Genomic DNA, 144,179 nt, shown 5'->3' with positions numbered 1-144,179 from the left:
AAAAAACCTTGAAAAAGAATAGATACAGGTATATGTATAACTGAACCACTTTGCTGTACATGTGAAACTAACACAATATTGTTAATCAACTATGCTCCAATATAAAGTAAAAATGAAAAAAAAATTACTTTCTTAGCAACTTTTAAATACATAATATAGTGTTAGTCACCATGTTGTATATTGCAGCCCCAGGACTTATCTATTTTATAACTAGAAGTTTGTACTTTTGACCCCCTTCACCCATTTCACTCACCTTCCACCCCCTACCTCCAGAGATCATCAATCTGTTATCTGTATCTATGAGTTCGTTTTTGTTTCTCTTTTTGTATTTAGATTCCAAATCATACGACATTTGTCCTTCCCTGTCTGTCTCATTTCACGTAGCATAATGTCCTTCAGGTCCATCCACGTTGTTGCAGGTGGCAAGATTTCCATATTTGTTATGGCTGAATAACAATCCATTGTATAATATATACACCAAATTTTCTTCATTCATTCATTGGTGGAGAATATGAGAGATATTTGTCTGTTGTTCTCCTTTTTTTGTAACATCTATGTCTGGTTTGGGTATCAGGGTAATGCTGGCCTCATAGAATAAGTTATAGCAGATGTGTATATCTTTAAAAAATGGGGGTTTTATCTGGAAACTCAATTATTATTTTAAGCTAAATATTCTCATAATTTAAAATATAATGACATATCCTTGAACTTAGATAACAGACTGAGTCTTTCTTAAATGTACTTATTTATTATAAATGCTTTATAAAATTACTTCTATTATGCTTTTTAAAACATATATTGAATTAAAATTATATTCCTGTATGAGAAATTTCAAGCAAAAATTAGTGTGCTCAACCATTGTTAATTTCTTAATCAAGGCATGAATCAGCATATTCATTAATTCTCTATTATAAAATTATCTATAATAGTCAATTTCCCAGTTATAATTATGAGACATTACTTCAAAGGGATTAATAAGTTTTGAATTATAAATTTAACTAAATTCTTTTGATGCATCTCCATTTTTACCCTTTCTAGGTGCCGTTTAAAACACTAAGTTTTGGAATAATTTGTTACATAAGTGTGATGAATTGGGAGATTGGGATTAACATATATACACTAATATGTGTAAAATGGATAACTAATAAGAACCTGCCGTATAAAAAAATAAATAAAATAAAATTCAAAAATTAAAAAAAAGCCAAAAATAAAGTAATAGATAAATAATAGATAAATAATAATAAATTCTCTATGGCCATCTAACTCAGGAAATTATACTTGTCTCAGGTATCTTACTTATCTAGTTTGGATACATTTTGTGATTAGACATTGAAAATGGAAATACATATACTTTTCTCTTGGTCATGAGGAATTGAAGGCACACCACTACCCTTTCTCCACTTTAAAGAAATAGCTTGGAAACATTTTTCACCAACAAAAATGTCTAAAATAATTTACCTATCATGAATTGTGCAACAATTACAATAAATTTAAAAAGTACCTATTTTGGGGCTAATGCAAAGTTGTGTGTTCATCGTCGTCTGTAAACTTTCTTTAAATACTATTGACTCATTTTATTAAGATATTAATATTTTATTATTAACCTATTGTTGTAAATAAGTGTAGTTGTAGTTCCTCTCTTAGTATTGATTACTTTTAACTTAAAATACATTTTATGATGGTCAGAACATGATTTTTTTAAATTTAATTTTATTTATTTTTTTATACAGCAGGTTCTTATTGGTTATCCATTTTATACATATTAGTGTATATATGTCAAAGCCAATCTCACAATTCATCCCACGACCATCCTCCCCCACCACTTTCCCCCTTGGTGTCCATACGTTTGTTCTCTACATCTGTCTTTATTTCTGCCCTGCAAACCAGTTCATCTGAACCATTTTTCTAGATACCACATATATGCGTTAATATACAAAATTTGTTTTTCTCTTTCTGATTTACTTCACTCTGTATGACAGTCTCTAGATCCATCCACGTCTCTACAAATTACCCAATTTCATTCCATTTTATTGCTGAGTAATATTCCATTGTATATATGTACCACATAATCTTTATCCATTCATCTGTCAATGGGCATTTAGGTTGCCTCCATGACCTGGCTATTGTAAATAGTGCTGCAATGAACATTAGAGTGCATGTATGTTTATGAATTATGGTTTTCTCTGGGTATATGTCCAGTAGTGAGATTTCTGGGTCATATGGCAATTCTATTTTTAGTTTTTTAAGGACCCTCTATACTGCTCTCCATAGTGGCTGTATCAATTTACATTCCCACCAACAGTGCAAGAGGGTTCTCTTTTTCCACACCCTCTCCAGCATTTGTTGCTTGCAGATTTTCTCAGGATGTCCATTCTAACCGGTGGGAGGTGATACCTCATTGTAGTTTTGATTTGCATTTCTCTAATAATTAGTGATGTTGAGCAGCTTTTCATGTGCTTCTTGGTAATCTGTATGTCTTCTTTGGAGAAATGTCTATTTAGGATTTCTGCCCATTTTTTGATTGTTTTTTTTTTTTTTTCTTTAATATTGAGCTGCATGAGCTGTTTATATATTTTGGAGATTAATCCTTGTCCATTGATTCATTTGCAAATATTTTCTCCCATTCTGAGGGTTGTCTTTTCGTATTCTTTGTAGTTTCCTTTGCTTTGCAATAGTTTTTAAGTTTCATTAGGTCCCATTTGTTTATTTTTGTTTTTATTTCCATTACTCTAGGAGGTGGGCCAAAAAAGATCTTGCTGTGATTTATGTCACAGAGTGTTCTTCCTATATTTTCCTCTAAGAGTTTTATAGTGTCTGGTCTTACATTTAGGTCTCTAATTCATTTTGAGTTTATTTTTGTGTATGGTGTTAGGGAGTGCTCTAATTTCATTCTTTTACATGTAGCTGGCCAGATTTTCCCAGCACCACTTACTGAAGAGACTATCTTTTCTCCATTGTATATCCTTGCCTCCTTTGTCATAGATTAGTTGACCATATGTGTGTGGGTTTATCTCTGGGTTTTCTATCCTGGTCCATGGATCTATAGTTCTGTTTTTGTGCCAGTACCATACTGTCTTGATTACTGTAGCTTTGTCATATAGTCTGAAGTCAAGGAGCCTGATTCCTCCAGCTCCTTTTTCTTTCTCAAGATTGCTTTGACTATTTGGGGTCTTTTGTGTTTCCATACAAATTGTGAAATTTATTTTTCTAGTTCTGTGAATAGTGCCATTGGTAGTTTGATAGGGATTGCATTGAATCTGTAGATTGCTTTGGGGGGTATAGTCATTTTCACAATGTTGATTCTTTCAATCCAATAACATGGTATATCTCTCCATGTGTTTTTGTCATCCTTCATTTCTTTCATCAGTGTCATAGTTTTCTGCATAAAGGTATTTTGTCTCCCTAGGTAGGTTTATTCCTAGGTATTTTATTCTTTTTGTTGCAATGGTAAATGGAAGTGTTTCCTTAACTTCTCCTTCAGGTTTTTCATCATTAGTGTATAAGAATGCAAGAGATTTCTGTGCATTAATTTTGTATCCTGCAAGTTGACCAAATTCATTGATTAGCTCTAGTAGTTTTCTGGTGGCATCTTTAGGATTTTTTATGTATAGTATCATGTCATCTGCAAACAGTGACAGTATTACTTCTTCTCAACATAATAAAGGTCATATACAAAAAACCCACATCAAACATAATTCTCAATGGTGAAAAACTGAAAGCATTTCCTCTAAGATCAGGAACAAGACAAGGATGTCCACTCTCGCTACTATTATTCAACATGGTTTTGGAAGTCCTAGCCATGGCAATCAGAGAAGAAAAAGAAATAAAAGGAATACAAACTGGAAAAGAAGAAAATGTGATTTTTAAATATGTTAATTCCTCCACAAATTTGGTGTTTAGGAAGTGTTTCCTTAAATGCTAAATTATCCAAATAGTGTCTTGTACATATTTTTGCAGTGAAATACGTCGAAGGTAAGTAATATATTAATCCTATAATTGGGGTCAGCATATAGTTTCCATAACTTGAAATTCATATGAATACCCAGAGCTCACACCAAAAACAAGAGAATAATGCCTTGTTCTATGAAAAGCAGAGAAGTTTGTGGAGAAAAAATTAAGAATTGCTAAGTCATTTGACATCAGATATTGGTGTTTGGACTAAATTCCAAATAGCAACTAACCATAGCAACAGATGATTGTGAGACTGTTTGTAAGGTTTTGGGGGTGGTTACAGTCAGTGTACAGAGGTAAGTATAATGTAATTTCATATATGATCTACTCTGCCAGGGCGTGGTGGGTTCATTGAACAGATAATATCAATATAGATACATATAATTTATAAAATAAAGTTAATTAAATATTAGCCTTCTTAAAAATCACAATTGATGGGCTTCCCTGGTGGCGCAGTGGCTGGGGGTCCCCCTGCCGATGGAGAGTGATGCGGGTTCGTGCCCCGGTCCGGGAGTATCCCATGTGCCGTGAAGTGGCTGGCCCCTGAGCCATGCCCACTGGGCCTTCGCGTCTGGTGCCTGTGTTCCATGGTGGGAGGGGCCACAGCGGTGGGAGGCCCGCATACTGCAAAAAAAAAAAAAATCACAATTGATAGCTCTTAACACCCCTCCAAATATTTTAATTAGAGGTAATTCTACTTAAGTCATATTCAGGAGACCTTCACAGTCCTAGAGTTCACTGCCCACTTCTCGTGATTTCCGTATATTAATATTTGTATCCAGGACTCTGGCCCTGTAAAATGCAGACAAAGCAAAACATTCACAGGCTGGTGTGGTAGGAATAATTCTAAAGATATGTCCCTAAGATAATAGTCCTTTTATTATTTCATCTAACACTAATCCATGTACTACCATAAAGGAATTTGCAAGTGTAATTAAGGCTACAAATAAACTGATCTTAAAAAGGAGGGATCATCCTAGATTATGAAGGTGGGCCCAATGTAATTACGAGTCTTTAAAATGGAAGAGAAAACAGAAGAGTCATTCAGGTATATGTAGTAGGTGAAGAGGTCAGAGAGATTATAAACATCAGAAGTATCCAACACACTGTTCCTGGCTCTGTGCTGTAAGATACTGTACACAAGGACCTGAGAAAGAACTCTCTAGGTGGTAAGGTGGCCACCCACTGACAGCCAGCAAGGAAAGGCACATCTCAGCCCTAGTACCAAAAGCAACTATATTTTGCTGACAACCTGAGCGAATTTAGGATTGAATTCTTCTCAGAATTGGCTAATAATAGCTCAGCTAGCTGAAACTTAAAGCATAATAACCAGCTGAGTCAACCTAGACTTTTGAACTACAGACTTGTGAGAATATATTTGTGTTATTCGAATCCACTAAATGTGTGGTAATTTTTTTAAGGCTGCAATGGAATACTAATATAACAGGTGATTTGATGGTCAGGAGGCATATGAACGTATGAACACAAACTCCAATCATTTGATTCAGTTTTATAGTTCCTGCCAAACTGAGTCTGTTACTCAAAATTATCTCCACCTATAAAGTCTTTTTTTTTATTTGTGCAGGAGATAAAATACACAATCTACTGGTATCAAGTGAGAAGAGGGTGATGTGATAGATTCTTTATGGGTCTTCATGAAGCAAAGATCTCTGAGATTGAAAGCTGGATGTTATTTGGTATCAGAAGCAACTCATGGAGTTTGGAGACAAGATTACATAAGAACAGACAATATTTGAGTAAACAATATCTTCTTCCTTTTTAACTTTGCTGAAGCTCTACCCCCTAAGAGGATAGGGAACAATCTTTTGTACTGTACTCAAAACAACCATTCATAAGACACTTATTTTAGTGCACCACGATGCATTACAAATACTTTTGAAAGCTTTTTATTTGATAATCATATATTAGGCATCCATTAAATACCAGCTTCTAGATGTATTAGCTTCCATTTTGTTTGAATTTTTTTAACGAAGCCTATCTTTCAAGTAACTTAGAGAATATGACACAGAATGCAAGAATACACAGACACACACATGCATATGTTTACCCATTTGTAAATACTAGTTTTATATAAACTAGCAATATATGCGTCATAAAATAGAATATCATTAAATTAGAAAAGAGACATCTATAATATAGAAAAAACAAAACAAAACAAAACAAAAAAAACACCTTCTAGCATTTTCATTGATTCTTATCAAGTGGTTGGTTGATGACTAGTTTATTTTTTGTCAGAAACAAAAGCCTTACAGAAACACTGATCATTCAAATTTTCATAAGAAAATAATAAAACCTCCATTATAATTTTAAGTAAGTGTCACAAAAATTGCTAAAAGAATTAATCATAAGTAAGATTAAACACACTAGCCTCAGAAAATGAAACTTTGTAGCTCTTTCCTTCTTGAGGATCCAAGTTACAAGTAGTTCTTCAGGTTATTGTGAGAAAACTCTATACTCTAAAATTTCTAAAGGTAACACACAAGCATGATTTGCAAATTTTAATTCAGTTTTAAATGTGTCTCAATTAAAATATCCTTATTTTTAAAAAATGTTTTATATGTGTGTTTCAAATGTTACTATTTATAAACTGTATTTCAAATGTTATATACATATGCATCTTATTGCCACTAGAAATTTATTCAGTAACCTTAGGAGATGCAATGGAGGCTGAGATGTGGTTTTTTTTTTTAAGTTCAAGATTTTGTCTTTAACTGTGTACTACTAACAAAAATCAAATATTGTATTAAGTGACACTTGCCAAATACTGTGTGCCACACTATTATGAAAAAGTACAGAAATGAACAAAAATATCAACTACCTCAGAGGAGGTGAAATATAAGATAAAATAGTATTGTTTGATATATTTGAGAATATTAAAATCACACAAAACAGGGATAAAAGTTTCAATAGACATGCTAAATGGAGTGGTCATAACTAAAGGATTATGTAGGTAGTCCTTGAGCATAAAACAAAGATAGAAAATGTAAATAAAGAGGCGCAGAAAATAAATCACTTCATATCCAATACCTGACTCACAGAATCTCAAGCAACAGACAACACAAACAACAATATATGATACTTCACCAGAGCTAAAAATTCAATTCATATTTTTTAAGAAAAGATTTTTCTAAAATCAAAGAGGTTATAAAAGGAAGGTTGCATACAGATTTTTCAGTAGCATCAGAGGTTGCTAGAAAACCATTGGAATACCTTCAAAGTTCTGAATAGAATGATTTTTGAAATTGAATAATCAGTGAAAGTATTAAGTAAGCATAAGGTTTAAAAAGTATAAATGTGTACATAAGCATAAAGGAAAGTTTTCTTGTAATAAAAAGCATTTACTCCTTGGAAATGATCTGTTCTAAATAAAATGCCACCAAATAACACCTTTTTCAATCAGATAAAGCTTTTTAAAATTTACTTTGATTAAATGAGTTGGCTATTGGATGAAGGTTAAAGCTAAGGAGGAGAGAAGAAAACTGGATGAATCTCCTCTCTAACCTGAATGGTGGTACAGGTGAGAGCAACGTAAGTATATGTGCTCAGCATCTTGATTGTGATAATGGTTTCATGAGTGTATCGAAATTTCAACACTCTTTGAATTGTACAATATAAATATGTGTCATTTAATATTTGTCTATTCCTCCATAGAACTTTTAAAATGTAAACATTGTAAATATAATATTTCAATAAATATTCACTTTCAATTTTTATCCAGTATATTAAAATTGTCTTTCAAATTTTTCTATAGATACACTGATCATTTTGATAAAGCCATACGGAATATAAACTAAAAGTAAAAATCTAATCTTTCCCCTTTGCAAATAACAGCTAAATACCATCGTTACATTTAAAATGTTATCAAATTGCCAATATGTTAAGGTTTTTCTGTAGAGTGAACGAAGCACAAATTCTGGAGCCAAACAGGCATGGTTTCAACACTTGGTTTTAACCATACTCTTTATGAGGACCTGAACAAGTGATTTTTTTCAAAATTCCCATTTTTTTAATGTAAAAAGGCAAAATACCTATTAAAAATACTTTGAGAAACTAGTTATCAAAGGGTCTGTCACTTTTGCCCAATAATAGTTTCCTTTTCTTCCACGCTTTCTTTTTTCCATTATCTCTTATTTTTTTAGCAACTTCTTTTTTTTCTTATTCTCTATCAAGTATCTAATGTTTATGAATACTGATTTAATTTCCTCAGAAGAGTCTCAGTATATCTGCCTCTCTTCTGTTTTCTAAGCAAGGTACATGCACATCTTTGGAAAACATCATATAAAGCATTGATTAATAAGACCCTTAGACTTTAAAATGTCATTAAAAAAAGATAAGTGATGAGAGTGATCCATTTTTAGTTTGCAATGTATGGAAAGCATTTTAGTTTATTCAATAGTAATCAACAGCCTCTGCACTGTTATTTACTGATTGCTATTACATCTTCCTAAGGGGCCTGAGTAGAGATTAAGTGTTTCACAGAAAAGTTACACAGTCTGATCCTGAAGGCATTTCATAATGAAGGTAAAATTAGAGAGGCAGTATTTTGACATCTGTAGGAATCACATTTTGCAAATATAGCTTAACATTCTGGGTTTTTTTTTCCCCCTTCAAATTCAGATATGCTTCAAACCTCTGTAGATATTATAGGAGTAAAGCTGTCAGCGTGGTTAGTTTTCTCAGAATAAACCCAAATCTCCCTCTCGAGTCCCTGACAGATATGTTTTCCATTTAGCAGTGGACTGAAATAGGTAAAAACCACAACACCTTTTTCCATTAATATGAATGTTATCAGATGACTCGGGTTCACATCCTTCTAAAGCAAAGATAAGAGGAGACAAGGAATACTCTCAGGAACAAATTCAAACTGAATAAAAACTCTCTTTTCTTTGAGCCCTGACAACATTTTTTTAGAATAATGCAAATGAATATCATTTCGAAAACAAATGGAAGACTGGGACAGGAAATATACCACATGAACCTGGAACAACTCGTAGTCCCAGAAATTAAAACATACTCAAAATGAAAACCAAACAGACAAGTAGTCTTAATGGGAGTATGTCAAAAGGTTTGATTTTGAGTTAACAATGATCTATCAATATTGCTTCACTAATTAATGAACTAAATAAATGAACCATAGTAATGCAAGATTTTAATAATTATGGAATCGGATGAAGGGTATTTGGGAAAGAATTCTTTTACCTTTGCATTTTTTCTGTAAATATAAACTATTCTAAAGTTTAAAAATTAATTACCAAAAAAGAAACAAATTTATTTAATCATAAGGATTTTTTTAAATAATATGTTTGCATCACACTTATCATTAAGTAAACTATTAGTCAATACACTTTTAGGTTCTTTATTTAGGAAACAGGTATCTACATAGACAACCTCTGAAGAATTGAAAAAATGCATTTTAGTAATTTTCAAGTATTCATTTTCAAGTTCATTTTCAGTAATATTATAACTGTTTTGTAAGGGAAAATTTCAAGTCTGAATTTATGTTTATTACTATAAGTAATCTTTTTTGGCCCATTTTTCTATGTAAGAAAAGTACTCTGACAACAGAAATATTCTTATACTTTATGAGTCAAAAATATCTGCCGCAGAAATTAAGTAATATTTTTTTTTTCTCTGAAGCCTATGGGGTTTAAAATATTCTCATCCATAGTGATTTCATTCCTTGTGGCAAATTGAAAAATGTGTATGTATAAAAATGTAGTTGATGGGACTATGCCACAAATTCAGTTAGTGTAAGGAAAGTCTCATTTTCTATAGTTAGGGCCCTTAGTTTGAGTGAGCTATAGAATTTTCATTATTCAGAAATGATATTGGAATAAAATACAAGGCTTTGCAAAGTATGATCCATGGTACATAAATCTACTAAAATGTTACATATTATGTTACTCTTTTGAATATCAGATCCACAAATTATTATATGAACAGCTCTGAGGAGCTGTACAGTAATAAAATCTGTTTAGCATTGTTTAATCCAATATTTCTCAAAGGTATTTAACTATGGAATGATTTTTCACTCAATAGTTATTAACCTTGTACAAATACTGTATTTCATGGAACATGATTTTAGAAATGCTGGCTTGTTAGAAAACACTGAGTATGAAATGCTTCCTGTATTTCATTGTGGTAATCTTGACATTATCAATTGCAATCTTTGTGTCATAATTTTCACTATGAGTGAAAATTATTGAGTAAAAACAAAACAAGTAGCAAAGAAACCAGAAATTGTAAACAAAACATATCATTGGTCATTCTAAACTCAGGGAATTGGTGAGACTATTTTGACTATAATATGCTAATGCAAACTGTTTAAAAGTCACTACAATTTTTCCAGTAGCTCTCATTGACTATAAAAGTAAAAGTACACAGCATCCAAGGGGGAAACACATCAAAATTGTTATAAAATTATTTATCTATCTATCTAGTCATCTATCATTTATCTACATAAACATGTATGTATAAGTATATGTGTATGTATGTATACTTTATATTTAGACTATTAAAATGAATCAGAGCAACAGGCCTGAGATTGTGTTAAAAAGGGTCTATGGATACTGATTTGTGTTATAGTTTTTCCATTTTCGCATTCTCAAGGTCTCATTAGTCAATTAAAGATTTTGCTAATTTTGATGATTAGAATTAGAATTAAAGATTTAGAATTAAAGAATGGAGAATAAAAGATTTTGCTAATTTTGATGATCCTAGACAAAAGAGTTTGGAAAAAAAGTTGGAGGAAACTAACGTACAGGATGAAAATTTTGAAATCATCAAATGTATTCTTTATTTATAAAAAAGTTAGAATTGTGAGCTCTATCCAATTTTATAGAAATAAAGATATCCTGAGTCTTTTGGTTCTAAATATATGGTGCTCTTTACAGATATCACACTGAATTAAACCCTTGGTGTATAGAGTAAATTGTTGATTCTAGAAAGAAAATATTTCTTTATGATCAAGGTAGATTTTCATAGCTAACAGGAAAAATTTTATACTATAAAATGGAAATTACAATAAAACCTGGGTGTGAATACTGTCTTTGTTGTTCAATGACTATATGTCTTACATTAAGTAACTGGATCCATCTAAATCTCCTTAACATTATTATCAAATTTAAAATCACATTTAAAATGAGTCATATTTGGGTTTCCCTGGTGGTGCAGTGGTTGAGAGTCTGCCTGCCGATGCAGGGGACACGGGTTCGTGACCCGGTCCGGGAGTATCCCACGTGCCACGGAGCGGCTGGGCCCCATGAGCCATGGCTGCTGAGCCTGCACATCCGGATCCTGTGCTCCGCAGCGGGAGAGGTCACAGCAGTGAGAGGCCTACATACCGCAAAAAAAAAAAAAAAAAAAAAAAAGAGTCATACTAGATTAACCTCTTAAAGTATGGCTGTGAATGTGAAAATAGATACAATTTAAGAAGCACTTAGCTTAACACAATGTTTAGTACAAAATGAATTCTAAGTAGATACCATTTCTAAAATTAATTGTTAGGAAAAGAGTGAAAATTCCATTTCAATTTAATTCCCATAAAAGTTTTGAAGGATAATTATGAACTGGTTTAGAGATCATTTTGTACATTAGTTCACTGAAAATTATAAATATTACATGTGATCATGAATTTTATGTGTCAATTTGACTAGGCCATGAGTTGTTCTGATATTTGGCTAAATATTATATCTGGGTGTGTTTCTGAAGGTGTTTCCCAATAAGATTTACAATTCAGTCGTGAAGTCAGTAAAGCAGATTATCCTCCCCTGTGTGAGTGGGAAGCATTCAATCATTCGTGGGCCTGAATAGAACACAATGTGGAGGAAAGGAGAGTTCAACTCTTCTTCCGCCTGACTGTTAAGCTGGGACATCAGTCTTCTCCTGCCCTAATACTGGGTTTAAACCATCAGCCTCTCTGGTTCTCAGGCTTTCAGACTGAATGTCACCACTGATCTTCTTCAGTTTCCTGCTTGTAGATATCAGATTGCGGGATTCTCAGCCTCCATAAGCACTTGAGCCAACTCTTTATAATAATCTCTTTCTCTGAATATATTCTATTGGTTCTGTTTTTCTGGATAACCCTGACTAATACAGACTTCGGCACCTAGAAGGGTTAAGAGGGGTTCTAAAGGAACAGAATGTTAAGGATGACTTTTCAAATCGGTTCCAGGGGTTCTGGAATTGACTCTCTAATCTCATTAGATTTACAGATGCTCATGACACTGTTTCTAGTAGTAAAGAGAGCACTGATAGCCCATGCCATGATCTAGCAAAATATCTTCCCTAGATCTCCTAATCAACAACTTAAAAGAAGAAAGGAGCTGGATGAGTATGTATATAGTACTTTTAAACATTTTTGGAAAACTAACGAATATAGTGGGGTTGGCTCTTGCTCCTAATATCGCTGGATGAAGTGGTATTAAAAAAATATGATCTCAGAGATTTAAATATTCAGGTCAAGCACCACGTAAATAACCTAAGAGCTTCCATGCATGCCTTGAAGAAGACTTTTATCTCCTATAGTTGCAGGGCTAAAACTGCTGAAACTCAAATGCAGTATCTGACCCTGAGAATGGCTAAATTACAATACAAGGTGAAATTCTAGCTTCACAGGTTGTCTACTGTTAAAGTGAGGACTTTGATTGGGAAAGAATGGGATCTTATCATTTGGGGTGGTGACTTGTGGAGAAACCTTTATGAGACCAGACACATCGAGCTCCTAAATTCTAATGAGTTTTTGTTGTCAGTGCAAGTGGCACTCTCAGTGGACGAGACCCCCCCCAGCCCCATCAGCCACGGCTTCCTCACCCCGAGTTGTATCAACCTCTCTACCCTCCTCTGAGGGAATTAACCCTGTGCTGCTTCAGAAAGTGCAGTGGCCCCCCTTGAGGCAGTTACCATGGGAAGACTATGTAGATGCTTCTCAGGACCCACCACCATTACCCCACTTTGTTTTTAGATCAATAACTAGACCCAAGTTCCAGCAGGCCCCTAAAGGGGAGGTGCAAAGTGTGACTCATGGGGAGTAGCACCACTCTCCAAAATAACTACTGGATTTTCTTATATAGAGAGATGGAAATCCAGGGAACATAAGTGGGAATGGATACTCATGGTATGGAATAATGCTGGAAGGAACATAACGTTGGATCAGTCTGTATTTACTGATATGGGCTCCCTTAGCAGACATTTTGCATTTAAAGTTGCAGCTCTGGGAGTTAGAAGACCTCTAAGAATTTTGGGGTTGGTTGGCTGAAACATGGACAAAAGTCAGCCCACAGTGAGCAAACTGGAACTTCCAGACCCACCTTACTTTAATGCAGAAAAAGCTCAAGGGATTGGAATGTTAGAGTGGATTTGTCATTTAAGACCTACTCAGCCACACTGGGTGTGTCCAGAAAACATCTACTATGAGAAATAATAGTATAAAGACAGCAAACGCCAGCATCCTTGAGAGATCTCTGTGATCACACTTCTCTGCAACTCAGACCTCACAGTGACATCTGCAGTCACTGAATTGGGAAAGCTAAATGCAGTGGGAGTAACTGGATCCCTAGGAGGCAGGGGCCAAGCAGTGGCATTCAACTGCCAAAGGCAAGGTGGGTGTGGTTTGCCATAATGGAAAAATAGTCTGACTCTCACAGACTTATGGCATTTAGTAGTTGATAACAGTGTCTCAGGAAGTGAAATAGGTAGAAAGTTTACTTCTTTCTTACTTGATTTATATAAGCAAAATTTTCTAAGTCAAGTGAACAAAACTCTAATCTGAATCATAAAAACAGAGAGTCAAAGCCCCTTGGTCAATTCCCAGATTTGAGCCAGTTTACAGACCCAGAACCCATTAAATGAAGTGGAAGCTGGGTCCCCTTGACAAAAGACCTCTGTAAAGGTAATTTATATGGTTACTCTTTCTCATATCCTTCACCAAGAGGACTGACATCCTTTTGCCAGGGTAACCGTGATTAGGGGAAAAGAAAATGATCAGAACTTTTAGGAACTACTGGACACTGGCTTCGAACTGACATTAATTCCAAGAGACCCAACACATCACTGTGGTGTATTGATCAATGTAGGGGCTTAAGAAGATGATTAATAGAGTTTTAGCTCAAGTCCATCTCACAGTGGGCCCAGGGATTCCCAAAACCTATCCTGTGTTTTTTTTCCCCTAGTTCCAGAATGCATGCTTGAATAGACATACTCTGAAGGGGAAAAAATGTGAGGATATTTGTGTCCCATATGAATGCTCACCTAAGGTTTACCTCAGCAGAATAGGCATTAATAATCAAGCAGATAAGATGACCTCTTCTGTGGATACCAGTCACATGCTTTCCCCAGCCTCCTCTGTCACTGTCCAACAGGCTCAAGAACAAAGTGTCCATGGTGGCAGGAATGGAGGTTATGCATGGACGAAGCAACATGGACTTCCATTCACCAAGGATGACCTAGCTAAAGCCACTGCTGAGTGCCTAATCTTCCAGGAACAGAGACCAATATTGGCCTTCCATTCCCCTGGTGACAAGTTCTATCAAGGAAGGAGCAGTATTTTGTTCTTATAGGAGTAGACAATTACTCTGGAAATGGACTTGCCTTCCTATGTACACATGCTCCTACCAATTACCATCAGTGGACTTACAGGATGCCTTATCCACTGTCATATTATTCCAAACAGCATTGCTTCTGATGGAGGAACATATTTCACAGCAGAAGAAGTGCAAGAAGGGACCCATGTTCATGAAATTCACTGGTATTACCATGTTCTATATCATGCTAAGCAGCTGGTTTGACAGAACAATGGAATGGCCTTTTGAAGACAGTTAACAGTAACAGTTAGATGGCAATACCTTGTAAGGCTGGGACAAGGTTATCTAGGAGGCTGTATATGCTATGAATCAGTGAGTCTATATATTCTATTTTTCCTATAGGCAGAATTCACGGGTCCAGGAATCAAGGGGTGGAAGTGGGGGTGGCACCACTCAATATTATCTCTAGTGACCCCATAGCAAACATTTTTCTTCTTGTTCCCCTGAATTTATGCTTTGCTGGACAAGAGGATTTATTCCAGAGGGAAAAATTCTTCCACCAAATGACAAGGCAATGATTCCACTGAACTGGAATTTAAGACTACCACTTGGTCACTTTTGGCTTCCTCATGCCACTGCATCAACAGGCAAAGAAGGGAATTACGGTGCTGGGTGGGGTGACTGTTGCCAACTACCAAGAGGAAATTGGACTACTACTGCACATTGGAGGTCAGGAAGTATATGTCTGGAATACAGGATATCCCTAAGAGTGTTTCTTATTATTATGATGTCTTTTGCTTAAGGTAAATGGAAAACTACATAGGCCCAATCCAGACAGACTGCTAATGGCTCATACTTTTCAGGAATGATCAGGTTTGGGTAACTCCATAAAATTAACCACAATCAGCTGAAGTCCTTGCTGAGGGCAAAGCAAATACAGAGTGGGCAGTGGAAGAACGTAGTTATAAATACCAGCTGTGACCGTGTGACCAGTTACAGAAACAAGAAGTGTAATTATGAATTTTTCCTCCTTAGTTTGGTATGAATACATTTGTGTTGTGTGTGTGTGTGTGTGTAAAGAAAATATCTTTGTTTTCTTTCCCTTCATATTCCCTTACCATATAACATAAGAGGTATTGACTTTATATCAAATTATTTAATATTTTTTAATTTTACATCATAGTATTTAAGTTATGGGATCAAGGAAAATGGTGAACCTCACTCAAGGGCTTTACCTTTTCTTCTGGGGAAAGCATTAGTGCATTTTCAGTTGTACTTAGGAGACTTATACCATGTTAGACAGAATTATAACCTTGTTATTGCCTTTATTTAGAAATTAAGTATGTTTTAAGAGGATGTGTATGGGTGCCAAGTTGATAAGAAGTAGACTTGTGATTGTTAATTTTATGTATCAACTTGAGCACATTACATACAGGATACAGAGATATCTGGCTAAACATTATTTCTGGCTGTGTCTGTGAAGTGTTTCTGGATAATATTTGAATTTGAACTGGTGAACTAAGTAAAGAAGATTACCTTTACTAATGTGGGTAGGCACCATCCAGTCCACTGAAGGCCTGAATGGAACAAAATGTGGAGGAAGGGAGACTTTGCCCTTTCTTCTTCCTGACTGGTCAAACTAGGATGTCAGTCTTCTCCTGCCTTCAGAAGGGGGTTTACCTGATTGGCTACCCTGGTTCTCAGGCCTCTGGATATATATATATATATATATATATATATATATATATATATATATATATATATATATACGTGTATATAAATATAAATATATATATATATATATCTCCTATTGATTCTGTTTTTCTGGAGAACCCTAATTAATACATTAACTTAAGTACAAGATTCAGTGATTTTTCTAGGACCCTTTCCAGAGCACTTGATTCAGAGTAGATGGAGTGGAGACCAGGAATATGCATTTTAAATACGTGCCCCAAATGATTTTTATAATCATTTTATTCCAGTTCAGAACTAAAAATAAAAACAGGTGGGTAAAACTATAAGGTTCAGTTATCAGAAAGTTCTGGGTGAAATTCCTCTTACTAGATATTTGAATATGTACATGGCACTAAATCTCTTTGTCCATAACATGGAGGAAATTATGCTTATTTCATAGGATTATTATAACAGTTGAATGAGAAAAAAATGTACACTGAGGACATAATATAAAATATTTGTGATATGATTTCTGTGTAACAGGAAACCTCTTTCTCTGTATGTATCTTTATCATCTATCTATCTATCTAAGTTTTCTAACCATAAATCTCCTAATGTTGATATGACTGACTGAAAGAAGGAAATGTCAGAATTTCATATAATTAGAGGTGATTAATGGCTTGCTGACAAAATTAATGAATTATACTTTTTTGTTTCTTTTTATAATAAAAGAGAAATTTTTGAAAAACCGTGTAAAATATGAAAGAAATTAGCCTTAATTCCCCAACTCAGCTGTAAAATTGTTAACATTTTGGATTCAAGCAAATCTTTTTTTTTTTGCATGAATCAGCATGTGTTTATTCACACTAAGTTTTAATTTTTATTTTTGCCAAAGAGTTAGGGGATTTCCACAGCATCACTGAGTAAATGATTCTTGCTTTCTCATTAGTTATAATGCATTTTATAACATATATTAAGTACTTACAAATTCTAAAGTTTATTTATGTGTATGTATATATGATTACATATGTTTATATGTTTATTACAATCAAATTCACATAACTAATATATAAGCCATATCTGTTAACATATAATATACAAATTCTTGTTTATCTGAAAGAAATGTTGGATATGTTAAAAACTAAATGTACTGGCAAACACTAAATATATTTGCTATATTAACACCAATCAAAAAGAGAAATCTCCATAAATTTAAATAATTGATCTTTTTGGGAAAAATAACTTTAGCTGTCATGTTCAAGCATTACTGTTCATTTTCTTATTCTAATATATAAGTAGTCTTAGAAAAAATAACTTATCAGCAAATTACAGTACCAACTGCAATTAAAATATATATTATTATATAATAATATATATTATTAGAGGTATTATCTTGGCATTTCTTTACTTCCTGCACCCATTTCTGAAGATATATTGCCCTTGAGGACTTAGATCCAAATAAGTAATCTTTACTATTTGACAAAATTTTATCTCTGATTCTCTGCCTCCTCTGTGATGAACTTCATTCTCTTTATTTTTCTCTTGAATCTATAATGAGCAATAATTGTTCAATATCTCATATCTTTTATTTTGAAGTGGGGACCTTTTGAATATTGGCCAGCAGAGGAGAGATAGTTCATAAGTCCTCTTAATTGCCCATTATCTAGGTGTGACCAAAATTTAGTCAGGCTTTTCTCCTCCCCACATGTACCTAGACTTACATTTGCCCCCAAGCACAAACAAAGACAAAGGTGCAGAATATCTTACAGCTCAACTGAGAACAGACTGACTTCAGAGAAAACAAATAATTTTAAACATCCCTAATAAACGCCCACATATAAATGGAACCTAATTATCAATTGAGTGTCTCAGAAACATTCTGTAAACTTTGTTTCAAGAAAAGTGAGGAGATTTTAAATGGAACCTAATGAAACTTAGAAGCTTTTGCACAGCAAAGGAAACAATAAATAAGACAAAAAAACAACCCTGAGAATGGGAGAAAATCTTTGCAAATGAATCAACAAAGGATTAATCTCCAAAATATATAAACAGCTCATGCAGCTCAACATTAAAAAAACAAACAACCCAATCAAAAAATAGGCAGAAGACCTTAATAGATATTTCTCCAAAGATGACATACAGATGGCCAAAAAGCACGTGAAAAGCTGCTCAACATCACTAATTATTAGAGAAATACAAATCAAAACTACAATGAGGTATCACCTCATACTGGTTAGAATGGGCATCATCAGAAAATCTACAAACAACAAATGCTGGAGAGAGTGTGGAAAAAAGAGAATCCTCTTGCACTGTTGGTGGGAATGTAAATTGATACAGCCACTATGGAGAACAGTATGGAGGGTCCTTAAAAAACTAAAAATAGAACTACCATATGATCCAGCAATCCCACTACTGGGCATGTACCCAGAGGAAACCATAATTTAAAAAGACACATGCACCCCAATATTCATTGCAGCACTATTTACAATACCCAGGTCATGGAAGCAACCTTAATGCCCATCGACAGAAGAATGGATAAAGATTATGTGGTACATATATACAATGGAATATTACTCAGCAATAAAAAGGAACGAAACTGGGTCATTTATAGAAATGTGGATGGGCCTAGAGACTGTCATACAGAGTGAAGTAAATCAGAAAAGGAAAAATGAATATCATATATTAACGCATATATGTGGAGTCTAGAAAAATGGTACATGTGAACTTGTCTGTAAGGCAGAAATAGAGACACAGATGTAGAGAACAAACGTATGGACACTAAGCAGGGAAAGTGGTGGGGGTGGGGGGGTGGGATGAACTGGGAGATTGGGATTGACATGTATACACTGATATGTATAAAATGGACGACTAATAAGAACGTGCTGTATAAAAAAATAAATAAAATAAAATTTTAAAAATGTAAGGAGATTTTGTAGTTAGAGCAGCTTTCATTTTAAAAGGGAAACACAGTTATCTGGTATGATTAGACCTTTTTTTTTAATTTTGGTCAATTCTTTTTGGGAACAGAACTGCTTTCTTACCACCTTTCTAGACTCTACATCATCATATAATTAGTTATTGCCACATTGACAGCATACCTGTAAATTATTAATGAGAGTATTTTAATTTGCTGGAGCATGACTTTTTTTGAAATTAAAAACAGAAAATGCTCTTTATAAAATTGATGCTTATGAAAAATAACAATGTTGACAGGAGCAGACGTTTCTATCTCATTCTTAATCCTTTTGTAAATCAATTCAACTGCTACTGACTCCCCAAAATTCCAAAAATAATTAGTGAAAAAAAGTGCTTGGAAAGGCATCCAACTCTGATAAAATCATAATCTCTCTCTTCAAATAAATGTGACTAAGACTGGATCTGAACAACAACTGGCAATCAGTGACACATTCTGTATTTTCGTAACTTAAAATGATGTCAACTCTTTTTGTAACTAAATTTTAAAAATAGTAATTGAAAATAGCAGACATTTATTTTTTACTATTCCTTTTGCAGGTTTTAGTTTAGAAAGTCAAATTAAAGTACTAAAAACTAGCTCTTATGTTTGCAATTCTTTCAATTTACATAACTAGTTATTCATCTTTAAGATAAATTCTTTAATATTTAAATCAACCTAATTCTACTCTTGACTAAACTGCTTTCCTCGTTTAGCATTCTGCTAGGTTTCTCTCTGAGTAGTAATATGAGGTCATACCTTATACCTTCTTTAAGTTGATAATGTTTAACTGAAAATCTTAATAGAATTGTAAAATTGGGGAAAATATTACATATGACAGGAAAACAACAAAAATCATTTAATAAAAGTGATCATACCTCAAGAAAATTATATTTTATAACCTAAAATATACTATTTCCTAAATCACCCCCTGTATGTGTCTAAGAATTTTTAATTTTTAAATTATTTTCCATTTTTAAAAAATTTGAAAACTCTACATATCCTTTATTTATGTTCACTAATTTTTTAACACCTTGTATAGTTTTAATTTCTCAGTTTCTCACTTTCCTTCTTGCTCCCTCTTTCCCCTTTATTAACCACTTGAAATTTGTAGACATCCTGACACTTTATGTACTTTAGCATGTATCACTGAAGAACATAGCATATAATCATAATGCAATTATTGTACCAGAGATATAATACTGATAACAATATTAGCTAACATATAATCCCTTTTCAAACTTTCCCCAATGTATACTTTATAGCTGTTTTATTTTTTGTTTGTTTATTGGTCTATTCAATCCAGGGCCCAATAAAAGGTCAAGTGTTGCATTTAGTTATCATGTGACTTGAGTCTCCTTTGGTTGTGTGTACCTTCCATATTGTTTGTCTTTCATGACACTGACAGTTTGGAAAAAGCCTGGTTAGTTGATAGATTTGCATTACTATCTTTGTCCCCAAAACATGTCAACATATCTAAGTATTGATAATTTTACCCCTTCGTGCCATAGCATGTTGGCCTATGAGATATTTTGGTCTTTTTCAAAGGGTAAGAAAGAGCTAATAACATCTGTTGATTGCTTGTGATATGCAATGTAATTTTTTTCTCAAAATTTTATTACTAGTTATTTATATGAGTGTATATATGATTTATATGTATACACATATATGTATTTTGTATGTATACATGTATGTATACACACATACACAGAACATTGCACACACATATGTATATTTTTTCACAAATGTTGATCTATTTGATTTCTTTTAAGGTAAATTATATTATCACCACTTTTGTTATCTGATAAAACATGCTTAGAGATAAACTTATTATTCAAGACCACTTGTAAGTACAAGTTGGGATTTTATCTCAGGCTCTTTCCATGGTAAGTGTGCAGCTTACTCACTGGACAGCATGTTGACAGAGCACATCTGTAAAGTATCATTTCTATATTAAATCACGAGTTCTCAACTGGGGAGATAAGATACAAAATATCATATAGCTGTTGGGGCAACTGAAAGTTGAGGAGGGGTCAGGGGCAGAAGGCGGGATGTGAAGGCAAGCTTTTCTATTAAACCAATCCTGCTCAGCTAACCTTTGCCATCAATCTCTTGAGAACTAGTCTATTCAAGAAAGAGTAATTGTGTCCACTCTTTTCAGTTTGATAACAATAATGGAATCACTTAATTGTTATATGTTAATTGTCTCACTTCTGTAATGCATATAATTGAATTGAGTAAACTTTTAAAGTTAGAAGTATTCCAGCATTTATTTTAAAACCTACATTAAGGTAAGTGTATTCCTTATATTTTGAGGACAAAAACAATAGTTCTAATTATGAAAATGTTAGGTTTTCTAAGACCAAAAAAGCACCACTATTGGTAAATATTATGACTTTTATTAATTTATATATTTATTTTTTTAAACATATGTATTTGTTTTCTGTTCAAAAAGAGAAAAAACTTTTAATTTTTCCATAGAAAAACTACTAAGAAATCATATAATTTCCCAGCTGTCAATTGTATTTGTGCCTAACAATAACTTGATTGCTTGTTAAAATTCTAATTCCTGGGAATCTCTGTCAAAATGCTCCTTTGGTTGATCTAAGGTCCAGGAATTTCAGTTTTAACAAGCACATCAGTTTTAATATGGGTAGTCTAATGCTTAAGTATGTTTGAAAACAACTGCCCTCGTACACTTCAAAAGAGGAGCTTTTGTTCCCAGTCCTCATTCAGCATTTTGGCAGTTATTACTCTATTTTCTATGTTCTTCACCATTGTTAGCTCCATCCTGGGTCACTAAGCAAATTGTTCCTGGACATCAGGTGACACATCATAATGAAATCCTGTTCCTAGTGCATAAGTTAAAAGTGAACGAATACAGAGCAAAAACTACTTCTCTTTAAATTCCCATTTTTAATCCCACATATCACAATTGCAGAAAAACTGTATGACTCTGTAAGACCACTGCATTACTGAAGGTTAGGTCATGGGATACACCATTTTTGTGCAGACTTAAGAGACAAGCACCTTGATCAAAGCTCTATTACAGAGAAAGGTGGAACTGGATTTGGAGCGAAAGCAGTGTGCCTACCAAGTGTGCTTCCTATAAGAAAATACATACACATCCTTCAGGATCAGTCATTACAATACCATCAGAATGGTAATAACATGGCATCCTCAATCTCACTGGCAAACATTTCTGTAGGATCATTTCTCTATAAACACCAGAACTTATTATTCTCTGTGGTCCTAGTCATGTACTCTCTAATGTAAGAGTTAATTTCCAGGTACTTTTGTACACACGATGGCTACCTTTGTGTAAATTTTAGTTTCCTGATGAATAAGCTTTCAGCTGATAATTTGAGAGACTTTAGATTGAAATGAACAACCTCTACATAATTGAATGGGTGTTGTGAAACTGCTTTTATCCTGACACATTTAGCATACTATCAGTTTTTCCTTGGCTGTCTTTTTTTAATGTCTTTGGACTAAAATATTGTTCTTCATATTATAGCTCTTGGTGATTTTTCTTGAGAATGTGTAATTTGTTGTAAGTTAACACAACATTCTTATCCATTTTTATGAATTCTGTTTCCCATGATCAGTGACCTATACACATATATGGCATAGTGAAAACTAAAGGAGTTTTTCAGAAGTTAGGAAATATACAGCTCTTTCAGAATTTGAGCTCAGTGATATGGTTTTTTAAATCTTATTTTTATTAAAAATTGCATATATTTCAGGTGTACAACATGATGCTTTGCTAACATATATACAGTGAAATGATTTCTATAGTCAAGCTAATTATATACCATCTCTTCATATAGTTACTTTTTTTGTTTTGTTTTTTATTTACTTTGGCCATGCCCCACAGCATGTGGGATCTTAGTTCCCTGACCAGGGATTGAACCTGTGCCCCCTTCAGTGGAAGTGCAGACTCCTAACCACTGGACTGCCAGAGAATTCCTTAGTTACCTTTTTTTTTAAGTTTAAGAGAATTTGTTGACTCAGTTAAATTTGTTTCTCCAAAAACTAATGGAAATGTGGCCTTCAAAATTTGTCTTAAGAACCACAGTAGGTTGAGGACTCAATTTCTCCAAATATGTTCCATTGAATAGACTGAATCATAATCACCTGTGAAGTTGTAAAAGTGGAAGTTTCTAGACCCCAAACTTCAGTTTCCGTCATCTGAATCTCTGGAATTTCATCCTGATATTTGTATTACAAAGAACCACCTCAGGAGTTCAGTCGGCATTAAAGTTTAGGGGCCACAAGATTAAAGGAAATTACCAAAAAAAAAAAAAAAAAAGAAAGAAAGAAAGCTTTCTGGGCTTGGAAGATAAATGCAAAACTAATTTCTTAAATATGCTTCTTAGATAATACAAAATCACTGTTATGATGTCAATAGTCTTTAAAGTGCTTCAAAAATAGCTTTTGCAACTCTACAGAAGCAAAAAATGCCAAACTTCATAGGTTCAGGGCAATTTGGAGAAATGATTCAAAAGAAAGATAGGTTACTCCAGCTCTGGATGAAGGACAGCGAGATTATTTTAGAGCTTCTGGAGACACAGCTGGACAAGGTTGCTGTAACTGAGAAAAGGAAATAGGTACAGAGCTTTGGATATTAGAGAAGTTACAGGCTAGCATTTCCACTGGCTCATCAATGCCAAGGAGTTCAGGTTTCAGAGTTGGTATAACACCAGGTATCTAGTTTCCAGATCTCACAGGTGATCATTTTCTCATTATCAAGGAAAAAGAGCAGAATGACAACAGCTCCAAGAACCAAGCACCATTTACACTCTTTCTAATCCTCCCAGTAAACTTTAAGCTCACACACACATGATATGTGCAAGAACTGAAATTGTAATCAAGGTTAATGGAATGCCAAACCCTATGTTCTTTTCTCTACTTCAAGCTGTAGCCTGGTTAGTGGGGAAGTAACAGAAATGGATCACCAGACTCATATTCTGTTGTGCCTGTGGATCTTATCCATAAATGTGCCATGACTCTAGTCAATGGAGCATTTCCATGGGTTGAGAGACATCGTTCTGTGATCCTTAGGACAAAGGGGTTCTCTCTAATCACCCCATTTTCATCAGCTTAAAATCCAAAGTGCTAGCATTGCCCCACTATTGATCTCTTCAAACCTCTTTTCCTCTAAAACCTCACCATAGATGAGCAACCTTCTTGGTTCTCCATCTGCTCAAGCATACTCTATATCTTCCCTTCTTTTAACTGCATACTCATCCTCAACATTGAGGGCACCAGTTCCACTGAAGGCTTTCATATCATGGCTATTTATTTTCTCATATCCTTATTATTTTCAGTACAGGAGGTGGGATGAATATACTATTTGATCCCTATTTATCCAAACAGACTTTTAGCCTCTATTGCTTCCTAAGAACCTCTGATATGTTGAGGTTTCTGCCATTTAGCATAAGGGACAAGCATGCTGTCATTCTCTTTGAATCAATTCTCCACCAATATACAGAGCACTTCTCGCTTACTGAATAACAGTAATAGACAAGTAAAGAATAGAAACAAAAGGAAGAAGAGAGAAAAAAGAAAGGAAAAAAGAAAGAGAGGAGAGAGAGAGAGAAGCATTGTCACTTGACTTAAAATGTTCCTCTCTTCTCCATATTTTTTTATAACCCTCCTGGTAATTCCAGTGTCCATGGGATAAATATCAATCTTGTGGTCTTATAGTGATTCAAATTTTCCATGTAAGAAATTGTTCCCATTTTGTCCAGTAATAAAATGCAGCAAACATCATAACTTGGACTTTATCAGTTGTCTTGTTTCCATCTTCAAAATTTCTCATTCAAACAATCCCACTCTCCACTTACAAACTCTTATCCTTCTATGTTTTTTCACTCAACTTCTTCAAGTTTGTTCAGAGTTTTCTGTTTCACTACATTCATTCATTTTATGTCTCTCATTATTAATCTCTGATTTCTTGGTCCATCACTTCAAAAATAGCTTTCCATTAACCCAAACTCTAACTACTTTGTCATTTTGTTTCACAACCTAAACAAATCTCAAATCCTAGATGAATTCATCTTTCTCTTCTTTCCATTTCTGAACCAGAGCAGCCTGGCACTGATAGAGGAAGTCACATAACAGAGAATGTAGACATAGTGATTCATATATACTATATTGGCAATAAACCAATCTGAATAATCCCATTAACTTTTTTCTGGTGAATACAATCTTGTAATAATCCATAACTTTTTAAATCCCCTTTCATCTCTGCTATGTACATAGAAAATAGAAGTAAGTAATCTGATTGAAATATACTCATTTCACAAATGCAAAGTATGCAGAACTATTTTCTTTTCCAATTGTTAGAACAAAGATAGCTCTATTTCTATTCAAATATCTACCAAATATTTTAGATTCCATCACTAATTTTTTAACTTTCTCTTAAATATTATGTATATATTCAAACTCTTCCACTCTGCTAGATCTTTCTCACTTAAAAAATTTTTTTTTAACAAAAGTAGGAAGGCACACAGGAACTAATTGAGGTTATGACGTCTGTAGAGAATTTCAACAACAAAGACCATACAAGGATAACTGTGGGAATCTTCTTAGTCAAGGTCTCCAAGTATTTGATAATCTAGAAATATATTGTTCAACTGATTATTTTATCCCACATGATCTCCTAGACAGTCTCATTTTGTTATTGGAATATAGATTGTGGACCAGCACAGAGAATTATTATTAGAGCTATAAGGCAAAATGAAAAATTCAAGATAATATTAGTAAAATTTGATATAGTATTTATTATATGCTGCTATTATACCAATTTTGTGTATGGATTATCTCATTCCATCCTCATGATAAAATATGTTTATCATATCCTCAAATGTAATTCATGTTTAATGGAAAGTGATGAGAGAAAATATGGAGAATATATGAGGATATGGGAACATCAGAAAAGAATAAGAAGTCAAACCAATGTGGGATAGTAGGAGTGGCATATGGGGGGAAATTTGTTAAGCCTTCAATTAAAGTACTAGTGATTTCATAAAAGTCCCCTTGTATATTGTATATAATACTTTCTTGAGAAAAATAAAATAAAAATGACCTAATTTTTTCACTGTTTAATAATAGAAATAGATTTTGAACTGACTTAATGGAATTGAAAGCTTGTATCAATAGCATCACAAAGATCATCATAATTACTATTATGCTAATAATGTTTTTTCAAGAATGCTTAACTTTTACATAACATTATACTTTTTAAACTTTCTTCTTATTGTTACCACAGTGCAAATTTATTCTGTACAATTTAAAAATATTTAGTACTTGCTTTTTCAAGAAAATAGGTAAACTAAATATCCTTACCCATAATATTTTTTAAAGGGGGATTAATCCAGAAAATTAAAAGAAAACATTTGCAAAATTGTATTTCTCTTTATTTTAATGATTACTACAAGCTTACATACGTCATCATAGTTTTAAGTACCTAAACTTTCTAAAACCAGTTTAGACGCTTAAGTAATACGCATACTGAATAAGAACAATGTGCACTGAATGTTCTATGAATTAGAAATCAGTGCTGCAAAAACTGTGTTCAAAAAATAAGCAGCCATAGAAACAGCTGGAAAAAAAATTATGCTTATCTAGCCTTATGAAATGTAGTTTAAGATGAAAGAAATGAGGAAAATGCTACTCATAATTTCTTTTAGACACAAAAGACTTCCCAGAGGACTAGTGTACTCAATTCTCCCTAATGCTAAAGAATAGGTTTTAGAAAGAGTCTGTAAGAATATAATAACATGACATCAAAACTGGACTTGTTTTTAGTTCTTATAATTTAGGAAAAAAGTAAAGTCCTTGTTCTGAAATACAGAACAAAATTAAAGTTATAATAATACAAAAGACTACACAGTGGCAGCTGCAAAGTCCCTTATATTACTCCCCAACTTTAATTCCCAGAATTAATCCTGATCTTATTGACTGCCTTATTAGTTGCTGTAAACAGCAGAGCAAAGTGTCTGTGGGAGGAAGTTGGAGGCATCTGAGTAAAGGATGACAAATGACATTATGATAATATATTCTCTCTATCTTGAATGGTATATTCAATTCCCAAGGAAATGAAAAAACATGCCAAAATATTGATAGTAATGTCAAACGTTTATTACTTTCATAATTAAACCTGAAATATTTAATCCTTTTTAACTTTACATAGAAGGAGCATCTGTTCTTCTGATTTGTTAAAGAACACAACAGAGTATAACGTAATTATTGTTGCTTTCCCCTCATGTAATTCTATCCTAATTTTTCCTGAGTTAAACTAGTTTTCTTTTGCCCTTCAGTTACACAATGTTAATTGCTCACAAGTATTGATTGTGGCTCCTCCCAAAAACCTATGTTTTCATTGTTTGTGTTAGCCTACTATTGGAAATCACAGAGTATAACACATTCATTTGTTTATTACCTTTGCTTTGGATCTCCATTATGGATCTCTCATAGCATTGTGTAGTGGGTATTTTGAATAAGTTCCTAATATGCATGTTATCTCTCCCATATGGTTCTGGAGTAATATGGCTTGGGGAATTTACTCCAGGATGGTATATAATCAATCTTAGCTAATCACTGTAATTACATACTCCTCTTAGTGGATGAGTTAGGAAACCAAGCCTACATGAGCCAATATGGACATTATATCCCCTTTTGTATAACCACTGGTTTGGGAAAAGATACATGACCTGGGTTGGCCAATTTTGATATGTCAAATTTGGTTCTTCAGGTTCCAATGATTATAATTCTTCAGATCCTAATGAGGTACTAAAATAGATACTAAGGATTGTGTGACTAATATTTGAAAATAAAGGAAGCTTCTTTTTGTATTGAGATATAATTGTCATATGCTATTATATTAGTTTTACAACATAATGATTCGATACATGTATATATTGCAAAAAGATTGCTACAATCAGTCTAGTTAACATCCATCACCACACACAGTTACAGGTTTTTTCTTTTGATGAGAACTTTTAAGATTTACTATCTTAGCAACTTTCAAATACATGATACAGTATTATTAACTATAGTCACCATGATGTATATTACATCCCCAGGACTTATTTATTTTTGAACTGGAAGTTTGTCCCCTTTGACACCTCACCCATTTCACCCACTCCTTCACCCCCTGCCTCTGGCAACCACCAATCTAAATTTTTGGCTTAAAATAATAAAGAAATATCTTAACATAAATAACTATAATATAAAGGAAGGTACATTAAAAAACCAGTGAGGAAGAGTTTCCTTCTTCCAATAATATTCCACCTATTTCAAAATGACTTTTTTTTGCATCACTCAACTCACTCTTATAAAAGTCATCCATTCACTCACTGTTGCCCCCAAAAGTATACCCCACTCCCATCCTCATTTTGCATTATCTATTAGCAACGTTTAATGTAGATGGCATTTTCCTCTCTTGGATTTTCTGACACGTGTCCTTTAGTTTTGTTTCTAGATCACTGGAACTTTCTTATTCTGTTACACAGGCTTAGTATTGATGACGAAATCCAGGCCTCATTCCCCCTCTCTTCTCTACATATTTTTTTCCCGTTGATATTATCGTATTATATGCTTGCAATTCCCAGATTTATCCTCTACCTTGCTCTCCAATTTCTTATATCCATTTGCATGCATAATCCCTATTTGCATTTCTAATAGCATTTCAAACCTAACAAGTTACAAACACAAATCTTTGTCTTTTTTCTAGTACACGATATAGCTCATGCCCAGTCTTCCTCCACTTTAGTAAATGTCATCACCAGACATCCAAGTGCTTCATCAAAATTTCAGAGTTTATCCATGATTTCCCACTGCCCCTCATAGTCCACATCGAATCCATCAGTAAACGCCTTTGGATCCGTGGTTAAAATATATCCTCTATCTATCTAATTCTCTTTAATTTTATTATAGCCATAGTCTGTTCACCATCCCGATTTGCCTGCACTCTCAAAATAAAATAGCTCATTACTGGTCTTCCTGCTCTCATTCTTGCTGCCCTATGATCCATTCTCCACCAAATCCTAGAGCTATTTTTTTTAGCACAAATCAGATCATATAATTTCCTTAATCAAAACCCTGACAACCTTCTCCCTGCATAAGAATGCAATCTAATCTCTTAATTATGCCTGATAAACCTTGCACAATCTACTTCTACTTAGTCTATAAGATCTCGATTTACCCCAGAATGCATTAGGGCACTGACCTTATCATTCTTATGTCCAAAATGTTTGCTTTTTCTCTCTCTCTCTTACTTTGTCAGGAGTCTAGTATTAATCGCAAACTATGGGAAAAGCTACTAAAGCTCAGGATGCAACACACAACTTTCAGTATGTTGCAAGAATAGACAGCAAGAGTCACGTAAAGATTTAGGTAAATAAAGTCTTTCACAGCAAGAAAATATATCAGTCTCTGAGGATCAGATAATCTCCTTCTACTTCTTGAAAAAAATTACTTTAGGAGCTGCAAAGAGATAAAGAAGGAATGAATCATGAGTAGGTAACAGCATACAAGTTGCTTGTCATTATGCAGATTTCTTTACTGAATAATGTATGCATTAGACACTATATTTTGGAAGCACATACGTTTCAGAGTTTTACAGGAAGTGATGCTCCAGCAAATGGCCCGTGGCTACTAAAGTAAGGGCATCTGAGAGAACCAGCTATGTTTTATATCAAAATGTAAACTCTCAAAAAGGGGTGCCAGTCTAAGAGGTAGTTCAAAATGTTGTTCATTATGACTTGGAAGATTATCAAAACATTGCAGAAACACAATTGTATCACATAATTTTATGCTTGCAGAAACACAATTGTATCACATAATTTTATGCTAAGTCTTGTGATTCCATACAATCTGTACTCTCAAAATCACGCCTAGGTGGTTGAAAACAGAGAAGTTTGGTTAAGGAGTGGACAGGGTTCATTGATGGGGAGCCACGGTTCTCTACATGGTGGGGCTTTTCACTCTCTACAGGGTGTTTTTGGTACAGCTCCTTTGCCTGGGAAGGAGCTATTAAAATCACGGACCCAGTTAAGATACTATCACAAATATTGCATGTATATATGGGTTTTATTCTCTGGTAAAAGAACAGGACTGATAAGTGCATAAAACATTAGCACAAAATTAATGTGTAAGCCAAGAGAATAGATAATATCCCTAAAAGGATATCTATGTGTATTAAAAGCAACCCAAACCAAAATTAAAAGAGAAAAAGAAAAACTGCTTTCAGAGAAAACAGAACAAGAACGCACACTGAAGAGGTGGATTAAAATCCAGCCCTTTAATTTTATAAACCAAGAGGACATATTTGATAAAAGAGGATTGTGAGCAATGGTAATTGCTGCTGTTTTTGGACAGAAACAGTGCTTGCTGTTCTTACACAGCTTACATTCGAGACAAAACAACATGCTAAAATCAGCACCATAGAAGTTCTAATCTATATGTATTTTTCACCAACCAAAATGTATAATTGGTTTCATTATTTGTTCTGATATAAAGGTATCCAGGAAAACTAGGTTTCAGGATAAAACTTCTAGGAGTTTATATGTCCAACTCCAAAAGAAACGAGTTTCTGAAGAAAATAATACTGAAATTTTGGGGCCTAGACCATTTTGTTTTTAAACATAAAATTAAATTGTAACATTTGTCTGGATTAAAGTCTCCAGCTAGCTTTCATGGAAACCTTAACAATATAAAGGAGAAATCAGGACTGTCAGCAAATACACTTAGAGTGAGGAAAGGAATACTCCTAAAACAATTGGATTAAGACCAATTCTAGGTTAAAACTAGATTTCCCTCATGCTAAAATTGTACATCCCTTCTGTATTAATGATTTCCCTAGAAAGAAACTATCATTTTAATTTGAATCTTTCAGCACAGGGGCTTCCCTGGTGGCACAGTGGTTGAGAATCTGCCTGCAAATGCAGGGGACACAGGTTCAAGCCCTGGTCTGGGAAGATCCCACATGCTGCAGAGCAACTAGGCCCGTGAGCCACAATTACTGAGCCTGCGCGTCTGGAGCCTGTGCTCCGCAACAAGAGAGGCCACGACAGTGAGAGCCCCGTGCACCATGATGAAGAGTGGCCCCCGCTTGCCGCAACTAGAGGAAGCCCTTGTACAGAAACGAAGACCCAACATGCCAAAAATAAATGAATAAATAAATTAATTTAAAAAAATCTTTCAGCACAAGGATGCTAAAGGATGAGATTTTCACTCAGACTATAAAACTTCAACTCATAGGGACTGAATAATTTGCCTGAATGAAATGTATATTGTTTCTCAATAAGACATGGTGTTGTGTTGTTGAAAATATATTCCAACATTTTGTAGTCAAACTAAGATGCAAATCCAGATTCAACCGTCATTCTTTTTTTTTTTTTTTTTTTTTTTTTTTTTTTGCGTTACGCAGGCCTCTCACTGTTGTGGCCTCTCTCTTTGTGGAGTACAGGCTCCGGATGTGCAGGCTCAGTGGCCATGGCTCATGGGCCTAGCCGCTCCGTGGCATGTGGCATCTTCCCGGACCGGGGCACGAACCTGTGTCCCCTGCATCGGCAGGCGGACTCTCAACTACTGTGACACCAAGGAAGCCCCAACTGCCATTCTTAAACAGTTAGTAATATAATTTTGTTGACCAGTGCAGTAATTAAGCACCAAATGCATTCTGTTAGTGCAAAACTAATGCATGATACTATCATATATAAATGGTCTTAGATTTAGAAATTTTACATTTTGCATTGTTTATTAAATGCACTGATCACTTATGATAAAATCAAGATAATCCTGATTTTCAGCTATAGATTTGAAATTACAATTACATTAAGAAAGAACTATCCTAAATAATTACATATGATTGGCAAACGTTTGTATGATGAGAAATTATGTCGAGTTTTCTAGGGCTTAAATGGTATTTAATAATATTGTTTAATTTGCTTGAAAAGATTAGAAGGACTCTACTGACTTAGTGATAGTTTTTGCATTAATTCGTTACCTCATTCATTCAATAAATATACTTAAGAACCCAGAACAATTTTGTTGGGAACCAAAAATTTAGGTAAAGTCTTTGTTCATAAGAATGCTATTGTTTTAAGTTGAAAGAAATATACAGTAAAGAAGAATATACATAATAAGAAAATTTCATATAATAATATGAAATGTACTATTGGAGATGACAAAATAAAAAAGGATAATGTGATAAAGAATGACTAGACATGAGGGGAGGGAACCTCTGATATTGGTTATTTAGGGAAGGCAGTTAATTCCTGAGGAATTAATATTCATTCACAAGGAGCCAACCTTGAGATGATATAAGGCAGATGAAACAGTTAATGCAAGATGCAAACACACTGATGTAATAAAGGTCAGAAGGGCAGGCATCAGAGGGCTATCATCTTGGGATGCCTGGTTCAAGCAGAGGGTTCAGAGGGAGAGAGCAGCCTCATCCTGACAATAGTGGAATCTATAGTACATGGTCAGGGATTTGCAGTTCAAGAATGACACGAATTATAAAAGCTGAAACTCAGGAAACTATTTACAGTACCTAGAGGACTGCCCCCACCTCAAAAAGTGAAGAATCAGAATCTAGAAAGCTTCAGCTATCAATTTTCAGGACTGAACTTTATATAACACAAGTAGAGAATGAGGGCAAACTGCCAATCAAAACTTAGCATAGATATTTATTTAAATAGAAACTAGAACCCAGAAATTAGAAATAAAATTAATGAACACAGGTCTGCAATCCTAGAAGGAATAGATTCAAGTAAAAATGGAGAAAAACCATGCAAGGAAGAAAATTAAAACTTAGAAAACAAATAGGCAAAGAGAAGTCATTTCTACATATTCTGTTCTAAATAACAGCATACATAATAACATGGAACAGTTTACAAAATAAAGAATAATCATTTCGGCTATCTAAATTTTAGAATTGATCTTTATATGTATTCTGACAATTCCTTTGGTCTTTATTGTTATTTTTTTCCAAATTAAGCTATAATATAATGTAAATGTATAAAAATCAGAAATTTTATACATAGGATGCATGTTTACCTCAGATGGTTGGACAGGATTTTTACCTTCCCTGGCAATTGGAGTCTTTAGTCTCCATCCAGTAAATCATTTATATCTGTGTGTTTCAAACCCAACCTACACCTACAATAGGTGGACACCCATTGTCCACATAAGTCATTCATAACTTTTGTCAACTATATGAATGATCAATATTAGGATGATCATTTTGCTTTTTAGAATTCCACACTATGGCAGGAGATGATTATTTTGCCATCTGTATGGGTTTGAGGTAAATACAAAAGTCAATATATTATTAAATGTGTAAAAGTTTCAAGAAAATTTTTGGTAGCAAAACTGGCTCTAATATAAAATATTCAAAATTATGGCATTATTTGATTTAATATGAAATTAAACAACTTTCAGAAGTGTTGGTTATAGCGCCAATATATTATATGCTATACAAATGGCTTCCAAGGCAAAGTACCAACAGCATAATTTAGAAAAATAAAGTTTCTTTTTTTTCCCCCATAGGGTTTTACAGGAATATAAAAGTCTTTACCACTGGCAATGATATTTTACATGTCACCAATAAAAAACGAATATTTTCCAAGCATTACAAGGCATTGTGTTTATGAGTTAGGCCTTGAATTCTTGACAGATTTGTGACCATTTGACATAGGACATCGTTGGGTCATTTTCTCATCTATAAAAGAGTAAGCAACTATTGCAGTTGCTAGCCAGGATTTAGAGAATGTTATAGCTGAAATTTTAGTAATTTAAATGATGAAAATGACTGCAACATTTCACTGGAGTCACATTTTAATGGGCTACATAAGAAACATATGAAAGCACCCTGAAGCATCATCATTCATGAAGAAACTTTCTTAATATACATATAAGTTTCACCTCTTGACTGAGGAATTCATGAAGTTGTCTATAATATTTAATGTCATATAACACAGGAATGTTTGATCCTGCTATTTCTGACTGTGTTCTGATTATTTTGAGTAGTCGGCTGTTATCATTTCACTCTATCCATCTGTGCTGCTGTAGTTAATTTGTTATTATTATTGTTGTTGATGCTATTAGTATTATTACTGTTATGTATTTTGCTTTTACCATAAGCCAGAAAGTGTTCTATGCATTCCATCAGGTTGCTCAAAGCCTGGAACCAAACTATGTCTCTGCTTGTGCAGAGTCCAAGATTGTATCATTAATCTGTGTTGCCTCGTGGTGCGAAGCACATATGTGTTCAGAGTAATCACCTGAACTACTGTGTCCAGGAGGGTGTTACCGAGATAGTAATATGTAATAGCTACAAAAATTAGAAAATCACTACTGTAATAGCTCCCTCTTCCCCATCTGGAAAAAAAAAAAAAAAAGAACAAGTAGCTCTTATCATGTAAGACAATGCTCAGTGTAGAACAGTAGCTCCAAGGATAATCTCCAGCCTCCTTGAGGTTCACAAAACAAGCAAAAAATGCAATTGCAGAGGATATTTTGAAGAAATGAAGCCTCTGTATTAATCAATTGTTGAAGGACATATTTGTAGTAAATTTTAAATTTTCACAGGTTCCAACTAATAGGGGATCACCACTGGAAAACTAAACATTTCAGCTAGGTGGATCCTGAGAAAAACACACTGAGAGGTTTAAAAGATCAAAAGACAGAAATTCAAGTGAGACAATCAGTCTACAAATATATTAAAAAAAATACATAACATATGTGAGAAATTTCCCTAGATATTGGAACAATTCAAAGAAAGAGAAAAATCTCCCTAGTAATCAAGGAAATGCATAATTAGAGCAACAATGGGCTATAACTATACAATCATGAGAGTAATCAGGAAAAAATGAAAAAACCAACAAGGCCTACTGCTAGCGGTGATGAAGATGATAAGAGAAGGACAATCTCATGGATCATTAGTAGAAATGTGAACTGTTATAACTTTTCATAAAACAATCTGAAAAAACATATAATATGAGAATGTATACATATGTAATTGCAAGTTTGCATGTGTATACTTTTTTTTTTTCTTTTTTGCGGTACGCGGTCCTCTCACTGTTGTGGCCTCTCCCGTTGTGGAGCACAGGTTCCTGACACGCAGGCTCAGGGGCCATGGCTCACGAGCCCCAGCAGCTCTGCGGCATATGGGATCCTCCCGGACTGGGGCACGAACCCGTGTCCCCTGGATCGGCAAGCCGACTCTCAACCACTGCACCACCAGGGAAGCCCAGTGTACACATTTTTATATACACCAATATGTGTAGCAGTTTATAGTACAAATATCATTCACATCCATGTTATAAGTGACTGAGTAAATTAACAAATGATTAATATAGAATATCATAGAATATCATGCAGATATTATATAGTTGGGGCCCATGGGAAGTTGTCTATTATATGTTATAAACTGAGAAATTTTTACATAATAAAATCCCCTTAAAATGAGTGAGAGCAATTTTTGGTATATGTGATTATGTATTTGTGTGTACATTATTATGAGCATGAGAGGGCTTTGGGATACCACCGAAAATATTATTAAATAAGAAGAGCCTGGGTACACCCAAAAGGGAATAAGAGGAGAGGTGAGTTATGGCAAAAGAAGACTAACTAAAATATACATTCGAAACTAAGCCACATTAAGATCCTATTAAGTTAAATACCTCTGACTCTTGGCATGCTCACTAATTTATGTCAACATCCCTAAAATTTCTCCTGAACTCCAGGCTCATATCCAAATGTCTTTTCTATTTTCATTTGCTTATTTAGTAGTCATCTCACATTTGCTATGTTTTAAACAACACTCTTGATTTTCGTCTACAAACCCATTCCTCTCCATCTTTTCCATGTGAGGAAATTGCAAAAAAAAAATTCTTCCAAATTGTAGGGCTCCTCTCTGAAACTCCTCCCTCCTCTACCCTTAAATTATATCCTGATTCTGATTATTCTCATTTTCTCATATAAGCAACTATGCAGATCCAAAATGCCACGATTTCTCACCTAGGCAACTGCAATATCAACTCCTGACCTTTCTCCTAGCTGATCTCTTTGCTTCTCTAGTGTCAATTTTCTAAACAGAAGCAGAGTTATTATGCTAAAAAATAAGTAATATATTAAGCGTTCTGCTAAGCTTTTGCCATAGTTTTCAATCTTAGGAGAGAAATACCTATAAACGTGTCAAAGCCTTAAAAGGTCAGCTTCCAGATTTCCCCTCTGATCTCTCTCTCTCTCTCTCTCTTTTTAAACACTCTATCTTTTATTCATTCTGGCCCAGCCACTCTGGCCTCATTGCTACTAGACAGACTCATCAAACGTATTCATTCCCACACCAGAGCCTTAATTCTTGCTCGTTCCATCTGGTATATGTTTCTTCCTGATATTCATGTCTTACTTCCTCACTACCTTCAGATCTCTGCTCAAATTTCACTTTTTCAGAGTGGGTCTTCTTTGTGACCTATGTTAAATGGATCCCCTACGCCATCCCTTATGCAGCCCATACACAGAGGGCTGATAATACAGCCCTCTACCCTGTATTATTACCATTTCAGACACACACACACACTCATGCATGAAAACAGATAGAAAAATAGATAAATAAATAGTCTCCCTGAGTTACACTTCCCCTTCACCATTTCTATGAAACTTTGTTTTTGGAAATGAACATGTGTAATGTGAGATTTATCTAAAAATTTTTTATTATTGAAAATGCCAAATTATTTTACTTTATTTTTTTTTCTGGCTGCCTGGTATTGTTAGTCTATAAAAATTTCCTCTGCCTCCCAAGTACAGACCTAAGCACATACCCTTCATCATCTCCTCCCATGTTTGCAATGTGTCAGCATCTATCCTCTCTTTTTCATTCTCCCTGCCATTCTTGTAGGAGAACTATTTCTTGTTACCTCTCTTCTAGATTCCATGGATTCTGTCTGTTTTCCCTCCATGAACATATCTGTCACAATTTTCCTAACCACTCTGTAAGCTCTAGTCAAGGTTGCGACATACAGCAGTTTTCACTTTGTTTTAGCAGTCCGTTCCTCTCTAAGTACCATACCTGTATCTCCAATTTCCAAGTCCTATCCTTTTTCAAGGACTCAGTTGAAATGTCAATATTATTAGATTTCTCACCAGGAACATTGGCTAAGATTGACCTGTTAGTTGAACTCACAACATTTTAAGTTTTTTAGTCTTTTGTCATATTCACAAGATATAATAGTTATTTTCATGTATTATAAAAGCAGTTATATTTTTGAAACTATAAACTGTTGTATTCATCTTATGTACCTAAAAAAGATTGTTGAGCTCAAAGACAAAGTATATGTATGTATGTATGTATATATATATATATATATATATATATATATATATATATATATATAACAAAATCCTATAAGAAAATTGAAGTTTAAATGATAAATTGAGAGAAATGTTTTCACAAGACCAAAGAATGGCTGAATTTACTTACTAAAAATTTGGAAATAGCTAATAACAGTATATTCAAAACTATAAATACATAAATTATGAGCATAATAAAAATACATTGTTTAACAAGTTATTAATATGGAAACTTTATTTAATCTATTTTTTCTGGATAGATCCCTAAAATATCTATAATTAAAAGACATTTGCAATAATAACTTTGTAGTTTTATGCTTTCCCCATGTGTTTGTAAACAGTTTAACCAGTGTTACTACAAGGTCAAAGTTACCAAAAAGGAAGGCACTTCCTCCAAGATACTGCTCTCTCTGAACCAGATGCTTTGTTGTGTAGTTCACTGACAACAGGGGAGAACCCAGATGGCTGACAGGTGGTTTAGGTTTTGCAAGAAAGAAGACTCCCTTCCCAGTAAAGTGTCTTGCTCCTCCAGATGGGAACAGCACACTTTGGTGGGTAGATAGTAAGAGGAAAACCACATTTTTATCTGGAAGCATATTTCTCAGAGTACAGGTGAACCAAAATGTGCTAGGCTTTGTGTGTCACTGTGAAGTTGTCTGTGAAGTGGAGGAATCAAACAGTTGTCCAGTGCTGGGGCTGAAGTTAGTCCTTACCCAGGGAGTAGTACAGAACCAGATAGAACTGTGTTTTGTGTCCTGCAGTAGTTCCAATGCTGTAAATTGCATGTTTTAATTAAATTAATATCAAAATCCAAAAAAAAAAAGTAACTCACTGAAAAGAAAAAAACCTCAAAGTGGAATCTTCTGAGGTTCCACTTTCATCTGGGCTCACATTAATGACTTTGCTCAGTTGACACTATTGATTTTTTTCCCCTGAATGTGAACATTTTGCACGTGGCAGCATTGTGAACCTTGTGCATTCTGCTGAGGAGGTTTGCAGAGCTTTACAGAAAAATATCCTATCTTTCTCTGTTTTTATATATAACTATGCACACTGAGGACAGCCTCACTCAAGAGAAGTCTGACATTATGACATCTGAAAAATAGTCATCTCACCTCTACTTAATGCATTTTGTACATATCTTACTTCTTTAGCAGGAGTTACATACTAGACATATATAGGAAAAATGAACTCAGTTATGCAAATAAATCCTTAAATGACTCCAGGTTTAAAAAGTAAGCCAATGGGTGTATCACGTACCAACCAGTCCATCCTATTAACTTATGGTCCTACCTGAGTAACATACTGTTTAGTAGAGATATATGAATTCATGATTCTTCTAATATATACCTTCCTCCACACTATGGGGTAGCTTTGGCTTAATTAAACTTCCTTACTCTCCCCATGATTCAAATACATACACATATGACTCTAGAGCATCTGTCCAAATATTTTCCCCTTTGCATTTTTTTTGAGAAGACATGCATATTTTAAAATCTTGAGATATACTGATCTGTAATTCAAAATAATTGTTTCCACTTTTGTCACAGAAAATATGCTATAGCTATACAGAATATAATTCATCATTTAGCAATTGAGATGTCCAAGATAAAGATAGCATGAAAACACATACCCAATACTGTATACTAGAAACTGAATAGAATGCAAAAAAAAAAAGAAAAGAAAAATGGGGGGGGGAAAGTTAAATAAATCAAATATTTTTACTCAAGAGTGATCTACTTATTTCAGTAGACAGTCACTTGTGAAATTATTAAAATCATATTGGTTTTTTTTCAGGGGGGAGAGAGAGGAGTGTGGGTTACCCAGGAGACAAAGAGGGCAGTATAATCAGAGCCCACAGGATGTGCTCTGTGGCTTGGGGTCTGTCGGGGAGGAAGCACAGATCCTGATGGAGGGCAGGGGGAGGCTGGACTGTGATGTGCTGATTTTCAGGGGTGGCTCAGAAGATGGCAGAATTGGGCCAGAGGCAGAGGTGGTGCTGCCTGGACCACTCTATCCAGAGGAAGCCCTATCTGGCGGGATTCAGGAAGTTCTATGGGGTGGCAGTGCAATTCTGGGGTGAGAAACACCTGGATCACCTGGATGCCCCAGGTGCCGGAGGCCCCTCCCCCCAGACTCATCTGTACAGAGTCCAGCTGATGCCACCTACCAAGTAAACTCTGATCTTCCTTGATGCTTCTCTCCACTCAGAGTCACGATTCAAGGAATCAGTTACCAGTTACATAATAGGCCTTAGGAAAATGAAATTGCAGAACTCCAGGCAACAGACACACAAGTAAAAATAAATCATTCAAAAAATAGAGAAAGTGTGATTTAAAGGGTCAGATAATAACCTGTGCAAAAAATGAACAAAACATTAGTTAATTATAAGATATATGGTTATAAAAGAAAGGGTAAATATTCTTCATAAAAGAAAAGATACAAACCATCAAACTTATAAGCGATTTTATATATATATATATATATATATATATATATATATATATATTACACACACAGAAGAGAGACAGAGAGAAGAGTTGCTCACCGAATGTAGCAAAACAAAAACAGAAGAAGTAGATGAGATAAAACTATAAGTGAAATTTGCAGCATTCTAAATGAAAGAATCCTTGTGTGCTATTTCATTATTGTATGTTAATCATTGAAATAACAGAGGGAGAATACAAAAAAGGCTATAATAGAAAAATGTGAGAGAGGAAAGTATAAAACAACAAATAAAATGACAGAAGGTCAAAAAATCTAATAACAATATATGTACATATATTTTTCACCTCTCACATCGCTATTACTTGATCCAAACTCCATCAACTCTCATCAAGATTATTACAAGGGTTTTCGTTTTTTCTTGTCTGCCTTTGTCTCCCTGTAGCTTAGTCTTAAGACAGCAGCCAAAGTGATCCTCATAAAATATTTGATCATTTTGTATTGGAGTTTTATATTAGTCATTACCATGACCAAAAAGACCTTTGTGATTTATCCACTTGTAATCCCCCTTACCTGTCAAAACTTATCTACTGTGCCTTCCACTCTATTCCAGACACACTGATGCTCCTGCAGTTCCTTAAACATTGCCTGACAACTGCATCCACGTATGTAAACACTCTCTTTTATTGTCATAACAGAAGGATACAAATAAGGAACAATTCTTTCCTTTTATTTTTACCTAATGTTATAATCCTTACAAATAATTTGATAAAAACAGTAAAAAGAAAATAAAACTACATGTCAATCTCATTTGTCAGCATGGACACAATATACTGGTAAGGTTTCTGTGTTCTGTGCACTTCCCTGCATTTGCTAAAGTGTTTCTCACAGGGTGTCTCACTGGTGCCTTCTGCAGTGTGACAAGACCTTCCACATCCTCACTGATGTCATTTTGGTACACGTGTCTCTTTCTCCAGTCCTGTTCATTGTTACTGGTATCACTCCTTCCCTCTCCTTACTCTCTATTCTCTACAGGGCAGAAAAAATTATTATGCTAAAACTTGAGTCAGTTCATGTCATTTCACTGCTCAGAACTGTTTAACTTATTCTTAATTTACTCAAAATAAAATTCAAAATCCTAACAATGTCTTGAAAGGCCCTTTAGGATCTGCCTCACACTGTCTTTCTGAGTTCACATCCAAGTGCTTTCTCTTCATTCTCTCCACTCCAGCCACACAAGGCTCCTCGCTCTTCATCCTTCACACTGGCACCCTGCCACCTCGTGTTCACCGCATGCCACTTTTCAAAAAACTCTTTTCTCCTAATGCCCAGATGCTATCCTTTCCCCTGACTATACCTTACTTCCTTTATATCTCTTCAGATGTTGATTTTCAGTGAGGTAATTCCAGAACTCCTTATCTCCTCTCCTTGCACTTGACATCCCATACATATGCTTGTTGTACATTTTGTCCTCTGTACAAAATGGTACATAAATGGAGCTTGATAAATATTTACTAAATGTATGAGTAATTATGTGTCCCTTTATCAATGATTTTAGATGCTTGGATTACCTTTACACTTATTAATCCTTTCCAGTAAATTCACTCTTACTTTGACTTGTCCTAATTCTATCCTATTTGGTCTTCACATTGTTCTCTTTATTATAGAGACCTACTTTTCACAAGTAGGGACCAAGTCACAGAGCTCACTGACCATCTGAGCATGGGAGGTACCAAGAAAAAGAGTCTTAGAAGAATCACAGCTCCTTAGAGTAAGGATTTAAATTTTTCAAGAATCTGCAGTACCCTTTGAGTCAGTTAAAGTGACTCTTCCTTAATGCATTTTGTTTTCCACAGGTATAAGATGAATACTCAAAAATGAATTCTCCATGAATTACAAAGTTCAATATGGATTTCATTTAGATAAACTCAATTTAGATTCGTTGAGTCGCTGCTCACCAAATAGAGTTGAGATATCCAAGAGATTCCTTTATTATCAAAGTGAAGTTTTATATGAAAAATGGTGTGAACCATGTGTTGGAGGATTTGTTGATTAGCTCCTTTTTTAATTTAGAAAATTTCACTATGAATTTATATGTCTTAGTCTAGTTCTCCTTGATAAAGGGAGTATACTATTCTTTCACTGTTTATTTATTGATGCCTTCATTAAATGAGGAACTCATTACTAAGCATCTACTTGTGCCAGGCAGCAGAGTTTTACAAGGTTGAAGCTCGCCATGGGAGTTCAGTGATAAAGTAACATGTAACCATTTAATCTAACTAATCAGATACTCTATGGACAACTTGGGATATAAAGAAAGATATAGGATTTACCTAATTTCATTGTCACAACAATTCAATAATTTAAGACTATTAATACACTCTTTTACAAATAGGAAACAGAAGAAAAAAACAGAAGTTAATTTGTTCAAGGTCATGTAGCTAATATTTTGAAAGCTCAGCTCAAGACAATTGGCTCTAGAATCTTTGTTCTAAAAGATGAAAGTCTATTTTCTTGAATATGAATAAATATAACTTCTACTATCAAAGACTTCATAGTATAAGGAAAGATGAGCATATAAAATATTTAATACTATGGTATAAATTGGTATAAGTGTGGTGATAGAAGTTTGTATGGAATTTTACAGAAACTCAGCTTAAGAAATAATTGTATTCTTCTTATGTGTAATAAGTAGCATAGCATGGAAAGCTAACAAGTGTTGGTGGCCTAAAGGAATTTGAGGGCTAATTTAACAAGGAGGTCCAGCCCATTCTAGGAAATAATAAAGAAACAATTATGATGAATCATTAGATGAGTTTGTGACGTCACTTCCAATTCTCTGTGAGCTGCATTTATCTACCTCTATCCCCATGAAATGACAATCTGATTACTCTGAGGTGTGAATATCTGTTCTTGGAACACATCCCTTTATAAACATTTGAAGACTGGAAGGGAGGATTAACATTCATTAGATGAATTCTTTATTCACTGTTAACGTGTCTCATTTTTCCCCTTCTAAATACAAATGGTACCTTTCAATTCCACATATAGTAAAAGATAATTGGGTACTTGGAAATAACATAACCAAAGATGAGAACCATGAACATTCCATTGTCAGTCTGTCACATTAATAAAAGTTCAATCATCTTGCTTTATTTTAAATATGCTGTAAGGGGCTTCCCTGGTGGCACAGTGGTTGGGAGTCCGCCTGCCGATGCAGGGGACACGGGTTTGTGCCCTGGTCCGGGAAGATCCCACATGCCGTGGAGCAGCTGGGCCCGTGAGCCATGGCCGTTGAGCCTGCGCGTCCGGAGCCTGTGCTCCACAACGGGAGAGGTCACAACAGTGAGGCCCGCGTACCGCAAAATATATATATATATATATATATATATATATGTTGTAAGAAAGCCAGCATCCCTCGTATGCACCACTGTTATTTTTATAACAGGTTATTCTCTAGTGCAAAAATCACAGATGTTGATCAAAATTAAGGTAACAGTTCACTCTCATGGAACTAATGTTTTATAGATTACTTAGATAATGTGATAACTATGAATATGGCCATATGCTTAATGTCCAGCCATTAGTAATATTACATTTTTTTGATTTAAAACTTTACATTACACAATGAGCCACTCAAAAAGTTTATTGTTAAAATATTTTTACATTAGAGAAGATTGTATCTTATGTTTTCAACCTTGAATATTATCCTACATACTTTCAATTAATTTTCAGGACAGCTGGAATTACTGAAGTTTTTTTGTATACATCTATTCCTACTAGTCAGGTTGCTGAAACATATGTAGTTTAGTAGAGATGAAAAGTAATAAAATGTCTCAACTTCCAATTTTTGTAATTGATGAAAATTAAGAGAAATAGATGTCATAATTTAACTCCTCCTTCTTTTTTCTAATTCTAGACAGACAATTGAATTAGACATTCAAATACCAATTCTACAATTTTGTTTTGAGTTCCCACTTTATGTCAGTGACCCTCTGTATGGGAAATGCAGGTGGAAAAAAAGGCATGGAAATCTCTGTTCACATGAAGCTTCATAGAAATGAACACATATAGTCAAACAAAATAATATCATGTAGTTATGAGTTCTGTGTAGACAATAAAAAAATGATGACAGAAAGTGAAAGCTGGGTTGATTTGGAGCACTTTAGTTCTTGGGTCATGAATGGCTTCTCTGAGAAAATGACATTTGAACTGAGGTTTCCTGTCTGTAAGATCTAAAGTGCACTTATATACCATCATATTTTTTTTCCCAATTAGGATACATTCTAAACTTGTATCGTGATAAATGATAGCCAGTAAGACTGCACCAAGTCAGTTTCTGTGAATTCTTATAATACTATTTTGTCCTTACTGCTCTTAGCCACCCTGGCCTCTTCTCTGATGTTTTGGAGGTAGAGCCATTATATGTGGATTAATGTGGAAGTGGGGATTGCATAGGACTGCAAATGAAAGAGAAAGGAAAGAGAAGAAATGGGCTTGATGGGCTTGATGGGCTTGAGTAACTGGGAGGATTAAAAATCCATTATGATGGCTAAGCCTCCTTCGTTCCTTCCTTGCTTCTTTTCCTTTCCTTTCCTTTCTTCCCCTTCCCGTTCCCTTTCCCCCCTTTTCCTCTCTACCTTCCTTTCCCTCCCTCTTCCGATCCTGCCCTGTTTCCTCCCCTTCTTTATTCTTTTTCTCCTCCCTTTCTTTCTTCCCCTTTCCCTCCCTCCCCCAACACCCCATGAATCTCTCTCTGTCTCTCTTTTTTCCTTTCTGGAAGGAGAGATTGCAACATATTAATTTTTAAATAATTTTATATATTCCAGTGGCTTTTAATTGCCCTCATCCATTCAACCCTGCATCTGTTTTCCCTAACTCAGTGTGCTCTAACATTCTCTTTGGAATAATTTGGCTTTTCTGCCATTTTTATTCAATTATGCTCTTATTAATAAATGTAGATGCATTAAAACTGAGAGACTAAATAGAGAAAGTTCAGACTAAAGATGATATTTGTGACTCATATAACTTAACAAGTATAAAAAAGTTAACATTAAAGTTAATTCCACATAGGATTGACAAGAGAAATGAACAGCTATTTCACACAAGAAGCTACCCATGTGGCCAAATAATCATATGAAAAGATGTTCAACTTCATTAGAAAAGTGCAAATTAAAATCACAAGAAGAAACTAATATAAACTCTCAGAATGTCTAAAATTAGAAGACTGCCAGTTACAAGTGTAGAGGGGAGTTGGAGTTAGGAAACCATCAGAACAATCTCAGTGTGCTGGTAGGATTTTCAAAGTGATGTATTTGCTTTGAGAAACCTGTTTATCTTATTTACTAGAGTTAAAATTATTGTGTTCTGTGACTTAGCCATTCCATATTGGGTATGTACCCAACTTAAAGCATGCACAAGTAAACCAGAAGATATAGTGAACATTCATAATAACATTTTCATAGTAGCCTGAAACTGAAAACAACCTATGCTGATCTATTGCTAAATACACTATGGTTTATTAATATAATGGAGTATTATATAGTAATATAGATAAACAAACTGTAGGTGCACACAACAATGTGGATGAAACTCACAAACACAGTATTAAAAAAATGAATCCAATAACAAAAATACACATTGTAAACTACAGGGCCCTGTTATTTTATTCTATTTGAAAAAGGGTTTGGCATTTTAATTGAGGTTGATCACCGAACTATAACTATAGTTGCACCAAATTAATATATAACCTGAACAACCTATTTCGATCTGAGGGTTAATTGTTTCATTGACTTATAAAATAAGATGTGCACTGAAAAATTTACTTCTGTAAAGGAAATATTAAATAGGTGACCAGTATGAAAAAGATCAAATGGTCTGTGTAGATTCAGACTTCTATTATACCTGTTCCTACATGTATTAGATTGCTAGTACTACCATAATAAAATAACACAGACTGAGTGGCTAAAATAACAGAAACCTATTTTATCGAAGTTCTGGAAGCTAGACACCCAAGATCAATGTATCAGCAGATTTATTTTCTTCTGATTCCCCTTTCCTTGGCTTCCAGATGAGTGTCTCTTTATTGTGTCCTCACATGGTCTTTTTCTGTGTGTGCACATCTCTGGTATTTCTTTGTGTTTCCAAATTTCCTCTTCTTATAAGGACACCAATCAGATTCAGATCCACCCTACAGTCTCATTTGAGATTAATCACCTCTTTAAAAGTCCTATTTCAAAACACAGTCACATTCTGAGGTACTGGGCATTAGGGCTTCAACACATAAATCTTCAGGGACACAATTCATCCCATAACACTACTGTTTTGTCATCACATCTTAAACTCATTCTATAGTCTCATGGAATGGTGCCTATGACTTTTGAAGGGGAGGAGAAAAAAACACAGCCCGATTTCCTGATCAATCATCATGGTATGCTGCTTATAAATATGCAGTATTTCATGGGCAAAGGCCAATATTCTGTCTCGCTGTATACAGACATAGAAAAATAAAGTTGAAAAAAATGGCAACAGAGTGTGAATATAGTGTTTATTTGTGGCATATGGTATACATAAAAAGATGGTATATATTTGTGGAAGAAGATCTAAATAATAATGCAAATGTTAAGGCCCATCTTGTCAATGTCAGTCAGCCCCTTCTTCTGTTCAATGGGCCTGTGTGCAGAGTGGTTATGATGACAAGGATCAAGGCCAATGCCTGGCTCAGCAGTATGAACTTCCGCTCACCAACCTGTTACCACCACTGCAAAGTGCTCACCACTGCAGAGGTTAACACACAGCTCCATATGTGGCACCAATCCATAGACATTCTTGAATGAATAGCAATCAGACAACTCTGGTAGCAGAAGAATTACACTGGACACTTTTTATGATGGATGTTTGGTACTTTCCCAACATTGGGATAGACACATATTCAGGGAACAGATTTGCATTCTTTGGCTGCAGAGTTACTGCTAGCACTAATATTCATGGATTTGCAGATTAGTTTATCCATCCCACATTAATCCCAAACAAGATTTCTTCCACCTAGAGAGTCAATTTTATACTACGATTATGGATTCATGTCTAAAGAAATGACTGATCCTGGAATCAGCTAATTTGATAGGACAGTGAAATACAATAGCTTGCTGAATATCCAACTACCACACCTGGGAAATAGGACACTTAGAACTTGAAGGTTTATCTCAGAGGATAACTTCAGACATGTCTTAAACCAGAAACCAGAAGATGGTGCCGTCTTTGTCATAGGAAGGAAGCAAAGGATGTACCTACCAGTGTTCCCATCACGATTATTAAAATAACCTTTGGCGATTTTTTTTTCTTCCTGCACCATAACTTTAAGTGCAGTTAGTTTGGAGGCACCAGTAGCGTAAAGGAGTGCTTGCAATAGGGAACATGGTAATTCTGGGGTTGTGTGTCCTGGGGCTATTGGTTTCCTACTGAATAAGCAGATATGGGTGTTACTAGCCAGGGAATCCTAATTATCAGAAGTAAAGTGGATTGCTGTTAGACATTGCAGGAATGGAAGATTGTATCTGAAATCTAAAGGATTCACTGAGTGTCCTCTAGTACTTTCTTGCACTTAGATCTTGGTCAGATCTAAGGCAACTCAACTCCTATAAGATTAAAGAGCCCTGTTAGGTGAGCTGCTGGTAGAAAATAAAGAGAATATGAAAAGGCTGATAGAAGGAAACAACAATGGTTACCACGTTAGGCTCAAGAGCCGTTGCAGAACTGAGACAGTAGAAGCTGTCTGTGATGTTAATTATAATGCCCTTTATCTCCCTGCTGTTTTATATGAAGAGCATGATGGTAGCTAACATTTTAAGTTTCACACAACTGCCTTTATATCAGGATGATTTGATTGTTGATTGGCATTTTCGTGTTTTCTGTTACACAATTTTTGAACCGAAAAAAGGGAAATAATGAATGTTGTGGTGCAAAAGGGGTGTAATGTGCAGGATAATTTCCGTTAAATCAACCTCACTTTTCTTTCACGAACACTAACATATCTTGAGTAAGTCAAAAGGCCCCTTGCTTTTTGCTCTCTGCTGGCTGATAACAAAGGAAAGGTATAAGCAAGACAATAAAGAGAAGAAGGTGAGTGAAGCTGGAAGATTTATTGCCCCAGCTCCCTTGTGAGGGTTTATTGCATTCTGGTGGTATCTTCTTCTCAAAAGTCATTGCTTACCTAAGGCATCTCTGTGCTGCTCTCTCTCTCTCTGGGTTCTGGTAACATATCTCCCTTCCTTCCCCTTGCTCCTTCGGATCTCTGGCGGTTAAAGTTCCTCAGTGATAATAGTTCCGGGAAACTATCCTATTCATACAATCATAATTAGGCTATTTGTTAAACTCTTCTAAAATTAACATATTCTATTGGTTCATGTTATGGATACAGATATTAAGAATAAAATATATTAATAAATAATTAATAAAAATAATTAGTTCCATATTAATATGCCCATATGAAGTCAACTAACATCTCAAATAACCTCAAAATAATCTTGGAATTTTCTTCCATTGGCATATATTACTTTTATTTGACACTATTACTGATAGGCAGAAGTGGCTACCAAAAGACTACTAATGCACAAGAGAATCAGGCAAAGAAAAAAGTGCCATTTGTGGGGAAGAAATTTAGCAACTAATGGCATTTTGCCAAGCAAGAAGCAGATGTTTAACTATAACTGTCAACGAAACATGAATAGAAAAAGAAATAGCATCATATGAAAGTTTTAGTTTAGAAAGTACAAAATCTGAAAACTAGCATAAACACCAAGATGGAATAGAAAAGGTGTGGTGGAATCAGTCATTTTTTTGTGTGATATTTCTAAAGAATAGATGGTCCTTTTTTAAATTCAAAAGTTATTATGGTAAGAGCAAATCCAAAGTCAATGAATCTGATGGCTCACAAGATTTTTGGGCAGTTTAGAATAAAATTCCTGGCAAGCAGTGAGAGCAAAGTTCACTGAAGTGGCTAGAATATATTGACACTTGGAACAAATGTGGACTTTTAATGGATACAAAATCCAAAAAACAGTGTACTAGTTTGTAGAGTTCAACCAAAACTACTGATCTAGAAAGACTCACTTATGAAAACAATCTTTTGCCAGAAAATTAATATCTTTCACCAGTGAGTTTATTCATTAAAGTGAAAAAAAAAAAAAACTTCCCTTATATGAAAAGTGTCAGTTCAGAGATCCTTCTATGCTCAATTTACAGATCATTTCATGGGCAAATGTATAAAACTCTTTTCCCCTTGGCAGCATAGCATGTGCCCATTATGCTTTCACGGATATTGAATAGTAACTACAAAATGGTTAACCCTCAAAAGGCTAAATTTTATATTTGGTAATGTAACCATGCCAAATTTGCAACAGAAAACTTATAAAGATACCTTGGTTATTTATTATACTGATATGTAATAACCCTTGATTTGTTGGGACATTTTCTTAATTTTTTGAGCATTTTCAAAAAGAAATAATATCAAAGTGAGTGTAGGTGTGGAAATTTGTATCCAAAGGCTAAACAAGCATTTTATGTGATAACTTCTGATAATGAAAAATCAAAGAATCAGTATACTTTAATGATTATTGCACATTACAAACTCACAGGTATGTTTGTGCACTGTTGTTTCCAGTAATAATCAGTGTTACACTTGCAGTCTACTCCCTAACAGGTGGTGGAACAGATAATGCTATTCTCCTATGGCTACACGCTAAGTTTTTAAAAGTGTAAGAGTGAAGTTTTTAAAGAAATACAAACTGGCAAACCTCTCTTCATGCATAAACATTTGTTTGAGTTTAAATTATCCAGTTAAAATGGTAGTGCGGTTTTTTGGTAAAATATTGTTAGCAGTTTTAATGTTTTTGTAGTATATACTTGAAGTCAAAGGGGATTTTCCATTCTGTTTAAAATGTAATTAAGTGTAAGAAGTCAAAAAAAATTAAAAAGCCTGGTATTATTTCAATCAACATGTCAAGTTTTATATCTGGGCTATTTATACAGGCATGAATATTTTACAAAGACAATGAAGACAACCCATTCCATCAGCTTTATTCTATAAATGTGAAAACTGAGGCTCAGAGTTTAAGTGACATGTGAAAGGGCACACTGCTAATTAACAACAGAGCATCACTGAGTACAAACATCCTGTTTTCCACAGTGGCTTCACCGATTTACAGTCCAACCAAAAATGGGTAATTGTTCCCCTTCCTCCACATCCCCATTAACACTTATTTTTCTGTCTTTTTGACACTAACCATTATAACAGATGTGAAGTGCTATCTCACTGTGTTTTTTTTTTACATCTTTATTGGAGTATAATTGCTTTACAATTGTGTGTTAGTTTCTGCTTTATAACAAAGTGAATCAGTTATACATATACATATGTCCCCATATCTCTTCCCTCTTGCATCTTTCTCCCTCACTATCCCACCCCTCTAGGTGGTCACAGAGCACCGAGATGATCTCCCTGTGCTATGCGGCTGCTTCCCACTAGCTATCTATTTTACATTTGGTAGTGTATATATGTCCATGCCACTCTCTCACTTTGTCACAGCCATAAAAAGAAATGAAATTGAGTTATTTGTAGTGAGGTGGATGGACCTGGAGTCTGTCATACAGAGTGAAGTAAGTTAGAAAGGGAAAGACAAATACCATATGCTAACACATATATATGGAATTTAAGAAAAAAAAAATGTCATGAAGAACCTAGGCCTAAGACAGGAATAAAGGCACAGACCTACTAGAGAATGGACTTGAGGATATGGGGAGGTGGAAGGGTAAGCTGTGACAAAGCGAAAGAGAGGCATGGACATATATACACTACCAAACGTAAGGTAGATAGATAGTGGGAAGCAGCCGCAGAGCACAGGGAGATCAGCTCGGTGCTTTGTGACCGCCTGGAGGGGTGGGATGGGGAGGGTGGGAGGGAGGGAGATGCATGAGGGAAGGGATGTGGGAACAGATGTATATGTATGACTGATTCACTTTGTTATAAAGCAGAAACTAATAAAAATAAATAAAAAAGATGAATGAAGAAAATGTGATAAATACATACAGTGGGATACTATTCAGTCTTAAAAAAGAATGAAATACTGGCATTTTCAACAACATGAATAAATCTGGAGGACATTAGGCTAAATGAAATAAGCCAGACACGTAAAGACAAATACTGCATGATCTCCCTTATATGTGGGATCTAAAATAATCAAACTCACAGAAGCAGAGTGTAGAAGGATGGTTTACAGGGGCTGAGAGGAAGTGATAATGAGTGATGCTGGTCAAAGAATATAAAGTTTCATTTATGCAAGATGAATAAGTTCCAAAAATCTAATGTACAGTATGGTGATTATGGTTAGCAAAACTATATTATACACTTGAAATTTTCTAAGGTAGATCTTAAGTGTTTCCACCACATATAAAAAGAAGAAACAATGGTAACTCTTTGAGGTGATGGATATGTTAATTAGCTTGATTGTGATCTCACAATGTAGACCAAAATATCGTTATGTACTTTAAATATGTACAACGTTTTTTTTGACAATTATATCTCAATAAAGCTTAAAAAAGTATAAGGAATCCTGTCACAGTTAAGGATGCCATCTATTCTATTCCACTGCAAATAATTTAGGAGACATTTTCCAAAATTGATATGTCTTTAAAATACATATATCTTCCATAGTACATGTTCTGCTTTAGGAACTAAATACTTTTTAAAAATTCTAATTTACACTAATTTACAGAAACACAAAATATCGTTTCCAAAAATGTGAGTTAGGAAAAAATTCCATTAATTACATGGTTACTCTGAGAAACACTGTTACTATAAAAAGAATAACCATAGGATACCTATTACTGAATACATGATAAATGGTAAAATATATGTTACCTATTATAAACAAAGCTTGGTACTGGTTATTATTAAGTTATAAATATATGAATGACAAAAATATAATCATCCGCTGACTAGTTGATATTATGCATTTCTATAAACAAAAACAAATCTGTTAGCCTAAGAGTGTGAAGAAAATCACTGGTCAAGTGCAAAACCTTCCTCTCCTGACTCCCTTCCCGTATATACTATCACATTTCCTATTTTACTGCAGTTGGGTGAAGTCATAAAAGTCATGCCTATTTTACTACTAAAACCATATCAGTTCCGTGTTTATCATAAGGCTTCCCACAATCAGCCCTTTTAGAAATCCAGTGTAGAGACAACACAATATCACCCTTATGTTAATTCTCCTTATTATCATTAGAGCCATTCCATGCCCATTATTGAGATGCAACCACATTTACTTGTGGTGTATTCAAAGACGCAGAGAAGATTCTGAAATACAGCATGGCAGATACTTCTAATATCAAGGGTACGTTGAGATTAAATGGGTCAATTGCCCTCTCTGAATAATAGTCTTGAGTAAGTCTCACAATTCCTGATGTTTTTCAAGCCTCCAATGGATTCTGTCTCTTTTCACTTTATGGAAGTGTATTTTATATATATATATTCATATATATATATGTATATATATATATATATATACATATATATATATGAATATATATATATATCTCAGAAGAAAAATGTGTACCCTTCAGTACACAAACAAGCCCACTAAATGTTGTGCTTCCTTCTTATTTGTGGCATCCTTCAAACACAGTGATTTGTCTTTCAGTGTTTGGGAGCATCACACAATAATTTCCTAAAACTTCATAGTGATAACCGGCCTCTGAATTTAGCTGGTTCCAGGATGTGTCGGTCAACCTCCATATGTTATGTGAATAACTATTCTTGGCAAACCTCCTATTTAAGGCAAGCTATGTAAATTGTGGTACCCAGCATAAAATAAAATTCTGGAGCCTATTTTTTTTTTCCGAAACGTAGGAAAGCATTTCAATCTGCCTTCACCTCTCCCTCTTGATCTGTCATAGTGTTCTCTATGTGCTGCTTTATGTCACACTGTCTTGGCCCTTATACTCTCGAGGTGAGTGCAGACTCTCAAAGGCTCTCAGGACCCCATGTCATGACTTAGTGTGTGGGCGCCACATGCCTAAACCTGAACTTCCTGTGCTTGTGCCCAAGCCCCCTCCAGGGACAGAAAAATTCTATTCAGTTTAGCCTTGCTTCCCTACCTTTACACAAAAGTCAAAGATTTTCTTAATTTCTTATTTGTTCTTTTTCCAGAAGTTTTCAAAGTGTTTTCCCATTCACATATCCAATGTGAGGTAATTGAGAAATTATATCTCCCACTGTTACTGGTACGTTCTTTTGCTCACCCTTTGCAGAAAGCAAGCCACACAAGAAGCATCAGTCTGAAAGTACCCTGGACTGAAGAATTCACTCTGTTTTCAGGAAAGGACACATGAGTTGAGAAGTGTCAATACTGATGACTGGGTAACAAATCCAACATAGCTGATGTTTACAGCATTTCTAACCAGTTTAGCAAGCATGTTCTTTTATGGTAGGGGGAGAGGCACAGTTTCCATTTTCTGTATTGACTTGTCTAACCGGGAATTTGAGTTACTTGAAGGGGGGCTCAGCTACTATATTTAGGTTCTGACTTGGGGTAGCTGCCTCTAAAATGACTCCTCACGAGCCCCATCACCTTCACACTCCTTTTAATTCCTTCTCTTGGAGTGTGAGCTGGGCCTGGTGGCTTAATTCCAACTAAAATAACAGCAAAAAGATGATGGACTGTCACTAACGTGATTAAGTTATAGGAAATTGTGATTGTTGTCTTGCTAGCAGACTATCTCTATTGCCTTCTCTACTCAGACACTTTGATGAAGCTTGATGAGCTGGAGAGGCTCACATGGCCAAAAAAACACAACAAACAAACAAAAACAAAGCAAAAACAACAACAAAAAACCCTGAGAGTGGTCTCCAGCTAAAAACCAACAAAGCACTGAGGGATTCTGTCCTGCAGCCCCTGATGACTGAATTCTGCCAAGAGCCATAAGAGCTTGGAAGGAGATCCTTCCCAAGTTGAGCATTCAGATGAGCCCCTGTGAGACACCCTAAAGTAGAGAGCTTAGTGAAGCCATTGTCATATTCCTGACCTACAGGTAGGGTGACATAAGGAACATGTTGTATTTTAAGTACTAAGACTATGGTAATTTGTTATGCAATATAGATCTTAAATATAACTAATGTTTAATAAATGTTGACTATCACATCCAATTACTGATCAGTTAGTACTGATCCAATAAACTTTGGATAATGGTATATCTCATGTGAAGTAATTAGACTCCTTATCATTCAATCTGAGAATTCAAAATGGTAAAGATTCTTCAGGCATCTTCTGCTATTTTTCTGTATAAGTCCGAATTATTTTACACCACAGTCCTTAATCTCAGTAGCTAATTCTTTACTTTTACGCTGAGCTTGGACAGCTGTAAATTTTGTTATTAACTTTCTCATGGGATAACACTATGATTATGATATTTTCCAAGAATCATAGGAGCATGGGGATGGCAAAGTGAACCAGTTCTTGTTTTCAATACTAATCTTAAAGTAACATGATTAGGGCCTCCCTTCTCCCTGGTTGTTGGTTTCACTTTTGCAAGTGCTTTCTATAGCAGCAATGGAATAGTATCATTTGTCATTTTCCTGTCACTTTGGCTCATTTTTCTACTAATTTAGCCATTTGCAAAAGGACTATATGAATAACTTGTGTCATATGTCACAAAAGTTTCATTACTTCAAAACTTTGGATGAGTTGACAACCGTCCCAGCACAAAGATATTGTAAGTACCTTCCTAGTTCTCATATTTTAAATCCAATAAACCTATTTTTCATATTTATCGGGAGGTGTCTTTGCATCAGATATCACCACCGTTACCAACTTGTGTGTTTCATAGTCACTACCTCGAAATCATTTAATTCTATGTTTGGAATTCACATAAATATCCAAAAGATACTTGACATGAAAGTTTACATGGCAGGTAACAGAATTTGAACAGCAATTCAAGTTCAGCTTCCAGGCTCCTCAATGACATGACTAACATTTGATTGAAAGAGTTGAGGGCTTCCCTGGTGGTGCAGAGGTTGAGAGTCCACCTGCCGATGCAGGGGACACGGATTCGTGCCCCGGTCCGGGAAATCCCACATGCCGCGGAGCAGCTGGGCCCATGAGCCATGGCTGCTGAGCCTGCACGTCCGGAGCCTGTGCTCTGCAGGGGGAGAAGCCACAGCAGTGAGAGGCCTGCATACCACAAAAAAGAAAATAAAATAGATGAGCTGAAGAAGATAGAGACAATTTCAACTTACAGAAGCTATACTTTCAAATCATCACCCATCGTTTTTATTGTGCTTATATAGCCTCTCTGAGTACATACCAATGTATATTTTTCCTAGTGCACCTTCATATCATCAATTAGAAAGTTCAGAATAATCAATTCCAGTAACCAAGTATAATCTGAATGTTCCATCTTTATATTAATTTATATATTTTGCAGAGCAATTTTATAAGAAGGTGGATCAATGATCATGATATCATCTCCATGTACTATTCTATTTTTTTCAGCTCAAAGATAATATTTTTTTATTAGTTTCTGCTTTATAACAAAGTGAATCAGTTATACATATACATCTGTTCCCACATCCCTTCCCTCATGCATCTCCCTCCCTCCCACCCTCCCCATCCCACCCCTCCAGGCGGTCACAAAGCACCGAGCTGATCTCCCTGTGCTCTGCGGCTGATTCCCACTATCTATCTACCTTACGTTTGGTAGTGTATATATGTCCATGCCTCTCTTTCGCTTTGTCACAGCTTACCCTTCCCCCTCCCCATATCCTCAAGTCCATTCTCAAGTAGGTCTGTGTCTTTATTCCCATTTTACCCCTAGGTTCTTCATGACATTTTTTTAAAAATTCCATATATATGTGTTAGCATACGGTATTTGTCTTTCTCTTTCTGACTTACTTCACTCTGTATGACAGACTCTAGGTCTTTCCACCTCATTACAAATAGCTCAGTTTCGTTTCTTTTTATGGTTGAGTAATATTCCATTGTATATATGTGCCACATCTTCTTTATCTATTCATCCAATGATGGACACTTAGTTTGTTTCCAGCTCCGGGCTATTGTGAATAGAGCTGCAATGAACATTTTGGTACATGTCTCTTTTTGAATTATGGTTTTCTCAGGGTATATGCCTAGTAGTGGGATTGCTGGGTCATATGGTAGTTCTATTTTTAGTTTTTTAAGGAACCTCCATACTGTTCTCCATAGTGGCTGTATCAATTCATATTCCCACCAGCAGTGCAAGAGTGTTCCCTTTTCTCCACACCCTCTACAGCATTTATTATTTCTAGATTTCTTGATGATGGCCATTCTGACTGGTGTGAGATGATATCTCATTGTAGTTTTGATTTGCATTTCTCTAATGATTAATGATGTTGAGCATTCTTTCATGTGTTTGTTGGCAGGCTGTATATCTTCTTTGGAGAAATGCCTATTTAAGTCTTCTGCCCATTTTTGGATTGGGTTGTTTGTTTTTTTGCTATTGAGCTGCATGAGCTGTTTATAAATTTGGAGATTAATCCTTTGTCAGCTGTTTCATTTGCAAATATTTTCTCCCATTCTGAGGATTGTCTTTTGGTCTTGTTTATGGTTTCCTTTGCTGTGCAAAAGCTTTGAAGTTTCATTAGGTCCCATTTGTTTATCTTTGTTTTTATTTCCATTTCTCTAGGAGGTGGGTCCAAAAGGATCTTGCTGTGATTTATGTCATAGAGTGTTCTACCTATGTTTTCCTCTAAGAGTTTGATAGTTTCTGGCCTTACATTTAAATCTTTAATCCATTTTGAGCTTATTTTTGTGTATGGTGTTAGGGAATGATCTAATCTCATACTTTTACATGTCCCTGTCCAGTTTTCCCAGCACCACTTATTGAAGAGGCTGTCCTTTCTCCACTGTACATTCCTGCCTCCTTTATCAAAGATAAGTTGGCCATACGTGCGTGGGTTTATCTCTGGGCTTTCTATCCTGTTCCATTGATCTATCTTTCTGTTTTTGTGCCAGTACCACACTGTCTTGATTACTGTAGCTTTGTGGTATAGTCTGAAGTCAGGGAGCCTGATTCCTCCAGCTCCGTTTTTCGTTCTCAAGATTGCTTTGGCTATTCGGGGTCTTTTGTTTTTCCAAACAAAGTTTGAAATTTTTTGTTCTAGTTCTGTGAAAAATGCCAGTGGTAGTTTGATAGGGATTGCATTGAATCTGTAGATTGTGTTGTGTAGTAGAGGCATTTTCACAATATTGATTCTTCCAATCCAGGAGCATGGTATATCTCTCCATCTATTTGTATCATCTTTAATTTCTTTCATCAGTGTCTTATAATTTTCTGCATACAGGTCTTTTGTCTCCTTACATAGGTTTCTTCCTAGATATTTCATTCTTTTTGTTGCAGTGGTAAATGGGAATGTTTTCTTGATTTCATTTTCAGATTTTTCATCATTAGTGTACAGGAATGCCAGAGATTTCTGTGCATTAATATTGTATCCTGCTACTTTACCAAATTCATTGATTAGCTCTAGTAGTTTTCTGGTAGCATCTTTAGGATTCTCTATGTACAGTATCATGTCATCTGCAAACAGTGACAGCTTTACTTCTTCTTTTCCAAATTGGATTCCTTTTATTTCCTTTTCTTCTCTGACTGCTATGGCTAAAACTTCCAAAACTAGGTTGAATAAGAGTGGTGAGAGTGGGCAGCCTTGTCTTGTTCCTGATCTTAGTGGAAATGGTTTCAGTTTTTCACCATTGAGGACAATGTTGTGTGTGAGTTTGTCATATATGGCCTTTATTATGTTGAGAAAAGTTCCCTCTATGCCTACTTTCTGCAGGGTTTTTATCATAAATGGGTGTTGAATTTTGTCAAAAGCTTTCTCTGCATCTATTGAGATGATCATATGGTGTTTCTCCTTCAACTTGTTAATATGGTGTATCACATGGATTGATTTGCGTATATTGAAGAATGCTTGAATTCCTGGAATAAACCCCACTTGATCATGGTGTATGATCCTTTTAATGTGCTGTTGGATTCTGTTTGCTAGTATTTTGTTGAGGATTTTTGCATCTATGTTCATCAGTGATATTGACCTGCAGTTTTCTTTATTTGTGACATCCTTGCCTGGTTTTGGTATCAAGGTGATGGTGGCCTCGTAGAATGAGTTTGGGAGTGTTCCTTCCTCTGAAATTGTTTGGAAGAGTTTGAGAAGGATGGGTGTTAACTCTTCTCTAAATGTTTGATAGAATTCGCCTGTGAAGCCATCTGGTCCTGGGCTTTTGTTTGTTGGAAGATTTTTAATCACAGTTTCAATTTCAGTGCTTGTGATTGGTCCGTTCATATTTTCTATTTCTTCCTGGTTCAGTCTCGGGAGGTTGTGCTTTTCTAAGAATTTGTCCATTTCTTCCAGGTTGTCCATTTTATTGGCATAGTGTTGCTTGTAGTAATCTCTCATGATCTTTTGTATTTCTGCAGTGTCAGTTGTTACTTCTCCTTTTTCATTTCTAATTCTGTTGATTTGAGTCTTCTCCCTTTTTTTCTTGATAAGTCTGGCTAATCATTTGTCTATTTTGTTTATCTTCTCAAAGAACCAGCTTTTAGTTTTATTGATCTTTGCTATCGTTTCCTTCATTTCTTTTTCATTTATTTCTGATCCGATCTTTATGATTTCGTTCCTTCTGCTAGCTTTGGGGGTTTTTGTTCTTCTTTCTCTTATTGCTTTAGGTGCAGGGTCAGGTTGTTTACTCGAGATGTTTCCTGATTCTTAAGGTGGGATTGTATTACTTAAACTTCCCCCTGAGAACTGCTTTTGCTGCGTCCCATAGGTTTTGGGTCATCATGTCTCCATTGTCATTTGTTTCTAGGTATTATTTTATTACCTCTTTGATTTCTTCAGTGATCACTTCGTTATTGAGTAGTGTATTGTTTAGCCTCCATGTGTTTGTATTTTTTACAGATCTTTTCCTGTAATTGATGTCTAGTCTCATAGCATTGTGGTTGGAAAACATACTTGATACAATTTTAATTTTCTTAAATTTACCAAGGCTTGATTTGTGACCCAAGATATGATCTATCCTGGAGAATGTTCCATGAGCACTTGAGAAAAATGTGTATTCTGTTGTTTTTGGATGGAATGTCCTATAAATATCAACTAAGTCCATCTTGTTTAATGTTTCATTTAAAGTTTGTGTTTCCTTATTTATTTTCATTTTGGATGATCTGTCCATTGGTGAAAGTGGGCTGTTAAAGTCCCCTACTATGAGTGTGTTACTGTCGATTTCCCCTTTTATGGCTGTTAGTATTTGCCTTATGTACTGAGGTGCTCCTATGTTGGGTGCATAAATATTTACAATTGTTATATCTTTTTCTTGGATCGATCCCTCGATCATTATGTAGTGTCCTTCTTTGTCTCTTCTAATAGTCTTTATTTTAAAGTCTATTTTGTCTGATATGAGAATTGCTCCTCCAGCTTTCTTTTGATTTCCATTTGCATGGAATATCTTTTTCCATCCCCTTACTTTCAATCTGTATGTGTCTCTAGGTCTGAAGTGGGTCTCTTGTAGACAGCATATATATGGGTCTTGTTTTTGTATCCATTCAGCCAATCTGTGTCTTTTGGTGGGAGCATTTAGTCCATTTACATTTAAGGTAATTATTGATATGTATGTTCCTCTTCCCATTTCCTTAATTGCTTTGGGTTCGTTATTGTAGGTAGATTCCTTCTGTTGTGTTTCTTGCCTAGAGAAGTTCCTTTAGCATTTGTTGTAAAGCTGGTTTGGTGGTGCTGAACTCTCTCAGCTTTTGCTTGTCTGTAAACGTTTTACTTTTTCTATCAACTCTGAATGAGATCCTTGCTGGGTAGAGTAATCTTGGTTGCAGGTTTCTCTCCTTCATCACTTTCATTATGTCCTGCCACTCCCTTCTGGCTTGTAGAGTTTTTGCTGAGAGATCAGCTGTTAACCTGATGGGGATTCCCTTGTGTGTTATTTGTTGTTTTTTACCTTGTTGCTTTTAATATGATTTCGTTGTGTTTAATTTTTGACAGTTTGATTAATATGTGTCTTGGCGTATTTCTCCTTGGATTTATTCTGTATGGGACTCTCCGTGCCTCCTGGACTTGATTAACTATTTCCTTTCCCATATTAGGGAAGTTTTCAACTATAATGTCTTCAAATATTTTCTCAGTCCCTTTCTTTTTCTCTTCTTCTTCTGGAACCCGTATAATTCGAATGTTGGTGCATTTAATGTTGTCCCAGAGGTCTCTGAGACTGTCCTCTGTTCTTTTCATTCTTTTTTCTTTATTTTGCTCTGCAGCAGTTATTTTCACTATTTTATCTTCCACCTCACTTATCCGTTCTTCTGCCTCAGTTATTCTGCTATTGATCCCATCTAGAGTATTTTTCATTTCATTTATTGTGTTTTTAATTGATGCTTGATTCATCTTTAGTTCTTCTAGGTCCTTGTTAACTGTTTCTTGCATTTTGTCTACTCTATTTCCAAGATTTTGGATCTTGGAAATAGAATCTTCGATCATCTTTACTATCATTATTCTGAATTCTTTTTCAGGTAGACTGCCTATTACCTCTTCATTTGTTAGGTCTGGTAGGTTTTTATCTTGCTCCTTCACCTGCTGTGTGTTTTTCTGTCTTCTCATTTTGCTTATGTTACTGTGTTTGGGGTCTCCTTTTTGCAGGCTGCAGGTTCGTAGTTCCTGTTGATTTTGGTGTCTGTCCCCAGTGGCTAAGGTTGTTTCAGTAGGTTCTGTAGGCTTCCTGGTGGGGGGGACTAGTACCTGTGTTCTGCTGGTTGAGGCTCGATCTTGTCTTTCTGGTGGACAGGTCCACGTCTGGTGGTGTGTTTTGGGGTGCCTGTGGCCTTATTATGTTTTTAGGCAGCCTCTCTGCTAATGGATGGGGTTGTGTTCCAGCCTTGCTAGTTGCTTGGTATAGGGTGACCAGCACTGTAGCTTGCTTGTCGTTGACTGAAGCTGGGTGCTGGTGTTGAGATGGAGATCTCTGGGAGATTTTTGCTGCTTCATATTATGTGGAGCTGGGAGGTGTCTTGTGGACCTGTGCCCTGAAGTTGGCTCTCCCTCTTCAGAGACACAGCACTGACTCCTGGCTGCAGCACTAAGAGCCTTTCATCTACCCGGCTCAGAATAAAAGGGAGAAAATGTAGAAAGAAAGAATTAGTAGAAGAAAGAAAGAGAGAGAGAAAGAAAGGAAGAAGGAAAGAAAGGAAGGAAGGAAGGAAGGAAGGAAGAAAGAAAGAAAGGAGGGAAGCAGGGAGGGCGGAAGGATGGAAAGAATGAAAGAAAGAAAGGAGGGAGGGAGGGAGTAATGAAAGATAAAGGAAGAGTGAATGGAAGAAGGGAGGGAGGGAGGGAGGAAGGAAAGAAAGAAAGAAAGAAAGACAGGAGTGAGGGAGGGAGGAAGGAAAGAAAAAGAAAGTGAAAGGAAGAAGGGTGGGAGGGAGGGAGGAAGGAAAGAACGACAGGAGGGAGGGAGGGAGGAAGGAAAGAAAAAGAAAGAGTGAAAGGAAGAAGGGTGGGAGGGAGGGAGGAAGAAAGCAAGAGAGAAAGAAGGAAAGGAGGGGCGGAGGGATGGAGGGAGGAAGGGAAGGTAGGAAAAAAAGAAAGAGCAGGTAAAGTAAAATAGAATAAAGTATGAAATATAGTAGCGTTATTAAAATTAAAAAGTAATTATTGAAAGAAAAACGGATAGATAGAACCCTGGGACATATGGTGGAAGCAAAGCTATACAGAGAGGATCTCCCAGAGAAGAATACACATTCACATTCACAAAAAGAGAGCAGGTGGAAAAAATAAAAAAATCTTGCTCTCCAAGTCCACCTCCTCAATTTGGGATAATTCATTGTAAAAAGAGGAAAAGGGGGGAAAGTCTTAAATCTTGTCCTCAAAGTCCACTTCCTCAATTTGGGATGATTCGCTGTCCATTCATGCACTCCACAGACGCAGGGCACATTAAGTGGACCGTGGAGCTTTAATCCGCTGCCTCCGAGGCTGCACAGAGAGATTTCCCTGTCTCTTCTCTGCTTTCACAGCTCCCGGGTCTCAGCCTTGGACCAGGCCCTGCCTCTGCGCATAGGTCGCTGGAGGGCATCCGTTCTTCGCTCAGACAGGACGGGTTTAAAGGAGCCGCTGATTCGGGGGCTCTGGCTCACTCAGGCAGAGGGGAGGGAGGGGCGCGCAGAGTGGGGCGGGCCTGCAGTGGCAGAGGCCGGTGTGATGTTGCACCAGACCAAGGCGCTCCATGCGCTTTCCCGGGGAAGCCGTCCCCGGGTCCCGGGACCCCGGCAGTGGCGGGGTGCACAGGCCCCCCGGAAGGCGGGGCGGACAGTGACCCATGCTCGCACACAGGCCCCGCGGCGGCGGCAGCAGCAGCCTCAGCGTCCCTCGCCCGTCTCCGGGATCCGCGACTTTAGCCGCGGCTCACGCCCGTCTCCAGCGCTTCCCCAAGCAGCCCGCTTAATGCCCTCTCCTCACGCACCAGGAAACAAAAGGGAAGAAGAAGTCTCTTGCCTCTTCGGCAGCTCCAGACCCTTTCCCCGGACTCCCTCTGGGCTAGCCGTGGTGCACTAACCCCTTCAGGCTCTCTTCCTGCCGCCAGCCCCAGTCCTCTCCCTGCGCTCCGACTGAAAGCCGATACCCGAGCCTCAGCTCCCAGCCCCGCCCGCCCCGGCGGCCGAGAAGACAAGCCTCTCAGGCTGGTGTGTGCCTGAGGGCACCGATCCTCTGTGCCGGAATCTCTCCGCTTTGCCCTCCACACCCCTGTTGCTGTGCTCTCCTCCGCTACTCCAAAGCTTTCCCCCTCCACCACTTGCAGTCTCCGCCCGTGAAGGGGCTTGTAGTGTGTGGAAACCTTTCCCCCTTCACGGCTCCCTCCCACTGGTGCAGGTCCCGTCCCTATCCTTTTGTCTCTGTTTATTCTTTTTTCTTTTGCCCTACCCAGGTATGTGGGGAGTTTCTTGCCTTTTGGGGGTTCTGAGGTCTTCTGTCAGCATTCAGTAGGTGTTCTGTAGGAGTTGTTCCACGTGTAGATGTTTTTCTGATGTATCTGTGGGGAGGAAGGTGATCTCCGCATCTTACTCTTCTGCCATCTTCCTCCGGGTCCCTCCATGTAGTATTCTAAAATGGAATAGGGAACAAGAACAAAGACAAATAAAATTTAATGTAATAGTGTTCATGAAATACAAAACAAAATGGTCTATCATGTGTAATTTTTTTTCAAAAGAAAATGTCTCTAGTAGGTAGGAGTGGGAACTAATAGAAATAACAAGTTATATCAAAAAGATCAATATATATTTATTGTCTCTCTACCACTAGCCTATCATGTGGCTAAGGTAAGTGGGAAAATATGAAAACATAAATTTTAAAAATTACTTTTTCAATACTGATACGATTATACAGTTTATATTTGTTTATTCTTGTTTATAGGACTTAGACTCCTTTCATCAAAGCACATTATAATAAGTAAGAAATATAGGCATGCCATAAAAGCATTGGCACAATTGAAATCCTTCAAATATAGTACATAAAATATAACAAATAGAACGAACAATGAAATGATAGTCACCTATTTTAAGCGAATGGATTCTCCAGATAACACTTCAACTTTAGAAGGGGAAGCAGGATATAGCTAAAATATCAGTGGTGTTACATTTGGATTCAGCCAGTTTAGTCACCATGATAAGGGTTGAGCTTTGGGTAAGGGGATAACATGATAATTTTTCATAGTGTGTTTTGTTAGCTTTGTTTTAGCCCTAGGCTGATGTAGATGCTAATTACAAACAGCACTGATCAGGAGGAACCACTGTTTGTTTTTGCTTTTTTGTTGTTTTGGCTTAAATAACAAATATTTATTTCTCACAGCTTTGTAGTCTTGGAAGTTCAATATCAAGGAGCTGGCTGACTCAGGTACCAATGAGAGCTCCCTTTCTGGCTTGCAGAAGGTCACCTTATCACTGTGTCCTCACATGGTAGAGAGAGCTCCAGAGAAAGTTGCCTGGTGTCTCTACTTAAAAGGGCACCAATATTGTCATCCTCATGACCTCATCTAATCCTGATTACCTTCCATAAACCCCATCTTTCAATGCCATAGCATTTGGGGTTTGGGCTTCAACATATAAATTTTGGGGAGACACTATTTAGTCCATAGCAGTATTTGAAATGTTACTGAGGTTACTAAGCCACAAGGGAGTCTGGGAAATGTTGTGATTTTTCTTTGGATTTTTCAACCTTTGGAATAAAAAAAGATACATTAGAAGGGGGTTGGGAGATGCTGGCACACCTGAAGGCAGCATTAGAGACCACATGGAAGCTGATTCCCCCAACCATAGACACTGTCACCATCCATCACCAAGAGGAACCCATATTTATTCTGTTTTGCAGTTCTTGAAGACTTTTCATCAATATCTATTGACAACCAGAAGACGTATTACTAAACTGCCTTCCAGAAAATTATATCAAATTATACCCATGTGTAGTGTTAGAGAGTGCTTATTTCCCCATGTCTTCAACAACACTGTATATTATCATTAAATTTCCCCAATTTGATAGTGAAAAATCTCACCCCATCACAGTAGTTTTTAATTGAGATGTAATTGATTTACAACATTGTGTAAACTTAAAGTGTGCAGTGTGTTGATTTGATACATTTATATATGGCAACATGATTATCAGCTTACTGTTAGCTAACATCTTGATCATGTCACATAATTATTATTTGTGTGTATGTGCTAAGAACATTTAAGATCTAGTCTCTTAGAAACTTTGAAGTATATAATGCAGTATTGGTGACTATAATCATAATGCTGTACATTATATCTCCAGAATTTATTTGCCTTCTAACTGAAAGTTTATACCCTTTGATCAACATCTGGTTTTGGAGCCTCTATTTTTGAAAGCTGAGTCAAGACTAGAAAGGATCACAGCATGAAGTTGATACGAAGTTGATAATCAGCCCATTTCAAGATCTAGACCTCTGACTAAAATAATAATTTACAAATGTCACATGGGGATAACCTACCCATGGGGACAAAAAACTAGAGAGAATAATTACACACACATGAGTTTACATATTTTAAATAATATTGTTATTAAAACATCATGAGATAACATGTATTGCACACTGAACATGTTCTAAGTAATTTACATGTATTCAACTAATCATTGCAACAACTGTCTAAGGAAGTTAGATCAGTATTCCCCCTTTCCTGATGAGAGAACAAGAGTACAGAGAAGATAAGTAACATGAACAAACACACTTAGCTAAGATTTGAACATAGTCAGTCTAACTCCTGAGAGCTCATGCTCTTGACATGGCAGTAGGAGGAGCAGTGATCATCAATTGAGAATTAGATGTTAGAGACAATTATAGTATTTTTACAACTAGTAAACTATTAACAAAATACTGATTTTTATGATTAGCTTCATGCCATATTAAACACACAGTTTCCCACACATGTTCTAACATAGAATGTACATAGAAAATAATTTTATGAAGAATTGGCAAATATATTGTCTTAATTGATTAAGAAAACATTATTTTTAAAAGAGCATTGCAAAAAAAAGAAAACAAAACACCTACTAGTTACTTGACAAAATGGAGGAGTAAGTAGGAGTGAGATAAGGATAATGAACAAAGAGGCCAGTTCACTGGACATTAACAAGTTTCTTATCTGTGTAAATTCCAAAAATCTATTTCTATTATGGTATGATATCTTTATGAGAACAATTTATATTATTTAGATTTTTAATGATTTTTTTCCTCTTCTTACAATCTATTTCTAAGCAAAAGTCTGCATTTTAGATTTTTTATTTTTTTTCAGTTAATTAATTTAGTTATTTTTGGCTGCACTGGGTCTTCATTGCTGCATGCGGACTTTCTTTAGTTGCAGTGAGCAGGGCTACTCTTCGTTGCGGTGCGCGGGCTTCTCACTGCAGTGGCTTCTCTTTGCAGAGCACGGGCTCTAGGCATGTGGGCTTCAGTAGTTGTGGCACATGGGCTTCAGTAGTTGTGGCTCGTGGGCTCTAGGGCACAGGCTCAGTAGTTGTGGTGCACGGGCTTAGTTGCTCCATGGCATGTGGGATCTTCCTGGACCAGTGCTTGAACCCATGTCCCCTGCGTTGGCAGGTGGATTCTTAACAACTGTGCCGCCAGGGAAGACCTATTTTTGATTTTTTAATCTAAATTTTCTATGAAAACTATATTGAAAAATTAAGTCTCATTTTCCATATGATTTTACAAATATATTCTCATAGTTACATGCACTTATTACAGATACCACATAGAGACCAATTAATATCAGAGCTGTTGAAATGTGAATTGGTTTTATTTTTAATAATGAAATAATAGTGAAAACAATGTTTTGTATAAGGTGCCTTCCACACAGGTTACCATTTTAACTGTGATTCTTATCAGATTTTGATTTATCTCTTTATCCATTTTTGTAGCTAATGGGGAACAAATTACTTATTACTCATGAGCGACACTAATGACCTAGTGTTGCAGAAAAAGAGAATATTACAATTTACATTTAAATGAGATTTGAAATGTTAATGAACAGATCTAGTATTCTAATTATCTCTACAAATACTTTAAATTAAGGTGAACTTTTGTAGATGGATCATTCTTTGAGTCTTGCTCTAGCCCTACAGTGTTCCTTGATAGCATATAAAGTGTATAATACACATATTAGATACATGTATTGTTATAAAATTATACAGGCAAATAGCTGTGATTATTATTAATAAACATATAATTTCACAGTAATGAATAAGCATAATCACATAGAATATTTTTAAACCGTAAAATTATCTTGTGAAAGTATTTTTGAGTTTTGAGTTTTATTCTTTTATTTTCTTCTGGTTAAAGAAATAGAGATATCACTGGTTCGAAATAGATGTTTAGATAAAAATTTTCCATACAACAAAGATATTCGTCTTTTACCTTAGCAGAGTACTTTCTGTAATGTGTAAATTTCTTTGTAGGCAGCAATAACAACATGGAAAATGAGGTCATGTGTGATTTTTCATTAGTTCACTATGTTTTGGGCTACCAAAAAACATGAGTTCAAAATCAAACCTTCCATCCAACTAAATGTAGTGACTCAGAGGAAAATACAGAATACAAACACTTCATCTTTTTTTCATATTCCTGTTTAAAAATCTCTACCATCCTAGAAGAGGGCAACGTGTTCTTCTCTCAAATTTATGCAATTGTCTTAATAAATGTATCTGATGAAGCATCCCAAGTACAAAAGCATCTCCAGGATACAAGAACTTACATAGTGACTGAAAAAGAGAGGCCATAAGTATTGAAGAGAAGTTAGTAAACCATTTTGAAAGAAACCAGATAGAGCAATAGGCCTAAGAAAACATCTTAGGGTAAGGGTGAGGGTAAGGGTGGCAGAAACAAAAACTTAGTACCTCAAGTTGTCAAAGTTATTATCTGCTTAAATGAGATTGAACAAAACTTGCAGTGGATCAAAGATAATGACGACAGTGCCTAGCACTGCACAAGAAGACTTCATGTATTTTTTCTCATTAATAGGCATATGAGTAGCTTCCTTTTCATAGATGGAGAAAACAGGCACTACAAACATTGGATTTGTATTTTAACTCAGAGCAAAGAAGGAACAAGAAAGTGAACCACAGTCATCAATCCTCCCTGATGCTACAAAATTTCATCCATAGCATGATAATACCCTTTTGTATTAGTTTGCTCAGGCTTCTATAGAAAAATGTCACAGACTGAGTGGCTTAAACGAGAGACATTTACTTCTCACAGTCCTGGAGGTTAGGAAGTCCAAGATCAGGATGCCAGCATGGTGGGGTTCTGGTGAGAACCTCTTCCTGGCTTGTAGAAGGCTGCCTTCTTTCTGTATCCTCACATGGCAGAGAGAGAGACAGAAAGAGAGAAAGCAAGGGTGAGCTCTGGTCTCTTATTACAAGGGCACTGATCCCATCACCATTAGGCCCCACACTTATAAACTTATCCAACCGTAATTATCTCCCAAAGACCCCATCTCCAAATAGCATTACATTGGTGGTTAGAGCTTCAACATATAAATTTTGGAGGAATGCAGTTCAGTACATAGCATTACACTCCTGACCACCCCCTGCAAATTCGTGTTCTTCTTGAATACAAAACATATATATATATATTCCATTTCAGCAGCCCCACAGTCTTAACTCAATGTATCACCAACTCTAAAGTCTAAAGTCCAAAGTCTCTTCTAAATATCATCCAAATCAGATGCAGGTAAGACTCAAAGTACATTTCATCTTGAGGCAAAATTTCTCTCCCACTGCAAACTTGTAAAACCAGAAAAGTTATGTGCTTCCAAAATACAATGATGGGACAGGCATAGAATAAATATTCCCATTCCAAAAGGGACTAATAAGAAAGAAAGAAGAGGTGATGCGTCCTAAGCCAGTTCAAAACCTAGCAAGGAAAATCCCATTAGATCTTAAGGCATGAGAATAATCTCTCTTGGTTCCATCATCTTCCTTCCAAATCCACTGAGGCAGCAACTGGCCCAAGAAAACCAGAAAGAGGCAGCTCCACCCTTTGAAACTCAGGAGGAACTAGTCATGCCTCCTGGGCCTGTGGTGGAAGTGGTAGCCCTGATGATCTTTGAATTGCCTTTGGCATCATTCTTCCTTTTATTGAGGAATAGCCCCTGTTCACCATAGAATAGCTCTGTGTCCTGTCTTGTAGAATCTAAAAAGTCTGACAGTCTTCCATCATTCAGTCCCACTTGATCTGTCCCTTTTAGTTCAAACTGGAAGTGTCAGTGTTGGTATAATCCCATTTCTATTCCAAGCCTCTGGTAAAATGGCTGATTAAATTTATGAGTGACATCCACAATCGCTTTATGAAATGAATATCTAGCTATACTCTCAGTGTCTCTTTAGAACAAGCTTTCTCACATTTTGCAATATGAATAAGCTGGTTCTTTTGGATTTAATTTATATCTCTCCAGTCACATTTTACTGTAAGCGTTCAGTAGAAATCAAGTTGCTCCTTCAACACTTGCTTAGAAATCTCTTCAGTTAATTATCCAAGTTCATCACTTGCAAATTTTTACCTTACACAAAAACTAAAATGCAGTGCAACCAAGTTCTTTGCCACTTACAAAAAAAAAAAAATCACCTTTCTTCCAGTTTCCAATAACATATTCTTCATGTCCATCTGAAACCTCACCAGAATGGCCTTTACTGTCCATATTTCTACCAACATTCTTTTCATGATTATTTATCTATTTTCTAAGAAGATGGAAGCTTTCTCTGAGCCTTCATCAGAACAACTTTTAACAGTTCCTACATGGCAATTTCAGCTTTTTCTGGCATGCACTTCCAGCCTCTACTCATTACCTGGTTTCAAAGCCACTTCCACATTTTTAGTTATTTGTTATAGCAGCATCCCGCTTGTGGTACCAAAGCCTATTTTGGCTCAGCCTACTATAATAAAATGCCATGTACAGACATCTATTGCTTAAACAACAGACATCTATTGCTCACAGATATGGAGGCTGGAAGTCTGAGATTAGGGTGCCAGTATGGTTGGGTTCTAGATAAGGGCCCTCTTCCTAGCTTGCAGATGGCCATCGTCCTGTTGTGTCTTCACATGACAGAAAGAGAGACGGAAAGAGAGAGAAAGAGAGAGTGCAAGATCTCTGATCTCTACTTATACAGCATGGTTACCATCATGAGGACTCCACCCTCATGATTTCATCTAAACCTAATTACCTCCCAAACACCCAACCTCCAAGTACCAGCATTTTGGAGATTAGGGCATTAATACATGAATTTGGGGAGCACACAGAATTATGTCAATAACATCTTCTTTCCATCTTTTTCTATAATTCAAAAGCCACACATCTCAACCAAGGAAACTTCAGGTCTTTCACCTAGGTTTTGTGCTATATTTACTGTAGCACTTCTCTATTTACTAAGAAACCAAGACATTTAAGACTGGTAGAAAGTTTTCCCTGGGTAATGAAAAGACTAAACAAGAATGGAGTGTTCTGTGTCAACTCTGTCTTTAGCATCAGGCTGTTGCAAAACTAAAAATCATAATTCAGAGATTTTAAAAACACATATACAGTATTCTTAAACACTTTAAACAATGTTTACAAATAAAAGAGAAAAAAGCCCAAATGAATTCAACTTTCTAATTATCAAACTAAAAATTATTACTCAAATTACCATTTTATTTTAATTATGATATAAATAGAGATCTCACATTTATTGATTCAGTCAAGCTTATAGCCAATATTTTAATCTAATTTGTATTTTAATTGGGAAATATGCTAATTATAAAATAAATTCAAGGTGAGCCCAAACCATATGAAAAATAACTTAAATTTTATAAAAATTATAAATGAAGCATAATAAAATTTATTGCCCATGCCACTGAAATAAGGTAGCATAAACACTTGGGCTTATTTGAGCTGTTCCTCCTTTCTAGAAATTTAATCTGTTCTAGTTACAGAGTGGCAGTGGGAACCTCCCAGTGAAAATAATTCAATTCTGATCTTGGGCAGAGTTGATTGCTTTTGAACACTTGACCCCAATTAGACCAATGACAATCCATTTCCTACTCCTTGTGCACTTGGACACAGTGTTTTATTGAGAGGTGATGCATGTTAAATAAGGGTTAATGGACCTGAATAAGAATATTTCTCAGAGAAATTTACCAACAAGCTAGGACAAAGTTTTTTTTTTTCTTTCTCACAAAGTCTTAAGGAATTAAAAAATGGCAAACTATAAATAGAGTAAGATAAATTAGATGCACAATTAAGAAGAGAGTCTACAGAGGGGTAGGAAGTCCTTATGGTCATCACACTTAGTTCCATTTTCTCTTGGGTCCCAGTTATAGAATAATGTCTAAATTTTGTATGAGACTAGAGTTTCAATAAATCCCTACTCAGCCCAATGAGTCTTTGTCACAGTGTCATATGATTGAAAATCAACACTCAACAGAGTATACTCATTATGGGGCTTTCCTAAAGGCAAAGAATGTAGGCTAGCAGCAGAAAAAACAAGCACAGATAAGCAGCATGGACTAAGGGACTTCCAGACACTGCTCCCCAGGATGCATTTGTCCAGACTGTAACTATCAAGATATGTTCAAGAAATATTAGTTTCAGAGGAGTTTAAGCAAAAGTCTCCAGCAATGTGTTTTTAGTGTCTCATTGGTTACAAAGCCAAGCCAGGCTGTATAACCCTTTAAAGCAGACATAAGCCATCAATCTACACAGACCTAAATAATATAACATAACTGACTCTGGGTGTTGCCAGGGTAATTTAAAACTTTACTAGCATGTTATAAATAACAATCTAGCCCATATCTTTCTTATTTGGCCAAAAGAAACTACCTGACTTTCAGGCATGTCTGGAGATAAGCACTGAGCTGTAAGATAGTTCCATCTTATATACAATCTAACACAAATTGTTGGATAAAATGTAGTGAATATGTATGTATTTTGTTTATTATTATATGGTTTCCCAACCATTTCAAGGCATATTACAAAAATATTTTGATGTAGTAAATTTTTATAAATACACATAATCAGGTATATGGTTAATATTTCTTAAAGCACTATACATGTATACTAGAAATGAACAATTGAGTAAATAGATACAACTGGTGGTAGTCAGGTTTCTCAAAACTGGAGGGAAAGGTTACAGATAAGCATGGAGAGAAGGCTGGAATAATAGAGATGATCATGGATTAGGGTAGACACGTCAGTATAAACACACACAGCTTACTATAGATACAGATAGTTACATATAGAAGTACTTATAGATATGTATATACAAATATAAGGCTGTATAGTGTTAGTATAGACACATATATTCCTTTGTCTGTCAGCTGAGTGGGCCTAGAAGCAGAGACATCCAGATGGTAATGAGGACATTCAGCACCCAGTTCTTGGTTTCTAATACATTTCTCCACTATTTGAGGGAACTAGTATAGTACTCCTTGGAGAAATGGCTGATTCTAGAGTTGGGACAGGGAATATGCAAGATAAGCCTCGACCATCTCATAGGCCTATAAATTAAAGAACTTCTCAAAAAATACACACCCTCACACACAGTGATAGAGTTATGCCACAGGAACCAACAGAATGAGCTTCCAAAGGCCAAAGCTGGAACAATTTGAGCAACAAAATAAATAAAGGTGTATTAGATTATAACTAAAAGAGTAAAATACTCACATGCCACACTGACATAAATGATTAAATAAATGAATAAATGTGAGAAAATAAACAATCTCTTGTGCAGAAGAATTCCAAATAATTTATATAGAAACTTTGCTCTCAAAGAGGTGGAGAATAACTCTTTACTCCTTAAGCAAAAATTGCATATAGTGATTTCCTTCCAAAAAATGCAGAAAAGGGAAAGAAAGTTACTTTACGGTGAAGAAACCCAACAAATATTACCTCAGTCAGGTGATCAAGATTAACAACAGTGATGAATCATGTTGATTGCATGTATCCTTGATATGATGTGATAAGAAAGGCACTTTGTGCCCGTGATCTTCCTCTCAAAAAACATAGAACATATCTATTAACAAGAAAAAACATCAGGACATATCCCAGTTGTGGGTTATTCTACAAAATACCTAACCAGTATTCCTTAAAATAGTCAAGGTCATTAAAACAAAACAAAATAAAATCCTGAAAAACTGTCACAGCCAAAGAGGCTTAAGAGAGACATGGATGACAAAATGTAATATGGTATCCTATATGGTATCATCATAGGACAGAAAAAAGACATTAAGTAAAACAAAGAAATACAAATAAAGTATAAAAGAAGTTTAGTTAATAATAATGTATGAATATTTTTTCATTAGTTGTAACAAACCTATCACACAGCATAAGTTGTTAACAATAAAGAAATTGAGTGTGGGCTATATGGGATCAGTATTATATTTGCAATTTTTCTAAATCTAAAACTATTATAAAATTAAAAGTTTATTTTAAAACACTTATAAAAGCACAAACAGGTGTAGAGTTTCAATAAATAAATCAACATCCACTTGGTGGAAAATTATGCAGCCATTTAGCATTTTAATATCTATTTAATATTTATTATCTGAAACTTTTTTGAAATAATTACCAAGTTTATATATAAAATATATTAAATAATGTATTTTAATAACCAATGTGCTTTAGATGTGTATGCATGTGTGGCTGTAACACCATAGCTTCATATGCATTAATGCAATTGCCAAATGTATTTGGGAAATCAGTTTTACTATTGCTATAATACAAAGTTTTATAACTTTATTTCCTTTTTAATGCAATGATATTTTGATGAGAAATAAATAAATGCAAATTTTCATCTTAGCAAACACAATATCATTTAATTTTTGGAAGTAACCTATTCTTTATATGTAATGAGGAACTTATTTATTTTAAATTCTCTTTAGCAAAGGCATTCAACACACACGATTGTCCTTGGGCCATCTAGAAAGTAAAATTGAGGAACCAATCCTTCTGGGTTGCTGCAGTTATTTCCCTCATCTTTGGGAGCTTATCATTAATTATTACATCTTTTAGCAAAGTACAGAACTCAGTAATAATGGTCTATGATTTCAGTCCCATGAGATGTGCTTAGTGATTTCTAAACACCAGAATCTCAACACGCAGAGGGTTTTATGAGCTTTCTATGAATAGATACTACCTTTCTGCTCTTTTCATCACTCCTCTTCTACCTTGAAATATATTCTGGCCTTGCAATAGTTACCGTTCACCAGAGGCAGTTCAAAAACATCACACAAGCCCAGTGTTTTCAAAATTGAATATGAGTATGACCAGATTCCAGATGTGGGTAAGATAAATTATTTTCCTCCTTCTGTAGTCCCACTAATTTATATTCCTTGGTGAATTACACTCTCTCCCTCTCTTTATCTACACTGAGAACACAAAACTCTATGAACATTTATTCTAAATAAGGAAAACCAACAAGGCTATGGTTATTTACATGTTTTGTTTCTTTCTGTTTTTATTTTTATTTTATTTTTTTTTGCATTTACAGTTTTTTACTGGAGCTTTTATTTCATAGTGTATAACAGAACAAATAAATGTGAATAGATAGGGCCATGTCTCAGTTACATACTGCTCTTGTAATCCAAGACATTGTTCCAGGGATTATTGCAATATTTAAAATTTAGATGGAGGGGTAATGAAAAAGATGCACTGCACATGCACAAGCAAATATTATTAATTGTAAAGTTTTCTTTTTTCATAGCAAGAGAGAGTTAGCTATAATGCTCTGGAGTGTGCATGAAAAAGACAATGAAAAAAGGTATTGAATGATGCTGCTGTCAAGATAAAAGTGGTGCGTTGAATATATATTTGATTACATAGCTACATTTTCAAAATATACACATTTTCTACATAAAATCTCATTGACTTCAATTAGAATTTGCAATCTAAGTATGCCATATGGCTTTGCTTAAAAGCAATGACACTATTAAATTTAATTACTTTTACATGCCTCTCATATGGTAAAGGTACTTGTTAAAGAAGCAGCACTATATGAGAATTATTTCTAGTAAAAATTGAAAACTAAGAAGATGGCTACCGTCTGGTGGTTACTAATTGGCAGTCAATGCTGCAAGAAAAGTAATTTTCAGTAATACTAAAAAATAGCAGGCAGAAAACAATGTTACTTTTCTAATTTTATTGCTGCTCTATATAGCAATATTTGAATGCAATGTAATTTAACACTAGTGCTCTAAAACAAAGTATAGGTTTCCCCTGTTATCAGAAAATAGAGCCTTCCTATGAAACCTTTCATAAGAAGACAAAAGGCAAAATGGCAAAAAGTGATGAAGCAATTACCTTAGGACACTTCTTGCTAAGGAATGCACAAAATAAGCTGAGATAAAGCACGATGCTCACAGACACAGTTCAAAGCTATGACATCTGGATGCTGAGATCCTGATTGTGGTTCAGGAGATGCCACTGTCACTGCTCAAGGTGCATGCTGCCTCTATGATTTCCCTCTTCAAAACAAACATTGAATGCTATGTTTGCTTTTCTGACTTGTTTTCATAAAATGAAAGTCTGCTTCAGATTTCTTTCAGTTAGGGAAAACAGGTACTAATGTAAGTCTTTCTAAAAGTAAAGAGGCATAACTAGAACTTATGAAAAGCAGGGAATACCTGTATTTCTTCTACTTATAGGTCTTGTCTTCCATTCTCTCTTCCCCATAACAAAATATTGATGACGTTACAGTTATTTCTTTCATTTTGTTTCATTATAGGAAGTGTTGAAAAGTCAAATTCCTAATAAAGTCATATATGCAATATAAAGAATAGAAATGGGTTATATATTGCTGTATAAATACATATTGTTGGACTTTCAATAGGGACTAGAAAAGTCTGTGGCAAATTGGAAAGCAGACACCATTTTGAAGTATAATATTTATTATCCCCAGATAATTTTTCCATGTGATAGCTGAATTTCATCCACTATTGCAAGATCTGTTGAATTTATTTTTTAAAAAAGCAGGAAATCTAGAGAGGAAATGAAATCTTCAAATTTTAAGATATCGAAAATAATTAAAGTAAACAATTTATGAGCAAAACAAGCATATCTGCAGGCTAAAAATGTCTCATGGGCTGTTTGTTTTTTTCTTTTTTTATCATTCTGACTTTATATAATGAAACAAATTGCTAAGAAATTAAACTAAAAACCATTATTTCCCTACTTGTTCATACAAGCAATAAAATCAGAAGTATCAGAAATCCTAAGCAATAAAATGTAGCTATTTTTACTTTAAACAAAACATAAACAATTGAGAAAACAGTACAGTAAAACTGAAAATAATTTTGCATTACAAAACCTCATCAAAAGCTAAAAAGATTTATTCAGACAGCTTCTGAAAAGTGATAGTCATTTCCTTTATCTTTATGGAAAATTGTTTTTTCTGATTCTGACTTGCTTTAAAATTCAGTGGTCATTCCTAGTTCAAAGACGGTTGACTGAACATAGATGATTATCACTTCTGCCAGAATCCCAATGAAATCACATAATAAGTATTTTTAAAAATCAGCACAAATGTCATTCTTAAAAAATCATAAAGCATACATCCTAAGTACATGAACAGGTATTTCTTGAAATATAATGTATATGATGATTACAGAAATAACTAAATTCAATGGAACAGAAGCCTGCTATTCTGAACAAGCAAAAAAAGTCTCTCTCCTTCCCCTGCCCACTCACTGCCCAGACTAAAAAAAAAAGCGAATCTTTCCACCTTCGGATCATACTTAAAAGATGAGAGGTAAGGAATCGGTAGGATTTTTTGTTGTTTTTGTTTCTTGTTGTTTTGTTTTATCTATTTAATTTTGGAAGTGGCCCTGGGGTTCTTGACAAGGTAAATGTTTAAAGGCTGTGGAACAGCTGTTCCTGTCACCTGTCTTACTAAACAGCTTTTCTCTTCATTTTCCTTCCATATAAAACTTTATGCAAAGCAATCTAAATTGGAGAAATAATGCCTCTGAAGACACCCAGAGTAGATCCTGAGACCTAAGCATAAACCCTGGGTGCCCTGCCCACTAGAAATGGCTTTTTCCACATTTCCTTAAAAACAACCTTGCATGCCACCAACTCACTATTAGCAGAGATCCTTTAATTATTGTCAAAGGAGCAAAAAGTATTACTTACACTAAGGAAATAAATGCAAGCAAAACATACATACAGAATAGAGAGAGCCCCTATTTGAAAATATTAGCTGATAATTGCAGATAAAATTATTTGATAGTTCAGGGAAGTCAATAGTATGAAAGGAAAATAAAAATAATCTTTCAAGCCTTTTCTTTCAAGGAAAAAAAAAGAATGTTGAGAAAGTAGCAGAATTTTATATAAATAAAAATTAATACCCTCAAAGTAACTGACAATAGCATCTCATGTAAAGCCAAAATTAGGCTGTTATCAGAAGTGTTGAACAGATTGTTTTGAAACAAAAACTGTACATTCTAAAGAATACATTTTTTGAGGCAGAAAATTTAACAGTGGCAAGTTTTCAAAAGTTATTGCAGAAAGTCAAATAGATTTAAAAAATGGAAAAAGTAAGGCACATGAATAATTGATTCAACAATCCAATAGGAGTTACAGAGAGAGGGAAAGGAAATAAATAGAACAGGGACAAAAAAAATTCCCTGTGCTAAAGAATTTCTTAAATCTTCAATATTGAAGACATATATTCCCTCATAGGAAGAGGAAAAACATAAAGAAGTCACATGTCGGGCCTCCCTGGTGGCGCAGTGGTTAAGAGTCCGCCTGCCGATGCAGGGGATGCGGGTTCGTGCCCCGGTCTGGGAGGATCCCATATGCCGCGGAGCGGCTGGGCCCGTGAGCCATGGCCGCTGGGCCTGCGCATCCGGAGCCTGTGCTCCGCAACGGGAGGGGCCACAACAGTGAGAGGCCCGCATACAGCAAAAAGAAAAAAAAAAAAATAAAGAAGTCACATGTCTACATGTACCTTGGCGTGTTTACTAAATACAGAGGTCATAGAAATATATTGTTCATAGGAGTCCTTGGAGAAGGGATTAATTTCAGTCCAGGAAAATACAAGATGAGTCTGGGGAAATCGTATGAAAGCAAAAAGAAAGGAAGCACTCAAAACAAAACAAGGTACGTCGTAAGTGCAAAAGAACCAAACTGAAATAGCCTCCAGTGGTCAAATAATTTGAACAGCAAAATAAATAGCAGTAGCACTGGATTATAACCCATCAGATAAATATACATACAATCATAAAATCATACTGTTACCAATAAATGAATAAATTTACAGAGGAGAAACTCTTTCTTATGGAAGAAACCATTCATTTACTGTGAGAAGAATGAGGAAAAGTAGAACACCACTGTCAAAATGGTTGCAGGACAAAAATTTGAAGAGTCAAAATATTTGCATTATTGCAAATTGTCTACTTCAAAAAGTCTATTAATTACAAAAACAGTCACTTTGCAGTGGAAGAAGCCAGCAAAAACCACAATGAAGTGAATTGGAGGGCACTGATGAGATGTAAATGAAATCTGATAGACAAAAAATCTATATTATAATTTTAAGATATATAAAATTTAAAAATTTGGAAGACTGAGATTTGTGCCAAAGATTTGTGAGTTAAAAAGAGTACATTTTTCTTTAAATGTCAGTGTCCTTAGCTTTATAAGCATTTTAACCAAAAAAAAAAAATAATTGAATTAATTAAAAGAATTTTCAGGGCTTCCCTGGTGGCGCAGTGGTTGAGAGTCTGCCTGCCGATGCAGGGGACACGGGTTCGTGCCCCGGTCTGGGAAGATCCCACATGCCGCGGAGCAGCTGGGCCCGTGAGCCAAAATTACTGAGCCTGCGCGTCTGGAGCCTGTGCTCCGCAACAAGAGAGGCCGCGATAGTGAGAGGCCCGCGCACCGCGATGAAGAGTGGCCCCCGCTCGCCACAACTAGAGAAAGCCCTCGCACAGAAACGAAGACCCAACACAGCCAAAAATAAATAAATAAATAAAGCAAACTGTCAACAAGTAAAAATAAACACTATTATAAAAAAAAAAAAAAAAAAGAATTTTCAAGCATCTGGAAGAGAACACCAAAATTTGAACAGTTGTTAATCTTCTTCTCCTTAAAGTTATGCAGAATCATTCTTTGTTAGTAAAATAAGTTGAGGTAACCCAAATAAAAGATCAAGTATATATATTTTTTCTGTCTGTAGAAACAGGATCATTGAATAGCTGTGTAATTTTACTCAGTTTTAAAAATATGAGGGGAAATATATTTTTTTCCTCTCTTCGTATGCATACAAATTTCAATAAATAGACTCAAACCTACTGGAAAACCAGTATATTCTTTAGATAGCTTAGAGATTAACACCAGATTTTTGGTTTTTAATTGACAGTTCATGCTGATTCAGGGTTTTCTTTTTTGTACAGCAATTCTACAACAACCCATGGGGTCAATCACGAATTCTGTGAAGAAAATCATGGTGCCAGACTTTAGAATGCATTTTATGGATTTGGCATGGAAGATAGGCCATTTAAGGATTCCCTCTTAACGTTAAACCATTTGCCTTTTCCCCCAGGTAGGTGTACATGTCTCCTAATTTTGCAAAGATATTAAATTCAATCTCATTATGTTATAAATCAATTTCAAGGTATACTCTATCTGCTTTTTCTATACTACCAAATGTCTTCTCTGAGGTTCCTGGCCATTTCTCTAAAACTGAACTATATCTCCTGCTTTGGAAAGGTCTTGAGCCACATTTCCTCCTATTATGATATGTATTCAAATTAAATTCAACTTGTCCTACCAACAGCATATAAAGTTATTAATAATATGGTAGATACCATAATAACTCAATTATTTCAAAGAAGAAACAGGCAGGCACAGAATTATTTTGGAGTCAAAGGATGACTTGGCACAGAACATAGTTAGAAACAGAGACACTAAATCATTTGACTGAAATTTGGATACCGTAAAAACTGGCACAGAAGACCTTTAAGTCAAGCAGATCTAGGTTTATTTGTTGTGGCTAAATGAAACCTTTTTTTCATGTTCCTTAAACCAATAAAATGCATAATTAAATGGGTAGATTTAATTTTGTACTCATAATAAAAAATTTACTGAATTGTAAATTTATCTTTGGTTTCAAAAATCTTTAAAAATCATGCCTAATTTTACACTATTTCATTTACTACGTATGGTTTGAATATGCGTATATATGTCCATATACACACATATATATGAAGAAATATATACTATGAAATATTATGGTATGAATACTTATTTTGCTATTAAAAATATATATATATCTGGGATCCCCCTGGTATCCTAGTGCCTCGCTCTGCTGCATCCCTTTTTGCATCCTTAGGTTGCAATGGGCTACTTTTCTTCTCTTCCAATAATAAACATTGATCTGGTAGGGCTAGTATGTGTAGTTTCTCATCAGTTGCCTTTGTTCATTCAACAAATCTTCATAATAACCTATTTTCTGTGGGTATAATAGATTTCAATGCATTATACAGATGATGAAAGTAATCCTTATAATAGTAAAATTAGTTGTTCAAAGTCAAACAGCAAGATTTCAGCCAGGATGTCTCAATCTACTGTATAATTATAGAATTGCTGACTCAATCATTATCCCTCATAAATGCAAGTGTTTTTTAGCTTACATATGATATCCTCAGTGTTGTTTGTATTTTTAAACTATTTAATAATGTCAAAATCTCTAACTTTTCCCTCATCCCCTGACATTAGGCATGCACCAAAACCCAGAATATTAGCTAAGTGTCTTATATCAATGGGTTATAAAGAATCAGGACTATATTTGTAGAAATTGCTACATTAGATGCAATGTAAACTGATGCTTGGAAGAGTGAGCTGATTCAAGACATGTCTGGTAAAGTTGAAACTCAACTATCAGAGGAGTTCGAGGCCGAACTGAAAAAGTGGTAAAATCAAAGACCAGTAATGAATCTGAAGTAAAAACATGTTGTGAATCTTCAAGGATGGTTTGGCTAGTGAGCAGCAATATGGTAAATTAGCTTCAGAAAAGGTACTTAAACAGAAGTCACCTCATTTAGTTCCTAATGCTTGTCAGAATGTTTTCTGATATACATTGTGATATGACAATGACTTCCAAATATAGCCTCATACCTGGAAACTGTGAGTTTTATGTTACTTGCTGAAATTTTTACAGATGTGACTAAATTAAAGATTTTGATTTGAGGAAATTATCCTGGATTGTCATGGTAACCCCTATATCCAATCTCAAATGTCATTATAAGAGAGAAGCAGAAGGATATTTTATGCACATGGAAGAGGAGGAGGCGATGCGACCATGGAGACAGAGATTGGAAAGAAAACACCTCAGACTAGGCTACCTGAGACACACAAGCAGGCACCAGAAGATAGAAGCATCAGGAAACAGATTATCCCCCCATAGCCTCTGAAGGAAACATGGCCTTGTCAACACCTTGATTTTGAAATGACCTTTGCCAACATCTGGCATCCAGAACTGTGAGAAAATAAATCCTTGTTGTTTTAATCATCCAAGGTTGTGGTAATTTATTACAATAGCCACAGAAACTTCATACATTCCTCACTGTGTTCTGTAGATGCTGCACTTGGCCACTGAGAAGGAGACGTCTTCTCATGGTGCAGAATGTAGTGAGGGTGGAATTAGAAAGCATTGCAGAATGTTGTCATTATGGAGTGAAAGGTGTCATATTAATATAGTGACTCTCAGGCTTCCCTGGTGGTGCAGTGGCTGAGAGTCCACCTGCTGATGGAGAGGACACGGGTTCGTGCCCCGGTCTGGTGAGATCCCACGTGCCATGGAGCGGCTGGGCCCGTGAGCCATAGCCACTGAGCCTGCACATCCAGAGCCTGTGCTCCACAAGGGGAGAGGCCACAACAGTGAGAGACCCGCGTACCGAAAAAAAAAAAAATATATATATATATATATATATATATATATATATATATAGTGACTCTTGTGTTTGTAACTGTAGACAAATTTTGTTGACTATAAATCCAATCATTCAATATTTTTTGTAAATATACTGGTTTTGTACACTTAATTGATTTCATCTGTGCATGAGAGTAGGTAGATTATGATATGGAGTATTCTGAATAATAGACCATCTCTCCCCACCAAACCCATATTGAAAAATAAAGTTGGTCATTGTAGTAGGCTAAATTTTAGCCCAAAAGACTTTTTTATGCTCTAATACCCTGAATCTGAAAATATTCCCTAATATGGCAAAATAATAAATACTACCTTATATGACAACATAGGTGATTAAAGATATTGAGAGAAGGAGCTTATTGGTGGGGGTAGGGGGTTTTCAGGGAAAGGATTTTAAAGGCAACATTATAAGGGTTGCAGTGTCCCTGACCAGCTTGTGGATATTCTTCTGATTGGTTGGTGGTGAGGTAACAGGGTGAGGTTTCAGGAATCTCAATCATCAACTTCTGGTTCCAACCAGTCTTGGGTCTACATGTTTGTGGTGAGCATGTAGTCAACATCTTCCACTGGGTCAGGGGGTTTAAATTTCTGCAGAACAACTCAAAGATATGCATCCAATTGTCATCTTTATTTCTTCAGGAGGAACTAGGAGTCCTGTGACTATATTTTAACCATTAAATGCCCTTTGGAATTCAGGAAAGGTCCAACAAGAAGTGGGAGACATGGAGGGGATTGTGCCCGGGAAGGGCCACATGGCTCTGCTTGGTTCCAGTTTCCCCTTTTCTCTGACACTCCTCAGTCTTAAGGGGAACAGGAGCAGGGCAGCAAAGGGAATAAAGTTTAGATAGAGAGGTTAATCATTAACTCAGCATGGGAATTTGGTTTTAGGGGAACTCGGATTTACAAAAAATTGTCCAATGCAGACTATAAAAATTCATCACTTTGATGATTGATTTCACCACAAAAACTATTTATTATGATATATTGGGGTGCATCCACACTATGACAAGTCATGTATTTCCCATATTATAGTAGGAAAACTTATTCAAACAAAAGTGAAATAAACAAAAGAAAAATTACTTAATATTCTAGATATTGTTGAGTTTAACTTAGAACAAGCACAATTAAGGTCATTTTTCCATAAGTAAGTGAAAGCTATTCTAAACAGAACCATTTTCCTCAAAGAAGCAAGAGTACAGGAGGTGAAGGCCTAGGTCCTGAAAATAGAGAAGACAAGGTAAAGCTAGTTAAGAACATCCTGTTTGTCACTTTTTTTGGTATTATGTATGTTTTCATTTTCCTATACAAATTTTGCAGGTTTAATTTTAATGGGTATGGAATAGCAAGTGAAAAATTTAATCATGCCTCTGATATTGATTAATTGAATTTTTTAATTGAATTTTTAAAATCAACATTCTCTAAAAGAATGATATAAATCCACATGTCTATATACGTTGTGTTATTTCAAATGATAAAAATTATTTTGGTTTTTATATTTTTCCTTTGTGACTTTCCATAAAAAAAATCTTGGGGATACACATAATGTACCTTTAACTCTTTAACATTAAGACTGTTACTGCAGTTTGCTTAATGTAGTAGGTGCAAAATGTTGTCTTTCGTATTAGTATGTATGTAATTTACAATTAATTAAGCAGTATTTTCCTTCATTTATTCAAGAATAGGTCATTTGAATTGAAGAGACCCTTACCACAAAGAACAATACTGTCATGATCAAAATAAACCAATAATAATCTGAGTTTCAACTAAAAGAAAAGTATGCATTGGATGAATAGTTCTGAAAATATGTCTGGTAATGGATGTACCCTCTCTTATAGTTTCTTACATTAGAACCATGCTTTTCTATCTCTGGCTGGAATATTATCTTCTGATTAGAACATGATCAGTACACAACAATATCTTAGTATTAGACCTTTATCCATAGTTGTAGTAAAGTTTAGGCAAAAAGTTTTAATATCATCTTTACCAAAGATATCAATTCTTGCTATTAAGCTAGATTTCATGTAAAAGCAGCATTCACACTTTTTTCTTCATTCAAAACCTAACAAGAATGCAGCATCACTTTCTAATAAGTTTTTCTGTATTATATGGCAAAACTAAATTATTTAATTTAAGAACATTCTTTATTATGGATAACACGTGCTGATAAAAAATATATTTAACTAAAGTGTGCACATTTTCATACTCAACTACTATAGAACAAATCTATAATGCTAAGCAAACTAAAGCAACGTGTACGATTTGCAAGTTGTATTTTCAGAATTTTCCTAGAAAACTTTTTAGCATCTAAACTTACATGCTGTAGAAGCGTGCATGAGAGAGAAAGAGAGACAGACAGACAGACAGAGAGAGTGCTAGAGAGAGTGCTTTCTAAAGTATTCTTTATTTAAGAATTGAGTCAGTAATTATTTTTGGAACTATGTCAGTTTCCAGTGAAATGATTGTCTTTTGATATATAGCACAGATGTATTCAACCTACTGAATCATGCAACATCTGAAAATACAGAGCAATATTTGTTTTAATTACTAATTCAAAAGCAGTTTGGGTATGAGCAGATGTTTGCAACTTTTTGCCAAGCAATTAAAAGATATTGATACACCTGAGTTTTGCACCTGATTGGAAACATGAACAAAGTGGAAGTCAAGATTTATAACATTTGAAAATTGGTCATTGGTGGCAATAATCTTCATGAAATAACATTATTCACACATATTCTATCGCCATGCTTAAAAAAGAAAAAAACATAGATTATTAAAAATCAGTGGTGGGTAGAGCCCAAATACAAACTTCTGATTTGTACCACTAGGTAATCAGAAGTACAATCAGTACAAATGAGGGTCCTAGTTGTGGTCAACTATCACAGACATAGTTCCTGGAGAAATTCCTAGGATATAATGTGTCTCTGGATATCAGTCGCAGCTTCCTCAATGAAAAGTCTGTCTTCACTAATCACACATACATTTAATTGGTTTAGATATACTTGTTTGCTCTTAAGATATTTAATCAATGTCAGCATTTCCTCTTAAAAGAAATGAGTGAGCAAAAATAATATTGAAGTGAAGAGAACAAAGGGATATTTATATTAATGAAGAATATTTACATATTCTATATGTTCTATACTACAAAAAAATATTATATATTGGAAATGCAATGTAAATTTAATACAATAAAAGTAATTTCTTACAATGTTAGACAATTTGAAGACTAATAAAACTAGATATTAGACTTAAATGTTTTTATCTTTATATGTCTTAGACTATTAATAATTTGCCTCAGTTATGCTACTGCTTTTATAGGACACTTTACTCAATGCATAATTTCAGTAAGCATTCAAATTATTTTTAAGACAAACACATACACACATAAGTGTGTATGTATATATATGGATAAATACAAGTATGCAAACATAAATATGTTTTGGTCATGTTCATGTCACTGCTACTATAACTTTCACTAATTTATTTATTATTCAGAAATATCTACTGATTGCTTTATAAATGTCAGGTTCTACTTTGGGTGTCAGGAGCAGAGTTTCAATGGCTGTTGAAAGGGAGGAAGACAGGAAATAAATATTTAGCATAATTTCGGTTAATGATGAAAGGTGCAAAGAAAATTAGGCAGGGTAAGATAATGGAAAGTGGTCGCAGAGTGGGACAATTTTTCTTTTGATAGAGCATAAAATAGCTAGGAATTATTTAACAAAATATATGTAAAATGTTTATACTTAAAAACTATAAAATATTGCTGATAAAAAATAAATAAGCCCAGATAAATTGAGAGGAAAATTTGTTTGCATATGGAAGATTCAGTATTGTCATTGTTTTCTCATTTAATGTACGGATTATTATAACCTGAATACTAGTCTCAGCAGACTTTTTGGGTAGACAGTGACCAGCTGATTCTGAAATATATGTGAAAATACAAAGAATGTAAGATATACTAAGTAATCTTGTAAAAGAACAAATTTGGGAAAGTCACACTAATTGATTTCCAGCCTGATATAAAGCTACAGAAAATTAGAGAGAGTGATATCAACACAAAGATTGACAAATAGAAGAACAGAGTGGCATAAAAAGGCCATAAATAAATCATGATTCTATGCCCATTTGATTTCTGACATAACTTATTTTCTCCTTTAATTTTGCCCAAGCACTCCAATGAAGGAAGAACTGTCATCAAAAAATGGTGCTAGAACAGTTGGGTAGCCACATGGGACACAAGTGAACTTTGAATCCTACCTTACATCATACATAAAAATTAATTTGGTATAGATCTTAAATTGAAATATATCAGCTAAAATTATAATTTTAAAAAACTATAGATCTTTGCAACTTGGGCATAAAAAAGTTTTCTTTTAATCCACAAATGATGTTTAAAAATAATAAATTAGACCAAATCAAAAGAAAAAAATCCAAATGTAGTGTAAACAATTAAAAAGTTAGCTGAAAACTAAAAAATATTTTCAAAACATATATCTGACAAAGGATTGTTGTTCAAGATATACATAACAAAAATCTCAACAGCCTAATAAAATAAGCAAGAGACTTTAAAAGACACTTCACAAAGAAAATATCTGAATGGACAACAAAGCATACACACACAAAAATATTCAACACTTTATCATATTGGAATTGAAAATTAGGTAATAATGAGAAATCAGTGTATATTCATCAAAAAATTAAAACTATGATGACCGACAATACAAAATATTAGTGAGAATCTGGAGCAATATAATGTTTACTCACAACTTCTATTAAAAACCTCAAGTAGTTTATTTAAAAAGAAAAAGCAAAAACTACCCTTGACTCAACAATTCATCTTTTAACATTCACCCTATATAAATGGGAACACGTGCCGTAAAAATTGTGCAAGAATGTTTAATACCAGGTTTATTAATATCATCCAAAACTGGGTATACAGAAAGGATAAGCAAAAATCTCACATATTTACACAATAGAATATTGTTAATCATTAAAAACGAATGAACTTCTGATTCACACAACAAAATAGATGTCTCAAAAAATGCTAAAGTAATAAACACACAAAGAGATATAATGTATGAATCCATTTATATGAAGTTCTAAAATAGAAGCAATTTATGATGAAAAAATTTTAAAAATGGTCGCTTCTGTTTTTGGGGGTGAGAAATAAGCCTGAAGGAATTTTCTGGAGTGTTGACAGTTTTCTATATCTTGATAGAGTTTTGGGCTATACAGGTATCTGTATTTATGAGAACTTATCTAATGAAACACTTAAGTTTTTGTGTTTCATTATATTTAAGTTTTAGTTCAAAAGAAAATTAAATCTATCAATAATAATGAGTTGCATTTAGTTGTAATATTCTGGGATAAGTGTCGTGATATCTGCATTTTGAAATGCATAGCACAGCAAGATAAATGATAATATATTAACTGTAGATTTATGTATGAGTATGTGAGTATTTATGTAAAATTATTTCAACCTTACTGCATGCTTGATAATTTTCATAACAAGTTGCTGAGGTAAAAAAGGAAGCATAATAAACAGCAATCACAATTGGTGATTATATTAGTCATTTATAAATATTTTAATTTTTTATGAATATAATAGGATTTTCCTTTTCCATCTGCTTCTTTCATAACTGTCCCAAAGAAGCATTTGATACTTATGTGTTTCCCCCTCTATTAATTCGTTAGAATATAACATATATAATGTGCATGTACATTTGTGTATGTATGATTCTTCCAAAATATATCAGGTGAATGACAGCCTTTGTCAAAGTAACATACAATATATTTTTTTAACACTTGTACTTAAAAATAGCTTTTACTTTGTAGGAATAAAATATAACTGGTTGGCAGGCCTCCTACTTTTAAGACTTTTTTTTTCTACCTAAATTCTCAAGCCATGTATAACTGACTTACCACTTTTACATTTCACATGGTAAGGTTTAATTAGGAATACTTGAAAAACCTTTAATTATATTAGAACATTATTCAAATAGTCTTAGTGATCTCTTCCTTGGTGATAGCTATTTTTCAGATTATCTTAAATACCAAGTGCTGTTATATGCTGTCTGTAGTTGGTTGTATAAGTAGAGTATGATTTAGTAACATTACCAATTTTCTATTCTACTGGCTTTTTATGGTCCATCAAATAATTCACTTGAGATTATTGTGTATCCTCAGACACAGGGTATCATCATCTTTAAACATGCTTGCCTTGAATAATGGAAATTTTAGTTTCCAAAGGCAAATGCAAAGACTAGGATGGATTGAGGTTCACTGTAGCTGGGAAATGGGTAGGGAAGAAAGTTGAGAAGTTCTACAATAGTCAGAATTCATTTTCCATAATATCATGAAAAATGACTATCCCATTTTCTCCTTAATTTAGCCCCCATATCTCCAAGTTACGGAAGAATGTGGAAGTATGCAATAATTTTATCTCAACACTTTTATATCCGTCTATGCATTTGCAAGATATACAGCACAGAATGCACAAGTCCAGGAGTAATATCAACCTCAGTTTTACTGTAATCATTAGAAATTCTCCCTGTATACTTGAGATTTTGGTAAATGACTATATCTTATTAATTTCCAATATTCTTTATATTTTTATATCTTCATATTTAAAAAGATTGGGGTAAAATAGAATAGTTGTTGTTAGTTGCTACCAGGTAATATACAACCTCTAACCACTGGACTCTATGAATAAGTTATATAATCGAATATCACTTTCATCAAAAATGCCAACCTTGCACACATTTACCATAAGCATCAAAGTATGGTTAAACTGTTTTGAGGAAAAAAACATAAAATTACCTCTGTTTATGAAATATATTGTTATTTTTTATGGCTTTGGTCAAGATAAACTTTAAAGATTTGTATTGAAAAGTCTACTATGTGGAAAGTTAATGTAAAGTTTTCTGATTATTTAGGATGGCAGAATTTTTCAACTTAAAAAAGAATATTTTAATATATTAATAACTTCTATTTTGCAACATTTTAGGAGAATATATTCAAAGAGAAAGCAGCTTCATTATGATTTTTCTCTCATCTCTTTTGAGATGCATTTCCATAATTTAGAATACTTGGTTTTAGACAATCAAACCCTTCTTTCAGAATTTCTTTTGATTTGCAAGTTCAGACTGACAATCCAAAGAACAGAAATGTGAATATTTTTAAAAATCCCTTATAAAAAATAAAGCTATTGCCACTAAATCACATTCTAAAAAATACAGAACTTTCACAATTATGTTGCTGAACTTGGTAGTAGCTTATCTGCCCAATCCTTGACACCATAATTTACATATGATAAGGCAGTCGCTCATATTTTACTAAATAATCTGAATTTACATTAACCACAAAAAACCCTTTCCCAACATAGAGAAAGTATCACACATGTGCAACTTATTTATGCTCTGAATTTATCCTTAAGTTTAGAGTATGTCAACATCATCTCCAATTTACAAAATATGAAATGGAGGTATAGAGAGACAAAGTAATATTCCTGCAGGATAAGGCAACTATTACGATAGTATTAGATTCAATTTTAGGGCACCATCAATTGTAGAATTTATTGTTTAATGGTCAATCATGTGTAACCCAAATATCCCCAGAAATTATGTGTACAAAGGTTTTTATCACATGTATATGAATTATACAGCCCATATTTTTTAAATGTTTCATAGTTCCAGAACAGTTTCTCCAAAATTGTTTGGAGGCCTAGGCATGCATTATCTCTCTTTTTTTTTTTTTTTAAGAATGATTTTGTACTTGCTGGTGCCAAGTATTAAGCCACATACACAATGTTTTCAGACTTTTCCTCTTTAGATCTTGTTTAAATGCTAGAAGAAATATGTTAACAGGGAATTCCCCAGAGGTCCAGTGGTTAGGACTCTTCGTTTTCACTGCTGAGGGCCCAGGTTCAATCTCTGGTTGGGGGACTAAGATCCCACAAGCCAAGTGGCACAACCAAAACAAACAAACAAACAAACAAAATAACGTTAACAACACAAAAACAGTAATAATGCTGGTGAGTTTAAAAAAAAAAAAAAAAGAGGGCTTCCCTGGTGGTGCAGTGGTTGAGAGTCCACCTGCCAATGCAGGGGACACGGGTTCGTGCCCTGGTCTGGGAAGATACCACATGCCGTGGAGCAGCTGGGCCCGTGAGCCATGGCCACTGGGACTGCCCGTCCAGAGCCTGTGCTCTGCAATGGGAGAGGCCACAGCAGTGCGAGGCCTGCGTAACACAAAAAGAAAGAAAGAAAGAAAAGGAGCCGTGAGAAAGAACTAGATTAAAAAAATATATGTGTTTACATTGAATTAAAATGGTTCTTACAAATCTGCAAAACCATTTAAATAAAATATGTATCTTTGACAATGTGATTTTTCCCAGTAAAATTCCTGAAAAAATTCTTAAGATGAGAAACTGCAATAGCTAGGCACAGGAGAGCATAAAGTTAAACCATATTAATAATACTTAATTGGAACAAGTTGAGACTGTTGATATTTGCAAGTGAAGAAGGCATTTATTTATTTATTTATTTATTTATTTATTGTGGTATGCGGGCCTCTCACTGCTGTGGCCTCTCCCATTGTGGAGCACAGGCTCTGGACGCACAGGCTCAGCAGCCATGGCTCACGGGCCCAGCCGCTCTGTGGCATGTGGGATCTTCCCAGACTGGGGCACGAACCCGTGTCCCCTGCATCGGCAGGCAGACTCTCAACCACTGCGCCACCAGGGAAGCCCAGAAGGCATTTATTAATGAGATTTTTTTCCCTTGGAAAATTTCAGGGGAAAATAATACGATACATAAAGAAAGGGAACTGTAGTAAAAATTAAATGTGTATATAAAGAAAATTTTAAAATAAATGTGATATATGTGTGTATATATATACATATTTTATTTCTTATATTGTGTGCATTTCTGCTTATCAGCTTTCATATAATGTACCAAGTCAATGTGCAAAATAACATTGGTGAGGCAATGCCAGCTATAAGAAAATCAACAGGTCAGTTCTGAAAAATATATTGAACGTCAAAAAACTGTAATCTATGTAATAATCAGGAACAAGAATTATAATACATAACACATGATAAATTTAATAATAAAATATTCTTAATGAAATGCATCAAACTTATATACATCGGACTGTGAAACTAGTCCCCATGCTCAGCAAGAATCAATTGTTCAACACCTTAAATCTACAAATCTATAGAAATCCTTGACAATCTTTTCTTTTTTTTTTTTTTTTTTTCTCGTTTTAGCCTAGGGCATGTTAAGACAATAGCAACCTTAAGAATGTAAGGGATAGAAAACCCTTTGAAGTTTAAAAACAAAATTGGAATAGAGAGTAAGGAATACAATTAAACACTTGGCATTTTCACATTTAAAAGAGTTATAACAGTAATTCCACCTCTGTAATCATTTTGACAGTTTATGTGTACTTTATCCTGTGGTGTGTTCCAACACCCCCAACCAATTTTCTGATTCTCCAAACAATTGTGCTCTATCACATGGAGTTCGGACTAGCCACTCTCCTGGCATGTGGATGCCCTCACCAACTTGGAAACTCCCTGCATCCCCATTTTTTAGGGGTATTTATAGAGACTTCATTACATAGTCATGTTCAATCAATTATTAACTCAATCTTTAGCCTCTCTCCCCTCCCCAGAGCTTGAGGGATCGGACTAAAAGGTCCAAGCTTCTAATCAAAGCTTGACCTTCCTGACAACAGTCTCCATCTTAACGTTATCTATCTAGGGGCCCTCCAAGAGTTGCTTCATTAGAACAAAAGAAGTTCCTATCACCCTTATCACTCAGGAAATTCTAAAAGAGCTCTGTGCCAGGAACTGGAGACAAAGACCAAATATCTTTCTATAATACCACATTTATATGCACGATAGAGCAGCAATCCTCAAACTTTTTGGCACCAGGGACCAGTTTCGTGGAAGACAATTTTTCCATGGACCGGGGTGGGGGGCGGGCAGTGGTGATGGTTTTGGATGATTCAAGCACATTACATTTATTGTGTGCTTTATTTCTATTATTATTACATTGTAATATATAATGAAATAATTATACAATTCACCATAATGAAGAATCAGTGGGAGCCCTGAGCTTGTTTTCACTTGCCACTCACTGATAGGGTTTTGATATGAGTCTGCAAGTGATTGATTTATTATGGTCTCTGTGCAGTCAAACCTCTGCTAATGATAATCTGTATTTGCAGCCGCTCCCCAGCACTGTCATCACCACCTCAGCTGCACCTCAGATCATCAGGCATTAGAGTCTCATAAGGAGCATGCGACCTAGGTCCCTCGCATGCAGTTCACAGTAGGGTTTGCACTCCTATGAGAATCTAATATCGCCACTGATCTGACAGGAGGCGGAGCTCGGCGGTAATGCAAGCGATGGGGAGCGGCTGTACATAGAGATGGAGCTTCGCTCACTCGCCTGCCACTCACCTCCTGCTGTGTGACAGGTTCCTAACTGTCCACTGACTGATACCGATACTTGTCCATGGCCGGGGGGTTGGGCCATCCTGCTGTAGAGTGTTTAAAGCAGGTTTTCCAACTCCCAGATATTAGACTTGGAATTTTTATTAATGTTTAAAGGGGATTATAGAATGATTTTGCAGTGACTGATATATTTTTTAATTCACAAGTTTTGCTTTATTGATTTTCACTGTTTATGAAAACAATGATTTATAAATCACATACAATTAACAATTGGGAAAAATATAAGTCATATCATAAGAAGCCATTTCAAGCATTAAGGAATCTATACCCTCTGCAAATGCTCCTCAAGCATTAAACACTGTATTAGTAAAAGAGGTGAAGAGGAATCCATAAAGGCAACTGAAGTAGTTTTACCAGATACGTAAAAGGAAAAGAACAAATAGGAAGAGACGAAGAATATCTGAGGATTGAATAACATTTAAATTGGGAAAAAAATGTTTCATTAACATGAAGAAAATTATAAAAGGTGTCAACATCTTCAATGAGTTAAAGACTGACAGGGGCACATAGGTCAATGACAAAGCAGGGTTTTGTGCTGTGTAACAAGATAATGCAAGGTAATTTTTAACTTAAGATTGTACAAATATAATTTTGAGAATATGCCCAGGAGCCAGGCAGGACATGACCAGATGGTACCCTTATTGTGTTAATGGACTCTGAACACTTGCTTTGGTCTCTGCCTGGAGTTATCAAGCCCTGGCTCATAATTTCCACCATCTGAAGTGCATAAAAGATTTACGAGGTCCCAGAGCTGGCCTGGGGATTAGAATACTCAAATATAGATGATTAAAACACCCTTAAATGACCATAATAGTCTTCTGGCCAAACACTTTCCCCTCGATCACTTAGTTATTGTACAGTTTCTTCTTCAGGCTGGTCTCACTACTTAATCATTTTAATTATTTTCTCCTTTACTGTATTAAATTCATCATCTATGCCATAGTTTCAACTTAGAGCTACAAGTGGTTAGTTGATTTGTAGTAATTCCTCAGCTACCCACTTTGTAGTTTGAGCTAGTTATTTGCTGAAGATTATCTTCAAATGCTGTGAGTTGATTCTGAAAGAAGAGATCGTTATTTACATGCATGAAACAAATCCGAATGTATTACTAAGTGAAGAGAAGAGTACCTGTAGAAAACAATCTCTCTGAAACTAAGGAGTTAAGGAATTGAATGACTTTCAGAACTCAGAAAGATTGAGGGTTTTGGCAGATTTTTAAGATAAAATTAAAGGACTGGCTAACATTCAGCATGAGTACTGGAGCAGAACAAATACTGATTTGACTGAATTTCAAAAGTGAGAGTCACAGCCAAACTTTAACTGATTGTTGAACATGAAACCTCTTCTGTGGTTACTTGTCTATGATCAAAGAAGAGTGAGACATTATATTTTTAAAATATATTTTTCTTTTTATTCTTAATGTCAGACTTCAAGTTCTTGACAATCTCTTTCATTTCAAGAAAGCTTCATAGTAGCTTCAGAATAATCACATGACCATGAACATCAGAAAAACAGGGGAGCAGTATGGTTTTGAAATGAATGCTTCATACAAGAGGACATCTGAAGTCACAGATAAGGAGTTAGAAGACAAACATTCGCCTGTTCACTCTTAGGAGGGGTGTGATATTAGAGAATTATCCACTTAGAGGTGTCTTCAGGATAAAGCTAAGTATAATTTATGAAGGAGGTGTTTTATTTCAAATGGGATAGGACTTTCAAGGGACACCCTGAAGATGGAAAGATGTAGAAGAATAGTTGATGGAATGTTAGTGGAAGGTTGACCCAGAATAATACAAAGATGAGAATACCATAGAGTATAGATGACCAGAAAAGCATGCATATTTGTCCACTGCAAAAGTAGTTTAACTCTATTCAGACTTATGGACAAGCACAATTAAGAATTCTATATAAAGATAAATTGATGATAAAACTGCAATATTGTAATCCTTATTAACGTTTCAAATAAAATATCATTGGTCCTTTCTCAGAGGAGAGCAGCTTTCACATTTGCAGTTCTTTAGTTAACTGGAGATAAACTGAAGTCTCCTATTTATTGTGACCTAATTTAGAAATAAAACATTTTTATTCAGCAATTTTTCCTTTTTCATTATTTTTTTTTAATTATTGATGAATATGTATAATAAAATTGACTCATGGTAACAGACATTTCTATGGGGTTTGACAAATTATAAATTAATGTAAGCAAAGCAAAAATCAAGATATAGAAAATTTCTGTCACTCCAAAAAAATCCCTTTGGGTGACTTTATGGAAAACTTCCCTAAATCCAGCCCTTTACAACCACTGATCTATGTTTTTGTCCCTACCGAGTTTGCCTTTTCTGGAATGTCTTATATATTTAATCACAGCTATATGGTATTTTGGGTCTGGTTTCTTTCACTTTGTATAATGCATTTGGGCTTGACTCCTGATCTTGTATATACCAGTTAGTTCATTTCTATTGCTGAACAGTATTCCTTTGTATGGACATATCACAGGTATTCATTCATTCACCAGTTAATAGACATTGAGCCCTTTCCAGTTTGGGGCAATTATGGGTAAACCCAATATAAACATTCATAACACAGGTTTTTGTGTGATCCAAAGTTTTTTATTTCCCTTATAGAAATTCTATCTAGTTCAGATTTCTCAATCTTGTGATAGCGTTTGTTAACTTTAAAATAAAGTGCTACTTTTTTTTTCCTGTGGCTATACCATTTTACATTCTTACCAGTTATGAATGAAGGATTCAGTTGCCCTACATCCTAGAAGCACTTAATGCTGCCACACTTTAAAAAGAATTTTAGCCACTCTAATAGAGGTGTGACAATATATCATTTTGCTTTTGATCTGTGAATTGAATAGATGATTATATATAATGATATCAAAGAGCTTTTCATCTGCTTTACTTTCCATCCATATGACTTCTTTCAGTAAAATATCTCTTCAAATCTTCACACATTTTTCTATAAAGTTGCTTGTTTTCCTACTTAATTATTAGGGACTTGTACATTATGGAAACAAGTGTTTTATCAGATGTGTGGTTTGCAAATATTTTCTCCTGATCAAGGGCTTACAAAAGTTAATACTGATAAAGTTCATTTATCAATTTTTTTTCTTTATAGATCATGCTCTTGGCATCATGACTAAGAAAATTTTATCTAACCAAGATTTCAAATACTTTCATACATGCTTTCTTCTAGAAGCTTTATGCCTTTAGGTTTAACATTTAGGTATGTGTTCACACATGCAAACACACACAATATGGTGTGACTGCTGTGTGCCTCCTGCTTTTCCCTTTTTGAATAGAGTTATCTGTGTCAGTTATGCTATGTCTGCTCCACCATTGCATGTTGGGGCTATGAGAGGATGATGATCCTCTCATAGTTCATTGATCTTTGGATCAAGTGGAACTGCAATCAAGGAGATACTTAAGGAACCACACGTGATGAGCTCAATCTGCAGCTGTTGGCGATTCTGAAGTTCTAGTTAATTCTAGTTGGTTCTAGTTCTAGTTGATTCTGTAATAGGATAATAATAATTATTATTATTATATAGTAGGATAAAACTGGTAGAGACTTTGTGAGGGGGGTGCATATATTTTGCATGTGGGAGAAATAGAAATAATCTGTGGCTAGAGGGTAGACTGCTTGGTTTCACATGTCTAGCAATACTTTGATACTCTAGTTATTAAGAGGTAAAGCTTAATCCTCCTCTGCTTGAGTCTGCACTTATGTGGTTACTTGCTTCTAATGAATAGTATAGAGCAGAAATTATGGTTTGTAACTTAGCAGACTAAGATGTATAAACCATTGTGGCTTTCTATTTGCTCTCTACTTCAGATTATTTGCTCTGAAGGAAGACAGCTACCGTGTCATGAGTACACTTAAGTTGCTGCGGAGAATCTTACATAGCAAAGATTTGAGGAAGCCAATGGCCAGCAGTCAGGAGGGAACTGTGGCCTCCTGCCAAGAACCATGTGATTGAGTCACCTTTTGATGTTCATATAACTAGCTCCTGCCAACATCTTAACTACATCCCTATAAAATACCTTAAGCCAGAACCATGCATCTAAGCCACTTGCAAGTTCCTGACCCACTGAAATGATGAGATAATAAATATATGTCACTTAGAGCCACTAAGTTTTAGCATAATTTGTTATGCAACAATAGATAATTAATATACCAACTCAGACATGAGTCTCAATGGGATTTTCCAAACACCAATGGAATAACAATCAACAGGCTGCTTTATCCTGTGTCCTGGAAAAGACTATTATTTGAAGAAAATTTTTTCAATTTATTTGCATATTTTAAAGTAATGTATGCTTTATCATTTGTCTTGCGTATGTTGATAAATGTGCATAACTCTTACTGACTGATTCATTTGTTGACAAAGAAAAAACCTGAAAGATTAAAATTCTAATCAAATAAATGTCTGAAACACTTTTCAGAGGTAGACAATAAAAAAAAGTAGTTATTTGTATAAATATATAAAAAGTAAACTTTTCTTAGTGGAGTTAACCACACATAAATTTTAAGAGAAAATACAGTCCACAAAAGGGTACGGATAACTCAGTTCTCAACTTATGCATCAAAAATATGATTTCTCTGACATAGAGATAATTGATCTGAGCATTTTGGTTTCTTTGAGTTTAATTTACTCTAATATTAATATTCCTTGAATGTTTTTGCACTCTTGGTACCTTATCAGAATCAAGATGTGTAACAACATTCTGAGAATATTATTGTCTTTTGTCAAAAGTTTAGCTCTGAAAGCAATAAAAAGAATTATAGATTAAGACCTTTCATTTAAAAAAAACTTAGCCTGATAAATTTTATATCTTTATTGTGAATAAGTTACTTTTCATTTCATGATGCTTATCTTTGTGTTGTGCAGCTTCAAATGTTTATTTAAGAAGCTATTATTTGAACAGAGGATTTGTTACTGATTGAGAAGATAATTTTCAAGTTGAATTATGCAATATTGATGCACTTAGGATTGTTGAATTCTTGACGTAAAGATACATATGTAATCTACAGTTTAAGACCTCACTGGAATAAGTATTTTCCATATAGATTTATGACTGCTGAGCAGGAACTGGAAAACCAATGATCGTTTTACTGTCACTGAAAATAAATTCAACCAAGGACAACAACTAGTCAGCCATGAAATTGTGCACTTAAGCAGACTTCGCACTGACAACAGAAATGCTGAAGGGAATTTATATATACTAGCTAGGATCTCGTCTGCTAGGATCTTTCTGCAAACTCTTTTCTATGATTCATTTGTAGTGAAAACATCAGTATATCCATTTGCTATTTCAGTGTCTATTCTCAAGTCAGATATTGATCAAGGATAGTTACTTCAAGTTTAAAAAAGACAGTAACTCATATTTTCACTTCCCATTTCTGTAAGAAAGATGCTTTTGATTGATGAAGAATAGTCCAATCTTGAGAAATAACATAGAGGATAAAAATCATATTCCAAATATCTATATCTAAAATATTAATTATATATATTGATTACTTCAAGGTAACCCTCAGAAACAAATACCATAGGCATAATTACTATTCCCATTTTTATGAGGCAAGAAACTAAGGCAGAGAGGTTAAGTAAATTGTCCAGGGTCATAATTTTGAAACCATTCAGTCTTTTTTCAGGTCCACACTCTTAACCATTGGCAATTTGATATGACCTCTAAATATGAGTATTACATATACATATTCAATTACAATAAAATATCTATCAACATCAACATTTAAATATTTTTAAATATGGTTTAACAATGTTTCTTATTTTATGTATGATGTATAAAATAATTATGTTAGTTATAAATAAATATACATATATCATTCATTATTTTTAAAAAATGTACTAGGAACTCTACTAAGGTTTTCACATAAATTATGCAAAAGTCTTTACAATACTGTTCCATACTTATTTTACAAATGAGGCAATAATCTGAGGCAGACTGTGTAAATTCTCTAAACCCTACTGCTGATTTGTCACAGATTCAGGATTAGAAACACATCCATTTAAAGGATATTAATAAAAACTATTTTTAATTTTATGGATTTCTTATTATATTACTAAAAACAATTTTAAGTCAGCACTGATGCTCATGGATTTTTCATTTGTACCCAATTTATCTGAAATTAAGTGGTATGCAGCAAGTAGAGATTAAAATCTTATTTACATGGCGGAAAGATGAGTGAACAATTGGATAAATAAAAACACAAGAAAATGACAACTAATAATTATTTGATATCTTTTATATACATCTTACTGTTCTTTTTAAACATTTTGAAGTGTCCTTTCAGATGGAATTTTTATCTCATTTAGGAGCATATTGTGCAACAGAACAAAAATTGTACATAGTAATTTAAGAAATAAAAACTATCTCTGATATAATAATATGCTAAAACATCATATTAGCATGAAATTATTATTAGCTATTGTGGATGCAGAGTTCAAGTCTTTAATGATCACTCTTAATATTCTAAGACATAGTACTAGAATTAAGAATGAAAATTTTACTTTTACAGTTGTAAATGATATCATGTCATGGTTACTTTTGACTTACAGTTGTAAATGATATCATGTCATGTTTGAATAGGTATAAGCATTACACAATATTGATTTAGATTTCTTAATTTAGTTTTGCCATGTGAAAGTTAAGATTTAGAGTTGAAGAAATTTCAGTAAATTGAATATAGGTGGTTCTTAAAACAAGTATGGAATCTAAACCAAATGTTTAGCTTTTCTACAAAAAATTATGAATTGAATTTTATATTTGAAATTGAAGGTCACCTTGGACATTACCCTCATCCAAAATATTCATTGAACAATATTTGTGAATAATCTATAAAGAACTTAAGACATTATGCTGCAAAACTGTAAAGGGTCAGGCAAAGTTGGACGCATGAAGGAAGAATAAAAATAATAGCTATTGTTTACTAAATATACTTTTCTAGAGATTGAATATAAAAGGGATAGCAAAACATAGGTGAAGTGTAAGATGGGATGGAAATGACAGGCATGAAAAGACACATCTGCATTTCTGCTTTGCTTTCTACAAACAAATATACTCCATCAAAATGATATATTTCAAAAGTTGCTTTCCTTGCAATTTTCAAATTGCTGTTCTTATAATTTTTCATACCTTAGGTCAATATTATATATTGTATAAAACTACTAGATATAATTTTTAAGGAAAAAATAAATAACAACAACTAAACCTTGTTGACTTACAGATTTACACAATCACTACAAATATTCTATTAAATACAGCAATATCAGTTGTTTAGATACTGAACCTTACTCATATAGTCCCAATTACTGTGGTACTTTCCAACATATTTATGACTTTGAGGTATAGCAGATGTTTATCTCCTTTGAGCAAGATAACCAGGTGCGTATCTGTCATGGGATAAACAGGTTTACACCATTAACCACTTCTGGGAAAAACTTGTTTTACCACAAAGGAACACATTGGCAGAAAATACAGTTTACCACTTCTAAACATAGAAAATGGATCTTCATTCTCTCCTTTTAAAATTCAGTGTCTTTCTTGATAAAAAATTACTTAAATATACAGAAGTCATATCAGTGAACCAAAAATGCTGTAACCTCAAACACGAATTTTGCCAAGGGATCACTTGTTCTGGAGTTGTCATCAGAGCAGGTGTCTGTATTGAGCAATAATAGAAATTTCAAACACCAGAAGTGGCAGAAACAGAAAGCAGGGGAAAACTTCAAACTCTCTGGGTCACTCTATCTACACAGACTTCCAGGATTGCCTGAGGCAACAGTATATGATATTGTATCATCACTTTCTTTAGCAATAGAGGAGTTGCCGAGCCTCAAAGGTACCATGCTTGAATCCCCACTCCAGCAACAAGAAGGAAGTAAACAGAACCCGTCTTTTTGAATCAGAAAATCATTTTGTGTAAATATTGTACATATGGTGAGAGGAGTTACAGAAATCTATGACAGAAAAGTCGATTCTCCTGATTTTCTTGAATGGTAAAACTTTTGTTTTCACTTTGGCATGATAACCGCTGGTTCAAAGACCAAAATTGAAAAATAACAACTTGTATGCCCATGTGTATAGATCAAATTTGAAAACTGAATGTGTGTGTAAAATGCATATTAGCCCATACAAATATGCACAGTAATCTTTATATTGTGAATTACAGCTTAATATACTCATTATTAAAATGTTTGTTCTTTTAATATTATACAATTATTTTTATCAACTTTTCCATCTTGGTCATCTTAATTACAGAAACTGTTTCAAATTATAGAGACAGAGGATCAAATGGATGAATGATTAATTTTTAAGGGGGAAGATACTTCATTTTAAGTGCAAAGGCATTTTCATTATCTGGAAATGTGTGTGTGTTTGTGCATGCCTACGCTCATGCAGTTAGATAAAAATTTCAGATGTATTGCCATGGCAAATTTCAAGCAGCATATGCATCTATGACAAAGAAAATAAATCTATACTTTTCAGCAGATGGCCCTATAATCTACATACTAATCCTCTAATTCCCTTGCATTTTGATGACTCGTTTTACATCATAAGAAACACTTTACTAATCTCTGATTATAATACTGTTGCTACTATAATTCTGGCTTATCTCAATCAGTCAGTTTTCTTCATCATTGCAAGTTTGGCAGAAGCTGAAAATTTCTGTAGGGTTTAGGATTGATGTAATCAGACGTTTTTGATGAAATGCCCATATACGTTTCTTTACAGTCAGCCTCATACAATCCCTTCTCTTTTACCATGTCTTACCTTCGTTCTCTGAAACAAAACTTCCATTATTGGTTTATTTCTCAAACTCTTCTGCTCTGTCATTTGGATATCCTTTCAATAAAGCTATTCCTTCATTTTGCTTGTGAGCATTGCCTCCAATGATCTCCTTACTGACTGCTAGCTGTCTTAGCATAATATAAAATTTCTTGAAGTATTCAGGAGTAAACAATATTCCTTTTTCTGTGATTTTTCATACCAGGTAACATGACCAAGAAAATGGTTGGTATGCTTCTAGCTTATCTATGGGCATTGAAAACTGATTGTTTTTCATCTATATTCAAATGTCTTCAAGCAACGATGCCTATTTGTTTGATTACACTAGTCTCCCAAATCTGGATCACTAGCCTGTGTTTAATTAAATAATTACTTACCTAACACTCACATTCTTATCACTAACTAATTTATTATTCATGTGGATGAAAAATTAAAAAGTCTAACATTAACCCTTTTATTATTTTTGAGATATTTGTAGGTTAATATGCAGTTGCAAGAATAATAGAGAACAATCACAATATACACTTTACTAATTTCCCCCCAGTAGTGATATTTTGCAAAATTATAGTCCAATATCACAAACTGGATATGAACATTGAAAAATTCTGGATACTGAACATTTCCACCACTACAAGGATCCTTCATGTTTCCCTATTTTAGGCAGATCCACTTTCTTCCAAGCTTCCTCACCCTTTACCCCTGTCTTTGATCCCTGGCAACAAGGATTTTATTCTCTGTTTCTATAATTGTGTCAATTCAATGGAATATGTATGTAACCTTACAGTGTTGACTGTTTTCACTTAGTATATTTTTGTAGTATGACAAAATGTAGCTGTATGACAAGATTCATACAGCTTGTTGCATATATCAGTAGTCTTTTCCTTTTTATTGCTGAGTAATATTCCATGGTCTTTATGACATCTACTTTTAAAAAACAATTATTTTCCTCTCTAATCAATTCAAGCAACCATTGATAAAAACACAGCCATTTTTCATACTTTTACCACTTCTGAAATCTTGTTTTAATATGCTTCTGTCTCGTCATTATCCCCTATTCATCAACTTTATCCCATCTGTTCTATTACAGAAACTTCACTTGTATTTCAAATTCTAGTCTCACAAAATTTATTTTGTTCAATGGCAATTTTCATTCTCCTAGGGTCATGAATTTGCCTATTCAACTAGCTTCCCGCACTTCAGGAGACTTTTTCCAGGCACACTCGTTTTTCCTGCCCTGCTCAGCATCCAAAGCCTGCTCACTACTGCCTCTAGGCACATCCCTGAGTAAAGTCCTTAACTTGACTCAGTTTATAATCTTTGCACATTTTTGTGCCAGTTGTTTACATTCCTCAGAGAACCAATTCCAAGCTTTCATTGATTTATGCTACACTTATCAAATGGCATTGCCCCCAATTTTCTCAGTGAAAATGATGTTCATCATATGTCTGTCAAATTCCTGTGAAATACCCTGCAAATGTAAATAGAATATGAGCAATCCAATCTTGTGTTCTCTCTCCAATTGTCACCTCTAGAAACTTGTATCAACCCTTTCTCACTTTGCTAGTGCTTTCCTTTCTTTTAATTCTGTTTCTCCTTTTAATTATTGTGGTCAGAATTAAACTTCCAAATCTACATTAGTCTTTCCCCACGAGTTTATATAGCCTTAGGGTATGCTTAGCCAATGACTTATTGATACAAGAGAATGAAAAGCCCAGCTCTCCTTCCTGGAGTAAGGAGAAATTCTTATTGTCCTCTTTTTTTCTAGAAGTTCCTGCAGAATTAGGATAGCACTGGGACTGCACTTGAAATCACAACTTTGACTTCTCCCCTCTTGCTTCTTTTCCTCCCTTATATGTTTCCCTAATAAATCACTTGCACATAAACATGTATTATATGTCCTACTTTTAGGGAATCTCACCTAAGACAAAAGCTATTTAAACCACTACCTGCATTTGGTATCATATCACCTCTTCATTCTATAAGAAATTAATCTATCTCCTATTATGCTTATTGCAATAGTATTTCTCTTTCTCTGACTTTTTTTTCTTTGATCCATCTAGTATCCTGCTCTTATTATTACCTTTCTTTTTCCTTCATATTTAAAATTCTGGAAAGAATAGTCTGTGCTCATTTCTCCAGCTTATCACCTCTTCTTCACTTTCAACCCATTGAAATTTAGGTTGTCTTCCTTACTTCATTAAAATTATTTTACTAAGATTAGCTAAAGACTCCTACTTGATGATTCATGAGATATTTTTTGCAACGTACCATACTCTTACCCATTTTTGATGTTAATGACACAAGTATTTTCATTCATGCATTTATTCAATAAATATTTATTAAGATCTCTATGGACTACATAATATGCCAGGCAATAGAAAATAATAATAATATAAACAGTGTGCTATACAAGCAAATAATAAACAAACAACCCAACCTGTTGGGATAAGGGAAGTTTGTTTGAAAACATGAGAATTTTGCAGAATCTTATATCACTTGTGGAAATTATCTGTGGCACCTTTCTCCCACCTATAAACTCAGGTTGAGACCATAATCTACCTAAATAGGAAAGTAAAATTTAGAGTAGATATAATTAACTTCACTTAAGTCCAAGTGCAAATCAATCAGTGTGTTTGGAGAGTTAAAATCTCATTTTTTAATACTCTAAACTTTTACCTTGACTGTGAGAAATGACCACTTTTCCCTATTAAGTGCCGAATCTTACTACATTTTTATTTTTTCCTTTCCCTGGGTATGCCACTAGCTCTATCATGTCTTCCTTGAAATCCAGATACGCTGATAATCTACGTGCCCTAAATACTTTTACAGCAGCTCTGCACAGGTCCCAGTTTCTTAGCATGTCTTCCAATGCTGTTTCTTTTATCTACCATAGCAATTGAGTAAAAAGGAATCCTATGAGAGTTGAGTTACAATCCTATGTCAGTTTAAAACCTATGGATATCTACTATTAAAGCATATTGACTGAGGCTAAATTTCTTCTCTGAAATGCTAGAACTGGGGAATGCAAATATTAAGCACAGGGAAACATTTGATTAAAATGCCCACCAATGTAGGTTAAAATTGTAGACTAGGGTGGGATAGGGAAAATCTATTCTTGAATTGATAAGTAAATGGTAGAAGTCATTAAATTGAAAACATTGTGGAAAAACAATTTTATTTAAATTGTGGCATCTATGTAAAGTAATAACTTTGAAAAATAGAAAATTCTTCAGTTAGTAATAGTGGCAGGCTAAAAGAGAGGGATGACCCCAACTCGGCTTGTGAGTCAAAAATAATATAGGGCATTGAATACTGTTAGATGAAAAAGAGATACCCATATTGTATGAGAACCAAAAAGAGAAACTGTGCTTAAACTTATCTAAGCATGTCCTAAAGGGAAAAAGTTTCTATATTCCACCTTAACCCTCTAAAATCCAGATGAATATGTCTTCAGTGCTGGGGCAATAGCCTATTACCTTACATGGTATGGACCCAAGGTTCATTTCCTAGGCTAGGGATTCTAACAGTGAATTATGTAAAATCAAGTCCCCATCAACTTTGGGTTCCAAGACCACAACACACTTTTAGAACTTCAAGAAGTTAAATTTATATTGTTCACTCTTGTATTTACAAATGCTTATTCAAACTTACTATTTTCAAGGAAATGTGATAAATGCTGTAAATATTATGAGTATACAATACAACTTCCTTATAACAATTATTAATATTGGGTGCATTGAATTCTGTGTTCTACTGATGTGGCCTTGAAATGTCCTAGGAGGATAACATCTGCTCAATTTGCAAATCACTAGCACATTTTAAAAATTATTATTTGTTTTATATGTGTGAGAAAATCTAAGGAAGATATTACTAACAAATGTCTATAAAGCATAATAAATACAGAAAATGTATAATCTCAAAAGTACTTTTAATCTTTGTGTTTAAGATCAGAGGTTAAAAGAGTCAAAAACATTGAATTATTTTCTTTCACGTCTGACTGTTAAAGAAAAAAATCCTAGAAATGGTTCTCAAATTCACACAATAATGCCTTTGCAAACTCTTTATAAAGTTTGAAATATTATTAATACTAACTTTGATGGTGGCAATTTTTTAAAAAAATATTATGCATGATATGGTAATTGTGTATGTTTTTGTGGTCGGGTTTTATTTAGAGTTTGCATGAAAATACAACGTTTATTTTTTATAATATTAATCTAAGAAAAACATAAAATGGAATACATATTTACAACATAAAGTACATAATTCATAATATAGATGAGCACTGAATGGCTTTATTTTTATAATTTCAAACAGAGAATGGATTTTAAGAGGAAACATACAAATTTTGGATCATGAAAAGAAAATATGAAAACCTTTGGACAAGCTGTTAGCTAACATTTGAAAACCAAATTAAGCAGGTTTACAGTATAGTGCAGCAGATGGAGAAAATGTGATCACCCTGGGAATAAATTTTCTTTATTTATCAATTTAACTTAGGTCTGTTCATGTGCCTCTCATAAAATAAGATTTTGTCCCCATAATATGTTTCATATTACTATGAAATAATATTCTTTCAAATATTTTCTGATTATATCTGCTCTAAGTTAAGGATAAAGAAGTGTTAATATAAGATAAACATATATAATGTCTATTTTAGGTAGGTATGAAATACATGTGTGCAAAAAAATGACACACGTAAAAAAATATTGCATTAGTTGTACTATCATAGACTTTGCCCTCAAATATATGTGGCTCTGATTGGAAGTGAGGCAAAATTTATGGAAGCAGGTGTTATTAACTCATTTAAAACAGTGAAGTGGCACTTTTTAAAGGAATCAGAGGTGGTAGAGATATGAAGCATATAGACATAGGAGAGCTAAACTAACTCAGTTAATTGAGATAAATAAATGTATAAGCAACTCTCCCAGATAGTGTATTCTATAAAATATCCTAAAATGAAATACTCTTTCTGAAGTAATACTTATTTGGGGTAAATATAATGTTGACAAATTCTTCACTGAATAAATCTGAAATGTATAAATGAAGAGATACAGTGGAAAGAAACTGAAAATGTTAATTGCAATAAATCTAGAAAAGGTACTTAATGTAGCAGAAGAAGAGAACAAAATATTCAATTACAGACTCACAAATTTATTTGAACATAAAGGTGAAATATGGAAACAATGAACTTCGAATACTAAAATCTTCTTCCTCTCAATTTTTATTTACATTTATCTGAAGGACATAGTAGTAGAATGAATGAAAGAGCAGATTCTGTATTGAAGAGAGCATTTGTCAACTTGTTGAAATGGGTAACAGCCAACTGGAAGATAACATACTATCTACAGACAGCAAAATGACAATATTGATAGATGCAAATACTTAAATTGCCTTTGGATTCTAATTTTAAATTTCCTTTAAGGACATAAATAGAATGGCTACAGATGCATCTCTTATGAAATATATAAACTTATCAGGACTAGCAGTTGAAGAATTATTTCCTGAGTATATTGATAGTCAAAGTTTTCTGTGTCCAGCCAGCATCAACACTACCTGGGAGCTTATTAGAAATGTGGAATATTGAACCCTACCCTAGGCCTATAAAGTCTGCATTTGAACAAGATCTCTAGGTGATTTATACACAAATTACAATTTGAAAGTGTTGATCTAGTACATATAAATTATGTTTGGCAGATGAAGATGTTGTAAATGCTTTCTATAGTTACATTTACAGTGACAGAAGAAAAAAGCCACCTAATTCAGAATAAATGCAAACAAAAACCATTTTAGCATTTTAACTCTGAAGTATTCGTACCATTTTAGTGGGGAAAAAAAGTCAGATTCTTATTATAATGTGGATTACCCAAATTGCCTTACATAATTTATCTAGAACTTGAAACTTAATATGAACTGATCTGAGGTTCCATTCAAAATTCCAAAACTTATCAAACATAGGAAATATAGCAATATCTAAGCAGTTTCCCTAAATTTTGAATAGGCCTAAGATAAAGGAGGTTGTGATTCTGTGACTAAAATACAAGTTTTTCTTGGAAATAGCAAATGCAAGATGACATATAAATGGTATTTTATGGAAATTCTACCTGATCAAGGAAGGACATTGAATTAATTACACGTTTATAGTGGATATTAAAAGATTTCCTTTCCTTTACTTTCTACGTTAAGGTATTGTGCATTCCCTTTGCCGAAGAAATAATGGAGTAGATCAGAGTTTATAAAATGTGTTTCATACTGTATATCTTTTCCTATTTAATAAATATAAAAAAGGAATTTTTGTGTATGTAATCTAGCAAGAAGTTACATAAAAAGTTGTATAGCTTTGACTCAAAAATATTTTTACTTTTACTAAAATATTTTGTGTCAAATTACATAGTATAAAGACTAAGTTCTTGAAAAACCAAACCTTGAAATAAATAAACCAAATAGATCTTGAAATAAAGGGCTAGCACTTGATAATGAAATCATTAAGAAGTTAATATAAAATATTTGATAATAATGGAATATATCCCTTTATTTTTTAAAGGAGCAAGTTACACTAAGATCCCATTTTTAATAAAAATGAATGGAATAAACACAGTGAAAATAAAACATGAAAGGAAACACAGAAGAAAATTTACAATGGTTATTTTGTGGGGCTATTATTACTTGTATTTTATTAATACCCCTCTGCTTTTGATATTCTCTTCAATAAATGTATATAGTACATTGTTAATGAGAAAAATTTCTAAAATAATAAACTATCTACATTGGTATCTGACAAAATGTTAGCATCTTAAAGAAAGTTATGTTGATATTAGAAAGCTTAAACAATAAACAGGGTACAAAAATGTATGTATATGATAATTTTATGATGTACTATATATTTCCTCCTCCCATTAGAATATAAACTTTGCAAAGTTGAAAAAATATATTATGCAAATTAATTAAAACATCCATAAGGAATACATTAGGACACATTTTATGTGAAATATTTCATCTTCCTATGGAAATAGATGTAAGGTAAATGTAAAATGTGTGTATAATACTCTAGGGTGTTTATACAAAAGTCTCCTCATTTTTTTTCTGAATTGTATTGGTCAATTCTGGTGGAAATTTGGATAAATTTCTATTTAACTGATATGACAATTGACATTATTAAATAAAATATAAATTATATTACAATATACCTATTTTTACAATAGCATATTTGAATGAACACAAAGGCTTCTATTTGTTCTTTAAGGGTTCTAAAGACCAATGAAGTAATTATATTTGCAAAGATTGATTGGACCCCTGAAATTTACTCTAAATGCATCAAAATCCTCTCTCCAGTTTCTGAATGATTAACTACCTTGTATATATACAATTGGGGGACTGTTTCTTTCAAATATTGATATAGGAAATTTATTTTCTAACATAACACTAAAAATCTGCTGGTTTTTTTTTTACCTGAAAGTTAAAACAATGCTTCAGAGAATATCTGTGCTATTATACCACCTGTAATTCTAAAATACTTTGGTAGAAACTCATTATTGACAATTTAACATAATATTTGCAACTGAATTAAGCTATCATAAGTCATGATTACATACAATTCTAAATCATTCTTTCTCTCAAATAAACATATTTTTCACTTATGGATTTTGTTTATTGAATATAACTGATAATAAGATTGTGTATTCACTTAAAAAGACTGACAGTTTGTATTGACTTAATATCCTAACAATTATTATACATTAATTACACCTAAATGCCCCAAATGTTGTTTTAAAACACTCATGTCACTAAACTGTATTATAAGAAAAAATGAAAAATAGACCACAACATTGAGTTTCAAATAATTTCATTTAAACAACATTATTTGTGCTACTACAGGAAAATTTAATTCACAAAAGGGAAAACACAGCAACATTAATGTTGACTTTTAAATGGTATTCTTAAGTTTGCAGAATGTTGGATTTCACATTGAAGTACCTTAACCAGGAGGCCAAAGTTTCACTGTTATTTGTTTATGTGTATAAACAGATATAGTCATTTCCCAGCAACATATGAATTTATTAATATACACAATATTTGTTCTACAGAGTGTTAGAGCTATGTATACTTAATAATTGCAACAGAAGACCATAAAAACACTGATTTAGAGGTTATTTATTTCTCCATCTAATCAAGAATGGTCAATTAATGAAAAATTTCAAATAGTGTTTTACAAGTTAAATTATATTATTTAATAATTTAAAATTATATTTACACAGAGCATACATGCCTTTATTGTAATACTTTATACAACTGATTATTTTACACATAATAACTTTCTCAACAATTATTCAAAATGGTAATTCTGGCATTCCAAATTTTTGTCCCTATTTTGATTTCACTCATTGCAGGAATGAATTTTCTCAGTCAACTAGTGTTAAAATGTTAAAATGAACTTTATTACAAGCAGATGTTTATTTTATAACATAAATATTTAAATTAGTGAACGGCATTGAGTTCTTTAATGGAAAGTGTTAACTTTATTGAGGAAAATTTAATTGCAGAATGGTTATTACTGTGAATAAGTTTTGCATGTATGTCTATCTACCTGTCTTTTATTTTTATTGCATCATTAGTTTTAATTGCTTTAATTATATCAAGTTAAAACATTTGCATATTATCATATGTATAGGTATATATGTATAGGTAAAACATTTGCATATTATCATATGTATAGGTATATATATACCTATAGGTGTATAGGTATATATTTTACCAAGCAAGTACTTTGAATTACAGACATCTATAATATACAGCATGTGAATAATTTTGAAATAGATTTACATATTTATTTATGGAGTTGTATTGGGGTCACTGGGATAGTTTCCCAAAATAGAAAAACTAATTTCTGTAAGGGTATTAAGAAGACAACTGTCATATAATGCTTCCCAAGTAGTTTTCAAAGTATGTAAACAATATCCTGTAATGAACACTCAGATTAGCATATCAGTTGAAAGAGTGGAAATTCATCCTAAATAACTTCTTAAGACATTATGAAAAATTAAAGAAACAAAGATTCTTTTTTTCCTTGTCCCATATTACTGTGATTTTTCAGTCTAAAGTTTGAGGTTGTATTTGCTGGTTTAATCACCTTCTGAAATGTTGTATCTCACGCAATGTCTTCCAATAAATTTGGAATACATGTGAAACCACATTGTGATACTAAATGAATAAGAGAAGAATGGAAACAATCTTTTAATGAAAGTGACTGTCCAGGGGGGAAAAATATCTAAAGAATGAGTTTATGTAGTAGTCTATGAGATTGCTCCATTTATCTTTCTTTTAAATGTTATAAAAACTATACATACATAAAATTTTACTTCTTTTGGAATTTCATATATATTCCATATATACATACAATATATAATAATATACATACAAAATATATCACTATACTTTATACACAAAAATATATATACTTTGTATATATACTAGTAAGGTTTATATATGTTATATATTTTTTATATATTCACTATATATTATATACATATTTTTCTAAGTCTATACATTGTATACACATATACATGTAATATATATATGTAATACATGTATATGTATATTTATATGTATATGTATATGTATATACACACTTTGAAGTAAACATTAGGGAGAGTTTTGGGATCAGTGCTGTTGAGAAGTAAGGTAGCCATTCACTATCACTGATAAAGGATGAACTACTGACTGCTTCAACTTATCCAGGAGCAAATATTGTATATTAAGGTAACCATGCAGCAAGAGTGCAAGCAGATCAGTTGAATACAGCTAGGAAGTCTGTACACTATACTCATAATCTCAGCAGAGGGGAAAGTGAGGGCTAAAATTCTTCTTAGTAATCATGACACCTAGACTGATGTTGCCTTAATGAAAAATAGAGTGATAATTCATAATTTGTTTACTCAAAAGAGACTCATGACTGTGTATGAAGGTGATAATGGGAATTAGCACAGAAAAGCCACCCTCATTCCAGTTCTTGAATAAGCTAAATCACTGTGTAGGAGTTAACTATGAGTATTAGTTCATGCTTCAACTTCAAATATGAGAGAACTATTCTAACAAAAAGCTAAGTATGTAGTAAGAAGAACCATGGAAGTCTATCTTTGTGTGTGTTTCCATACTTTGCATATGTTGATGTCTCTAACTACAATGAAAAACCAATCAAACCAAAGCACTGAATAAGAAAAAAAAATCTTACTTTTGAGATTAACCACTATTAAACTTGAAGACATGTACAAAACCATTTATAATAAAATTTACAATAGAATAATAAAATAAAATAATAAAAATTTTACAAATCTGACTGTGCAATAGTAAAAGATGGGGAAAAGGCAAAATAAAATGCTCAGAGTAAAATGGGAATAATATATTTGGGTGAGTTGTTGAAAGACACTGCAAAGTCTAAATGGAAGCAATAAAACAAGGCTGCAGAAAGAAATCGAATTCTGATCAATTTTATATAATAATCTAAATGGGAAAAGAATTTGAAAAAGAATAGACATGTGTATATGCATAACTGAATCACTTTGCTGTACACCTGAAACTATCACAACATTGTTAATCAACTATAATCCAAAATAAAATAAAAAAGTTAAAAAAGTAAAATAAAAAAGAAAGAAATAGAGAAATGAAACAATGAGAGAAAACTTGGCAAATATGGATATAAATACAGATATAAAGACATATACAATATTTGTCTTTCTTTGAGTTATTTCACTTAGCATCATGTCCTCCAAGTCCATCCATGTTACTGCAAATTACAACATTTTGTTCTTTTTCTTATGGTTGAGTTCTACCTCTCACTTTTTAATCTTGGTTAAGAATGCAAAAATATAAGACCTAGAAGAGATGCTGAAAAAATTATATAATGTAAAATGTACACTAATGACAAGTAATAAATAATGCATTGCTACTACTAATAATAACAACAACAATATGAAAGGCTAAAGATTTGTCCAGTGTTCCTAAAAAATTGGCTCCACAATGTGTGCTGGTGTGTGATAAAGCCATAAACCAAATGGACATCTACAATTTTACTACCTTCACTCTCCTACTTGTTTTTCTGACTATGAAAAACAAGGCATTATGTAGTACAATGTGCAATTATCATTTTACTTCTTCTCCAATGCCACAATCAAACTATTTGACCTATGTTTTCTTTTCTTTTGCTTCTTAGTACAAAGCCAGTATATAAGCTATAATAAAATATCCTACCTATTGAAGCCTTAATACTTCTATGGAAATAAACATACTTAAGAAAATAACTGAATTGCCGTATCAATATTCTAATGAGTTTATCAAATTTTTCTCATTTGGCAACGTTATTGTAATGTTAATTTGGAAGAATAGAAAAGAAACTACAGATAAGGTGAGAGGATAAAGTAGGGGAAGAAAGGAAGGAGGTAGAAGAAAGAAGAAAAAGAAGAGAGAGAAGGAGGGAGGAAATATTGAATAAGAGGTAGTAACACTATCATGTTACACTATCACATATTAAACTACAGTTATAATTAATACATTTTTAAATTATAACATTTAAAAGTAGAAATACATTTAAAATTATAACTATATATTTAAATCAGATAATTACTGTAATAAAATATTGAAGCCCAAGACATACCAGTGTCTACCACTAAAATATATAGAGTATATATTTATATATATATATATATATATTAGTGGAAATATAAATGCCTATTTAATATTTGAAATGCAATGGAAAATAAATAACATAATAGTAATTTATAGTCCTTTGACATACAAATTAATTTAATTTGGTCTATACAGTAAAAAACAATAAAGACCCATAAATCCAAAAGTATCTAATATGAAGGAAAACATAAGTAAAATACAATTAATTTTATGTTTTTTTAACTATCAGTTTTTAAACACTCACAAGATCTGTGGCCAAGTGACTCAAATAGAAATCATATATATATATATACATATGTATACATGTATGCATTTATACATGTATATATATACACATGTATATATACACATATATGTCTAAGTGTATATGTGCTCATTATGTTTAAGTGTATATGTACACATATATATGATTTCTATTATATATGTAATATATATGTGTACTCATGTTTCATGCATTAATACAAACACTAGGTGGAATGATATTGTTTGCTTTTCTACAGCTATGTCAATACTCATACCAGGTAGAACATGATTGATTTTGGGGAAGTTCTGAGGACTTAAATTTCAAGAATAGAAATAAAATAACATCATTTAGAAAATCAGTGATTATGTCATTACATATAGAAATTATGCATTCAAAAAGTCCTAAAAATAAATCATAAAAATCAAGTAATATTTTTCCAATATATTTGGGAGGGAGAAAATAATAGAGTTACTCCAATGCTTTATTAAAGTTATCATTAGTATTATTTTTCATTAGTATTCATTTAGTTACTTCACTAGTGTTATATCATTTAGTGTTATCATGGTATTTATGATATTAAAATATTATAAATTAGTTTCTTAATTGAAATTAATATTTCTAACCACATTTTTGTAACTTTATTGTTCTATATAAATATCAATAATTTGGATAGACTTAGGTATAGGTATAGGTGTAGGTAAAGACATAGAAGATAACCAGCATTTACAATTTGGTTGTTATGTTTAGTTCACAGATAGTATAAGAATAGCTGGTGATTTAATTTAGTTTCGTTTAATTCAGTAATTTACTTTTGTGTAAGTAGGCAAAAGTTTAATAAATCTAGAAGTTATAATTCAAGTAAATATCCATAATCCAAAGGTATAGAACAAATAAATGAACATGGTGGCATCAATTCAATAGTCTGTATCTTTTTTTATATATAAGTTTATTTATTTATTTATTTTTGGCTACATTTAGTCTTCATTGCTGCATGCGGGCTTTCTCTTGTTGCACGGGCTTCTCACTGCGGTAGCTTCTCTTGTTGCAGAGCACAGGCTCTAGGCACGTGGGCTTCTGTAGTTGTGGCTCACGGGCTCTAGAGCACAGGCTTAGTAGTTGTGGCACACGGGCTTAAGCTGCTCCGTGGCATGTAGGATCTTCCTGGACCAGGGCTCTAACCTGTGTCTCCTGCATTGGCAGGCAGATTTTTTTTTTTTGTCTATAAACACTTTTTTCTTTAACATTTTTATTGGAGTATAATTGCTTTACAATATTGTGTTAGTTTCTGCTGTATAACAAAGTGAATCAGCTGTATGTATACATATATGCTCATATCTCCTCCCTCTTGTGTCTCCCTCCCACCCTCTCTAACCCACCTGTGCCACCAGGGAAGTCCCAGTCTGCATCTATTAATAAAGTGTTCACAGGAAAAATGATATAAAATGTTGATTTTATGTAACTATGTAATAAAGAGATTTCAAGGAATACATTATTAGCAAGTGAAAAGTAAGAAAAGATAAGTTTAATTCACTACATGTAAGATTGTCAAAATCATTATATCAGTCAGTGACTGTATGATAAATTTATTGTAAATCAGGTATGTGAGTTCAGTATTTAAAAATATTTTCTACTAAATTATTCTATAGCAATAAAATATGAACTTAAGCATCAATAATAATAGCAAAAATATGATTACAATAGTAAATTACTTATAACTTCTGAATGACTATCCATAGAATACATATATTTAGTTGTCTGACAGATAGTGCTGTATAGGTCAGTATATGCTATTCACTGATCTACTAAAAGACTTTTTAGGATCTTCTAAACATTAATATTTTGGAAAAATGAAAAGATGGGCACAGAAAAACCTCAAAATTATTACTAAGGAAAATCCATTTCAAAAAAATTTATCCACTGATGGTACACCATAACATGAAGCAGAAAAGAAAGAGCCAAAGTAAAAATTGAATGCTTAGTATTTATTGAAAACCAATCACTCAGAATACATCTAAGTAATGAAATGCATTTAACTAATTTTACTGGATGTGACAAAAATTAAAACTAATGGTGACAATAATTTTTATTATTTTAAATGACTGATTTGCCATCATGTAACGTTTACCACAAAATCTAAGACGTTGGTGCTTTAAAGAGCTTCAGTATTTTTTAAATGAAATTCCGTGTATAAAAATGAAAACTGATCTTCATTAAAATCCTATCCACCAAGGCCCTAGAAGTTCTTGGTAACTCATTTGGCTGCTGAAAATTTCAATTCCCAAGATCATCCAAGCAAAACAGATGCCAGATGCTTCCACAGCAACAGGACCAAATGCCCTATGTGGTTAGATATAAAATGTGATATTTAGTGAGGAAAAGTCATTTTTCTTTTCTTTTTCTATAAGATAAAGAACCAAAAATAGTCATAGAATCAGAGATGATTTCACTGTATGCATTATCCAAATAAAGTTAGTGCCAAACTTCTTAAATCACACACAGTTTAAAGAACAGAGTCTATCTGCTTTGAAGCAAATTTTTACATTATCATACACTTTAATTTGGTACATGGTGGCAGGCAGATTATTTTTAAAATTTAATTTAGAAGAAATTCATAGGAATTTAGAAGTAGAAGAGACCTTAGAAAACATTTAGGTCAAATCATACATTACATGGATGAGAATAGAGTCAGTAAAATTAATTAAGTAAATTCTAACAGTGGCAAGATTAACCATTAATGTGTCTTTCATTGGTAACAAATATTTATGTATTTATTGTAGATCTTTTGGATATACAAAAAGTGTATCTTACTGCATTTTAAAGAACAGTTCAAACTAAACATTATGTCCTTCCTTCAAGGGTATAAGACATTAAATGCCAATTTAATTTATGTACTACTTATATGCATAAAAGTATAATATTATGAACACCTAAAAGTGTTTAAAAAACAAGCTTCAGTATGATACACTGGTCAGATTCAATACTCTTAATATATTATATATATCACATCCTCCACCTAGCTTGTTCTGGTTATGTTAAATAACGTAACTTTATCATGTTTATCCATGCCCTAGATCATTATTAAGACACACGCATCGATATGAAAGATCACTTATAGGTGAATTAACAAATTGTGCATATCTTAAAGACTTATATAAGTAGAACCAGTGAAAAACATTTTTTCATATAAAAGATCTTTAAAAAAGGGATGAAAAAAGTATGCATAAAATTTTGTATTTGAACAAGAAAGAACAGCCAAGTCAGAGAATACCATTTCCAAAGAATTTTCCATGGAACTCAGTTGAGGGAGCTGTTAATATAGAAGAGCAGAACAAAGTATTTCTCGGTCAATAGTTATCCTTATCTCCAACACAAAACCCACAAGGATCATATGCACATTAGATATTTAATGGTTCTGATGAGCCCTACAGTAAAGAAGACTAAAGACACAAAGAAAGAGCCACAATGAGATGGGTAGGAAAGGTGGAGATGTGGTACAGTTAAAATCCACACACGTGGAGAGGTGATCCACATGCCTAGGTAGGCGACCCTTCAGCAGGAGGATAATAAAAGTGACAGAGGTTCTCCCCAAGGAGTAAGAAGTCTGAGCCCCACATCAGGCTCCCCAACCTGGGGGTCCTGTACCAGGAAGACGAGTCCAAGAACATCTGGCTTTAAAGACCAGCAGGACTGGTGTAAGAAGAGTAGAGGGGCTGTAGGAAACAGAAACTCTACTCTTAAGGGCTTGAGCTAAATCTCACATGCTCTAAGTCCCAGTGCAGAGGTAGTAATTCGAAAGGAGCCTGGGTCAGACCCATCTGTTGATCTTGGAGAGCCTCTGGAGAGGCAGGAGGCAAATGGGATTCCCCCTGGGAAAATAAATGATGGCAGCAGCCATTTTTAGGAACTCATTCTACCATGAGGACATTGGTGCTGGCAAACGCCATATTGGAGATCTCCCTGTAGCCTATTAGTGCAGGCACTTATCCAACCACCAGCTGAAAGTGTTTTATCTAAGATCAGGACGCCCACTCTTACCAATTTTAGACAACATAGTAGTGAATATCCAAGCTACAGCAATCAGTCAAAAATAAATAAATAAATAAAAGGCATCCAAATTGGAAAGGAAGAAGTAAAACTCTCACTGCACATGACATGATACTATATACAGAAAATCCTAAAAATGACACCAAAAAACTATTAGAACTTAATGAATTCAGTAAAGTTGCAGAATACAAAACCAATATATAAAAATCTGTTGCATTTCTATCAGAAGAAAAATTACTAAAACAATCCCATTTACAATTGCATGAAAATGAATAAAATTCCTAGAAATAACTCTAACTAAGCAGGTAAAAGACTTGTACTGGAAAATAAGACACTTATGAAAGACACTGTGATGACACAAACAAATGGAAAGATATACTGTGCCTACAGATTGAAAGAATTAATACTTTTAATGGGATAATACTCCCCAAACCAATCTATAAATTCCAAATTCCATGCAATCTGTATCAAAACACCAAGGGCATTTTTCACAGAGCCAGAACAGTTAATTCTAAAATTTGTATGGAAACCTAAAAGACCCTGAGTAGCCACAACAATCTTGAGAAAGAAGAACAAAACTGGAAGTATCACACTCCCTTATTTCAAACCATACTACAAAGCCACAGTTAAAAAAATAGCATAGTACTGGCACAAAAACTGACACAAAGATCAATGGAACAGAATAGAGAACTCAGAAATAAACCCACACTATTATGGTCAATTCATCTATTGCCAAAGAAGGCAAGAATATACAATGGGGAAAAGACAGCCTCTTCAATACATAGTTTTGGGAAAACTGGCCATTACATGCAAAAGAATCAAACTGGGATAGTTTTTCACACCATACACACACATACAAAACACTCATACTGGATTAAACACTTAAATGTAAGACGTGAAACCATAAAACTCCTAGAAGAAAGCATAGGCATTGCACTCTTTGACATGGGTCTCAAAACATTTTTTGGATATGTCTCTCGGGCAAGGGAAATAAAAGCAAAAATAAACAAATGGGACTGTATCAACTAAAAGTGTTTGTTCAGCAAAGTAAACTATCAATAAAATGGAAAAGCAGACTACTGAGTAGGAGAAGATATTTGCAAATTACAATCTGACAAGGGGTTAATATCTAAATATACAAAGAACTCATACAACTTAACTTTAAAAAAAACCCAAAAACCTGAGTAAGAATGAGCAGAGGACCCAAACAGATATTTTTCCAAAGAAGTCATACTGATGGCCAACAGGCACACAAAAAGATGCTCAACTTCAGTAATCATCAGGGAAATGCAAATTCAAACTTCAATGCGATATCACTTCACACCTGTCAGAATGGCTGTTATCAAAAAGACAAGAGATAACAAATGTTCCTCGTTCTGACCTGAAAGTCTCATTCATGCACAGAATTTGACCCAGAGGCTCCCAACCACCGTCCCTACTCCACACACACACCTGGCTTAGCCCCTGTTGACAACGCTGGTGCACTGTGACTCTGAGATGTGGGGGGGAGGTGAGGCATCCATGGAAGTTAGAGTTTGCTTGATAGGTGACGTGAGCCAGACTTCTCACAGACAAGCCTGGGATGAGGTGCCTCAGGCACCCAGGGCACCCAGATATCACTCATCCCAGGACTCCCCCGCCTGGCCCTGTAGAAATCCTGTGAGGTCTGGCTACTGGGAAGAGTGTGGGTCAACAGCCTATCCTAAGGGCTGTTTCCATGATTCTCTGTGTTTCCCCTGACACTTAGTGCATCACAGACCATCCTCTCCCTGACCCTCCATCAGGACTCGCACTTAATCCCACAGAGAAAAAAGAGAAAAAAAATTATTCAGTTGAACACCATCTACCTCGGACCTCCAAAGATTCAGGCACATCCCACATACAAAATAAAATCAATATATATTCATCCCTTCCAAACACCCTCTGGTGTCTTGGGGAGGAGTTTACAGGAAGTAAGTTTCATGGGTTATTGAATTCTCCCTCTGAAAAGTTAACCCTGTGATAGAACTCATCTAATTAGAAAAGGTAGTACAGAATTCATCCGTGACTATAGCTGATGTAATCAGTGACACTACCTCAGCCCAGGAAGACATTCTGGTTAACCTCAACACATTGGGGAGAACATGTCCTACATAGTCTCAGTTTCCACATTGTGGAGAATATGTTCTACAGGATATCAGTTTCCACATGAGTATTTGTTTTAGGCTTTCAGGTAGATTATTAATTACCTTTCATATTTACTTTGTTAGCACACCTTGTTCCCTTTATCACACTGATTTGTGTCCATTTTATTTTGCTGTATGTCTCATTAGACTATGCCCTCTTTGAAATGAGATTTTGTGTTCATTTTTGTATTTCCATTAGCATGGTGTAATGTGTTATATGCATTCAAGAAATTGTTAAATAAATGTCTGTAAAAATACTTCTGTGGCATATTTTAATTGAAGTTTTAACAGCTCATTCAGGGCTTTTACTAAAGAGTAGGCAGTTGGGAGTCCACTGAAGACTTTTCGAGGAGGGCAGTTATGTAGTCATATGTGCAATTTAGTAAGACTAATTTGAGAGAGGTTTTTATAGTGTGTTGAAGCAAGACATGCGTGAGGCAATTACTTCTGTGAGGAGAGTGTTACAAAAGTCCAAATGGTAGATGTAGTAGGGTTACTCCTAAATGGCTGCTAGCCATTATAGAAAAGAAGTAAGACATCACATGGAAATATGCAATGAAAACTAGAGGGAAGAGAATCTAAAACTTCAATAATGATGCAATGGAAGGGAAGCAAGTGCTTATTTATTAAAAAAAAAAAGAAAGTAGACAACTGATTATGTCATTTATACCTTACAACTAAATGTTAGTATTCACAGCACACAGAAAATTCATGAATTGAAAATGGTTACCTATTTATTTTATGTTGATGGAAAAAGATGCTTAAATCATTTAATTTTTAAAATATTTTTGCATAAAGTCATACAAATAGAATGTGAATTTGCAAAATTTTTGAAGTTTTATATATAACAAAATTATTAACAAAAAATATTCTTCATTCCTAATCAATACCCAAAGTATTAGTGTTATGGAAGTTTAAAGAAATAACATTATCATTGTACTCTCTGATATAAAAGTATAAATCTAATTATAATTCATATAGCAGATGGCTATTTAAATAGTATGTGGGTTTTAGCTATGTTCTAATAATTTCCTATAAATGTAATATTTAACAACTATTTTTTTCACTAAAAATTGAATTTATACATTCACTAAATGTAATAACCTATAAGGAAAATATTATTACAAAGGCTATTTTTTCTGTTTGTATTACAGTAAATGTTCTTAAAGGAGTTCATGGCTCTCTCCTTGAAACTGGCTTTGGATCATCTATAAACTTTTGGAAATCATATGCATGAGTGTGAGTATTCATGAATATGTGAATCTTTATACTGATAATGTCCTTACTTTTCATTATAATTTTAAACATCCAAAACATGAAAGTTAGGTATCTTTATATTATAGAAATGGGTTCATAAAACTAAATATTAGAATTTAAAAACTGTTCATCATGTATCTAGTCTATTTTAGTCCATGTTCTAAGATGCAAATTTCACCAAGTATGTATGTAATCACAAATAGTAAACAGGCATGGTTACACAACCTATATACAAGGATACTGATTCAAGTGAAACATAAGCTAAAAGTTATTGTTAATACACAGGCAAACTGTTCATAAAATCTATTAATATAAGAAGACTGTAAATTTTTGTAATATACAGTGTATTTTAGAGCAGTTTTAGGTTCACAGTAAAATTGAGCAAGATGTACAGAGATGAAAACTTTTTGGTATTTACTAAAGAAGTGATCTGAGAGAAGGTGGGAATTAAGTAGACATAAATGCCTAAACTCATATTTGCATTCAACATTGAGAGATTCTATATAGTTTTATTAGAACTGGCTCACCTTTGCTATCAAGAGCCTACTTCTAAATTCTAAGAATTTTGTGAGTTGGGAATTAAACACAGGTTTTATTAAAATTTTATATAAAAACAAGTGAATAAAAATATATTAAAAATAAAGGCCAAGTACAGCCCATTGCTTTCAAATTATTTTATTCAATTTTGTTATTATCTATGAAATAAAGATTATTTTTGTCTACTGTACCTCTATGGTGGAATGACTCTATAATATGGTACTACTGTTAATTCCTTCTCATATCTGTGTTCAGCAACATGACATAAGCAGCTTTATGGGTTCAAATGTCTCCCCCCATAATTCATAGATTGAAGTCCTAACACCAGGTACCTCAGAATGTGACTGAATTTAATGATAGGGTCAGCATTCAGTGATAGGTACAGAAGTAATCAAGTTAAAATGAGATCATTAGGGTGGGCCCTATTCCAATCTTGATGATGTCTTTATAAAAATGGGAAATGTTGACACAGAGACCTTCACAGAAGGAAGACAATGTGAAGAGACATGGAGAAAAGATGGCCATCTACAAGCCAAGGAAAGAGGCCTGACACAAATCCTTCCCTCACAGCCATCAGAAGGAACCAAACCTGCTGACACCTTAATTTTAGACTTCTATCCTCCAGAAACATGAGATAATTTTCTTTTGTTTGTGGTACTTTGTTACACAGCCCTAGAAAACTAACACACTAGTTTAGAATTTGCCACAACAGAAGTTTCTATGTCATGGAAAGTGATAAAGACTAGAAGCTACATCTTTTGTTCCTGAAGATTTGATTGGTAAATATTTAGCAGCACATACACACACACACTGTGTGTGTGTGCATGTGTGTGTATGTGTGTAATTTGCAAGAATTATGAAATATTTTATTCCATGAATGACTCCTCTCCTCTCATAAAAGCTTGTAAATTGAAGTAGCTTTTAGTATGCTAATAATTTTGTCTCTGGTTTAATAAACCATCATGATGTACTTTGAATAAAAAGTGGATAATGACACTTTCACAAGTAGGAAATCAGAGAGGCAAATGGAAAGATTCAGTTTGAACCTGGCTAGATTCTACAGAGATGATAGATCTAAGTGAGGCAATGAACTGATAAAGTATGAGTGAGTCAGTCAAAGAAAAACTGTACAAGTAATATGTCAATCAGGGAAGCATGGTGATTTCTGGCAATCATAATGTTTAGCATGTCTATCCTGAGGGAGTTGTGAGTCATCCTCTGCCTATTGGACAGAGAAAAGGTTCCCAGCACCCTCTGTTACTAAGGTACTGGTGCAGAGGTGATTCTTGTTGTCTAGAGAATCGAGCTCACTTGCACCACTCTCTCTAAAAGCGGGGTCAGCCCACAAAGGCATGTGCCTATGCAACATTTAATAAAGAGTCTCTTCCATGCACACCCTGTGAACTCCCTACAATGGTAGAGACTTTTGTTTGTCTCAGCATAAAACACTCAATTACACTATAAGAAGTTATTTTGCCACTTCTGAGCACTGCAACTTGGAGAAGTGTAAGTAACTTAATGCCCTGGATTCCTCATGTGCAAAATGAGTATAATAACATTTCTACACCATAGAGTATATTCCTCATGTGTAAAATGAGTATAATAACAAATCTACATCAAATTTCTTGTTTAAACAGTTAGTAAATGAAAAGATCCTTAGAATAAGGCCTGGCAAATAAGTGCTTAAAAATATTAGCTATTATTTTTAGTAGTCATATTATTCCTCTCTCTATAAGGGGGGTGGATCTTCACTCATCATCATGATAGGCTGTTACATATGGAGATTTACTTTGGAAAATCTGTATCATATTGGTGGATATGGCATTATTAAGATTTTAGAGTCAAGTGGACTTGGGTTTACTTATGAGTTTTCTATCACATAGAATACAATTTTGAGCACATTTCTAGACCTCTCTAAATCAGTTCATTTTTTTTTTTTTTTTTTTTTTTTTTACAGTACATGGGTCTCTCACTGCTGTGGCCTCTCCCATTGTGGAGCACAGGCTCCGGACGTGCAGGCTTAGCAGCCAGCCATGGCTCATGAGCCCAGCCGCTCTGTGGCATGTGAGATCCTCCCGGACCGGGGCACGAACCCATGTCCCCTGCATCGGCAGGCAGACTCTCAACCACTGCACCACCAGGAAATCCCTCAGTTCATCTTTAAAACATATGATTAGAATACTTTTTAAAGAATGTATTATATAACAAGATAATACATGTAACATACTAAGATCAATATCTGATTTATGGCAAATATTCAATAAATTATAACTATAATTGTTATATTACTATTACTTTCATTATGATGATATCAAGATTATCTCATAGTTCTGATGGAAGGATATAATTACTATATTCATTATGAAATCCACAATAAATACAGGGGTTAAACATGCACAAAAGAGCCTTATGGATTCTTAGGTATCTTCTTAACCTTAGGAAGTCCCCACAGCAGTCAGACTTATTAAAGACAGTAATTTAAATAGACAACACTTATTTCTTGATTGTTGGTTTCTATTAACTTTGACCTCCTTGACAGTCCTATCTCACTCATTGCCATTAACATGTTCTTAATACTTGGAAGATGTGTTTCTTGAGTATCTACTAAATGATAGGTGTGAGACAAATACTGGTAAAAAGAAGAATGGCCCTATGTATACAAAAAAGAAAATAAACAAATTACTATATACCATGTCAATGATGCTAACTGTGGTAAAGAAGACTGAAGTATGGTCACGGGATAGAGTATTTTGGAGAAGTGTTATGTAATAATAACTAATGAAGTCATCTTATACAAGGAGACATTTGAACAAAGATCTAAATATAGTGAAGCAACAAATCAAAGAAATCAGGGGAGAAAGTGTTCCAGGAAGAGAAATAGCAAAAGCCAAGGCACAGCCAGCTGGTATGGCTGGAAATTTCAAGAAGTACCAAAGAAGCCAGGGTTGGTGTCTGAACAAACAAGACAATGAAAGGTGATGAGGTTAGAGTTGTTATTAGGTGTGTGAGGGTAGCTATATCCTGCAGGGCCTTATGGACATGGACCCTAATGAGGACTTCAAGTTTTATTTTGAGTGAACTATAAACTCCTGGAGGGTTTTGAGTATAAAAGTCACATAATCTTACGTCAGGTTTAAAAGCATCACTGGCTGATGGGTAGAGACTATAATTGAAATAGGCAAAAGCAGAAGCAGGGAGATCAATTTGGAAGCTGTTGCTATTTTCTGAGTGATGAATAATGGTAACTTGAAATAGAATAACAGAAGTAAAGATTTGATAAGAACTTGGTTTGTATCCATTTCAAATATTCAGCTAAGAGAAATCACTAATGGATTGATCATGGGGATGTGAGAAAGACTCAAATAAGAGATTTAAATTAAAACTTATTTAAATTTTGGTCTGAGCAATTGGAGTAATTGAGTTACCATTTAGAGAGAGGGATAAGTTTGGGGAAACATAACTTTTTTCAAGGAGAAATAAAGGATTTAATTTTCCATAAATTTAGCTTGAAATGCCTATCAGACATCTAATTGGTAAGCACCACTTTAAGTGAATCCATTAAAACGAGAAAACTTTTGTTTTTATGGATACTGTAACTCCCTGTCTTGAAAAATAAATCTCAATGCTTATTTTATTTCATTTATAAACTTTCATTTTATATTTGGAATTATATTGTTATTTTACAGGTTTCCTGAGGAAGTTATATACAAATATTAATTTTTAAGGATAAATCACATGAAAGTATCTATTTCATATTTGTCTTTGGGGGGCTTCCTTGTTGGCACAGTGGTTGAGAGTCCGCCTGCTGATGCAGGGGACACGGGTTCATGCCCCGGTCTGGGAAGATCCCACATGCTGCAGAGTGGCTGGGCCCGTGAGCCATGGCCACTGAGCCTGCATGTCCAGAGCCTGTGCTCTGCAACGGGAGAGACCGCAACAATGAGAGGCCCGCGTACCGCAAAAAAAAAAAAAAAAAAAAAAAAAAAAATTGTCTTTTGCGTCAATCTTAAAGTGGGTCAGTTCTTGAAAAGTTATGTCAGACCTTCATTGGTCTCTCTTGGTATTTAACGTATTCTCTAGTGGAGACATAAATCATACACATGTCCATGTTTTTCCTTCTTTTATAGTAACTATTCAAATGCCACCAGCTCCTCACACATCCATAGCGTTGTGTGAGATTTGAGAAGCTTATCATGATTTCTAAGGCATCTTACACCTTCTGTAAATCTTAAAATCTAATTTCATAAGTTAATTGAATCATTGTTGCATTGTATTTGATGTTGTTGATAGAGAGAAAGGTTGAGATAGTGAGCTAAGATAAAGACAAGTGCTAAATAGAAGCTAATTTTATGTGGACTCAGTTCATTAGTAAATCATTTTATTTCATGATGACTTTGCTGTCACTCTAGTGAGAGTCCAGGCTACCTCTAAGCAAGACAGGATGGATAATCTCTGTGGGGAGAGGCTACCTTTACACAATGAAATAAATTATATGGTTTACTATATTCCAGTTGTGAGAAGGCATACAACCAGTGATGCTGAATAACTGATACATGGTTTTAAAGACATGAAATATTAGAGAAACCTCCTTTAATGTGTTAAATATTTCCTCTCATTTTTAAAAGCTATTCTAAACACACATTCCAAAGGATTTATGCCATCTTAGAACATATATCTGGAAGATTGAAAAGCAGTGTTTTTCCTCAGTGGTCCTTATTCACACAGAAGAATGTGTATCTAAGTCAGACTTCAAGTAAGACTTCTTAAGTAAGCAGAAGGAAACCATTTACCTGCATTGGGAATATTCTTGAAAATATGCTATTAACAGTCTGGTAAATTACCATTTTAATGATACAATGATGTTTTGAGATCACAATCAGAAGGCAAAAGTAAATAGGCTTTTGAGTATCTAAAATGTTTTGCCATGACCAAGATGAGACAAAAATCAGTTGCAAAGAACTGACAGTGCCAAGTGACTTGCAGGAAATATACAAAGTGCAGAAGGCTTAGTTTGTGCTATGTCAGGTTGGTATACAATTTGTTTAGCATATATTGAGGGCCTGAATGGTTAGGAAATAAAAAGGTGATATAGTTAGGGGACGTACACGTGAATCTACTCTGTTAAATCCCAAGTGATTAAACAGGGGGGTGTATGTGATATATGTACCTTGACTCTTGGGAACACTTCAGATGAAAAGTTATATTTTTATTAAATTTTTTTAAAGAGAGGAAAAAATAACAACAACATAGGTTCCTCTGAAAATAACCTGCTATAAATGAGTAGTGGAGGGAATGGAAAGAAATCATGAAACAAATGCATTAGTAAATAAATGTTTCTCTCAATATAAAGATGATTGATAAATACAAATATAGATATAAACATAGATATAGATAGATAGCTATATAGAAAATTAAAGAAAATGATACCATATTATGGAATAAAAAGACAAAACATAGTTTCTCTCAAAAATATCTTACAGGTAAGTGGAGGAAGAAAAACACATAAACCTGAAATTATAATAAAATGTGCTATACTCATTACTAACTGCTGCACAAAGCACCATGAAAATACAGAGTAAGGTAGATTGTATAGCAGATTTTAGTTGTTAGCATATTTTTAAAATGCATGGTCTCTGGAAACTAAATATATAAACATAAGGAGAAATAACTAATATGTATTTGAAAGAGACTGTACACATTGAAAGAGACTCAGATAAAGATATATTTTGAGGAAACTAAAACTGCAGAGCAGAACAAATAATTCTGCACGGGTTAGTAGTGCAAAAAACATTTTGAGAATCTGTCAACTTTCCATGGAAACTGGGAGAGACATGACAAAAATTAAAATAGAACATACTGGATGAAGAGGTCAAGGAAGAAAGATTAAACCTGTGAATACATGGTGAAGTTACAAGAAAAAACTATATTCAGAGAGAAAGCCATAATGGAACAACAGTGAAAAGAACTTAACATATCATTCATATCAAGAAAATATAAAATAAAGTAAAATAAACTATACAAAACTTTAAAAAATAACATATTTAATTTATAAACATAATTAACAAAAAAATCAGAATTAACATCAGTTTATTGAAAAAGTAGACGTTTATTTAAAATTGATTGCTAGAAATCCATAAAATTAAATAGAACATATTTTAAAAGCATAATATCACCTAATTAATGAAAAGGCAAAGGACTTGGTCAGGCACTTCACAAATGAATATTCCCAAATAGTTAAAGAATGTATGAAATGCAAAGAAAGTTATCAGAGAATATAATAAAGGGCCTAGAAATAGCTCCATATATTCAATAATAGAGTCAATTTGCTTTAGATAAAGGTACCAAGACTATTCATTGGATAATGGATAGACATTGCAACAAATTGTGGAGGAATAACTGGATGCTTGTATGCAAAAAAGAGATTTCTAACACGTACATCACGACTCACACAAAAACTAACTCAAATAAAGCAATTGACATAAATGTAAAATAAAAAACTATAAGATTCATAGAAAAAACAGAAGAAAACTTGTATGACCTTGTGTTTAGCAATGAATTCTTAGACACAACACACAAAAAAACATTATATAAAAGAAAAAAATAATAAATGTGACTATCAAAATGAAAAATTTGGGGGCTTCCCTGGTGGCATAGTGGTTGAGAGTCCGCCTGCCGATGCAGGGGACATGGGTTCGTGCCCCGGTCTAGAAAGATCCCACATGCCATGGAGTGGCTAGGCCCCTGAGCCATGGCCACTGAGCCTGCATGTCCGGAGCCTGTGCTCTGCAATTGGAGAGGCCACAACAGTGAGAGCCCCACATACCACAAAAAAAAAAAAAAAAAAAAGAAAAATTTTATTCTGTGAAAGACATTTTAAAAACGGAAAAACAACACATGCTTTGGAGTTAATATTTGTAAAACACATATCTGATAGAAAACTTATATCCAGAATATATATAAATAACAAAATTCAATGATAAGGAAATTATAACCCATTTTTTAAACAATAGGAAAAAATTGAATAAGATGATTCACCAAAGAATATATATATGATAGCAAATAATCGTATGGAAATATGGCTCAGCATCATTAGTTATTAGGGAAATACAATTGTAAATAATAATGAGATAAACAAGATATCAGTAAATACCTATTATAATGGCTAAAAAGAGAAAGAAAACTGAGCAATACCAACAATTGCAACTCCCATACATAGTTGCTGGAAATTGAAAATGGTAGAGTCACTTTGGAAAACAGTTCAGCAGTTTATAATAAAGTTAAATATACAGCTATTACCAAACAATCATATTTCTAAGTATTTAACCAAATTAATAAAAATTCTATATTTAAGTATTTGTAACAACTTTATTCACTATTGACAAAAACAGAAAATACTCTAGATATTTATCAACAGGTGAACAGATAGACTGTGGTACATCCATAGACGTAATGCTAATCAGGAATAAAAAACTTAGAAACTACCGATTCACAAAACAGTATGAATGAGTTTCAGAAAGCTACACAGTGTATGCTTCCACTTACATGATATTCTGGAAAAGGTAAAGCTAAAGGTATAGGAAAATGATCAGTGGTTGCTAGGGACTGGGGGCCGGGACAGGAGTAAGGAGGGAGGTAAGCTCAATAGGACAGCTCAAGTTCATTTTGGGGATGTTGGAAATATTCTGGATGGTCAATACATTTTAAAAATGTGTGAATCTCTGAAAACAAATTATTTCCAGAGTTGACACATGGTTTTTTGCAAAGTAAAATGATCAGAGATATACAAATTAAAACCACTATGATAGTCTACCATACTCATGATGGAATGGTCAAAATTAAATAAACATGAAAGCAAATAAGTAAATGACAATGTTAAGTATTTGAAGATGTGGAACATTTGGGATTTTATATCCTGTGGGAGGGTAAATTGGTACAGCCATTTGGGAAATTTTTTTTTAAATTAACCCCTAAGTTAAATGTATGCATATATTATGACCCAGAAATTCTACTCATATGTAAGCAATACCATATATATAAACATGAGTGTTTGCCCATGTACTTGTGCCTGTCTATCTATCTATCTACCTATCACCTATCTATCTCTAAAATGCATGTGCAATGTTTGAAGTTGCATTATTCATAATTGTCCAAAACTGGAAATACCACAAAAGGTCAGCAACAGTAGAAGAGAGATATACTTTTGGATATATTCCTGTAATGGAATACTAAATAGGAGTGAATTGAACAAAGTGGCCCTGTACATCACTATCATAATTATAATGCTATGTAATGGAAACCAGACACAAAAGGTCCATATTGTATTATTTTATTTATACAAAATTCAAAAGGAAAAAAAAAGTAATCTAGGTGTGTATTAGTTTTCTACTGTTGCTACAGAATATCAACACAACTTTAGTGTCTTAAAACAATACAAATTTATTCTCATACCATTCTGGAGGACAGGAGTCTGAAATGGGTCTAACAGAGGTAAAGTCAGTGTGTTGGCAGTGCTGCATTCCTTCTGGAAGCTCTATGGGAGAAACCATTTCCTAGCCTTCCCTAGCTTGTAGAGGATGCCTGCATTCCCTGGCTTGTGCCCCCTCGTTTCATCTTCAAAGACAAGGATTGCTTCACTCCAACTTCTGCTTCTGTTGTTACATCTCCTCTTACTCTACTCTTCTGCCTTCTTCTTCTACTTATTAGAGTCCCTGGGATTACACTGGGCCATCCTGGATAAATCAGGATTATCTCCTTATTTTAAGGTCAGTTGATTAGCCACCTGAATTCTTTCTACAATCTTAATTCCTCCTTGTTATGCAACATAACATATTCATGGGTACCAGGGATTAGAGCATGGCCATCTTTGGGGGACCATTATTCTCTGTACCACTAGGTGATAGCAGTTGGACTGTTGGTTACATTTTCAGGATAGTAATAACCTGTAGGTGGCACTAAGGAGTTTGTGGATGCTAGTAACATACTGTATCTTGATTGAGTTGTCCTTACAAGGTTATGTTCCTTTTTGGTAATAATGTGGAGGGCTTCAAGCACTAAATTCATAATTTTTTCACACTTTTAATTCATATATTAAATGTCACTAAAATAGTACATAAAAACACAAGAAAGGGATATGTAAAATGATTTTTAATCTAAAAGAATATGAAACATTATATAAGAATAAAAGGATCATTTTAAGAAAAAAATACCTTTTTTTTTCAGAAAGGGATTATATATATGCCTAAATTGCTTTATGAAGAAGCTGTTGTATTGAAGAAAACTTTAAAATTTAAGGGAAATAGGTTTTTGATGATAGAACATATAACAAGATAATGTATTTGAATCATATTGTGTACTTGTGTTTATCATAAACATAACACCAAGAGCTGACAAAAATACCTCTTAAGATTCATGTAAGGAGTAAAAATAAAAATAATGTAATATGAAGTATCCTGGAGATAATAAGGTGACAACCTCAAAATAAAGTTGATTAAATCCATCATGAACCATAGAGTACCATACCGTCATGCAAAATATATTATTGTAAATAGTGGACCTGTATGATCTCTCATAATATACATAATCACAAAATGAGAATATTGTCTCAGAGCAGGGTAGAATTATGAAGAAATTTATGTTTGCATTTTTATCTATATATTTTTTCTGAATTCATAAAATATGGATTTTAATTTGAAAATAAATTAACTTTAAAAACTAGTTATACTCCCTCTTGCAAGAGTACTGGAATCACAACTAACTGCTGAACACTCATTGACAGGAAGACACTGGAACTCACCATAAAAGATAGCCCAAATCCAAAGACAAAGGAGAAGCTGCAATGAGATGGTAGGAGAGGCACAATCATAAAATGATCAAACCACATAACTGCTGGGTGGATGACTCACAAACTGGAGAATAATTATACCACAGAAGTCCACCCACTGGAGTGAAGGTTCAGAGCCCTGGCAACAGGAGGAGGAATTCCCAGAGAATCAGACTTTGAAGGCTAGCAGCATTTGATTGCAGGACTTTGACAGCACTGGGGGAAACAGAGACTCCACTCTTGGAGGGCACACAGGAGCAGTGAGCCCATAGAAGACTAAACCAGATCTACCTGCTTGTGTTGGAGGGTCTCCGGCAGAGGCAGGGGTGGCTGTGGCTCACCATGGGGACAAAGACACCAGCAGCAGAAGTTCTGGGAAGTACTCCTTAGAGTGAGACCTCCCAGAGTCCACCATTAGCCCCACCAAAGAGCCAGATAGGCTCCAATGCTGGGATGCCTCAGGCCAAACAACCAACCAGGAGGGAACCCAGCCCCCTCATCAGCAGACAAGCAGATTAAAGTTTTACTGAGCTCTGCCCACCAGAGCAACACCCAGCTCTACCCACCACCAGTCCCTCCCATCAGGAAGCCTGCACAAGCCTCTAAGATAGCCTCATCCACCAGAGGGCAGACAACAGAAGCAAGAAGAACTACAATCCTGCAGGCTATGGAAAGAAAACCACATTCACAGAAAGACAGATGAAGTGAAAAGGCAGAGGACTATGTACCAGATGAAGGAACAAGATAAAACCCTAGAAAAACAACTAAATGAAATGGAGATAGACAACCTTCCAGAAAAAGAATTCAGAATAATGATAGTGAAGATGATCCAAGACCTCGGAAAAAGAATGGAGGCAAAGATTGAGAAGATGCAAGAAATGTTTTAAAAAAACCTAGAAGAATTGAAGAACAAACACCTAGAAGAATTAATGAAAAAACAAACAGAGATGAACAATACAACAATTGAAATGAACAATACACTAGAAGGAATCAAAAACAGAATAACTGAGGCAGAAGAACGGATAAATGACCTTGAAGACAGAATGGTGGAATTCACTGCCGCAAAACAGAATACAGAAAAAAGAATGAAAAGCAATGAAGACAGCCTATGAGAGCTCTGGGACAACATTAAATGCACCAATATTCACATTATAGGAGTCCCAGAAGAAAAAGAGAGAGAGAAAGGACCTGAGAAAATACTTTAAGAGATGATAGTCCAAAACTTGCCTAACATGGGAAAGGAAATAGCCTCCAAAGTCCAGGAAGTGCAGAGTCCCAAGCAGGATAAACCCAAGGAGAAACATGCTGAGACACATAGTAGTCAAATTGACAAAAATTAAAGACAAAAAAAAAAAATTATTAAAAGCAGCAAGGGAAAAATGACAAATGACATACAAGGGAACTCCCATAAGGTAAACAACTGATTTATCAGCCAAAACTCTACAAGCTAGAAGGGACTGGCATGATATATTTAAAGTGATGAAAGGGAAGAAACTACAACCAAGATTACTCTACCTGGCAAGGATCTCATTCAGATTTGATGGAGAAATCAAAAGCTTTAAAGACAAGCAAAAGCTAAGAGAATTCAGCACCACCAAACCAGCTCTACAACAAATGCAAAAGGAACTTCTCTAAGAGGGAAACAAGAGAAGAAAAGGACCTACAAAAACAAAGTCAAAACAATTAAGAAAATGGGAATAGGGACATGCATACTGATAATTACCTTAAATGTGAATGGATTAAATGCTCCAACCAAAGACACAGGCTCGCTGAATGGAAACAAAAACAAGACCCATATATATGCTGTCTACAAGAGACCCACTTCAGACCTAGGGAAACATACAGACTGAAAGTGAGGGGATGGAAAAAGATGTTACATGCAAATGGAAATCAAAAGAAACCTGGAGTAGCAATATTCATATCATATAAAATAGTCTTTAAAATAAAGAATGTTACAAGAGACAAGGAAGGACACTACATAATGATCAAGGGATTAATCCAAGAAGAAGATATAATAATTATAAATATATATGGACCCAACATAGAAGCACCTCAATACATAAGGGAAATGTTAACAGCTATAGAAAAGGAAATTGATAGTAACACAAGAATAGTGGGGGACTTTAACACCTCACTTACACCAATGGATAGATAATCCAGACAGAAAATTAATAAGGAAACACAAGCTTTAAATGACACAATAGACAAGATAGATTTAATTGATATTTATAGGATGTTCCATCTGAAAACAGCAGGTTACACTTTCTTCTTAAGTGCACATGGAACATTCTCCAGGATAGATCACATCTTGGGTCACAAATCAAGCCTTGGTAAATTTAAGAAAATTGAAATCATAACAAGCATCTTTTCCAACCACAACGGTATGAGATTATAAATAAATTACAGAGAAAAAAAGTTAAAAACACAAACACATGGAGGCTAAGCAATACATTACTAAATAACTAAGAGCTAACTGAAGAAATCAAAGAGGAAATCAAAAAAATACCTAGAGACAAAACAACAAAAATGCGATGATCCAAGACCTATGGGATGCAGCAAAAGCAGTTCTAAGAGAGAAGTTTTACAGCGATACAATCCTATCTCAAGAAACAAGAAATATCTCAATAAACAACCTAACCTAACACCTAAAGGAACTAGATAAAGAAAAACAAACAAAACCCAAAGTTAGTAGAAGGAAAGAAATCAAAAAGATCAGAGCAGAAATAAATGAAATAGAAACAAAGAAAACAATAGCAAAGATCAATAAAGCTAAGTTCTTTGAGAAGATAAACAAAATTGATAAACCTTTACACAGACTCATCAGGGAAATGAGGGAGAGGACTCAAATCAATAAAATTAGATGAAAAAGGAAAAGTTACAACAGACACTGCAGAAATAAAAAGCGTCATAAAAGAGTCCTACAAGCAACTCTATGTCAATAAATGGACAACCTGGAAGAACTGGACAAATTCTTAGAAAGGTATAACCTTCCATGACTGAACCAGGTAGAAATAGAAAATATGAACAGACCAATCACAAGCACTGAGATTGAAATTGTGATTAAAAATCTTCCAACAAACAAAAGTCCAGGACCAGATGTCTTCACAGGTGAATTCTATGAAACTTTTAGAGAAGAGCTAACACCCAACCTTCTCAAACTCTGCCAAAAAACTGTAGAGGAAGGAACACTCTCAAACTCAATTCTACAAGGCCACCATCACCCTGATACCAAAACCAGTCAAAGATACTACAAAAAAATGAAAATCACAGACCAATATCACTGATGAATATAGATGCAAAAATCCTCAACAAAATACTAGCAAACAGAATCCAATAATACATTGAAAAGATCATACACCATGATCAAGTGGAATTTAACCCAGGGATGCAAGGATTCTTTAATGTATGCAAATCAATCAATGTGATACACCATATTACCAAATTGAAGAATAAAAACCATATGATCATCTCAATAGATGCAGAAAAAGCTTTCAGACAAAATTCAACACCCATTTATGATAAAAACTCTCCAGAAACTGGGCACAGAGGGACCTTACCTCAACATAATTAAGGCCATATACGACAAACCCACAGCAAACATCATTCACAATGGTGAAAATCTGAAAGCATGTCCTCTAGGATCAGGAACAAGTCAAGGATGTCCACTCTCATCACTATTGTTCAACATAGTTTTGGAAGCCCTAGCCATGGAAATCAGAGAAGAAAAAGAAATAAAAGGATTACAGATTGGAAAAGAAGTATAACTGTCACTGCAGATGACATGTTACTAAACATACATAATCCTAAAGATGCCACCAGAAAACTCCTAGAGCTAATCAACGAATTTGGTAAAGCTGCAGGATACAAAATTAATGCACAGAAATCTCTTACATTCCTATACACTAACAATGAAAGATCAGAAAGAGAAATTAAGGAAACAATCCCATTCACCATTGGAACAAAAAAGAATAAAATCCCTAGGAATAAACCTACCTAAGGAGGTAAAAGACCTGTACTCAGAAAATCATAAGACAAAAAAAAAAAAAAAAAAGAAAGAAAACTACAATACACTGATGAAAGAAATCAAAGATGACACAAACAGATGGAGAGATATACCATGTTCTTGCATTGGAAGAATCAATATTGTGAAAATGACTATAGTACCCAAAGCAATCTGCAGATTCAACTCAATCCCTATCCAAGTACCAATGGCATTTTTAAAGAACTAGAACAAAAAATCTTAAAATTTGTATGGAGACACAAAAAACCCCAAATAGCCAAAGCAATCTTGAGGACAATAAAACGGAGCTGGAGGAATCAGACTCCCTGACTTCAGACTATACTGCAAAGCTACAGTAATCAAGAAAATATGGTACTGACACAAAAACAGAAATATAGATCAATGGAACAGGATAGAAACCCCAGAGATAAACCCACGCATCTATGGTCAACTAATCTATGAAAAAGGGGGCAAGGATATATAATGGAGAAAAGACAGTCTCTTCAATAAGTTGTGCAGGGAAATCGGACAGCTACATGTAAGAGAATGAAATTAGAGTACTACCTAACAATTTTGATTGACATATATACACTAATATGTATAAAATAGATAACTAATAAGAACCTGCTGTATAAAAAATTCAAAAAATAAAATTCAAAAATTCAAAAAAAAAAAAAAGAACACTTCCTAACACCATACACAAAAATAAACTCAAAATGGATTAGAGACCTAAATGTAAGACTGGACACTATAAAATTCTTAGAGGAAAACATAAGAAGAACACACTTTGACATAAATCACAGCAAGATCTTTTGTGACCCACCTCCTAGAGTAATGGAAATAAAAGCAAAAATAAACAAGTGGGACCTCATGAAACTTAAAAGCTTTTGCAAAGCAAAGGAAACTATAAACAAGACAAAACAACAACTCTCAGAATGGGAAAAAAAATATTTGCAAATGAATCAATGGACAAGAGATTAATTTCCAATATATATAAGCACCTCATGCAGCTCAATATTAAGAAAAAAAGAAACCCAATCACAAAGTGGGCAGAAGTCCTAAATAGACACCTCTCCAAAGAAGACATACAGATGGCAAAGAGGCACATTAAAAGCTGCTCAACCTCACTAATTATTGGAGAAATGCAGATCAAAACTACAGTGAAGTATCACCTCACACCGATTAGAATGGGTATCATCAAAAAATCTAAAACAACAAATGCTGGAGAGGGTGTGGAGAAAAGGGAACCCTGTTGCACTGTTTGTGGGGATGTAAATTGATATAGTCACTATGGAGAACAGTATGGAGGTTCCTTAAAAAACTAAAAATAGAGTTACCAGATGACCCAGCAATCCCACTACTGGGCATATATCCAGAGAAAACCATAATTCAAAGAGATACATGCACCCCACTGTTCATTGCAGAACTATTTACAATAGCCAGGTCATGGAAGCAACCTAAATGTCCATCGACAAATGAATGGATATAGAAAATGTGGTACATATACACAATGGAATATTACTCAGTAATAAAAAGGAATGAAATTGGGTCACTTGTAAAGATGTGGATGGACTTATAGACTGTCATACAGAGTGAAGTAAGTCAGAAAGAGAAAAACAAATATTGTATATTAACTCATATATGTGGAATCTAGAAAAATGGTACAGATGAGACAGTTTATATGGCAGAAATAGAGACACAGATGTAGAGAACAAACTATGGACACCAACGGGGGAAAGTGGGGTGCTGGGATGAGTTGGGAGATTGGGATTGACATGTATACACTAATATGTATAAAATAGAGAACTAATAAGGACTTGCTGTATAAAAAAATAATAATAAATTAAAAAAAACTATTTATATACATACACATATATATATAAAATATGTATATATATATATATCTATGCATATATACACATATATACACATATATATGTATACATGTGCATATACAAGTGTGTATATATATATATGTGTATAGGTATACCTATATATTTTTATTCATCCTTTTCATTTTTCTTCATAGTACTTATCAGGATCTTGCACAGAGCATTTATTTATTTATTAAAACCTAAGTTGTTCCATGACAGCAGTGCTTTTGTGTTATTTAGTGCTGTGGAACATCACCCACTTTCAAAACAGTGAATTTCTTAGTGATGGTATCTTTATATGATAGCCTTTGTATTTTATTTAAACTAAATATTTCTTCTATATATTTCATATTCCAATGTAATTTTAGTGTTTTCAAGGTTTTTAAGTATACACATATTCTATGATACTGTATCTTTCACTAGATAAAATGTGATATTATTTATTCCTAATTATCATTTCTGGATGTAAACAGTTTTTAAAGTTTATTATTGCTTCCTTTTAATTTTCTTTCATAGACTTCTTTCACTCTTATTATGCTTTCCTTGAGCTTTGCTATTTGGACCTCTATGAATACAGGAGTGCACTAGAATTTTATACAGATATTAGAATATGTTGCACAGTTTAAATTTGAATAAGTGCATTTTTTTCAGTGTGTTTATAGAAAACACTCTATGTTTTTGTTTATATCCCAGTATATAAAGTAGATATTAGGCAGATAATTATTTTAAAATAAGTAAACTAATTGAAATTACCAAATGCCTTCATTTAGCAAACTTACACACCATAAACTTTTGTACTTTCCTTGATGTAGCCTTAACTCAAAGACACATAACTAATTCACAATAGTTTATATCTAAGTACAGTAACTAATATATCAGTCTGAAGTTATCAAAACATATTTTGTAACTTTTTCTGAAATTTTCCTCAAAAGAGTAATTCACCCGTAATGTCTCTGACTGCTGTATTATCAGAAGTTTCTCTTTCACCTCTCTTAAATCATAAAGTGATGTGCACTATTCTTATTAACTCCACTGTGTAGAAATCTTTAGGAAGTGATGGATGTGACTATTCCCAAATGAAGCAGCTACCAGCTTTCAGAACTACAAAGGTGATTGCTGAAGATGAAGGACTGCTAAATTCTGTGGGAGAGAGAATTTTTCTCTTAAGGTATGATAAACGACAGCAACTTCTGTGTTAATTTACTTTTCATTTTGCTTTAACGTCTTCATTTTTTTTAACTTAAGTTTTCTAATCCATCTTCAACTCAGAAGTGGCTTATCAAGTATAAGTAAAAAAAAAAAAAACTATAAAAATATTTGCAGACACCAAAACTACTTGTTTAAATAGAATGACAAATAAAGCAGTTTGATAATTTCATTACATTTAACTCAGTAATTCCTCTACAAACTTAATAATGGCCTTGCTAAATTGACCATATTTATTTTTCCTGCAGCCACTGATTCAGTGAGTCTTGCAGTTGTTAGTGGTCCTAACAACTCTAGAATTCACAGTTCCTTGTGAGTTTTTGTCAGTATAGTATTATAGCTACATACAACCAAAACAGAATTAGCTTTAGGATTTTGAAGTAGAATTTAATTTAATTTTTATGTGCTTATAGTAAATTATATAGTCATGTAATGTGAACATACAGTTTCTTTTTTGTGTTTTTGTCATTGTGCAAGAAATCATTCCTTTCTCAATATATGCTTTAAAAATAAACTAGAGCACATCCACAAATGCCTAATTCCATTTTTGATATGTTTATGTAGGCGTAAAAATGAATGAGTGAATCCTACAAACCTAACTATATGGATCTGCCGACATTTTTAGAACCTGTCCTGTTGATAATAATGAGAGTGGCATATTTTATTAGATGTAGAGTTCTGTGCTGTTTAAAAAATATCATTTATTTCACCAATATTTATGTAAATTGATTGTAAAATATTCAGTGAGTGCTGCATTTGTGTCCCTTTCCTTTCCAGTTACTGATCAGGAAGCTAGAATGAATTATTATTGCCAGCTTACTCAAAAATTTGAATAATTTAAATATTATTTGCTTTCTTTCCCATGTCATAATTTAGCATTGAACTATGTTAACTACATGTGGTGCTAGCAAACTAGAGGTAAGGGAATTCAAAACTGACTTGTATTTGGCTGGTGTGTAAAACACTCTCTGCAAAATAATCCACCTGTGTTAGAATTTTAATTTTCTTTTAATCCTTTTGGACGGCTGCAGATTTGACTAGATTCAAATTAAGGGGCAACAATAATAGCAATGACACAAAGATAATAATAGATAACATTTATTGAGCTGATACTATGCAGCAGGCAATATACTGTGAGTTTTACCAGGAACATATCATTTAATCTTCACAAAATTCTACATTAATTACTAATATATTATCTGTAACATATGAGGGGATTAATTTGTAGAGAGATTGACTTTTCCAAGGTAAAGCATCTTGTCAATGGAGGAATTTAAAACATTTTACATCCAGTTTCTCTAACACAATCATGTGTGACTACATATCTGCGTTGTCTCAATACAACACATTTTTTAAAGGAAAGTAGCTCTAATGGTAGCTCTTGTTGAGGGAAGTTCAGTAAGTGTATAATATATTTTGATTGACAGAAGTTGCCAACCCCAAAGGCCATAACACATAATCAGACTTATGCTCTTCCCATTCATTGGTCCTCCTTTCCAAAATATTAGTGTATCTTCTCACTTTTTCAGATTTCACAGATTATTACATCTAAAATAGGATTTTTAATCCCATTGCTTGTTTTCCTCCAAATGATCACTAAAATTAGACATATTTAGGGATCAAATTAGCTATGTGCTCTGAATATATTTTATCAAATTTGTCAAGGAAACCTGTCGAAGATAAAATTTTTTAGAGAAAATGTAAGCAGAAACAAAAATAAATAAAGTATATCAAATAACATTTAACACATAATATATCATTGAATAAAATAAACCATCATTTTGTATCCAAGAATAGGTGAATTACATGCTTTTTAATGAAGTATTATTTTAAGAGTAGCAGGAAATTTAACAATGTTAACAAAAATAAGTGCTGTTAAATTCATAGTAAGATTCCTTTGTAATTCTTTCCTTTGAAGTAGTGCTTATAATTGTGTTCACTAGTAATTGGTGTGGTTTTAAATGTGTTATTTACCAGAACAAACATTATCCTTTCTTGACAACAAAACATTTTCTATCTCAATTGAAAATTCAATATCATACATAAGAATAACAATAGCTGCATTTATATTCAAGAAAATAAAAAGGCATGCTTGTGTACCATAACCACTGGTAGTAGTATTGATCTGAATTTTCTAGTCAAAGTGATCACACATACATACGTACACACATGATCATAAATACCAGAAATTATGAGAAAACACTATCATTATTGCAGATGGCACTGTTCTCCTGAAAATTCGTAAACATAAAGCAAAGTAGAAAAATAATTAGAGGGTTCAATTATATGGTTGCATAAAATAAATAATAAAATAAAATCAATATTCCTTATCCATCATCAATAGGGAAATATATAAATTGTGAAAAATTCCACCAATAGGAGCAAGGTGCAAGAATAAACAGATCAATTCAACAGAATAGTAAGTACAAAACAAAAAAATTCAAACATATGTGGCCACTTATTTTAGGAAAAGTGAGATTAATCTTTTTAGTATCCTTATGGAAAAACTATAGAATTTGTGTCTTATTTCAACTCATTCTTGAAAATCAATCCCAGGGAAATTGTAGATCTAAATGTTGATGTTCAAACTATAAAGAAAACCTGGAAGAGTGATTTCAGGGCTTTAAATTTTGGATATTTTTTTACATATAACACAAACATTGCTAATCTTAAGGGAAAACATTTATAAACTGAAATTGCACTAAAATTTAATGTACAAGTTTGTTCATCATAACCCCCCCCCCTTTTTTTTTTTTGGTAGTATGCGGACCTCTCACTGTTGTGGCCTCTCCTGTTGTGGAGCACGGACGTGCAGCCTCAGCGGCCATGGCTCACGGGCCCAGCTGCTCTGCGGCATGTGGGATCTTCCCGGACAGGGGCATGAACCCGTGTCCCCTGCATTGGCAGGCGGACTCCCAACCACTGTGCCACCAGGGAAGACCCATAAAACTGCTTTTTAAGAGTGAAAAGAAAACTACGGAATAGTAGGAGATACATGCTACATGTATACCAAACAAAGATTCTGGGCCAGAAAGATTTAACTTCTGCATGTTAAAAAGAACATATTGGAAATATAATTTTAAAAATATTTTATAAAAATTGGATATCCAGCTGGCTAATAAGAATATAATAGTTGTTCAAACTCAATAATGAACAAGGAAATGTAAACTAAATCACAATATTATGCCACTGCATCTCCTCTGGATAAGTAAAAATGAAAAAAAAAAGTAAACTAAATGATAATGCTGTGGGTTGAAATGTTTGTTGAATAGTAAGAATACTCACGACTGCTGCTGTATGTAAATTATTACAAACTTTGAAAAAGTCTTTAATACTATTTGATTGGAACATATACATTGTCTTAGATAGATATTTACATCTAGATCTAGATCTATATTATACAGATGTAGATATAGGTACAACAAAAATGTGTAGATAAGTACACCTATAGATGTACACACACATATACCTAGCACCACTCTTCATAATAGCCCCATTTAGAAAAAACCTAATGTTCAATAGTAGAATGAATTAAAAAAGACATACTATAAGGGTGTTGCCCAACACAGCTGTTACCAGATATAGAACATTTCTGTCACTGTGGTAAGGAAGAAACAGAACTAATCTGTGCTACACACAAAAAATACATATGAATTTAACAAACATAAATTTGATTAAGAGAGAAGAGGAACAAAAGGAGGAATACTGTATCATTCCATTTACATGAATTACAGGCAACCTAATCTATGATGTTAGAAATCATGATGTTTATTTTTCTTTTGTGGAGTAGGAAGAAGTCAATGATTGAAAATGAGCATAAAAGGAAGTTTCCAAAATACAGTTAACATTTCTTTCTTAATCTGGGTAGTAGCTACACTGGTATATTCACTTTGTGACAGTTCATAAACTTTTCACATATGATTTGTTCACACTCAGTAAAAAATATTATTTTAAAGAATCAGGAAAAAACGGAAAAGGAAACCTGAGAAGTCAAAATAATTAGAAAACAAAACCAAAATATTAGTTTAACATCTTTATTTAAGTGTTATCAATTTTCACCTTGTCAGGAAATGCATTTCTTATATTCAGTGTATATAATTATATGAATGCAAATTAATAGAAATTTAACTAAAAAATGTGAAATATATTGTATGTTACATAGGACATAAGCCATCTGTTCAAACAATTTGACAACATGAATTTTTACAGGCTAAATTAAATATGTACAAATTTGAACTTTCATATAATATGTTACATTGAAGAAGGTCATATCTGTACTGGGAAATAATTTTAATAAATAATTTTACTGGAATTGTACTCCTTACATTACAAAGGGGTACCTTTCCAGTTGAAGAAAAATACAGCTGATGCATTAGACTCTGTTTATCTACACGGTTTCCGTGTTTCACTGATGTGAAAACAAGATCTTTTTAGCTTAAGTGGGTAATTGAATTCTACCTAAACTGGCAATTATAATCGACAAAACATCATATTGTTCATTGTCAAATGTCACAAGTGTCAAATATCACAATTTCAGTTTCAGTACCAGTTTCTTGAAATCCTTTTTTATAAAATAGCTTAAATATGTGAAAAATAAACAGGAGTTTCCTTGTAAAAGTATTACTGAATTTTAGGAAACAGTTGATCCAAGCTTTTCTTGCACCATTTGTTTTTAAAGTCAAGGTCACTTTCTGCAGGTAACATTTAACCTAGTAACACAACATATTAAAAAGCAATTCAGTTTAAAAAAGTGCTGTTCTAAGTGAAAAAAGTGTGTTAGTTTCTGCTGTATAATGCAGTGAGTCAGCTACATGTATACCTATATCCCCTCCCTCTTGGACCTCCCACACACACCCCCACCACCATCCCACCCATCTAGGTCATCATAGAGCACCAATCTGAGCTTCCTGTGCTTTATAGCTTGTTCCCACTAGCTATCTATTTTATGTATGGTAGTGTGTATATGTCTATCCTAATCTCCCAATTCGTCCCACCCTCCCCATCCCCCCTGCGTCCACATGTCTGTTCTCTATGTCTGTGTCTCTATTCCTGCCCTGCAAAAGGTTCATCTGTACCATTTCTCTAGATTCCACATATATGCGTTAATATACAATATTTGTTTTTCTCTTTCTGGCTTACTTCACTCTGTATGACAGACTCTATGTCCGTCCACGTCTCTACAAGTGACCCAATTTTGCTCCTTTTTATGGCTGAGTTATATCCCCTTGTATATATGTACCACATCTTTTTTATCCATTCATCTGTCATTGGACATTTAGGTTGTTTCTATGTCCTTGCTAAACTAACACAACATTGTAAAGCAATTCTACCTCAATAAAAAAAGAAAAAAAAAAGGAAAGAAAAAGCTAGATAGAAAAAGATTATTTCCAAAGGGTTAGGCAAGAAATTGATAGTGGTGCTTGCCACTGAGGAGGGCACTGGCTGGTCAGGGCACAGAAGAAGTAAGTGCCATTTTATATTAAATACTGGTTTGTACTCTTTGAATTCTATACATTATTCATTCCAAATAGATTAAATCATTTAAATAAAGTAATGTCAATCAAAAAAAAATCAAAAAAGTGGAAGACAGGATCTACAGTATATTTCTCTGTGCTCCTAATTTCCCAATACCCCTCAGCACAGGCCCTAGAACACCTTCGAGAAACTACTAACGGGTGATCAGAAGACAGCTTAAGAATCAAACAACAGTTTTACTTAATTTTTCAGGTTATTGAAATAAAATACATGAGAAAGATGAAGCATTTTATTCTGTATCATATATTTGGTCAGTGGTAAAATGAAGACAGAATTTTCCTCACCTTAAAAAATGTTTATTTGCAATTACCAGCTACACTCTTTCCACTCGATACTACATCTAGAAAGTCTGGAATTATACTTAGAGTGTAAGGAAGTATGTTGACTTGCTAAGGTAAATTTTTATCCACATTTTAATTTTTTTTTTTCCTGCTCAAGTCTTTCATTACCAGAATCCTGGGGTTGAGAAAGATACAAAAGTGTTTTCAGGAATTTCTAATTAGTTTTTCCAGCTTCTTTTCAAAACTTCTCATGTTTTTGTGAAAATGAAAAATTTTGTAACAAATTTGGTGTCCAGGGAAAAATATCATTTAGATGAAAGGAAACAAAATTTACTTCTTATCTCATAAGATAATTGAAGAAAAATCTCTCTCTCTCTCTCTCTCTCTCTCTCTCTCTCTCGCTCTCGCTCTCATTCTCACTCTCACTCTTGCTCTCGCTCTCGCTTTCAGGTTCTTCTGACTGGATATAAACAATCATGAGTTATCTTTCACCCTGAATCAGAATTACAATGTAACCACACACTTTAATTTCTTCTTCTTTGTCAAATTTTTTGTCACAATGCTGCCACTGACCTTTAATATTATGTTAGTGCATTTTTCTAAAATATCTTCTAACAAGTAATGTATTTTAAAGACATTATTTGTATGGAATTCCTATTTAATCAAATATATATAATATAAACAAATATAAAATTTATATTCAGTTCCATTTATTATATCATTGTTTGAGCTACTC

This window comes from Mesoplodon densirostris, chromosome 3 (genome assembly GCF_025265405.1).
Source record: "Mesoplodon densirostris isolate mMesDen1 chromosome 3, mMesDen1 primary haplotype, whole genome shotgun sequence".
NCBI classification, from domain to species: domain Eukaryota; kingdom Metazoa; phylum Chordata; class Mammalia; order Artiodactyla; family Ziphiidae; genus Mesoplodon; species Mesoplodon densirostris.
This window is presented reverse-complemented; position numbering follows the sequence as displayed.